Source organism: Corapipo altera, unplaced genomic scaffold (assembly GCF_003945725.1).
Source record: "Corapipo altera isolate COAL_440 unplaced genomic scaffold, ASM394572v1 0, whole genome shotgun sequence".
In the NCBI taxonomy this organism is placed as follows: domain Eukaryota; kingdom Metazoa; phylum Chordata; class Aves; order Passeriformes; family Pipridae; genus Corapipo; species Corapipo altera.
This window is the reverse complement of record NW_020884872.1, coordinates 85,158,257-85,302,435: the sequence shown is the minus strand read 5'-3', so window position 1 is coordinate 85,302,435 and position 144,179 is coordinate 85,158,257. Positions and strand designations below refer to the sequence as shown.

The following is a 144,179-nucleotide window of genomic DNA, read 5'->3' as shown; positions in this document are numbered from 1 at the left end:
GCTCATGAAAAAGACCTAAAGCTCACACATGATGTTTGCCAGTGAGATGCATAGGAAAGGCTTTATCCTAGAGGAACCTAAACAATTAAGACAGTGTGTATTTAAATTAAATCAAAAGAGGTCAAAGAAGTCAAAACTGATATCCAGTGTATGGGGCTGACTGACAAGTAGGATCATGTACAGTACGCAGTGCTGAGAAGAGTGATAAACAGGTTTTGGTAGTGAAGGCTGAAATGTCTCTCTTAGTTAGATGGAATATAAACACACTACACATCCACAGGAGATGTCAAATCAGGGTGGTTTTACTTTGAACAAAAGGGATAGGGCTCAGACGTCACTATATCATTTATGTATACATCTGAGCCAGTTACCCAAGATTCCTTAATAGACAATAAAGATGTATTAAGTGGATTTTAGGACAAACTCCATTTCATGGAGGTTAAATCTCTAACACAGGTCAGTTCTGAATAAAAAGGTCCCTAACCTTTGTCCCTGCAAATGCCTGTTTCTGTCCGGTGACTATGAAAGGCAATTCAGATGCCTAGTTTAGCTGTAGACATCTATGCTACAGATGCCTGATGTTTGTGAGATGACTCAACCCTCGAGGCAGATCTGGAGCAGAACTGTAAGTATCCAGAATAGACCTGGCAGATTAATAGACATGTGAGTGTGAGGCTTCCCAGAGATAAACTGCAAAGAGAATCAAATTCTGTATGTTTTTCTGTGTATGTACTGCTCATCAATCTATCATGTATGAAATTGTTGCTTTCAGAAAGAATGGAAAGGTTTCTGCTCTGTATGGAGGCTCACACTGCATTGCACATTGGCTATCCTAGCATAAGGAGAGCAACAAAGTGATTTCCCTGATGATTGCAGTTAAATCTAGTTCCAAGAATACTGTGTGTGTATCCAGAAACTCTCTTGGACATGTACATTTCCTTTGGCTCTAAAGTACTAGGGCTACAAAAATACCATATAAGTGCATGAAACGTCCAGATTTTTTTCCTTGGAAGGAAAGCTTTCGGCATTGCGAAGCTGAGTGCAGACATTACTATACATCTCTTACTGCTGGCAAGGACAGATGGTTGTCCTGTGTACATGGCACATCTGCAAATAAAACATATCTGGCATACAATTCCAAGTTGTCTCTTATTTCCCACCCAGATATCTTGCAGCTGCAAATGAAGGGTATTTGGAGATAAGCATATTTGGAAAACAGTAACTTTGATAAAGAAAGCCAAAGCTCAACATTTGAATTAGAATCTCACCATTGCAATAAACTGAATTGTACCAGGATGATCCTTTGAATGGACAAATAAGAATTCCGTGGATAAAAAAAAAACAATAAATGCTGCGAGGTCATAAATCTGAAGTCTTTGGTCGCTTGGTAGATTGTATTGGGCCTATATGCAGGGAAATGGTGACAACATTTTGTGATTTTGACCTCTATAAATAAATACTCATAAGTTACAAGCAAAAGGAAGAAATAAGAAAGAAAGAAAAAAAAAGAGTTTGTGGCTGCACTAATTCCTGTGGTTAGAAAGTATTTGGCTAATGATGGGATATCAATAATAACCAGGAAGCAAAACAACAAACAACATAAAATAGCAAAGTCAAAGGCAGTCAGCCCAGAGTTTTCCATCAAAGTCAGCTCAAAAAAAAAAAAAAGGCAGATTTAAATAACTATTGTGGATGAACTCAGCACTGGGTTTCTACAGGCTAATGACATGATGACTGCTTTGATTTCAATGTGATGTAAAGCCAGACCAGCACGCTGTTGACATAGACCCATTGTTTCATACCAGCAAAAACGCCGTTGAGTTAACAGGACAGGTCCTAACTGATTCAGACCAGAATCTGAGATTGGAATAAGCCAACTGAAGCAGATTATTTGATCCTAGTGGAGAACTTTTAGTCCTCTCACTTTCCCAGGCAATAGACAAATGAAGCGCCAGGTAGCTGATAACACTGAGTGACCAGATAAATATGTGGCACACAGAGCCTGTAATGAAATCCCTGAAGTCCATAGAAATTTTCCTTGTGCAGAGACAATACAAGACCAATGTATGTAAGTCCTGAGATCTATCCTGTAAGGTTATAAGCCTAAATTTATGCTGATGGCAGTACAGGGCCAGGGTGAAGCAGTATGCTGTAGTAATTGAATATGCAGATCACGTAGCTGCAGCAGGGATGGCCACACATGATAATGCAGAAAGAGACAATGGATGTATCTGGGCAAGGGATCCCCTGTGCCAAGACTCATGTCAACGATGTCACACTCTTGGCAGAGGTATGTAGGATTTCTCAAATGTCTGTTTGGGGATGCAGACCACAGCTTTGGCCTGAGTCACTTTCTGTTCCACAGGATCATGAAAATGCCTTCAGAGGAAAGAGATGTTTCATTGCAGCACATAGGCTGTGCGCCTCCACCCAAGAGGGTGATGTATAGCAATAGCCCTGCTTATGTCACATCCCTTCATCAGCTTCTTGAAACAGAAAAGCCCCACAAACTCACAAATTATTTTATTTTTTCTGTTAGAATAGTAGATCCCCTTGTTGCTTATGTTTAAGTACCCACCTGTGAATCTAGAAAAATCATAGCAATTTGACTATACATGAAAATCTACCAAAGAGGGCTTTCTTGACACATTAGTGCCAGTCATCTCTTCCCCTAGTCTAAAGCTTGAAGACATTGGATTCAATACATCATTATTATTTAGTTATATATTCCCCTGTATCAAGGCCATTAGGTTATATAAGTACCTAAATGAATCTCATGAGCAGTTTTAACATATTAGTGAACTAAGTTAAATATTGGTAAATTGTGTTTAACTTCAGAATCCCAGCATCATAAATAGGATGGCTCTCCCTGTGCATACTAAGGAAGTGCTAGGTCCCTTTCAGAAAGGAAATCTAAATTCATCCTAAGCATCATTTGGATGTCTGAGAAATGGTTTAGTAACATGTCTAGCCAAGCCACAGAACGTTTTCACATCTGGATGTGTCCCATTTGCTAAACTGCCTCAGTCTGTGAACAATTCCAAAATACACTCAGCTTTATTATTGTAAAAGAATGTAATGTTATATAACCAAACGTGAAAGCACATATTGTGGAAAATTCAGAAAGAACAACATGTTAAAACTTCACTTTTAAAACAAGGTTTGAATTAAACAGAAAAAATGGCCTCAACTGGTCTGCATATGTCAATAGTTTACTTTACGTAATCGGCTGAGGGCAGAGAAGCCGGCCAGGAGAACTGCTTTTAAAAATAAAATCACACCGGTGAAAGGAGGATGGCTTTCTAACCTTCAGAGCAGAGATAGGTCTCAGCCACAAACGTCAGCTCTGGCTGTGTCTCTCTTTATACTATGCAAAGAAATCCTGAAAGGTTACAGAAGTAAGATCTTGGGATGAGGAGGATTTCCTATGGAATATTAGCAATATCAAGACTGACTTTGTCCTGGTGTTATTAAACGGCTTCTTAGGCTCAGAAAAGCATCCTGAGTTCTTCTTCTTCCTTTACTTAGTTGTGGGCTGCCAAAATATCAACCAAGCTCATTCCAGGCCCAGATATGTAGCCATGTTAAGAGGGAGATTGTGGTGCAGTGGAAAAATGCCAGCCCAGACCTTTCAGAGACCTTTAAGAAAGGCCTGTCTTAGATTCCTGCCTATAAAAAAGAGAAGCAGTCTTTCACTTCAGAACAGTACTGTGGGAATATGTGAGAAATATGTCTGCTTCCAAAAGGTACCACTTACTGACAAGACATCATGGCAGAGAAGATTTTCTGACTCGTGCGTAAGCAAAAGGTTTAATGTGAAGGAGAGGAAGGGACACCAGAGCAGACTCCTTTTTAACTCTTCAGGGTTAGTTTTACGTATTATAAGGTTGGACCATGTACAGGTTGTTTGTTCCTCTGGAGTTTTTGTCCTTTATTATGCTGCAGAATTGCCAGTTTTGCTCAGTTAATCATGGTCCTCTCCGTCATTTTTGAGACTTGACAGAAAGAACCTGTGTTTTCTGGGTGAAGAATGGACAACGAGCAATCCCCAGGATAACACCACTCCCACTTCTGCACTACTATTATCTAAGGAGGTTGACAGTGTGCTTAATAAACTGGGGGTAAATTCTGCCTTGTGGATATGCAGCTTCTCTTAAATGCATCAAAGAGTACAGATGTGGTTCTCTTTGTGCAGATATCCCTTGCTAGTTGCATTTCAGCAGCAGGCGATCTCTGTGGTGGGAAACACAGCCGCCTTTCCCATTCTGTACCACCAGGATTACACAAAGGAAGGGAAGTGAGGAATACGTCATCCAGCTGAAACTACAGAGAAAATTCAGGAAGAAAGAAAAACATCTGAGCTGGAACATAGCCACATCTCAGAGGTTAACACCCTACTTCTGTGGAAAGTGCTGTAGTTGTAACGATAAAAAAGTGGTCAAGGCCTCATGTTTCATACAAAGGAAGGTTTTTCAATTCAACTTCCATTTTAAAAAAATTTAAATTCAGAGCAATGCTGTTCTTTCTAGTCACTCTAAAGTTCTGGGTAAAATCTGCAACAAACAGGATACCTTTTTTGGTTAAGAAATATTAAAAAATGTGGTGTATGTCAAAATGCAGTGAGCAAATCAGTTAATAACTCTCAGCCAATGGCTTATTTGTGACTCATTTCTCTGCGTACTTTGCTACCCATTACTCATGTTGTGTGGTCAATTGCTTAAGTCTTTGTCTTCACTACAAAAGGGATCTATTCTTCTCTTGGAAGTACCTGGGCCAAATCAGCTTTACTCTCTGCAGCTGCATTTTTCCTTGAGTTTACAGAGATAGAAACTGCTGAGCCTTGCTTCCATTAGGATTTATACTGGGATAACCAGCTGGAGAAAGACAGCTATTTAATGGAAAAAAACCACTGGGCTTGTGTTTGGTTTTTGTTTGCTTTGCAGCAAACATGTCATTTTCGTCCAAGACATTGTTTCGGATCCCTAATTGAATGACGGAAATTTTTTAAGCAGAACAATGAAGTGGCATTCTTATGAAAAAATATCTGGTTGTCATCCAAATATTTGCAAATAATTCTGATTGCAGGAGTCAGAATAAAGCAAACTGATTAAAGTATTTGTCAATACATTTGGTATTTTGTATTTTTTCAATAGATTCAGCTTAGTACCACACTTGGACATTTCTCTGTGCAGAGAAAGGAGTCTTATTTCCTATCCAACATCACCAGTTTCTCACCCATTTGATCCTACTCAGTCATGTACCATAGCAGGTTAGCTTTCCTTCATGTTATGCTCCATGAAGCTTTAACTCATTCTGATAAGAAACAAGATATCTAGAAGTAAGCAGGAAGGTCCAGCTAAAAATATAACTGAATTAAAAGCTCACTTTTGAATGCCTTTTTTGTTACTTAGGGTCTGCTTGTCAAGTGAGGTGACATTCAGCATTGAACTGGACCTCAGAATCTCAGCCTTAGTCATTTCTACTTAATGCAATAACCTCTTGAATGAAATAGTTTATTTCCTGGCAAAGGGCTTAACAGAGAAATTAGACTGTGTTCTGGCATGGCACTTAAATTGGCTTCCAGAAAGCTTGTGATTATCTTCTGAAGCCAGTTGAGCCAAAAGTCTGTTCTTTGTCAGGGCTTCTTGGTCTGCTCTGTTCTTTTCATTCGAGGTGTGGCCTCAACAGTGCCTAGTACAGGGGCAAAATCACTGCCCTGGTCCTGCTGGTCACACTATTGCTGATACAGGCCAGGATGCCATTGGCCTTCTTGGCCACCTGAGCACACTGCTGGCTCGTGATCAGCTGGCTGTTGACCAGCATCCCCAGGTCCTTTTCCTCAAGGCAGCTTTCCAGTCACTCTACTCCCATCCTGTAGCACTGCCTGGGGTTGTTGTGACAAAAGTGCAAAAGCCAGCACTTGGCCTTGTTGAACCTCGTACAATTGGCCTCAGCCCATCAATCGAGCCTGTCCAGATTCCTCTGCAGAGCCCTCCTACCCTCCAGCAGATCAACACTCCTGCCCAACTTGGTGTCATCTACAAACTGACTAAGGGTTCACTCCATCCCCTCGACCAGATCATCAATAAAGATGTTAAACACAACTCGCCCCAACACTGAGCCCTGGAAACACCACTCATGACTGGCCAGCAGCTGGATGAAACTCCATCCACCACTACTCTCTGGGCCTGGTGATCCAGAAAATTTTTTACCCACAATGCACCTGTCCAAGCCATGAGCAGCCAGTTTCTCCAGGAGAATGCTTTGTCAAAGGCTTTACTAAAGTATAAACACGTGATGAAAGAGATGTAAAAGCTTCCATTCCTGCTGGTTATGCAGTTCTTGTTTCTAATAATGCTTAAAAAGACCCATTATTCCATAAACATGAGTTTACAATGTGGACAACCTGACTGTGTAAAAGAGAAAATAACTTTCATTATCAAGACAATAAATCAATCACAAAGACCTATAGAATTACGTTCTTCTGTCCTTAATTTAGATCCTTTATACATAAAAGGGTAGGTCATCTCCCTGACATTCGTCTTTTAGTCTATTAGATTGGAAACATTCACAAATTTATAGAAAACACTAGGTGTTTTGAGGTTTGTGACAGACATTTCCACGTAGGGAAATGGGACTGCAAGTGTGAAACATTGGCCAGTTTTGAAATCATTGTAACTTGCAGCCTAGAAGTGAGTCACTAGGAGATGAAAAACCTCAAATCCCTTTTTACTAATCATTTAAGCTAATCACGCCCTTTCCTCTCCTGGACATAAATGAAAAAATTAATTTTCCAGAATGTTTTTAACAACATCTCCATCTAAGTATTTTTGCATATGTGGGGAAAACACGCAAAACAATTAAAGCAACAACAAAGAAAAGTCCAGAGGAATGTGAGCTGTTTTAAATGACCAAATGTCACAGAGGTTCCTTCTTGAAACTTATCACTTTGCTAGAGAAACAGACCCTTGCTATATCTTTTTTCATCCTCTTGGATTACTAACTCTACAGCAGGAATACAAACCTGTTTCATTCTAGAGTGATCCACATAAGAAAAAGTTTACAGAAATAACTTTTGCTCTATTGATTAGAATCACAGAATGGTTTAGGCTGGAAAGGACTTCTAAGATTGTAGAGTCCAACTATTAACCCAGGGCCACTAAACCATATCCCCAAAGTGCCACATCCACACACCTTTTGAATACTTCCACGAATGGATATTCCACCACTTTTCTGGGCAGCCTGTTCCAATGCCTGAAACAGGATTAACAGGATATTGAGTTAAGGGAAGAAAACAGCAGGAATCACTGCTTGCACGGTGCCATAAGAAAGATGCTTCAACCCTAATCTGAATTGCTGACCCAGAAAGTTCAGGTACAGCTGGTCAGCACCAGGTTCCAAAGTTGAAGTCTACAGAGAAGTTACTGGTAGTATGCCAGGAACTTGCTCTCCTCTCCCTTGCTTTCTGGCTGCTAAGTTGCTTTAAAGCAGAACCTAAAAATACAACAAATGCTTCCTGATAAATATTTTTCCACATACATCATTTCTCTACTTGTCATAGGGCTGTTATGAGAGTGAAATGTTCTACCAGGCACCCTCTCTGCTAAGATGCCCGGCCCACAGTGACTGTTTGAGAGCTTGGGATTTGAATGTCAGTACATCCAAAGCAGAGGAAACCCATAGAACTTCATAGCTCTAACTGGGATGTGGAAAGGCTTCCTGGTTTAAAAAAGTAATAATAATAAAAAAGCCTATGAAAACGGGTAATTCCACATTTATGCCTGGTGTTATGTGATCCTTCTTCCCTTTGAGGTACAGAGGATACCTTGTTCCACCTTCAGAAAACATCCGGCTCAGTGGAAGGAGGATGTTTGTTCTCTTCTTCTGAAGGAGTTTGAAGCAGAGCCCAGTCTGAGGGCCTCGATGAAAGGCTTCGTGATGCCACACTCCCTTGAGGAGATTGTGAAGGAACCTAATTTGCTGTGAGATACAAATGAAACTGTTCACTTGAACAGGTTTTTCCCTTTCGTGTGTAATGCAATCCTCCTTTTAAGCTGGTGGATTCCTGTCACCCAGTTTTGCTGAGGCACACACTGACTTGTTGAGCATATCCACTTACAATGTCAAAAATATTGAGTGTCCTGACTAGCATGGCTGGGTTTTTTGTAAATACAAATCACCAGAATTTGCAAATTTGTTGGGCAAATTTTTGGTCTTAACAACATGTTTCTCAGCTGACAATCTAGGTGGATATTTTTAAGGCTGATGTCATTCTTTGGATTTTTATGATGGCTGCAGAAGGTTTAAGAGGAGTTTACATCTATCTGTAAAATGTGGCTTACTTTTATCCTGGAAAAGAGATTGGAGAACTTGCAAAAGTCTTACAAAAAGTGAACAAAAGATGAGTCTTAGCAGGAAAAAGCATTTTGTCCACTGTTTAAGCTAGAATTTTATTTTATTTCCGTTATTGCTACCATTAACTCCAACTTCTGACACATATCCCAAAGAAAACCATATCTATTCCAGATTCCATGCCTTATATTGTTTTTGCTGAAAATGATGAAAAATTCTCTGCTGCCACAAAGAAGAAAGCTGATTTCCAGATTTTTAAAAGTTAAACCACAATCAAATTGCCAAACAAATTTTTAGATGCCTCTAAAAATACCCAAGTAAAACCATCTCTGTCTCAGATACCTGGTTCCTATACTGTTAAAACCAGGACAGGTTATCTTTCTACACTGTATCCCTGTGAGAAGATCAGTGGCACTGTGTGTGAAATTTGCCCACAACTGCAATCTTATCTTCTTTATTTAATAATTGGCCAACTGAGACCATGCTTGGTTGCTCTTAACATCAGTGATTCTGCTGAAGGGACTAAATAAACAGTTAAATGCTCAAAAGTTCTCATCCATAGCAAAACATCTCAATAGAATTACTTCAGCTTTACCGTAACAGAAATGGAGTCAAAGACTTGTCCTGTATCATTCTCATCCTGTTAATGACAAGTTCACTGAAGACAGCAGCTTCTGCCTACAAATGCAGAATGGAAATAAAACAGAAATCTAAACTTCATGGTGTTTTTCAGACTATGTGTTTGGCCTGTAGTGGTGAGCCTCATGTCTGTACTCCACTCTGGTGACACCCTGTCTGAAGTACTATGTCCAGCCCTGGAGTCCTCAGTGGAGAAAGACATGACCATGTTGGAGTGGGACCAGAGGAGGGCCACAAAAGTTATCAGAGGGCTGGAGCACCTCTCCTGTAAGGAGAGGCTGAGAGAAGGGGTTGTTCTGCCTTGAAAGAGACTTTATTGCAACCTTCCAGTAAAAGGCAGCTTAGGAGAAAGATGGAGAGAGACGTGAAAAGGGCATGTAGTGCAGGACCAGAAGAAATGGCTTTAAACTGAGAGAGGGAGAGTTTAGATTAGATATTTGGAAAAAATTCTTTACTGGGAGAGTGATGAGGCACTGGCATAGATTTCTGCAGAGAGCTGGTAGATTCCTTTTCCCTGGAAACATTCAAGGCCAGGTTGGATGGGGCTGTGAGCAATGTGCCTAGTGGAAGATGCCCCTGCTCATGGCAGGGGAGTTGGAACTCAATGGTCTTTTAAGATCCCTTTCCACTCAAACCATTCTATGATTCTATGATTGTACAACCTGTTCAGCAGATGGCAAACCTACTCCTTAGAAAAAAGTCAAACTGTTGCCATGCTCCACCAGTACAGCCTCCTCCTGTAAAGCCACTTTGGAGTGATCTTGCATCTACCACAAAGCTAGAAAAGCTTAAGAGCATTTTTATCAGTCAAACTCTTGTTTGTTAAGTAGCAAATTAAGTGGATCAGATTGTTTCAGTTCCAGCTCCAGTGGGTACAGCTGCTATTTGATCTTGGCATTTTATTTTCAAGCCTTATTGTATCCAAGGGGTGACATTTTTTTGTTTATTTGCAAAGAGTCCTTGTGAACACATCCACTGTGCCATTTGTGGGTAATTTCATGGTGTTCAAATACCTTAGTTTTTAATCCTTCTCTCACTGCAGCATGGGAAACTACAGAAAGCTGGTTCCACTTCTGACATACCGAGCAGGCACAGTCCACATCTGGGTTTGACTTCTTTTGATGACATTCAAGAAATTCCATTGCTAAAGGACTTCTGCAAGGAAATGGAGAAAAAAGTCAACATTTCATAATGCCTTGGTTTGGATGTCTTGGACCGGGGAGCTCGTCAGAAATACTGTCTTTATTATACACAACATACTCAGATTCTTTGAGCTCCACTGATTTTTGGACCTACAGGGGTGACACAGGTGCATCTCCTTTAAAAAGCTCAAGCCCAAGAGCAACTACAGCCAGTTTGGGCTCTAGCATAAATTAAAGCAAACTCAGAGAGACATCAGGTCTGCTGCTCATTACTAGAGCAATACAACTTTACAAATGAATTTCAAATTTACCTTTAAAAGGGTATTTATGAAGAGCATAATCTCATTCAAGTGGTATAAGAATATCTTGATAATAGCCTCTATACGTTCTGTAGGATGAAAACAACTGATTAAATATCTTATACAAACATGCTCTTAGCTTTGTGGTTTATCCATGCAGAGCTAAAAAAATACTGTGTAAAAATTCACTTTAAATATTTCATTAACCTTCTTGACTCTGACCCACATGAGGACACATGCCAAGAAACTAACAATGTATTTACATAGCAAGTACATGTTTGTCCCAGTAATTTCTGAGCAGAGAATAAATAAATGTGGATTTTCCAGCTGTACCAGCTGAGGAAATTAGACCCTCCTCAGTAAAACACTTAGCATCTTGTTAATTTTAATAGCTCCCAGGAAAAGCTTTAAGCAAAATAAATGACCCTTTCCCTTAATGAGAAGTTAGGGGCAGCAAATGAGCAAATTTGCATATGGGAAATACTATTCGCTAGCGCTAAATGTTTCCTGTTCAAATTGGCAACAGAGAAGAGTCTAATTCTCTGTAATGTTTTATTGAGGAGCTAGAAAGTTAATGGGGGAGGGAAGATACTACTCATGTCTACCTCAGGAAATAAGCTAAAATCAGCATTGATAATTCTGCTGAAGTGCTCCAAATTTCCATAATAAATGCGTTCTTATTTGCTTGCCTAAATCCACATCTAAATAAGACAGGTCTGAGGAGGGTTCAGGATTATTGAGCTTAGATTCTAATCATACAAACAAGTTTGCAGAGTCTTTTAAAACGCACATAATAACTGTAAGGTCAAAGAATAACTTTGCCAAGATTTTCAAAAGAGTCTATGATTTTTGTTACTGCCCATTTACACTGGGACAACTGAAAAAGATTCAGTTTTACAGATGAGGAGCACAGTTTTTCCAAAAGCAGACTTTCTGAGATATTTTGTGGATGCCACTCAAATATTAGAGATTTTAGTACACTCAGATTATCCATATCTTTGGAAAATCTTAGCCACAAGGGAAGTGGCTCCTCAATAATGTTGTAAGCTGTATGAGATAACCAGCCTTGCTTTAGTTTTCTGGCTAGCTCATAATGCAGCCCCTTCTGAAAAAAAGCAGTGAAAATGAAGTTTGCTTGAAGCATTGCACAAGACTGTAGCACTAGGGAAGCAGAAAAATCTTATATTCCTCTCACTGTGTGGCAAAATCTAACCAATAATGCCCAGATGTCCTCTTTTAGTGAGGAGAAACTTCTCTAAGAGAAGCTACCTCACCATTTTGGCAGTCATCCACAGTGCGTATTTTGTGTCCAAAGTTAGAGGAAAAAAGGCTGTAGAGGCAAATGATTTTGCAGGAAGATTGACACATGAAAAAAAAGAGGTCAGAGTATTTTTAACAGGAGCAAATATTTTGCACATTTTACCTTCAAAGGGCTGACTGAGGCTTTTGTTTAGTTTCTTTTGTGCTTTGGCTACATCCCAGTGTATGATTTGCAGAACATGATCTGCCTTTCCTGTACCTATGGGTTTTTGGGTAGCTCAGGATTAGCATCTGTTGAAAAGCACATTTTGGAGATCTTGAGGCAGCATATTCAACTGCACTCACCAAAATCTTATGTTAACAAGATCAGTAGCAGTGTGTGAGTTATATGACCCAGGGAATAGCTCATCTTGGGCACCTCATCAGTCATTAGCAGTGACTGGAAAAGCGATAGGGTTCCAACAGTGACTGAAGGTAGATATCAAATGTAAAAGCAGCCAGAATTAAGTGGTTTAGGCTGGGGGGCTACCCCAACATAGCTTGGCCACTGTCCCTTTTGTCCCTGGGTCTTAGGGATGGGAATTAGCCCAGCTCTGAAACACCACCAAAGCACTCCCTCAGAAACTAAGGAGGGATGAAAAAACAGAGAAGGCAAAGAAAAGGAGAAGCCAAAGGGCTACAGAGAACAATGGAACACCACTGCTATTCTGTACAAGGTCAAAAAGACAAACGAAGAGAAACCTCACAACTGGGGGGATCAGTCAAGCTCAGTCCTCCTGTTACCACAACTGACTGGCTTGGCCAAGGCCAGAAGGAGGTAGGTGAGAAGGTCCCACAGTGTTGGTGGGGTCTTAGTTGGGACAAAAGTAAATAAAAATGTGAGGGGAAAAGTGCAGCCTCAAGAAGAGATTCTGTGGGAGAAGAAAGAGGGAATGCAGCCTGACAAGCCTTACCCAAATGTGTGCTAGCCCTCATCTTGCAACAAGGCATAATTGTGCTTATGAGCTGCTCTGTGAACTTTTTTCTGTCATAGAACCATAGAATCATAGAATGGTTTGAGTTGGAAAGGACCTTTGAATAATCTCTAGTCCAAGCTCCCTGCCATGGACAGGGATGTCTTCTACTAGACCAGGTTGCTCAAAGCCCTGTCCAACCTTGAACACTTAAAGAGATGGAGCAGCCACAACTTCTCTGGGCAACCTGTTCCAGTGTCTCACCACCCTTACTGTAAAAAAATTCCTTGCCTGAGTGAGATTTTTCCATTTTTTGTCTACAGTAGTCAGTGGGATTAGATCAGAATATAAATTGGAAGACTGTATACCAGGCTAACTAAAATCAGTGAACAAGAAAACAGGAAGAGAAGAAGAAATATCACTCTCAGGATGGAACATGTTGGCTAATGATTCTCCTGGATATAGGAAGCGAAAGCACAGAGCTACATGAATGATGACTGGGCTCTCTTTGCATGTGTATTCAAGAGAGCTTGACACTGTGACCAGTACAGTTCTGGTAGTGCTGAGGAGTCAGGGATCCTGGCCACAGGGCTGTCCATGCTGTATACACCAGCAGGTCTTAGCTCTAAAGCCCCCAATTAACAAGGAATAAGAAGACAGGAAACGGATGGGGAAACTTTAAAAGAAAATGATAGGTTAAGGAGTGAACATTTGTCTGTCTTGTCTCTGACATTTAGAAGATATCTATCACCTTGTTTTCTAAATCCCAAACAAATTTATGGAATTACAGAGTTCAGAGGAACAACATATTTCTCTCTGCTCCTCTGGAATGACAATGGTAGGTCAACTGAGTTTTAAAAAGGTGATGGATAGAGGCATCTCCTTCCTTTTCCAGAAACTGGAACCTAGGACAGGTAGCTGGATGGAGGAAGATCAGTTTGTGGCACAAATTTAAGTGAAAGAATACAAATTTTTTGCCAGGTACTAGTTGTTCTAGAGACTTCTTCCATTGATTTTTAAGTACAGGAATTGCTTCATCTAACATAGAATTCATATGATGATACCTCTCTATCACTCTGACATTCCCACTAGAATAAAGTTTTCATATTAAGTTAAAAGCCCTGTTTTGCCCCCCTCCATACTTGGATTACATGTCTTATTCACTGGAAGTTACAGTCTTTATGAATGCATTCCAAATTCTGTTTGATTTAATCAATTCAATTTTCTCTTTCCTAATGGATTGGCCTTTCCCTCTGCAAGCCAGGAACAATTCAGCTGCAGCAAGAGCAGGGAGGGCTCATTGGTATTGTTAGCTAAACCAGAACAGGTGTCACAGCAAACCTTCCACCATTCTGCTGTTCACGGTGTTTGTTCCCCATTCTTTACCAACAGCTCCTCCTCTCAAGGTCCGCTTGAACTGAGTGAACTTTGAAGCCCTGTCACTTCATATAGCCACCTTGCTGTCCCTGTAAATACAGGCTCCTTAAAAATTCTGTGTCACTCGCTGCCTCCTATTTCTGCAGTGACAAACTGGAACCTTCAACTCAGACTGGTGGAAAATTTATCTCATCATAAAGCCCCCTCTTACCTCTTTTTGTCATGTCCAGGATCTCCCAGAGACCTGATCTCCAAAGGTCATGGCAGAACTGCTTTTAACAGGTTCCATGGAATAGTAGAAGTTTCTCTCAGATTTGTTCCCACATCTTGACTTTCCTCCCCCATGTTCAGCCAGAATTTAATAAATTTGGCTCTTTTCCAAAAACAAAAACAAAGGAAAGAATATCACCTTTATTTCCATGTCTTGCTTTCTACATCAGTAAAGGAAGGGTAATAAAACACATTTGTGCAGCTCTGAGGGGTGTTGTGAGGGATAAATTAGTCTGTAACATATTCTGTAATTGCTCAAAATTCTACAATGGAAAGTGTGAGCAGCATGTGAAAAGGGGATCATCTTCAGAGCCCAAACAATGCTGAGCTGAAGCTTTACAGAAAGAACCATATTTAAGAACAGCAGCACTGTGTACTGAGCTTACTTTTAATGCTGATGAAAACACTGTATTGACAAAAGCAGGGAAAAGCAACCACCTGTGCCATCCACATTGGCCTAAAGCTCTTCCTTTTCTCAAAAGGAAAATAAGTAATTGTGGAGGTGCAAGCAGTGCCTAGCTGACATGACTTTTGAGATGTAAGCAGGTATCAGGAAACCTGTTGTGCCGCTGTTACACAGCACAAACTGTGTGCTGGGTCTACGACCAGATGTGAAAGAGTCTGTGGGACTATGCAAAGGACATTAAAAGAGGCACTATCAACAGCCCAGATCTTAAAACATCATGACTCAGATTTCATTACCATGAGATTTGCTTAAAAATCACATCATTTCCTTTAGGTAGCAATTGCGGAGAGGGATTACCCTTCCTTCTAACTTCTGAGCCCTGAATTCAGACGTCCTTTCTTTGCAAACCTGAACACTAGAAACCTTCCAAACAAATAAACAAAAGTTGAATTTCTCCCATAACCACTCAATTTCAGAAGGTGGGATTTAATGCAAAATGCAAAGAATTATAAATGTCAACAACAGAGCTATCAGCTTGGGAAACTATCCTCTGTTCTTGGCAAAGGCTTCCTGCAGGTGGCAAGTTTGAGCTCTGGTCTGTCTTTCTTCTCGCAAGGCACAGAAAGGGGCAGGTTGAGGAAGGACACCTGTCACAATATGAACCCTCAGGTGCAGCAAGGACTATTACAAAGGTATAAAGGCTGCGTCAATCTCCTGATTTACTGAGCAAGTGACTTCAGAAATGGGTATGGCTTCTCTCTGGCCTCACATTTTTGAGTCATTAGTCAGCATGCCTGTGGCTGAGTTATTTTCCTGCTACATGAACAGCAATATTTACAGCACCCAGAAATAGACTGAGGCAGCAAGACATCCCAGCAGTCCGAAAGCCAAAGAGCTTAGCTGGCTCCATAATTACAGTTTAAAATACCTGCAGTCACATCTGGAGAGCAAAGTAGGATAGGTATTCTCTTCCCCCTTCCTCCTCCTTTCGATGTGAAAGGTATGGCACTATGATGCACTGTCCGAGGGCTAAGGTCATGTTTGCTTTGATCCGATAACAAATTGTATAATAATAGCTGGTTGCCATTCAAGGAAAAACCTTCTTGTTTTAACTTGTGGTTTATCATCAGAAGTGGAAACACAAGATTACTTCTTTTCAGGGGCATGCGAAAGGAAGGACAATTTGCAGGAGACAAATTCCAGACAGCTGGTCGACCCTGCAGCAACAACAGAATAAACTCCAGATTTTGATATAGCTTCCAGTCACCTCTTGGATAGGAAATTTTGATAGTTGTAAGGTGGTATGGGCTTGAATTCCAGCAAGACACACAGTATCTATTCTTAATTCTGCTACAGGTTTACTTTGGAACTTCTTGTTAGTTTCTAGAGAGGAACTGAAGAGTTCTATCTTACTAAAATAAATTCCAGCGCATATCACCTTTGGCAAGCTTCTGTATGGAGATAATAATGTTTACTCCTTAGCTTTACAAGGTTATTTGGGCTGTTATTACAACTGTAGTACTTTGACCATGTAGATGCTGCGTTGTCATAATTTTCTCTCCTGCACTCTGTTATGCCTAAAGCAGGACTTTGAGATTTATAGGTCTCTCAGTCATCCTTCTTTCCCAGGTGTCAAAGACACCAAAAAATCATGCTTGCCTGTGACAAAAGCTTGTGAGTGAATATTAAATACAGCTGGGGTTTTGACACCTTTTTGGAGCTTGTTATTACATCACTAAAAGAAAAGGTAGTGTGGCTAGAGGCCATAGATCAAGGATGCATAATTTATCACCTGCTCTGTGGGTACCAATGGCACTCACAGAATCATCTTCTTGGAAAAGCTGTACCTCTGACACCACTGAGTTTATTTCAGAATCAATATTATCAACGAACTATTATTTCATCCTTCAGAGGCAGATTTTTACTGCACATAAATACGCTTCAAATTTTGTCAACTTCAGACCTGTAGCTCATATTTTATTGCTTGGAATAAAATGCTATTTTCAGCATTAATATCTTAACTAAGTCAAGGTGTACTTTTACCTTGTGACTACAAACTCTCTCTGATGCCAGTACACAACTCCTATACAGCCCCTTGAATCTAGGCAGAAATTCTGATATATAAAACACTCCTTCAGTTAAAAGGTCACTTAAGAATTCTGGTTTTTAAATGCTTCAATTCTTTCTTGCTATGTGAAACCCCCTAAAGCCTCAAATGTAGATCTCTCCCTTTCTTCCTGAGTAGAAGTCCTGTTGCTTTTCTTAGTCATTTTGAAAGGCTGGATTCTCACAATTTTATTTAAGAATGGAGGCAGAAGCAATGGAGTATTCTGTTTCGCATTTGTGAAATACATTAATGAGTGGTTCAGCCACAGGGAACTGGGAAGGGAGGAGGGCTGGAAGATAAATCACAGTGATAAATTCAGTAACTGTGTTTCTTTTTTAAAATAGGCTTGCTATAGTTTCAAAGGACATTATTTATAGAGCACCACAGGACATACGAGTTTAACAGGCAAGACAAACAGAAAGTTTCAGTCCCAAAGCATGGTTCAATATTCTGTCACTGGACTGCCAAAGACCTATGGTTTTCATATCCCTAAACTTCCACTCTTGCCTGTACATTCCCACCTTTCATCGCCTTTACTCTCCCGACTTTGGAGCCACATCACAAACTGGAACAGGAAACTCCGATGCAAGCGAAAAAGTAACTCTGCAAAAAAAGTGTTGATAAAACACCAGCGGTATTTTTTGGTCAGATTAGTTCCCTGGTCAGACTCATCACCCAGCAGCACAAACACTGCATGAACAAAGGTAGTGCATGAGGTAGAGGTAGCCGCAGTGGCAGGAGGAGTGTCACACTGTCTGCTTAAGCAATGCCACAAGCTGATTATTAAACTGGTCTTCTGGTGCCTTCACCCCAAGGGTCTGAGGACATGTTTCACTTTGGACATGGTGAGTCATTCCCTTTGCTAAATGGCACTATTCACAGTAAAGAAAGCCTAAGGTTTCCCCTGTTCTTGTGATCTTTGTGGGAGCCTGGAGTCATGTTACCCACGTGAGAATCTCACCATCCCTCTGGAAAGATCAGTTTAACCTGAATCTCTCCTGACTGTGGAGGAAAAAGGCACTAAAGTCAGATCTTAACAGCTAAAAACGTTGGAAGCAAAGAGAAGAATCTTACACTCATAATAGCAAAAATGTAATGACTCCATTGCCCTTTCTAATGCAAATGTATGGCCCTTGTTAACTATTTTTTTTGATGTTCATTAAGGAAAAAGCATCTTTCAATACATCCTACTTTAAAAAGCATGTCCCAAGAAGAGAGCAGAAGAGTGTAGGTCAAGATTAGGGCCACAAGAAGACTGAGGGGCAAACAATTTTGGGTGGAAGGTAAGGGGGAAGAGGGAAGGAAGAGAAAGGCATAGGAAGCAAGGACAAGAGGGAAGAACTTTCAGGAAGGATACAGAAGACCTTAGAGTATGTTTAGTCCATACAATGAACTAACTAGCTGGGTTGCAGTACATACTGTAGGTGTTCTCACTCAGCAATCCCTCTCATTACCGCACCTACCTGCTGCATTGTGCTCCATAGGTGTAGCCTGAATTGTATTGGCATTGTAAAGACCTCTGGGAAGGTGCAGGAGGTGAGGAGAGACCAAAGGCAGGCACTGGGCAGAAGATAATATGTTGCTGAGCAGGTGAGATAGATGGTTCTTTTGTCTGGTTTCAGCTAGATTATGGGGAACATGAGAGTTTGAGGGGCTCATTAGAATTTTTTTTCCGGTATTTTATCATGCATGGGCCATCCAAGCATCACAGCTAGATATTCACAAGTTCTGACCAATGGAACTGTTTAATTAAACAGGAAGTTGCTTCAGCACGATGCTGTGCAAACTTCATTTTCAATCATCAAAGCTTCTTCTGTTCCTGTGCTACAGCAAATGTCCTTGCAGCTTCTTAGGGCTCAGAGAAGTGTCGGCATAGTTCTAAGGCAGAGCATGTGACTCCTGAGACTTGTGTCCTGCATGGGATCAAAGTTCTGTCAAAAGCCCTGTACACATGGGAAATCCTCTTCATAATTAGCATTTATGTAACGATTTCTTTACTGGCCAAACACATGTTTACATTCCTCCAGTCTGTTTTTTTAAGAGACAGTGCTGGCCAGATGTTTTTGCAGGAGCTCTGGAATTACGTCTTTGTTTTCAACACTGCTCCCTCTACTCATACAAAGTCTCTGAGGGGACAAATACTCCCACATACCCCTTTGTGTACCAAAGAACCTGGATGCATTCTGCTTTTGCTGACAGTATGTATCAGGGACAAGTGACAGAGGGCCTGTGGAGTGACTGAGCCATCCTACCTCCTCCCACCAAAGGGATATGGGGTCAGTGTAGAAAAGAGATCTGAGGATCTTTGAGGAAGGATGCCCACCAATTGTGTCTCACCTAAAGAGGTCACAGCTCTGTGGAGTGTCCTGCAAAGTGAATAACTGGCCCTGACTTGAGGAAAGGTTAGATTTCTGCATCACCCTTTAATCTTTGAGGTCCTTCTTGTCTTTGTGCTTCCTGTCTTGGTGTTTATTGTCTGTAAAATGTGCAGGCTATAATAATCATCACCCACTGTGACTGTAGGATACATCTTATAGACAGTCTGATGTGTATAATCATCAAATTCCCCAAAGATGGAAGTTGGTAAAAGAGTAAGGTGTGCTCCACTTGTCTTTTGAGTAACTCCTCTTCTTGTTGCAAGTTCCCTTTCAGACTGGCTCACAGCCCTGTGACTATCTACCTTACTTAATTTTGGCTATAATCACAACCTCACTCAGGACTACTACAATATCATGAAGGGTCAGAAGTCCAAATTTGGGAATTATTGCCTAAGGGTGCTCCTGTTATACTGTGGTTTCTGAAGAAAATGCATATCCTCTTCACCTTACTGGTAGGAATTTGAACTGCAATTTAAAACAGTAAAACTTTGCAGGGAAGGTAGCAATGCCCCTCCTCAAGGAATTTCTCTGGATTCAGTCCTCACTAGCTCAAGAAGAATCCATTTTATCTTTTAGTAACAGGACTGGTTTGAAGCCTACACCTAGTTTCATCAGAGGTTCTCTTATTGGACTTTTTGTAGGTTTTTCATGACTCCTGAGGGTATCTTTTCTTAAGGATATGCATTTGAGAATGACAGAATTCTGCCCTTAAATTTCTACAAGAAAGTGTCTGCTTAGGAAGACAATGTAGTTCCAACATGTACAGGCAGGAACTACATCTAGGCTAGATTTTGTAAGTACTAATAAGATGTTTACTCAGTTGATGTTTGTTTATCTTTAATAACCAATTTACCCATATTAATATTATACCTCTAACCTCATCAAAACCCATTTTATGCAACTGGGCACATAGAAATTAAGAAGTGGTGGATTTTGACATCTTGACAATTGAAAATGTTCACTCCAGTTGAAACACCTTGAAATTTCATTTGCCATAGAAGACTGGATTTCCAAATCAACAAAACTGTTTGTAGGGGATGATGTTACTCTGTGTCACTAAGAATGCCAGGATTTGGCCAAAAGACTTTACTGATTTCAATATGTAAGTAGTTTTCCTCAAAATGTTTGTGTCACTGATAATCACTTTCTCTAGATTTTGTTTATTTCAGTAACATACAACTTTAAAACTGTGCTCTTCTGTTCCGTTAAAATATGTGGGCTAATCTCTGGTAAACCACCATATTTGATCTAGTTGAACATGTTTTGGTAACATTTTGAGTTAGCCCAGTTAGTTCATGTGCCAACTATTACATTTTTTTCATTCCCCACAAAATCAGGACAAACTGTACGTCTCCTGCTGTGTCCGAAGACGATTTGGCTAACTTTCAGCTATGTTAATTAAAGAATACAGCAATCCTATTTTTGTCTGATTTTAAAATACTACAGATATACTGCTGGAAATTTTACTTGTTTTGATGCAAAATTATTTATTTGCAAAAGAAGTTCAGTAGTTTGTCTTCCGCTATTCATTTTCACATCCACGCACAGACCCATGCTCAGACATATGCCACAAGGCTAAGAAATGTCAGAGATTTATCAAATCCACTTTCAGGATAAGGCTTAAGAATATAGATTTTGATAAACTTTACTAAAGAAAATGTCATAGAATGGAGGAGAAGGTAAAAGAAAGAGAATAGCAATACCAAGGTTAAAGACCTTTACTGAACAAAACTTGCTGCAATACCAAAAAGCCCTGTTTTGAAAAAGAATGTTTCTAATGTTTCTGGACATCTAGGCTAACTATTTAAAAAATATTTACTAATACTTACTAAATATAAACTAATAAAATTTATTAGCATTAAGCATTCCAGCCAAGAGCCTTTAAAATATTGTGAACCTAAAAAACCCAATGATTGATATGATGTCCCAAGACATCATATTTTTAATTTTTGTTAAAATTTGTTAAAAGCATTAAGATCAGATAGGCAGTAAAAAAAGTACCAACTCCCTATTCCTCACCTACACAATTTATTTCTATTCTGAATTGGTATTGCTGGCCATACTCATAGCTTTCAGGGACAAAACCTATTCTGTTTGAAGTCAGTGGGCATTTTGCCACAGATTCAATAAGAACAGAACTTGGCATCTGAAAGCATACTGCGTTTGATGAAATATGGACCTGCAGAGTATTTGATCTGTGGTTTTACCTGCCTACACTACTGTTTTCTTTACAACTACCCTTAGTAAAGTGTTCTTTTTGGCATCTGGTCTTTCAGGTCAACAAGATGTTGCACAAACTCCTTATCTTCTCCTCCCTCCTCCAACTGTGTTATCTAATCTGAATAAGTTCAGTGCATCTGATATCAGTTTTTGCCGTTTATTGTTTGCTGGTTTTTTGGTTATAAGGGTTAAAAAACACTGGTGCACAGAATGTTCACCAGTATCTTGCTTTTGTAGTTCTTCCTAGGTTTCAGCTGTTGCAATGCATAAATTCTTTAGCAATGAACAGGCTCTCTTGGAGAATGTTACAAGTGAATATCAAGACATGCAGGGTTAGTGTTTGACTTGTGAATATCCCACTGCAATTTCAGAGACTATAATACTTTCTTTTGGATCATTATTCCTTCTTTATTCCTCTGGTAGCAAGTACTGCCAACATGTCTGGCTTTCCAATGAAAAGGGACGCTGTATAAAAAAGCAGGGAAAGGCTTAACTGATTAGTGAAAGCACACAGAAGTGGTCCAAAGAGAACTGGATAGGTGGATGCATTAGAAAACACGGATCCTCTACCACTTTTTGCTCCGGCATGCAGAAAAAAAGCGACCAGTAAAAATGTTGGTTATTTTGTCATCCATGGAAAGTGAATTTGTTGGCCTGCAGCCAGTAGCCAGTGGAAATATTCACATCACACAACTTCCAACACAGTGGGTGACTTATGATCTGAAGTCACAGAAGTTTGTTGCCAGAGTCACTTGTAGCGTTAAACCCATATGGATTTACTAGGAGGTTATCAAGGGAATTTTAGCATTCTTGTAGCCCCTCTCCCACTCCACTACTGTAGTCCTGACAATTGCCTTGTTCCCAGCATATCACCTCATCCCCTATCTGGCACCTCAACCCCATCTGCAAGCAGTGGAGAGTCGCAGAGAAGGCACGACATGAGGCGGAACCCAAATTCTCCTGCATTTGGCCCTCCACCATGGGATCTCCCCAAGGCCGCTGAGCTGGTGAAAGGTGGGTGCTGACATTTTGTTGTGAAGGGAGCACTGCGTCCCTGCCAATCACATCTGGCCTGCAGCTGTCTCTGGCCTTGGTGGAGGAAACAAGCAGAACATACAATCCAACCACTTCTAGACGAGGGGGTGTGGCTGAAGTATGTTATCAAGACAAGCCTGCACCGCTGCTAGTCAGGAAGTATTGCTTTTTGAGCTCCAAGAAATAAAGCTAGGAAGGATGACAGAGGAGGTGAGAACATTCATTCCAGTATTACCTGTAATTCTTTGCTTCTCAGATCCTGAAAAGCAAGGCAATTTTAAATTCCAGTTAATTTCTTTTTCTATGCATTTGCTCCATTTCGCTGAATGGAAAGCATTTTATTTTATGTGCTTGCGTTTACTGGAATGAATTAGGATAAATCCTCTATGGATTTTAAGATTCAGAATATCTTATACACCGTCGGAATGTTGGGAAGCATTTAGTTAACGTTCTTTTCAGTGCAGCAGTTTGACTTAATCAGCATGGAGTCTGCCCACGTGTAAATGCAGTCACTGACCCCTGAAACATAGAGCCAAACACCGATAGCCTGACTCACTTTAGTAGGCAAGATTCAGATCTCACATAAAGACCAGGGAGTGGGACCTACCTATACAAGGCTTGAAAGTAACTCACTGGCATAAATGGATTTATTTGTTTGAGGAGGGAACCAGGATTTACTTTTGGTGCACAGACCCGGTCATGAGAATACTTTTCACACATAGGTTTTCTTCTGGGTGAGAAGCCCCATTCAAGTCAGCATTGGCAGGACCCAGCTATTTACTCTCTATAGTTGGCATTGCCAGCATCAACATTTTTGTTTCAGCTCCACATCAAAATTCACGTGGGTGTAAAGCTTTCCCAGACACAGAGCATGAGCACATGAGCCTCAACATTAATGAGGGAATTGATTAAGCTCTGCTGCACGTATGTGTGTGCAAGAGTGTGAGCATAAGTAGCAATTATAGCTCGGCAGTACGCTGAAGTGGCTGCTCCATTGTCACCCTCAATGTTTGTTCGCTTGTAACTTTCCTTAAAAATATTCCTTTGGGATTGAAGTGTGTTCTGCTTGCCTTTGATTCAAAGGTGACTGAAGAAAATTATAGGAGTGGCTTCCGAGTTACAGGAGCCCAAAAGGAATGCAGTTCCTCCTGCACTCACCCTGCTGGCATGGTGCTTGTGAACTGGCAGGGAAGTGAAATGAATGACAGAACCCCCTCAGAAGTGCCCAGAGAAGGATTCTTATCAAATGCTGTCTCCTGCTAAGTCTCACAAGCCAGCCTGCAATGATGGGGAGAAGTATTTGGCAGCAAGGCTCTAGTTTTCAACATCAAACTAGGGGGAAGGAATGAGTACAAGTGATACTAGCTGGGACAGGGCCACTTTTTTTTCCTGTATGATAGACAGTCTCCAGAAATTTTAGAGAAGTGTATGGGTGCACTTATCATGCTGGTAAAGCTGTGTTGTAAGGTTTGATTTTCCTGTGCAGTTTCTGAAACAAGTTGCTGTGAGAGTGCCCACTGCCAAGAAAAAAAACGCGGTATGAAAGAGCAGTAGGAGTGCATTAGGAATTCTCGCTGATGGGCAATGCATGGAAGACACAGAGAACAGCAGGCCTCTTGCTCTTCAGAGGTGTCAGTGTGTGACAGTTCCACTGGGATGTGTGAACAAAATGTAAGGGAGCTTGTTTCCTTCCTCTCTCACACTGGAAGACATTTGTTGCATGCATTTGTCAGTCAGGTAAAAATCCTCCTTATAGTGTTAATGACACCATCAATTTTGCAAGGTGCAAGTCTTGTGTCAGGCCAAGGAAAAGGTGTTATAACACATAAACGAATTCAGAAACATCATATTTGTTTTCCATACCCACTTTGATACTCTCATATGGCATGGGAGCTCCTACCCAGATATTCTGCTCCTAAGTGAAGGCAGTAAAATTAGTTCTGATTGTTCCCCTCCTGTGAAATGGTACTGACTCATTTTTCTCCCTTCCTACATGCTTTTCTCAAGTCAAAATTACGTTAGCTCTCGGGCAGCTGCTTTCTTCCTTGACAAAGTCAACTTCCTTTGGGGGAACAGAACAGCAAGGGGCATTAATTACTAGATAACTGGAGCTGCATGAGAAGGTGACACAAGCTGCAGAGCTCAGAATAGTGCATATGAGGAAGGATGTTGGATATTGGCATTACAAAAGAGGAAGTGTGAAAGGAACAAAGAGAAACATGAAAGCTGTCACTATTTCCAGAAAGAGGGAAGAGAATTAGGAAAGAGATCTCTGATTCACCATGGACTTCAGGAAGTTGGCTTTATCTGCAAGAATAAGACTTGGACTAGATGTGAGGAGAGTGAGAAGCTTGAAGTAAAGTGGGTGATATAAGAGGACTGCAGAGCAATAGCTGAATGTTCCTGTTTCAGCGGGAAAATTCTGGATAGGCTCAAGGTGGATATTTGGATGGAAGAGGGTGATGTATTTGAAAGAGGAATGAACACGGAATAATGATCATTAGGAAAGGAAGGAGCTGAGTAGAAAGTGTTTGAAGGATCAGAAACGTAATTTCATACAAACTGGATACAAGACGAGCAAAAGGAAAACCTGTGAACAAGTGCATCTGGAATAGTGAAGAGGGGTATCAACTAAAACGTATCCTAACTCCATTGTGGTTTTTTATTATTTTGCAATATTACAGCAGTCCTCAATAATCATTTTGCCTCCTTTTCTTCCATGCATGCAATCTGGCCACTTTGAGTACCTCTGCTGACACATGCCTGGGGCTGCTTCATTGCACTGTGCCACTAACAACTGCTACTTTAACTGCAACTTTTCTCCTTCCCAGTCTCTTTTTGTTTATCTCCTTAGAGGTGACACTGGAAAAAAATTCATTATTGTCCATAAAATTATTTGATGAAGTTGCTATGGTGACACAAATTATATTGATTTCTTACTATAGTCACAGAAAAGAAATATTGGGTAAATTATTACACTGGAGTTAAATGGGCAGATTTCTACTAAGCTGGGCAAATTTAGGCTACTCAAAAAATTCATCACTAGCCTTAGATTGCTGCATATGGTCAGTCAGTGGCCTGGTTCTAGCCATGCAGCTGCTCTGGAGTTCTACATTGCCAGAGGTGCATGAAAAAATGGACCATACAGTGGCCATGGACACGGGCAGATGTCATAGAGAGCTACGTTTGGGAAGCTGGTGTTTTCTATTTCCTGCTGTCTTGTTCTATATCTTATGTCTCTAACTCAGATGCTAACTTCTTGGGGCTGACATCAAATTCACCTTTCCTGAAAAGCTGGGGAAAATACTATAGCCCTTAAGAGTAAATGAAACTACAGTGATCCTTGAAATGGGTCATGTGAAACATCTGGATTGTAACAGGTTTCCAAATCGTTTATACAACACTGATAGACTGTTTCCCAACCTTATGGATGTGGCTTCTCTGCCTCTGCTTTCCCTTCCCATTACCTTCTTGCCCCATCACTCTTACTATTCCCTTGAGCAGTTCCACTGTTCCAGCCCTATTTCAAACTTGTTCCCTCTCTGCAACTTCTCTTCCCCAGCCCTGTTCACTTCCCAGATAATGGTTGATGGGTTTTTTTGTTGTTGTTTCTGTTAGGACATATGCCCTCATCCTTGGTAATGAGCCTGTGACAGTTTATTAGCATGTGCTCAGCTTTGTGTCTCACTGGCTTTGTGCCTCAGAAGGGCTGATTTCTAATAGGCCTGAAATTCAGCCCAAACACCTGTTTTAAATCTGAAGCCAGTTCTGATTAATAGTGCCCCAACCCACATGTCTCCTAATTGCATGCGATAGTGTGAAGTGTGGAGGAAGGGCATGGATGCCAGCAGCACTGGGAACACCAAAGCACCCAGGCAGATCACAGGCATTACAGTGTGGCAGGCACCTCACCTAGTAGAAATGACAGTATTGCAAGAAAATTATATACGTAATAAATTACAGAGGTCATGCTGAGGCAGTGTTTTCAGTACTGCACAATATACATGGGAAGAAACAGCCCTGTCAGCTTGTTTGTCCTTCCAGGATAGCTGGATGCCAGTGAAATACTGACAATTTTGGGGAGCTTGTGAACACAAGATTCAGCATTTTCACAAGAGCTGGATCCAGATTATGGAAGAACTTTTCACAGGATAAAAGAATGTTGTTTAAATTTGCTGCTTCACTAAATATAGGACTCCTATCTGCATTAGTTTCTCTTCAGATATATACTCCCTTCTTTCATTCTTGAGCACACCCAGGCACACAAACAAAAACAAATGAGTTATAAACTAATCAAACTTGTTTTCTTCAGGTTGGAAAGGAAAAGAAATAATATTTTGATTTCAATTTCCAAATCTTTGGGAGGTGCTCAGATATTATCTATCACAGAGCTTAAAGCTCCTCACTGGAATGGTATCTAGTGGTTCCCAAGCAATTAAAAAGCAACAATTACCAAAATATATTTTCCCATCACTTCTATCTCCCATTTCTGCTTATGAACAAACATAACAAGCAGAATTTTTAACTGTGGAGTAAAACTGTGAGGTTTCTGTGCGCATGAAGGGCTGTAAAAAAAAGCAAAATTTATTTTTGGTTTTGGACCTCTAAGACCGAGGTCACTTTTTGTTCCCTTAGGGATGAAATATTTTGTCCAAATCTGGTCTCAGTAACTCCTAGAGTCACAAGCTTCCTCTGTTTGGATAGTTTCACTGTTCCTGAAGAAAAAAATGGGCATCATCAGAGAATGATGATGAAGCCTAATTTACTTAGGCCTATTCCATGGAATTTCTCCAAACAGGAACTTGGGATGTTGAAATCCAGCTCCTAGCTGAAGTTAGCATAAAAATACCAGCAGTGTCAAAATTGTTTATATCTCTGATTTACCATATAATCTAGAATAAGATGAAAAGATGATCACAGCAATGTGTGTTGCTGTATCAGTAGCCTATAGCAGCCTCTCTGTTCTCATGGTGGGCAGCTCTATGCTAAAGCTGTCTTATGTCAGAGTCCGCTGCTGTATATGTCAGTGATTTATTTCCCCAGCATGGATACTTGGGACTCCAAAAGCCGTTTAGACAGAGCCAAGAAATACAAGTACAACAGTATTTTCAAAGAGCTTGGCATTATGAAGGAAGCAAGTTCTACATGTGCAAGCCCTCTTTACACACACACACACAAATGGCATTATTTGGCTTCAGTTTTCGCCAGATGTCCTTCCTCTGACACCAATTTTCCTTGTGCATTATAAACAGATAATCCTACTTATATGTCCAGTCAAGCAGACAGAGCTCAGTATCGTTTCAATACTTCTGCTCTTTAAGTTGCCTAATAAATATTTCATTGGCTTCATGGATGAGGGACAGTTACAAGACAACTCCTCAGGAAGCACTTCTGGGAGAGGAAGAACTTTTGTCTGCTGGAATCCTGTGGTTTTGCTGTATTATTTGCTGCAGTGTGTTTGGGATGGGGGAGAAGAGCCCTGTTGTAAGGAGTAATGGAAGTTGCAGATAGGAGGGAGGCTGGGACAGCACTTTGGCAATGCACAGTAGGAGGTGAGGACTCCAAGTAGCTGCTCCTCACTGTCCACCACTGGGATATAGGTAACCATGTCTACAGATGTAGGTATCAGGCTTGGAGAATGCACCTGAAGGAACAGTTAGCTGACTTTTATGAACAGAAACTAAGTAACTTCGTACAAAATCCCTGGCTGCCAAGGACAGAGCCACTGACTAAGTCCAAGAGCCCTGAGAAGTATTAGCAGAATAGCAGAACAGTGGGAGGCCAATAATGAAAGACCTGAGAACCACCAATGTTTTTATGCTGGCCGTGATGTACATTCAAGACATTTCTGGGGAGCTTTCAAATAAAAATAACTCCGAATAGAAGCCCGATCACAGCAACCAGACGGCTCCGGACCCCTCGCTGCCTGCGAACAGATTTTTTTTTTTTTCCCCTTTACGCTTTCCCTTGCCTCAGGTGACACCGAAAGGAGTTTCCACAAAAACCTTTCAGGCTAAGAAATACAAAATTACTTCCTTCAGGGACGGACCCCCCCCCACACACACACATACACACACTCGCTCGACGAAAATTTTATCCTGCGCTGAATCCAAATAGGGCCCCATCGACCCTCCCCAGGGGAGCGTGCCCCAGGGAAGGGGATGCCAGGGGGAGGTGATGCCATTGGGAGGGACGCCAGACGGAGGGATCCCGCCCCGGGAGGGGATCCCGCCCCCCGAGCCCCTCAGCGCTGGGGGGGGCGGTGCGTGTCACGGGGCGGGGCGCCGGGCGGTCACGTGAGGCGGGAGAGGCCCGGCAAGGCCCGAGGAGGAGCTCGGTCGCCGCCATTTTCCTGCGGCGCCCAGTGCGTGTCCCTGTCCCCGGCCGGGCGGGCGCGCAGGGGGAGGGGACGGCGGCCGGGGGAGGGGGGCGGGAGGAGGAGGAGGAGGAGGAGGGGTCCCTGCTCGGGTGACAGGTCCGTCCCTGAGGGCGGAGCGGGGGCCGCCTGCGGCACGGCGGGGTGAGGAGCCCGCGCAGCTCCATCCCTCCGGCGACTCCTCCCGTCCCGGCCCCTGAGGAGGGAGCGGAGCCGCGCTCGGTTCCAGCGCCGCCAGCGAACCCGCCATGTCCGGCCAAAGCCTCACCGACCGCATCACGGCGGCGCAGCACAGTGTGACCGGTTCGGCCGTCTCCAAGACCGTGTGCAAGGCCACGACCCACGAGGTCATGGGCCCCAAGAAGAAGCACCTGGACTGTGAGTACCGGGCGGGGACGGCGGCCCGGGGGCTTTCTGCGCCGAGGAGAAGGGCTGTCCGGCCTGTCCCGGGGTCCCGCGGCGGGGCTGCCCCCCTTCCCGCCGGCCTCGTGGGGACGAGAAGCCTCCTGAGGCAGAGGAGCTCTGTGTTCCAGCATCGGGCTTTCCCGGAGCGCGGGGGGGTGGGATCGGGGACGTGGCGATGGAGAGCTTGGGAGAGGCTGTTCAGTGTATCTGCTCTCCATAAGGGGCCTTGCTGGCTCTTCCCTATGCACAGGGCCCTGGACAGTGTGAGCTTCTGAAGGACAGGACTTGCCTTATACCCCTTCCTTGGGAAGAGAGAACCACGGAGGCCACGCAGAGGAATGGGCTGCAATTTCCTTACAAATTGATCTTATTTGTGTCTTGCTAGGGGCAGCAGTCCCCCATTCTCAAGAGGATGTGCAGGAGTTTCAGGAAGGAATAGCTGATCAGTGATCTTAATTCTTTTTCAGGTAGTCTACTAGGAAAAAAAAAATCCTTCTCTATCAATCAGGTAATTCTTCCACATAGGGAAATATGTGAAATGAGTGCTTGAGGGGCATATCTCTCCCAGTAAGGATGTTCTTCTAGTTCTTCTTTCTAGTCTGTCTCATTCACTTGGGAAGATGGATCTAAAAGGACTTCTTTAGAACTTCGGTACCTGAACTTAACATCCCATACAGGGACGGGCCATTTTTCAGCTTCTGTTAAAAATAAATCGAAGGTGGGAAGGCCTCAAAGGTTTTCTATCAACTCCAGTCCACCCAGGTGATTATGAAGAGAATGATGAACACCAAAGTTCACATTAGTGTATCTCCTACTAAGCTGTAAGGTCACAGGACTGAGGAAGTTCTTGGCTTGAATACCTGATTATCTTGCATCTGTTTATTCTAGGCCTTTTAAGGGCACCCCCCCTTCACTTCACCCAGTATATAATGAAAGATACTGGATAGAGATGTGTGTCTGTGCCTTTTGTATGTGTGCTTTCTCCTTTCCTCCCACCCACATCTGTGAGGAAAAGGTTGAGTCTTCATGCATCTTGAATTTGTGCCTTCTGAATCGCTCTGTATCCAAATGAGAAGATCAGATGACAGTACTAGGATTAATTGTGCTGTAGTTCTTTCTTCTTTCCACCAAAATGTGTCTGCATTAAAGGTTTAAGAAATTCTTGTTCTGCAAGTACCAGAGAGGGATGTGATCAATTTTTTAGGGTAGCCCCAGAACAGCTGCCTCTGTTTAGTTCTGGTATTCTCTCATCCATTTAATCTCTTGTGTGAAGATGGTAGTAACTGAGTGACTTTGTTATTTTTGGTGAGCCAGGGGTGTTAGAACACTGAGGAAATCTTTGGGCGTTAAATAACTTACTCTCATGTGGAGAAAACACCTTGTCATATGGCTTATGTATGAAATTGTGATGTTACTGAATTTCACACAGCAGAAGTGAGGCTTTCTGAAAAACAAACTTTGTCAGGTTTAGCCTGTAATAGTGCTAAAAGTATAGTTTCAGTAATAAGGTGTTTAGGAGCTGAATTATTTAGTGGCAAAGCTTTATGAAAAAGAACATCAATCTAACCAGAAAACTGCTCTGCAGATTGGGGTGGGTGGGGGTGAGTGTGTGTGTGTGTGTAAGTAAGAGGGTGGTGTTCTGAGCAGGGCTAGTAGAGGACAACCTAATTGAGACCTCCAGGATGCTGCTGCAGAAGGATGCCTGGACTTCCTTAGAAAGCTGTCTGGTAGTTGCTGGATGAGAAGACCATTTCTGTGTGTCCTTTTTCTACTCTAGATTGTCACAGGTTCTAATTTCTGCCTCTCTCTGAGAATTCTTTTATCAGAGCAAACCAAACTTTTTTTTTTTTTTAATTAGTTTTACTACTAGTCCCTTTTTTTTTTAGCAGTTAAAATAGATCATGGGTAGATAAGTTTTGTATGCTGCCCCTAATATGTTTGTTAGAAGTCTCTGTTCCTGGCATCAGGAAATGACACATGGTCTTGTGTTTTGAACATTTTCTTTGTTCATACCCTTTATGGTTATATGTTTAAAAATAAATATTTTTTGCCCAGGCTGTGACTCAAGCCCCACCTCTGAATTATTTGTACATATCTTCCTTTTACAACAGTTTAACTAGGTAAGTCCTATGAACTGACATCTCACCGTGAATGACAGTTAATATACCAGTCTTCATAGGCAGCATGGTGCTTAAATATTTTTTCTGATTATTGTTTATTGTGGTAATATAGTTAAAACTTGCTTTGTTGTGTCCTGGGTGAGTGGATTAGCTGAGTTTTCCTATACTGCCCTGTAATGAAGTCTTAGTTTTGTGGCATTTTCTGTGACCATGACACGCCTTGTTAACATGGTCTCTGTATTTATTGTACAGATCTCAAGATCTCTGACTGTCCTGTTACTGAAATTCTTTCTTCATTAAGCTTGAGCTGTCATGAACACGTTTAAGTAGCTCAGCCTCATGTTAACTCATATAAATGAGGGGAAATCCAACAGAAGTACTCGTGCACATGATTATTCCTGTCCTTATTTATCTTGCTCTTGACTGTGTATGGAGATCCAAAACTGAAGTGCTCCCTGTCCTAGGTTTGTATATTCCCTCTGTATTTCCCTCAGTGACAGTTATCATAATAATCATCGCAGGTAAAAAGGCATTCTTTTCTTAGCCAGTAATGTTTAAAATATAATTACTTCAAAGAATGCTCTTTCTCTCCCATTACAAAGATCAGTTGCTTGTTTGGTTTGAGGGAGAAAGAATTTTAGTGGACGTGACTTACGATAAGGAAAAACAGCATGTTGAGGTTGTATACTTGAACTCACAATATTTTGGTTTTTTTTGTCCTGTTCTGAAAGTCCAGCCTTTCAGCTGGGATAAGGATGCTATTTGGTAACCTAGGTGCTGCTTTTGTAATGATGAATTCCTTGTCTTACAGAAATCAGACAGGTTTAATGGTCTTGGAACCCTGAAAGCATAGTTCATGAAATTTCTTTTACAGAAAACCCAGTTTCACTAGGACTTTGTCCTAGTTTTCACATCTCTCTGAGCAGTGAGAACTCTAAACTGGTTTGTGGGTTTAACTTGCATGCTGAGGTTTATACAACCCTTTCTTTCAAGTTAGCTTTTTGTTGCCACGTTGAGTGCTGTAGAGTGATGCTAAGAACAAGTGGTTTTGTTTGTTTGAATATAAATGGTGCTGGAAAACTTGTTGCTAGGTTTCACTCCTTTTTTTACATGATTATGATGGGGAGGTGTTCTTGTGTATGTATGTGTGGTGGATAATTAATATTAGGAATACCTGAAGATACCTAGTTAATGCCAAATAGGAAATGTTGCTAGGTTGGTTCAGAGAAACTGCTGTAGCTGTGTTACCTCAGCAGCATAAAAGTGTTTGTGTGCACGAGCATGTTGTGGGGTGTACTTCAGACAGCTGTGTTGTGATACACACTTAGGGTTGGGTTCTTCAATGAGTATGGCATAGTGACCCTATCTGCTGGTAGCTAATTGAGTGGTGCTCTTTAAAGGAGAATGTGGATGGATGGCTTGGAAGGAAGTTGTGATGCTGTAATTATCCATTCTTAACAGGAAATCTCTCTAATTATGCCAGAGTGTAACTTCCTTGACTTCTTATTGTGAGGGAAAATGTGTATTTTTAAGCAAGACAGTAAGCCAGAACCCTGCCCTGTGTTGGGTAGATATCTGTGAGAAGCTGTGTAAGTGAAAGTAAACTTAAGGGAGCTTGTTGGGAACTTACTTCCCCAGTTCCTGGTGTCAACTGTTTTGATTTTTGTCTAGAGGCTATTTACTAGCACAGATAAAAGTCCAGCTAAAGATTTGCTTCATGTCTGTGCTGGGGACAGCTTCTGTTTCAAAATGAGATGGTATGAAGAGGGTAGCTTGTAGAACTGAGGGATAAGACCATTGCTTTTCCCTGTATCACCCAAGGGATTTGTAAGAACGCTGGGAAAACCAATGTCTTGAGTGTTCTCTTGCCTTTACATGCAAAAGTGTAACTGAGTTGTTTCAGTGATGTGGTGAATTAACTCCTTGTGTCTGTGGATACTTCTGTGTTCTCCAGTAGAAACAGATTATCCACGTTCCTTTTGTGATCTTGTGGTACTTCAAGAAATTCATATTTTGTCTCTGGTTTTGGTAGAATTACCTGAAGTTTCTTGTGTCTTTGCTTCCCATTTTATAGTTGACTTAAATTTCTGGAGGCAATCCATTGTTATTTTTGCTTAGAAATGTTCTGTGTAACTGTAATTATTTCAAATCCAGATAATTGCATTGTTACAACTTTCTTTTGAAGTATTCTTTTTTCTCTCTGAGTTCTTCCATGATTCCTTCATCATTTCTTCTTTAGCCAACTTTTTCTTTCTTTTTATTAAAATTCCTTTGGAATATTTGTTTGTGCCTTTTAGTAGAGTATGAGCACTATCATACTCTTCCAGTCTGCCAGAGGGCCAATTTTCTACCACAGCTGCTCATTTGCAGAAAGAATAGCCATTTAGTTGTGCAGCTGTTGTTTTATTTTACTTAGCCTGAAGCAATATTCTACTTTGGATGAAGTAACAGGCAGGAGCTAAGGAGGAGAAGCTGTAGGACACCTGCAATCAGCTTACTGTGAATCTCCATACTGCCATTATTTCCCATCAGCTGTGACTATTCAGGTGTCATGTAACTTTGAGCTGTAGCTCTAGTGGTGGTTTGTGGTTGTTTGTTTGTTTGTTTGTTTGTTTCATTTATTTTTATTCTTTTTTTTTAGTGGTGCAGTCATCTCTTGCATCTTCTAAAAGCGACACTTGGGAGAGGCATTCTTATGCATTATGTGACCTAATGATCTATTTGAGTCTTCAGTTTCTAATCCTAAAATCAGGTTTTGATTTGTAGATGTGAAAGTTTTAAGTTGTTCCTAATGACTTGGCTCACAAAGTAATGCTAGTTTGCATAATAATACAAAAGAGATGACTTATCCAACATGGAATTTAAAGCTTCCCATTTTTGCTTTGTGTATGTTGCCTTATGTGAAGTACATGATCTGTTGATAGTAGAATTCTGGAGAAGTTCACTTATAAAATGTTATGGGCATCGTCCTCCCCCTGGAAAATGCAGCATGTTTTCTGAAGCAGAGACACCTTATGTATTTGAAAACTTAATTTTTTAAACAGCCTTCTTAAATTTAAGTTTCTCAATACCTTTAAATATTTTCACTCTAAACATCTCAAACATCAATTAATACTTTAAAAATAGTGCACTAGTTTACTACTGGTAGGATATGTGCACTCTTACTTTCTGTAAACTGTGAAGTAGCTGTTCCTCAAGCATGTTAGAAGAAATCAGGTAAGTATTGTAAATGACTTGATTATAAAATCTTAAAGTCCTGTAGTGGGACAATTATTAAACATTTCCAGATAGTTTGTAAACAAGTTTAAAGCAATAATATCAAGTATGTGTTCTTACTTCTGAGTATTTTAGCAAACTCTTCTGCAAACTTTGCTTTGTGTTGAAGAATTGGGTGGATTTTTTTGGGTTTTAGTGTGGTGGTTTTTTGGTGTTTTTTTTTTTTTTTTGTCCATGAGTGTGTGAATTTAACCATTTAGATTTCCTGCTGATTGAGATCTTAGCTCTGGAAGTAGTTGTAATTTGGAGCTTAATGCAAATTTGGAGCTTGCAAAGATTTAGGTTGGAGAGAGATTTTATCACTGATCATATATGCAGCCAGTTAGAAGTAAGCAGGAAGTAACTGGCAAAAAAAAAATGCAATCAAGTGGAAAGAAGCTTTTGTTGATATAAAATTGTTGGGTTTGATGTTTTCCTTGCTCTTGCAGCAGTTCTCTATATTATGAATTAAGGTCGGGAAGGGGCAGGATTACTCTTAGTAACTCTGTATCCTTATAAAGGAATAAGGAAGAAGAAATATTGTTGTAGGTTGTATTTTACCCCTAGGTTTATATCAGAGCTTTATTAATTAGCTGGTAGTTTCTAAATGTAAAAATAGTATTAGTAAGTTCAGAGCTAATGTGTGGTGCTTTCAAGTCTGCTAACGGGAAATCCAAGTTATGAGTAATGTGTGACAAATCGGGTATAGGGATTTGAGAAATTAGGGAACTAAGCTGTATTTAACTGTGTGAGAATAACTTAATGAAGTTAAGCATTTCATGCAGATTTAGCAAATGTGCTGGATTTTCTGCTTGTGGCTAAACATCTCCTGTGCTGTTTTGCTAAAGGAGCTTTTTTAAAGTAATGCTTATCTGGATCATTTGCAATATTATACAAGGATAAATTAAGCTTTTGTAAGTTTTACCTCTAAACAGAATGTGTAAAATAACAAGATCTACACCAAAATTTAACTTGGACGTGGTAATTCATAGAATGAAGCATAAGAGAATTTACTGGAGTGAACAGTGGTGGCATAAAGGAAAATCCAGAGATTTTAGTTCATGTCATGACATAAGTAGTCTAAAATAAAATAAAGAAACCCCAAAAGGTGGGGTTTGTACTCATTCTGAGCTCTCCTATATAATTTCATCCAGACCTGTGTTAACTTACTGAGAAGTTCTCCACATCAACCCTTTTTTCCTTTTCTCCTGAAAAACACTTTTGAAATCTTCACTTAATATCCTTTATTGCTTCCTCCCAAGCAACTCCTTCAGTCCCAACATCCGTGTGCTGTAGCAGTGGTGCCCTTCTGGGAGGAGTGATTCCTTTGCTGATGTGGGAAGTGAGAAGTTTGCACGGGTTGAAACTGCTCTGGTATTTCACATATTTACTCTAAATATGGTACTTGCAGTAGCTTGTAGCTCAGCTATTCCACTTGCTGGCTGTGTGGTATGACATCAACAAAGTATCTCTATTGTTTGTAACCTTTGTAGATTTTTTTTTTTTTTTAATAGTTAATACAATTTAAAGCACAAATTGTGAATCATTAATAAAACTGTTTCCTAGTAAAATATTTAGTGTATAAAAAGAGTTTTCCATATTAATAAATTATAAAAAGGATATTCTTTTATCCATTTGAAAAAAGGTTATAATGAGGTTCATATCATTCCTTAATTACTTTTGTTCAAAAAAACCGTAAACCCTGACAAACCCAAACCAGCCCAGTGATATTTATCTGCACAGCATAAGTTTCTGAAGTTACACTAGTAAACTGGATTTCCAGACCTGGAGTGGGTATCATGCAAAGTTTTAAACTAAACTCAGGCTACAAACAGAAGTAAATGTGTTTTAAATACTTGTTTTTAATTTAAAAAAAAAATTCTTTGCCTTTAATCTGGCTGTAAATCCACTCAGAGCAGTTCTGGTTGTCTGTGACTTGTTACCCTGTCTACCAGATGAGAAGGTTGAATGTCTTGGCTATGAAAAAGTAGAAGTCTTCATGTTCCTTGGCATTCTTAAGGGTTGCTTATAAATTGTTTTGCTGTTGGTAGTGTTTGGTTTCTTCTGGGGTGGATACTGAGCTGTAAAATGACATGGCAGTATTTCTGTACCTGCCTTCTCCTGTTCAAGTGTGTCCTTTTTGTATTGGGTTTAGTTTTGTTAGGTAACATGTCCCCCTCTTCCCTTGTATTCAGAAATCACACGGTCATTTCACCTACATTTGTTTGCAGTTGCACTGGGTTTATTTGGCTGATATCTCTGCTCTTGCTGACAAGTGGGTCAATATTTAGTTGGAAATAGGGTCACCCTTGAATTTGATTTATCCCTTTTCCCTCCCTCCCTGCCCAATATGACCATAATAGTTTCAGCCATCATTGCAACCTATTTCAAACTTTGACTTTTTCTGATCCATAATTCTGTGAATTCTGGATCTGACCTTATTTTTTATGTGAAGTGTTAAAAGTTGTTTAAACTATTGTGATGGTTGAGCCTCCATACAGAGAATGGTGTCATTTGATTTGGTTTAATTCTGTACCTTTTTCTATTTGCCAGAAACCACTGGTGTTCATAATTCAGCATGTATACTGTTATGAAGAGATTAAAAATAACTTCCATTAAAAATCAGATTGTTAGGAGTATCTACTTGATTATATATTGCAGCTACATACAGCTGTAGTTCACAAAGCAGTTTTTCATTTCTGGATTGATGCAAAGCTGGCTGCATTAAGTTCTGCTTACTCATGGAATGCCTTAATTCTTTTCTTCTGTCTTAAAAGGGGCACTTAAGTTTAATATTTACGTAAGTGGTTACATCACTTTTTAAGTTTTAAGGATGAAATTCAGTTGGTTTACTTGCAATTACTCTTTATTCATCATGAATCACAACTAGCACTGTTCAAATCATAGTTGCAGGTAAACAAGAAAAATGTCTTTTTGAACAATATCCTTGTGTTCTTTTTTCTCTTGGCAAGCCAAGTTTGTTTACTCTGGAATCCTTAGGTGGATTTTAATTTTGAATTAATTCTCAGGATGACAGTCCATATCACTGCTTTCATTGATACGTTCTGATTAGATTATTTTTATTCAAATGACTGAATTTGGATTTATTATGCTTTAAATCACTTTTCCTGTTGTATGTTAATAACTTGTCTTAAATTCATTAGGGGTTATTTCTCCCCAGAGTGCTTGCATTTCACTCATGAGTGTCACAGCATAGCATTGTAGAATAAAAGTTAGAGTATCAAAAATACACGTGAAGTGGATTTTAATCATATGAATTAAAGAAAAATCAGTGGAAACCAAATATGACCACTTCTGCATTCATGGGCTGTAGTTATTTATAATAAGGATATGTGATGCATGGTAAGTTGCCACATTTGATTAGATGTTGAATGGAAAAGCTCAGGATGAACAAGTCCTACCTAGAAACTGTGTGACACACAGGGACTAGCACACTGTGTTGGGATTTGAGGAAAACTCGTGGTCTGGATACAGACTTCTGTTTTTAGGTTCTCGATAGTTAAGGAGCTAGCCCAAACTGTCTTCCAGACCTGTTCAGCTGAAATGTTTGCCACAATGGTATCATCATTTAACCTGTCAAATGTAATTAAAGCTAAAACATAAATTAAGTCAGTTTCTGAGTAGGGGTTACTCTGCATTAAAAATCTGGCACACGTGAAGTTTGTTTCAGTGCTGAATTTGATGTGCAAGTGCATGGAAATCCAAAGCAGCTTTTGTGTTAGTTCTCAAATACTGGGGAAGAGCACAGTTAGTTTAACCTCTGATGCTTGGGATTTTGTTGTTATGAATTTTAAGCTAATTCATTTCCAGGGGCTGATTTTCTCTTTTGGTTTTGTTTTGTCGGTTATTGGTTTTGGTTTTTTTTCTTTTTGTTTACACACAGTTTTTGAGGAGCCTTTCTTCATATTTAATGATCTGTAAGTAAAATACAGTGTGTTGAAGGAGATGCTTTTGTCCTTATTTTAAACTGTAATGAGGAGTCTTAGTAGACAGGAATGTGGTCTTGATATATAGTAGGGCTGACATAAGATGTCCTAACACCTAGTTTTACTACGGCTCCATATTCTTTTTAGCTCCCTGAAGTTTTAATCAGTGAACAAACCTTACTTTGAAGCAAATTAAATAACTATTTTTTGTCTTTTTCAAGCTTTTATTCTGAAACAGTTTCATTTTAGGGATATAATCTGGCTGAAGGTATTTTTTTTTTCCTGAAGACCGAAAGGCAGATGTTATTTACTTTTGCTCTTGGCTTTAGTTTATCTTAGAGACTGTTTGTGATAGGGACATGTCTTGGTGCATGGTAAATAGAGAAATTCCTGTCTGAAGGCTGTGGATGCTGAGAATTTCTTTCTGTGTATAATTTCCCTTAACCGTCCAGTTTCAAACTTAGGAGTTTGAAACTCCGTGTTTGCTCTGAAACTTTGAAACTTGATAACTTATGAAGTGCTTGGGAACAGTCTCTAAAACTGGGGGACGAAGGAAAGAGCTGATCTGGATTTATGAAACTCAAACATAGCAATCTTGCTGTAAGAGGATGGGTTCTCCTTTGTAAGATCCTTGGCTGTAGCTGTTGAAAATCACTAATGGTTAGTGCGTGATGCTGGAAAAATTCAACTTCATTTTCGTTCTCCGTGTTAAATGAATATTGTTCCTTCTCCATCTATATATACTCTGTCACAATATATTTTAAAGTTATTACTCTGAGCAGCTTTGATGTGGGCTGAGGGATGATTTTGTTGTGCCGTTGTATAAAGGTGCTGTTCAAATGCACATTGAAGATGTACTTGGATGAGCCAGAGTGAGTTTTGTTTGGTCAGAGAGCTCCAAATATCTCATGGGAGATGCTAGCCTAAATTGAAGAAGGAAGTAAAAGCTAAATTAGGCAGGCATTTCCAACATTTCTATTAATAGAATGGAAGAATTTAGCTGTACTTTTGCTTGACTGCCTTCCTTCATGAGAGAACCGCACGCTTACATTACATGAGTGTCAGCTGGAACAGTTCTGTGGTGATACCTGTGTTTTGATGGGGTAGAGAGATAATTTTTCTTTGAGCTCTGGTGCCTTGCTTTATCCAGTTTTCTAACGGTTCATGTCAAAATCTGAGCCTTTATTAGCCAAAAGAAAAGGTGTGAAAGTGGCTGTCAGTGACAAATCTCCTTTAATGAGTTCACCTGCTTTAAGCACAAAAAGTGAACTAGATGGTATGGAATTAATGGAGCTTTTATTAAAATGGTTGCAAGAAGTACTCTAAATCCACGTACCTTGAACTCTTCTAGTTGCTTAAGAAATCATAGTTTAGAAGGTAATGACACTTTTTTAGAATTTTACTTGTCACCAAATAGGATGGCATGGAAGGAGCAGTTCCATGTTTTTTTGTTAAGCTTCTTTCTCCTATTCACGATATGGGGGGGGAAAATGAAGATTAATCCCACTTAGGAGTAGACAGAAGTCCTATAAGAATGTCTGGTGTGCAGACTGTTATTTTGGTTTTTCACTATAGAGAAAGATAAATCTCAGACACATTTTGCAAAGCTGTGTGTTCAGACTGTTTTGTGTGACACCAGGGAGTACAAAATTTGACCTATTTGGTCTCCGTTACCTCAAGTACCTAACTGTGTAAACCTGTGCTGTTCTGTGTGTTGTTCTGCCAGTCACTTTGTAAGAGAAGGTTTTTTAATGGTGTTTGAATGATAAATATTTGAAGTTTGAGGATTTGCTGCTTTGTACATTTAGATAATTTGTCAAGAATTTTTTTTTTCCTGTAGGAAAATGCACTGTATGATATAATAGGCAAATATTTTAAATTGCTTTCCTCCTTGGTCTCTTAACTGAGATTTGGTAAGGAAATCTTTGCAGCAACCTTTGAGCAAGTGTCTTTAGTTTACAGTATTGAGGATTACTAGTTTGGGATTGACCAACTTCTTTTATAGAAACTACAAGGAAAAAAATATTCCTCAGCAAAGCTCCTTCGTGAAATCTGTGTTTTGTCGCTTATTAGCAGCATGATTTTGTCTTTACCTTATTTTTCCCTCTTTTCAACTTTTTCCAGTTTTGTAGGGCTATTTATGTCATTGTTTATAAGCCTTTAAATCAGAGCTACAGTTTTAATTGGGACCTGTTAAGTTCTGTTTAGTCAGCTATAACAGTAAGTGATCATCTGACAGCACACTGCTGTGTGTATTTCCTGAGAGATCAGTAGAAAAGTAAGATACACAGATTATCCGTACGAAATAGGAAATATTGCACAGCTGGATTGTAGCGTGAGGTGTGCAAAGTTTATTCATGGTAAGAAAGTGGACTAAAGCCTATCACCTAAGGTGGTTTTCTCCAGAGTGAGCATTGTGCTATTCATAAGGAAAAGCATATAGCACTGTCTTGTAATAAATAGCACTATTTAAAAAAACCTAAATAATTTGGACTTCCTTCTATTTCTTATATGCTGGGAAATGTACCATTTGCAGTAAGCTTATGTGTTGTGCTTTTGATATTTCCTGTATTAAAATGAACCCAAATTACTTAGTCATTTTTGCATCTTTATGATGTTGAAAGAGCATTATGTAATAATCATGCCATTTTATAGCATGTTTTAAGCTTCCTTGGTGTTAGGTGCAAAAGTTTCCCAGATGTTTTCCCTTTATCACGTTAGTTTTGCTACTCTGTGTAATTACATGAAAAGCAATTGCTTTCTAACCAATATACTGTAGGGGCAAAAGGACCTGTAGTAGATGCTGTTGCACTCTTAGAATCTCTTGACAGTACAGCTGTTCCATACAACACACTAGAGTGAACTCGTGACAAGAGGGAGTGTATTTCCACAAAATTATATGTCTGGTTTATTGGGATTTTTTGGTGGTTTTTTTTGGGGGGCAGTAGTTAACCAGACAGCCCTTTACTGTAGGTGAAGCTGTAGAAGGTGATATCTGCCAAGAAATATGTCCTCCCATGCATTTAAATATTTTTATGGTTAAATTGAATTTATCGTCCTATATAATTTCCGGTTCGCTGAGGACACCAGAACACTTAGTGTACTGCAGGCCTTACACAGTCTGGGAGGCTGCATAGTAGAAGATTTGCTTTGCCATGAGTGCTTTCCAGAAACTGGAAAAACTCTGATATAGAGAAGGTGATAATCTGACTGAGAAACTTTGCTGCATTCATTGACAATTTCACCATTGATGGAGATAGGCAAATACAGAGGCATTAAATACATGCTTCCTGACAACTCCCAAAGGCATTCTGGAAAAATGTGCTATTCTTGCTCTAAGTGAGATTCTGTTCAGAAGGAAATTTAATTTCCAAAGTCTCATTTTAAAATAGGCAAGAATAACAGATATTCCAAACAGCTTTGCTAGAGTGAGTAAGACTTTTGAACTACTGAAATGAAACAGGTGTATTGAAGTAGGAAAGATCAGATGGCTTTGGTTTTTTATCGTTGGTTTTGTCTATTAAACTGTCTAATTAAAGATGCAACACTGCTGTTCGAAGGGAAAATAATGTGAATTACATGTGTGTGATTAGTTCTGAAATTACAAAGGTCTTGAATTTTTTGGCTTGAGAATGTGTTCAATGAGATGTGGTGGCAGGAGGTCAGGCTGTTGTTAATGATGTAGGTGTGGTTTCAGTTTCACTGTGCCGTAGTCATGGTACATCACTACTACAAAATTACTTCTGGTGTATCTTTTAGAGTAAAGGGATGCAGAAGCTAAACATCTAAGAAACACCTAAATTACACTTGTGTGAATGCTTTGTATATTTAGAAGATACATGTATTTAGATTTAGAAACTGTGCTAGAAGTGTGAACTGACAGAATGTGCTGTGCTCGAAGTCAGGCGTGTTTTCCCTGTTTGCTCTTCTGTAACGCGGGATTTAGGCAGCCACAGGTGTTGGAAGGTGGCACGGGCTGAGAGAGGTGGAGTTGTTCAGCATGGAGATGAGAAGGCTTCAGGAAGACCTAGTTGCAGCATTCCAGTACCTGGAGGGGAATTATAAAAAGGAGGGAGAGGGACTTTTTATACTGACAGGACAAGGGGGAATGGCTTTAATGTAGCAGAGGGCAGGTTTAGGTTGGATACTAGGAAGAAGCTCTCTGCTCAGAGGATGGTGAAGCATTGGAACACCTTGCCCAGAGAGGTTGTGGATGCCCCATCCCTTCAAGTGTTTGAGGCCAGGTTTGGTGGGGCTTTGAGCAACCTGATCATTAGAGGCATCCCTGCCTGTAGTGGGGGTGTTGGAACTAGATGATCTTTAAGGTCTCTTCCAGCCTAAGTCATTCTATGGTTCTATGATAGGTACTTTGGCTGCCTGTGGGTGTACTTTTTAACAGGTACAATCTGAATGCCAGTGAGGCAGGTGAGGTGAAGTTGAGATCAGGAGTTCCTGGCATGACTGAGGAGGTTAGATAGTTAAACAAACCCTAGTTACATTAAAGACTCACGTTCTTGAAAAAATAAGTCGTCTTGCTGCAAAACTACAGTAGAGTTGTGTTCATTGAGGATTTTTTTTTTCTGTGGTGTCTGCTGTTAACAAAATGGTTTCTTTGTTCCAGTAGGCTGGGCTACAATAATGTTACTCTACCACTGCTAGCAAGCTGCCAGGTAAGAGCATTTTTAGTACTTTGCATGAGTCTGGGAGGTATTCCAGAGCAATCTGCAAGGATTGATTGCATACAATTGGTAGTACAATAGCAGCTTGTATATGTGTTTCACAAGTCTTGTTTTAAATACACATCCATTAGCACAACTTGTTTTTTATTGCATGGAGGTGTAATAGCTGTAGAATATTTACAGATTGAGTTCCTTCAAAGCAGAAGGAAAGGGCTTTAAGTGCATACTATAACCAAAAATATACAGTATGCAAAGGCACTATTTACAGTATGCTTGAGCACTATTGCTGTCAGAGAGAAAGGTAAAGAACAGCATGGTAATATATTCAATGTGTACGTGGTGATGAAGAGACCAATATCTTTGACATCACATACTGATCTCTCAGTTATCTATAAAACATGTTATGTGCCTTCTCTATTCACCTTAAGGTGAAATCAAAGGATAAACTTGCAGGTATGCAGACTGTTCCCTTGAAATAGCTTCATGTTTTCAGTAGGAGATGGAAAGCAGTGTTAAAGCTATACAATTTTCAAAGTAATTAGTCTTCATCAAAATAAAAGTGTTCCACCTAATGCAGTTCATTGTGCTTCCATCCATCCGTGTGTGACTGTTCACACTATAAATATTATATGGGATGCTTAAGTATTCATTATAATATTGAATATAGTAATTCAATATTATACTCTAATATATTATTTATTTAAATATTGAACCAATGACTGTCATTCAGAATCAAAGCTTGCCTGGCCGTCTGTCCTGATGTATTCTTAAACAGCAGCACTCATAAAGAACCCTTAAGGGTTCTGCTTTCTAGCTCATCAGAACCTGAAACAGTGGATGCATCCTCAAGTGTTGGCAGTTATGCACTCTAAAAATACTGACTTATTGTTGAACAAAGCTATTCTTAATTTTATTCATTGAAATTAGCATATGATCAGTGTAAAAGAATATTGAGTTTTCTCCCTGGTTTAAATAGGCCAGTGGGTTAAATACTCAGATTGAAGGTACAGCTTATGCAAGAATTGTCATGTTGGTTGTCTGACACAGACATTTTTCATCCTGTAATCAAGAGTCTTTAGATTATGATTTATAGGCTCATTATTAAGCATGTTTTTAAAGATAGGATCAAGGCTCTAAGTTTACAGATAGTTTTCGGTGGGAATAATGTGCTAGCATAAGTGTGGGAGCTAATGCTTATTTTGGATTAGATTTCACAATACAATGCTTTTAAAGGGTAGTGTAGGAATTGAATGTAATGCAAAAGTGTTCAGTAGTTTTAGTATGTCTTGCATGTTTCTCAGTATTAGGGAGCTGAAGCAGTAGTTGATTTGTTCTGTTTTGAGGAAGAAAATGTTCTCTTAAGAGTGAGTGGTAACTGGAAAATTAGTCTTTAGAAAGGTAACTAATATATTTTAGATACTTTTGCACTGATTAATATTTTAACAAAGATAGTTCTCTCCTGTTATAACAACCAATGAGTACAGGTAAAAGTGATGGGTTTTTGGCATGTTTTTTCTTCAGGAGTCTTGAACTTAATAGAGCATAAGAGTGCTGCTTCATTACAGACTGCATACATCACTTTGCCCACAATCAGAGGATATTTAAAGTGGAGAATATGTCCATATCTGATTCTTATGATGCTTTTTATTAATCACTGGTATGCTGGTATACACCATGTGTCAACATAGAATAGCATTACACTGGGAATGTTTGCAGCTGCTCTTCAGGCCAAGATTAGAAAACAAAGTTACCCTGAGAAATTGGAGCAGTGTTCTGTGATTGCTTGCAAGTGCAGAGTTCTAAATGTGTAAGGACGGTGTAAAACTTGAGTATAAAAGGATTATCTGAAAGTCTGGGAGCACTGCAAGGGGCTTTGGCTCATTTAATTTTCATTATAAACCACCAGTGTGAGAATGCAGGAAAGACGGGCATCCATCCATATGTCTGTGTAAGAATGTATTATGGGACAGAAAGTTGTTTGCATTATCCAGCTGGGCACTCTATTTAAATATGTATATATGAATTAGTGAAACTGTAGAGAATCCAGAGGAGATCAGCTGGATTAAGAAGACTGGAAAGTTAGGAAACATTGAAAGAAAAATATTTCTTTTATTGATAAAGAAAATAGTGGTTTTTCCATTGTGTTGAAGTTTTTTTATGGAGAGAATTCAGACTCCTCTGAAAAGTACAAGAGGAAGTTTCTTTTTCAATCTGCACCAGAACATCAGACTTTTGGGATATAAGTCAAAGGAAAGTTGGAATAACGGGAATGTACAGAAACCACTGAAGACCAATGCAGATATCTTTGGGGAACAGAGGGTGACTGTAGCTGGGGAGTTGAGTAACATAATCACTCATTATTGCCAAAAGTGGGAGGACTTTTCCACTTCTTTTTCCTCTTATTCTTCTTACTTTTGCATTTAATCATCTCCTCTTCTTGCAGTGGCTTTTGCCAGTTTGTTCTTCTGTGAGCCATTTTTTATCTTGTAGGATAATGAAAAAACTATGGAGGCTTGTGTCACTCCATGTGTCATCCCCATTATCCCATCCACCACCACTTAAGTTAGGTTTTATTGTGTGGGTTTTTTTTTTTCTTTTCTGAGAAATTAGTGGTTCAGAGAAGTACACCAGCGCTGACAAAACATGAGCAATAGAGATGTGTGACTTAGCAGGTAGAGACAGCAGTGGGACCACCCTGTTTTGTGTCATGAAAAAGTATCCTATGAGTTATATATCCTAGGAATTTGTGTTGGTCTAAAAAAAAACTTATGTGTTAAACTTTCTTCAACATCTAGTTGAATTAGGCTATGATTTGTGTTCAGTTTGAAGAGTAGAAATGTGGGGTAATGAAGGAATGAGTTACCTTGTAGCAATAGCCACAGAAGCCAGATTCATTAGTACCAAGTCTGTTCAGCTGGGACCTTAGTAGCCTTTTCCTTATGTAAAAAAGGAGAGGAAAAGACATAACACTGAACAAAACTGGTTGTCACTGATGCTGGTTCCACATTTGGATGACTTTGCAAACTCATTCCTCAGAAGGATTCAGGCTCCGCAGCCTGTGTATTCAGTCAGGGGTCTACAGTAGCTGAGCAGAGTTTATATGATGTCCAGAGGTTCTGAACAACACGAATTATTTTATAAGTTGGTGATCCTAAGTATGTGTAACTAATTTTATTTATTCTGCTATGATGATCTGACAGTTCAGGTTATTTTCTTATGTTGAATTTAGCAGAATCAACTTCTCTGAAAGAGCAACATGGTGATTCTTTGCAGGATGAACAGAACGACTTAAAGTTGTCATTTTTTTCAAAGGAGAAATGTATCTGATTAGATGAGCAGATAAGAACAAGGATTATGGTGTTGGTATATTCAGTTTCTAAACTACTCGAGCTTGTTTATGTGCTGTCATGGTACACTGAATGTTTGTATAAGTGTGGTTGTAACTGTTCCTGGGTTAATGAGGCAAATCTAGTTGAAATTAGAATGTTGTGATTACAATCTGTGGCTGGAGCTGTTGAGGCAATATTTAGCTGTATTTTAGTGTTAGTCTTTAAAGTGTGTGGAGGGTACTCAGCAAGTTTAAACGGAAGTATTGTTCAGGTCTGTCAAGTGTTGCCATAGGAGAAAAATCTAGAGTTAAGAGATACCCGAGGCAGTAATGCGGAGTTCACAGGGTTGCTGATAAAGATTTAAAGTAATTTCTAAGAATTGCAATTAGAAATAGCAGTTTTAAGTACATGACATGATAGTCTTATTTGAATTGGGAGAAAAAGGCAAGATGCAGCTTGATGAAATGAAAATAAAAATCGTTGGCTGTGGAACAAGTTATTCAGCATTATAATAAATCTGCTTTCTGCATTTTTTTTATCTTGCTTATCTAATATAAATTAGATTAAATCACAGTTCTTTTTAAATATGGAAAGTTCAGAATAAAATAAGTCTTCTCAGATTTCTTAAACTCTTCCATAAATTGTTTCCTGAGTCAGTGTATCTAGCTCTTAAAGTGCTCCTGTATGCAGAGGAAGAATTATCAACTGGAATTTTTATTTTAGAAATGTGTAATCCAGATTTCTTTGTCCACCCTCTCAAGGGTACTTGGGTGAAGCCACTGGAAAATATTATATAGTAAACTACTTCTAGTAAAGTAGTCTGGTACAAGTGAGTTTTTTCAGAAGAGAAACGAAACTAAATTTAGTGTAACTGGATCATGTTTATTTCTTTGTTTTTTCCTCAATAACCCCTATTCCATAACTTCTTCTACGTCCTCCTGGAAAGGAAAGATGTGACCCGTGCTTTCCCAGAACCTGTGACAGGACTATTTAAAATCAAAATGGGCATATAGTTCATGAGCTGTTTGGGGGGGAAGCAGGAGGAATGTTAATCTTAAATTCATAAAATAGTAAAAGTAAATTAAACTTTATACTACTGCTAGTGCTTGCTGTAAACTATATTCCTAACAGAAAATGGCAGGAATTTTTTGTCTCGTGGCTGACTTCCTGGTGGCATAAAGCCAATAATTTTTCAGATTGTTAACCAATTTGATGCAAACTTGCTGACTTCTGATATTTGAAATTTTCCACCAAATTTGTAAGGTTGACAGTGTCAGCTGCTGCTACACTGTGTGTCACTGCATGGGAAATGGTCACATCACTGCTGACTTCCTCACCTCCTCCTTGGTCATGTTTTAGCTGTTTAACAGATGTTTATATTCAGGATTTGCGTTTTGATTAAGATTGCTAACCAGATGAGGGAGCAGCTCTGTTCCAGTGATGAAATACTTGTAGAGAACAAGAAGTATTAATATAAGAAAATGAGACCCTAACGTAGAGGAAAGTGGTATAGTTTGAAAATCATTATATGAATTGAAATGTAGACAGCTGGAGAAGGAAATTGAACTTGAATATTAGTACTGTGGATAACTGTATCTTTTTTATTAGTATTTTATTATTGTTGCGGCCATTGGGTTAAGTCCAGACACCAAAATTTTTCCCACTCATTTTCACAGGGATGATAAAATGAAAGTGTTGTGTCTTGTGGAGAAACTGGTCCCGTAGAAGAAAGCAAAATAATCCTATATCAATAACTTTTTAAAACTTCTGCTCAAATCTGAAAATTGTTTTGTATGGCCTTAGGTGAAAGGGGAATTGATGGTAAGGAAATGCATGCTTTTGAGCAGAATTATCTTAAGAGTAGGCACGGCCCTGTATTCCACCATTATGATTAGCCATAACTGTTCCCTCCTGTGAGTGGAGTGTCAGTCACTGGCATGTTATCTCTTCAGTTTGAAAGGTGTTCCATACAATAAATTAATTGTGTTCTATTGAACTCCTCTATGTGGACATAACACATATAAATATTCATTCATGCAAGAAACGTTTTATATTTCCTTCTGTTTTTTAAAAAAAGAAACTGTTAAAAACCACTTTGCTCTGTGTTTTGACTTGAGTTATAAAATTTACTAATTGAGCAAGTGTTATCTGATGCATATTGGCTAGTACTTTGGATCCATTGATGTGTGTTGAAATTCTAATATTATTTAGCTTTCATCCAGTCAAGAAAAGTTGAAGTGTTAAGGCAAATAAGAGCTTCCTGACAACTTTGTAGTTTGTTGGGTAACTTGAATTCTCTTGGCATGCTGAACTTCTGATAATTTGCATTTTATAGCATTTAGATTCTGACTATTCTGGGGAGAGTATAGTATTGAAAATTTTTTGTGGAAGTTTTAATTTGTGTGTGATTATATATGCGTCCTTTTGTCACTGTGTTTTTTCTGTCTGGCTGTTGAGTTTATCTGAAATAAAGCAGCATATGCTATCTGAAAAGTGATTCAGAATGACCTTTAGGCTTTGGCAATACCTTGGGGTAGGGCAGAGATACGTAATGTGTACATCTGCCCGAAGGCAATGATAGAAAGAAATTAGCTATTTGCTTAATTTATTAAGGCGGTGTTTGAATAATCTTAAAAAGTAAATCTAAGAACTGTTCATATATAGGACTTGTTACTGGGCATAGCTGTGCAAATGTGTGTTTGTGGAAGATCACAGAATAAATTGGAGACTCTTGTTGGACCTGGAGCTAAGTGTGTGCATATTCTGAATATATAAGCTCAGGTTGTTACACGTGGTTTACTTGACTAATCATCCGTAGTATCTTTTGTATGTTGATTTTGTGTTGGCTTGGGAGAAATGGAGTATTTGTTTAATGTGTTGAAAGTAGACATGCCTGTCTTTAATCAGGCCTTGTGCTTCTGATGTTGGTTAGGTTCTGAAATTAAACTATATACTAAGGCAAATTTTGCCCCTTTTGTTGTTCAGAAGGCCATTTCCACATTGAGTCTTGTACTGAGTTGCAATGCTACCTTTGTGATGCCAATTTGTGTGACCCATGGGTGGATGTTAAACACAGGCTTGACTCTTTAAAGAAGCAATTTTGGGGGACACTGAGTTTTTTCAATGGTGGTACCTCTAGCAGGGCAGAGAAGACACACTGTCCAAGCGAAGAGGTTCACGTGTTGGATACTGCAGTGGGAAAACTACATCCTTTAAACAAGAGCAGTAGGAAACTGATCTGCTTGTCTTGTTGAGCTCTTTATGAGCTGCTTTTTAATAACTTTTAAAAAATAAATAAGTTGGGCTAATTCGTACTGTGAAAACTTATTGAGTTTCTGGCAGACCCGTGACTTATCATCTAATTGTAATTAGTCTGAATATTGCATACAAGCTGCTTCCCAGGATAGCAGGACTTTTTTCCTAATTGTTTGAGAGTCAATCTCATAAAACTGCAATATATGCATACCTGTGTGCATGAAGAGCTGTGAAGGTTTTTTTTGGTCCTTTTTTAGACCAAATTTTAGCCAGTCTGGAAGAACTGTACACTGTTGTACTTTCGCTTAATTTTTTGTCATCACCACTGGGACAATGAGCTCCTTCATTGCAAATGTTACTTGGAGGTGCTGTTCCATACATCACTCACTCTGCTGTGGCTTCCCAACTTAGGGAGGGATGATGTAGTTGTGGTAGTTTGGTCTAGGCCTTCCTTGGTGACCAGTTTGTAACCAAGGAAGGGTCCAGATTTACCCAGTATTCCCTACCATTTTTACATAAGCCAGGTTATAAGAAGAAAGGAGGAGAGGCCTTCGCTCTCTTTCCTTCCGGCGGCTTGGAGGTGCAGGTTCCCTGCTGTTGAGTCTGCCGTGTTGGGGAGCGAGGCCTGGTAAGGGCTGGCCGACCTTGGGAGGCGGAGGCTGCCAGCAATTGTCCCAGAGTGACTCTTGGTTGTCCCAAGGAGAGTGGTGGGATATTTCTTTGCTAACTCTTTAGTTACTAGATCTCAACCTGATTGGGATATATATATATTTTATTTTGGTTTTGTTCCCTTTCCCTTCCCCCTTCCCTTTCCCTTGTGAAATTGTATATATTTTAATTGTATATAACTGTAATATAAGTGTAAATATATTTATATGTATCACTTCAGCTGTCTCTCTCTCGTTTTGGGTTTTCTTGGTTGTTTTTATCCCTCTTCTCCCTGAGGTTTGGGGGGGGGGGGGGAACTCTTGTGGTAAGGTTTGGAGACTTGACAGGGAACCAGCTTCAAACCATATCAGTAGTCTACAGTAATTTCTGTTCCCAAGTAATTTCCACATAGGTGTTCAAAAAACTTATTTTGCAGCAGTTTTTCCTGGGAAAGCTTGACTGCTGAATCTTGCAGCAGAATCATCTAATTTTTTTTAATCGTTTTAGTGAACATAAATTCAGATTCAGTGAGATGTAGAAAATGGGCAGGTGACTGTTGGGAAAAAGAGTTCAGCATTTTCCAGCTTTTTGGTTTTTGGCCCAAACTTATTGTGTGATGAGTTGAAAGAATTTCATCTGTATCTGAGGGAATATGTAAATAAAGATTTAGCTAAGTGGGATGTCATTTATCTTACTCTACTTTTATGTTTTTAGGAATTTTTGTGTTGTTTTTTGTTTGTGGGTTGTTTGGTTGAAGAATATGATGTGTTTAACTCTTGGCAGTGTCTGCCTGCTCACGTTTGATGATCAATATTTCAATTACCTGCTTACTGAAATGATACTGTCTCTCTCATTATATATATTTAAAAAAATTGGACCAACTGTCAGCAACCTGAAGGACATAACCAATTATTTACTCATTCTAGATAGCATCTGTGGTATAATGGATGAAAAAGCAATAGCTACCAAAATGGATACCAATATCTGTCACAGTTGCTTGACCTATTCTGGAGTAGCTAGGGGTGTGGGGCACACTTTTTGGCCTGGAAGATCTGATTCTTTTAAATATTTTCAGGTTGATACTTATGAATAGAAACATTATTCAAAATGAGAGATACAGGTAAACCATTGGAAATAATGGGATACTGTACAGGGAGTGTGTAATTGCAGTTTATGGTCAGCCTATTTGTCAAGTTACTGCAAGTGATACAGTCTGAAACTATATCTGAAACCAAAACTGTTAACAAAAGCTATTTTCAACCGAGTTCTTTATAATCTTACTGGGAAATAATGTGAGATTTTGGGAAAAGAAATAATTTAAAAAATTGTTGAGGATACCTTGTGGTTCTTTATTGTGGGAAAGAAGACCAGTCTTTCATAGCTTTGTCTTAGCAGGCTGCCTGGTGCAGAAAGAGGTTCTGCCCAAGGAGTTGGGTCACAGGCACCTGCTGAAAGCACACACGTCCTCTGGGGTCATTTGGGGCAGACGCCTTTGCTTTATTATCTGGCCTGACTGCCTCATGTTTGCCATGGGCCAAGACTCATGATCATTTACTGGGGTTGGCTAATCCACATCTACATTCCTAGTGTGGAGCAGATGCTGTACTTCAGCACCATAGCCTTGTAGTAACTGCTTTGTGTAGATGACTGCAGCTTGGTTTTTGGGTATGAGTCTTTAGTCTTGCTCTACTATTACTGTACCTTTTACCTTTATACTTCTTTCACCTAGTGACTACCGATTGTGTAAAGCAATGGATCATTTGGTTCTTTCCTGTAACAGAGGCTAAACAATTGAAAGGCTATAGATGTTTTGGTTGGGAGTGCAAATATATTATTTTTCAAAGCCTGTGTTCATAGCCGTACCCAGAAACTGGCACTATTGATATCTTGCTTTGGGACCCTTAGGTTTCAAAACACATAATATTTTCATAGGTGGGTGTGAGATGAGTTGTGTTAAATGTAGGATGTGAAAATAACTTTATATTTGTTCCTCTCCTTTAATGACGGGTGTCTGTGTGAATAGGATAAATGAGCAGAAACACAGTATATGACAGTGCAGCCGTGTGGGATGCAGGGTACTGTCTTCTGCTGTGTCTGTACTATGCTGCTTATGCTATGGTTGGCACAAAAATTGCTGATCTAATTTGGGATTAACTGTGCAAATATTTCTTTACCTATTTAGCATTGCTTATGCAAATACTTTCAAAAGAAGCTTTGAGATGTAACTTTTTTGAGATGTATACGATGTAGGTACTTTGAGGTATTAAGATATACCAGATCATTGAACATTTGAGTTGTTCATCCTGCATTTTGTAGAGAAAGAAACTTCATGTTTTGCTTAACTTAGTTTGTAGTAACTGTGATATTGTAATGACTCTTTCCCTTCTTTGCATTTGCAAATTTACTTCCTTCCATTCAAGGCTAGGCTTGCTTGTGTGCTTCTCTTCTTGCCTGTCTTCTTTCCCAGTTGGTTACTAGTTCAGTTCTGTGAAGGATGATGTTCTGCTAGGTTACAGAGCCTGTTTTCTTTTACACACTGCAACAGATACCAAAACATGATTTGGAAGTTCAGTGGCATTTCAGAAAACATTTCTCCCAACACAAATACCATCTACAGTGGATATTTATTTGGGGTGTTTGTGGCTTTTTAAGAATTATTTTAGATAGTAGATTTTCAGGTGCCACTTTTTTCTTTTGTCACCGTTGACCTGTTGGCAAATGTTGCATTTAAGAATAGAAGCTCTCACTTTCTAATATGCACTTGAACCTCTTATGCCAAAAATGTATGACTTGACATCCTGTGCTGTGTACACCTTTGTGTTTGTGTGTTCCTGTCAGATAGCCTCGCACAAAACTGCTTGTGTTATTACTTAGGTGGGAAGACCTGAAGATCAAGGAGCTGCAGGGCTTTGTTTTAATGATCTAGTTCAGAGCACGTCTCTTACTGAGTAACATCCTGGCATTGTCTTAACAGCCCCAAATCATCATCCAATAATAGATAACCATGACTTAAAAATGAGGTCATAAATGCCTGTAGTCATCACAGTTTTACTTGTAGATAAAGGAATGGTTTATCTCTCCATCTCATTACATTTATGAATGTGGAAGTAATTTCCTGCTTGCTTCCTTTAATACTTAAACATGGAAATAGCAGCTTTTTCAGTTCTGACTGTTCTAGTTCTGAGTATGTGGTAGCCATGCTTAGCTGCTGCTCTGGCTGTCTTTCATGAGTCAGTCCTTCAAGATGAATGATTGTTCATAGCAAGATATAAAACTGTCTGCGAAGGTTAAGCATTTGCCTTCAAATTAAATGGATGTTTCCAGTATGTCTTAGTAACCCTTAGACAGACAGGCGTAGGATTTACTGAAGTCTTGATTTTTATTGAGCTATGGCCTTTAGCAGGGCTGTCAGTTTAAGTGAAAGTTACTGTTTTATTTTTGGGGTGATAATGGTAGTAAAATGTCATCAGTAGTATGTTGCAATAAGTTAAGGTTCCTATTAAATACTAGCAAGCTGTATTATACCATACCTGGATGTTATTATAGTTGTTCCTGTTGTATTTGTCAGCATAGCGTCGTTATCTTTCTTCATCAGCATCTGGAAATAAATTACTGGATGATAATATATTGTTCTACTGGTTGTATTCTAAGTATCGCTCCCTGTGTTTATACAGGTGTGGCAATAGCAACTCTGGAAGAAAGAGTAACTTTTTTTTAACAACTATTTGAAGAGCCACTAGATTTTATCTACTATCAAGTGCAGACTGAACAGCAATTGGATAGCTTTGTTTTAGCTAGCCACCCTCAGGTTTTACTGTGTTCCTAACCATTTTCCTGGTTAACAGCCTGCTTTGTTTTAACTAAATTCATCTGTCAGCTTCTTACACTGTTGCTAGAGGCTCCTTTTTTCACTTAACATTTCCTCTGCCCTTTTGAAGGTGTTGATTGTGTTGTATCAGGACTAAGCAGTATTTGAATCTTCTATTAATCACATTGAACCCATGTCTAAAAGGGTTTATTGGTCCATTAAGAGGCCAGAAATCTGAGATTACAGTTAATTCTAGTCATAATCTTCTAGTAAAACTTAATTAAATGGTACCATGCAGTAATTATTTTACTCTTTAGTGCTTTTAGGTGTTTGAAAGTGTAAGTCATTAAGGTACTTCTATTCCAGGGCCTTCTAAGGCAGCTGCAAAAGCAGTTGAGGACCCGAAATCTTGACAGTGAGCAGGATGAAGTTTGTATTACAAAGTTCTGGTACTACAGTGCTGTGGTGCTTTTCAATAAATGAATTATTTTACTGGAAAGCCCCTCATTTTTCATAGAAAATATTACTATATAAAATGAATGTACTGTGAGTTTTTTCGTTTGGTTGTTTTGGGTTTTTTTTTGTTCATTATTGATTTCCTTCACAGAACTCATAATAATAACAACAAAAATTTCTGTATTGCAGATTTAATCCAATGCACAAATGAGATGAATGTGAACATCCCACAACTGGCGGACAGTTTGTTTGAAAGAACGACCAACAGTAGCTGGGTAGTGGTCTTCAAATCTCTTATCACAACCCACCATCTAATGGTGTATGGAAATGAGGTAATACAAAAATGATGTATTAGAGAACAGTAGCAACCTTTTGTTCCTATAAATATCAGCTAAATCTTTACACTAATTCTCTTCTTAAGAAAATCTTTATTTTTACCTCGTTGTCTAGCTCTGCATTAACACAGATCTCATTTTCTGTCTGTCTACTTTGTTTCTACTTTAAAGTTGGTAATTCTAGAATCAAAAGTAAGTGTCCCGAATGCTGGAGGTACCTTTTCTCAGTGTTCTTATTCTACTGATGAAACAAACAAACAAAACCAACCGAAATTTCCTCTCATGGGATTCTAAAAGCTGAAAACGGAAGCATTTTTAGGTTCATGCTGTAGCTAATCCTCTGATCTTTCCTCCTGGATAACTTGATTCTAAATTGATTTCTACCATCTTCCCCTAGCCATTTACAGTGAAGACAAATGTGTGCTTGTGAGTTAGCTTTGAGTGTGAACATCTAAATAACACCAAATACCACTGAACAATTTAACAGTTACCCAGAAAGGAATAAACTTGTTTTGTTTTACAATTTGAATTCTATGGGACCTTACTGTTCCAAACGCCAACAGAGCAGCAGCTTGAATTTTCTGCATTTAAAAAAACCAGAACTGTATTTCTAAGGCTTTCTTGGAAAGTGTTTGCAAACATTCCTTTTTACTTCAAACAGTCAGAATAAGGTAAGCTATATGAACTGTCGTGATAGCTTTAGAAAGTCACCAAAACTTTTCAGGTTGCATTCAGAGTTTTTATAGGTTGTGTAACTGCTTCCTCTGGGCGATTTTGCTGGATTGCAGTGGGAGGTTAAGTTTTTAAAACATATACTGGTTTCTCTTACAGGTTATTGCTGGTCTGGGTGAAAATCTGTTCTGTGAAGCCAACTAAGCCACAAGAGGGCAAACTTCTGTTGTTGACTTGAAGCTTTAAACTTTAGCACGGGGATAATTGACACTTTCCAAAACACACTGTACATTTTGCACTTTAAGTCATGTGAATTTTAAACTGATATCAGTGCAGTTCATAGTAACTAGAGGTATTTCATAGTACTGCTATCTGAAATACTTTGCATTTGAAGAATAGAACTGCCAAACAAATTTTGCTTGGCAAGTGTGGTACAGACATAGTGAGGGTAAGACTGCTGCTCAAGATGAAACTTTTCACAGCTAGAAAAAGTACTTTGAACAGTGAGCATGGAAATTGAATAGTTAAAGCACCACTTAGGTTGGAAAGGACTTTAAGATCATCTAGTCCAACTGTTAACCCAGAACTGCCAAGCCCACCACTAAACCATGTCCTGAAGTCCCACATGTCTTTTAAATACTTCCAGGGATGGTGACTCCTCCACTTCCTAGGGCAGCCTGCTCCAGTGCTTGAAATTAGGAAAATGTCTAGAACTTTATGGAGAAACTGTAAATCCCTTTGGGAAAAGCCATAAGGCAATTGGTCCTCCAGCTTTTGCTTAATTCATTTATAGCTAGGTGCTGATTGCCTTTACCCTCCTCCAGTCTTTTTTCTATGTAAGTTATGTATGCTAGTGAAAATAATGAAGTACTACATGTTACACTAATCAAAACTATCTTTGTCTTTTGTCAAAGTGAATAATTGGTTTATTTTTGTAGCAGCTCTATACAATCATTTATAAGACAAAATTATTTTTCCTACTAATTTAAGATGTGATGACAGTGTCTTTACAAGATAAATATAGTGTCATTCACAAGTACTAAGTATGATATTGTGTTAATGCTTTATTTGGATTCTTATGTTTATTTGATATTTGATTTATAAGCAAACTAACATTTATATCACGTTATTTTCATGTTTAAGCTAAGTACCCTTACAATTGTATGATGAGCAAAGATGACTTTGCTAATTGATAAAATTAAATCAGCTGTTATAAAATTGAAGTCAGTGAAACAACTGTGAGCATGTAAAATGAGAATTGTATTTGGGGGGATTTTTTCAGAAGTTTACTGTTCCATAATCTGGCTTAAAATAAACAGTCTTTCAGTTCAAAGGCCTTCATGCAATATCTGTGTGACTTTGATTTGTTCACAGATTTATACGTATAAAAGAACTACTTTAATTTGATAGTTCAACTGAGTTTTTGTAATAGTTTCCAGATTTGAAATCAGTCTTAAAGCATGAAGGCTTGATTTCATAAGTTGGATAAAAAATTCCTAGTACTGTTACCTCAGCCTCTTCTCATTTGGCAACATAGTAAAAGCATTCAATTTTTCTTTTCTTTCATCTAGCGGTTTATCCAGTATCTGGCGTCCAGAAACACATTGTTTAATTTGAGCAATTTCCTAGACAAAAGTGGATTGCAAGGTAAGGCATCTTTTTTTCATTAAAAGTTAGTAATGTGCTGGGGGATAGTAAACTCATCTTGGTTACTCTAATAGATGATGTTGTTTAAGAGGTAACTTTTCTGTCAGTTTTGCCCCAGACTGCATTTCTTAATTTAAAATGCTGTAGTGGTATGGCAGATAATGTCTGCTGGAGGAACTTCTTGTGGCTTTTAGAAAAGACTCACTTAAATGGTTCTGACTTCCTCAGAGAAACAGATCCGACTTGTTTTATTTCTGAACAGATTGCCTCATTCGAAGAGGTATATTTTGATGAGTAACTTAAAATTTAAAAAATGCACCTTATGTATGTCAGATGCAACATATCAGTGAGACAAGAACTTTGTCTAAAAAAAATAGAAATTAACTTTTTTTGGGAAATTGATTAAAGACCATTCCATCCATCTTTGAGACTAATTTGATGGGCAAATAAGCTTTTCTCTGGTTCAGATTTTTCAGCTGGCATACCCTTCCAAACTGTTATGCTGCAGTCCAGTGCAGTTCTGACCATACATGTAGTGGTCACTGTTTTTTCTCCTAAAGTGCTTCCTTACTTTCTCCACTGTGTTTTATGTACTTCTAATCTTTGCCCCAAGTGTACTGAAAAAGACAAAGTGGTTGCCCAGGGACAGAAACCTTCTCAGTGATAACCAAGGCTGCACTAAATTGTGTCATTTTATTGAGTCTTAGCTTCCGTGGTTTCGGTGTAGGCTATGAACATATCTTAGTCTATATTGCTGGATTGACAGTTGTCAAAATATTTCCTATCATTGCTGTCTTAACACAGAAAAATTTCTGTCATATCTTAATGTTTCCTTCAATGCCTCTTCTTCTGTTCAGTTGCAAATGAGAGAATGTGTTGTGGAGCTGATGTGAACATCACTGTGAATGCATCATTTAAATTTTTTGGTAGTAATTTCTATTGTAGTATGAGAACTTGCATAAAAATTACTTTGTTTTACTTTTGGAAGCAATTTCCTTAGGAAGTGAAGTGTAAACTTCTACATAGTGGTATTGTCTGTTTGATTTACATAGTGAATATGATGACGTACATGGTTCTTATCAGATTATATTTTTGCCTGATTTTGCATAGTTAATGGAGCTGTCTTGTGTTAATATCTTTCACTTAAGAACAAGAACACTACTCTAAATTAATTGATTAGGTAATAAAGTCATAAACCTCTGAAACTTGTTTTTTAGGTTATGACATGTCAACGTTTATCAGGCGGTATAGCAGGTATCTGAATGAAAAGGCAGTTTCTTATAGACAAGTGGCTTTTGACTTCACAAAAGTAAAAAGAGGGTAAGGATGATGTTCTGTTTTGTTTATCTTGAGGTTTTGTCTTTTATGCTGTAATTCAAGTGAAAAATACTGATGTTGGCTCAGGCTTAGTACAAGCAAAGAAGACTCCTTTTCTCAGTTGATATCTCTCACAACACACAGAGGCTCAACAGCCCAATCATGTATATTGCAAAAATATTTTACTTCAGTTGTTGTAATTTTTCATTTTAAATATTGACAGTTTAATATAAAGAAATGAAGTGATTTGTATCAAAGTCTATATCAAAAAAAAAGCAGAAGTTTGAGCAAGTCTTTCACAGTGTGTCACGTGCTTTGCCTTGTATGTAATATAGAGGACTGTGCAGTTTATTTGTGCTTCTAGCTCTGGAACATTTGAATGGCAGGTAAGGTGAAACACCTTGCAGTCTTTCTTGGTGTTTCTCTGGTTTTGTCCCAAAATATCTGTATGAAGTTTACCACCTTTATGAAGGTAGTACAATTTGTACTTTCGCTAGAACGTTGCAGTAGATGCTATCCTGAGTTTGACTTCAAGAATTGAAATTTTCCCTGGAAAGTGAACTCCCTTGAAAGAAATAAGTTGTTTGAGACTAGATAGCTTTTTACATATAAAACAGCACAGTGCAGAGCACCAATAACTGGGTAAATTGCATGTTATAAGAACAGTGGAATTAATCTTGAACTCTTCATGGGGAAGACTGGAGAGGAGATACCAATCACGGTTGAAAGTCTTTCCATCTTTGTTACCTCTTTTTCAGGTTTAAAAACATAATATTAGTTTTACATTTTGGCATCCTATATCATCCATGCACAGGTTAGTTTATATTGAATCTAAAAGCTTAGTTTTCAACACACAAAAATCCGAACTTAATACTGTTAAATGAATTAACTGTAGTAGTGGGCTGTCTAATAATATCTTGCATTAATGTTGCAAAGGAATTTGCAGTGGGCCTCAGAATACTCTCCAAATCCTTTATGCTTCCTTGCTAACATGTAAGAGTCCATTTTATTTTGAAGTGTGATGGTAAAGTTAAAGGGGGATGCTTGGGCTCTTTGCTCTCTCTGCCCTTAGAGATGCTGGGAGCACCAACAACACAAAACAGCGTTTTCCACACTTAGGATCTGTGTGTGTCCAGTTGGCTGCAGCTGCTCTAGAGAGATGCATAATCGTTTTATCAGGTGTTTTAGGCCTAATGAGTTGAATTGTTTAGCCTAAAATGTGTACCTGGAGGTTATTCTATGAGCCAATAGGAATAGCTGTACTGGTGGCAGCAATCTGCCTTTTCCCCACTCAGTTTTTCTCAGGACCTTTGTGCCCATGTCCTGCCCCATTAAGTTTCTTGCAGTTGCTGTTTGCTGTTTGGATCAAGTATACAGCACAAATAGAGAGCTGGAAGAAGTGTGCTCCTCACTGCTTTCTAGCCTGGAGAACAGCCATGGCCTTTTCTCTGCAGATGCTCTGTGAGATTTACACTTGCAGGAAACATTTGGTTTGCCATGTGCATGCTGATGAACTGCAAGGCTGTCTGATTTGTCTTACAGAAAGCAGTTGTTTCATGTCACTGAGGTGATTTAATCTCTTCCTCAGTTGTTGCTTTTCTTGGATATGTTTGGTATTCACTTGATGAGGGTTTTTTTCAAATACATGTCCAATCTTAGTCTATTCACTCTGACCAATTAATAAACACTAAATATTCGTAGTCAACGGTTAAAAGAGAACTCTGTGTAGTCTCTAGAATCTTTCTGAAAAAGCTTGAAAAACATAGTACCACATTTGTTTATTCTTTCTTACTGCTTTAAGTTGAAAAGAAAAACATCCAAACTGACACAAAGGAATAACCAGGTGATTGGAGAAAAAGTAGATAGAAATTTGTTGCAGAAATGACCTTCAGAGCATTTTGTTACCTAATGAATTTTATCTCTCCTATATTTCTGACCACTGTCACTTTCATTTCCTCTAATTAAAAATTCATCTTCTATTCATATTTTGACCAAATAAAAGTTGTTGGCTTTCTGCCACTTGTATTGGCTAGACAGCATTCCTAAACACCAAAAGGCCTGCTTTGAATGACAAAGACTTAAATGTTTTCTCTGATGACCTGATGTTTTTTCTGTGTTGTTTCTTACTAACAAGAATTCAAAATTAACATGAAGAATTTTCTTTTGTTTTTTTCACAACAGGGCTGATGGAGTGATGAGAACAATGAGCACAGAAAAACTCCTAAAAACTGTACCAATTATACAAAATCAAATGGATGCACTTCTTGACTTTAATGTAAGTTTAGCAGCATGTACATTTGTAACATACACTCGACTTAGAAAACTGCCCAAGCTTGTAAAATAGATCAAGATTAAAAGTCTTGAACTTGGTTCCATGTTACCTGCACAGCTTAAAAAGCAGGAATAGTTTTGTTCATTGAGATTCCCCCAAGAAATCAGGAAAAAGAAATACGGTGCTCACTGGAGAGAATGCTTTGTGCTAAATTACTGTGTTTATCGTGTACCTTATGTAAGAATTGCGTGTTCATTTAAAAGCTGATTATTTCTACCTTCTGTCTTCTAGTTATATTAGTTAACATTAACACTGGTTAACAAAAATGTCTGCCAAAATGATTTAATTCTGTGCTGTGACAACTTGTGTTGGTATGTTGTGGTGCTACTTTCCACTACTAGCCAACAGGATGATTGGAACTGGAGTTCAGCTAAAAGTTTTCAATTAAGAGATCAGTTCAGTTACATTAACTTTTTTTCTGATCTTCCTAGGTTAATAGCAATGAACTTACAAATGGTGTAATTAATGCTGCCTTCATGCTCCTCTTCAAAGATGCCATTAGACTGTTTGCGGCATATAACGAAGGGATTATTAACCTCTTGGGTAAATATAACTAAATGTTTATTTCTACGGTCTTCAGCTTTGGGGAGGGAGCTCAGCAAATGTTCGAAAAAATCTGCTTTCTTGAGAAATTGAAATAGTTTTGTTGTAAAACATCAAGATTTTGCTGTTAAGTTCCAATGTTTATCTGTCCAGTTGCATTTTTCATTGCTTTGTATACAGGGATTGGTAAAATCTGAAAGCAAAGCCCATTCAAGATTTTATTTACTTAATTTTTGTCTTTCACTGCTTTGACATGGGGTTTTTTGTGTGTGTTTTTCTCAGATTTTTTTTTTTTTGGTCTCATTGAACTGCATGGCAAACCTGAATCACTATATTAATGGGGGGTTTTTTTTGCAGAACAAGATCGGGTTGTGTTTTGCTTTGAGTGGAATAAGTTATGGTCAGTTAGAAATTTGCTGTCACATCATCTGTGATTGCTTGGCTATTGAAACTTCCATGTTGCTAAGTTTTAATGATTGGTTCTCTTATGTTCCTAGAGCATATCTTATGTTTTAAGGGGAATTATAAATTCAGAGTTCCGTCCCTTTCACTTGCACATACTGGAGATGAAGGGGAGCCTAAATTTAGAAAATAATTAAGTTGAAAGCAATCTGTTGACTTGCTTGATTTGGTTGTAGTCTGTGATTGGATCAAGCTACCTGATTGCTGTCATTACCCAGTGCTTCCAAAATGAAAGGTCAAATCCAGACTAAGTCAGCCTTCCAGTCTGAAACCCCTGTCAGCTTCTTTTCTTCTAGAAACAGTTGCTTTCACTCATGTTTTGAGTGAAGTTTAATATAGAAACAGGTCTTGAAAGGGCTTTTCAAAAGTGGGGTGGGACCCTCTTGCTCTCAGCACTGGTGTTTTGTAATCAGTTGTACCTCACTGCACCAGACCATAACAAGAGGCATCAGTGTGTCAGAGAAGATCAAAATCTTGCCTGATATCTGGCTGCTGGAATAGAGTAGATATTTGACTGCCAGATTGTAAAACTGCCTTTTTCTTTTTTTCTTCTTCCCAAGAAGATGAATTTACTTTTCTTTGGGTGACCTATTCTTAAACTTGATTGTCCTCTTCAGGGTGGTTATGCTTTTGTGAGATCTAGTACCTGCAAGGTAAGGTGTAATTGCATGCATGGAATCATTAGCTTACATACGACAGAGCTTTTGTCATTTGGTGCAAGTTAAGCATACTGACTTCTGCAGTTGTCATAATAACAGATCTGCAGGCTTTTGCAGAATCTTGATTAATTATTTAATGCAAGTATTCTTACTGTTTCTAGAAAAATACTTTGATATGAAAAAGAACCAGTGCAAAGAAGGCCTTGATATATATAAGAAGTTCCTCACTAGAATGACACGGATCTCAGAGTTCCTTAAAGTTGCAGAGGTAAGCTTCAGTCAGTCAACTTTGCCCTGTATTTGAAACAGCTTATGAAGGGCTTATTTTATTATGAAGCAGATGCTTCTTCCTTCCTGCCTAATTGCCCTTACATCAAGGGTCATCTTGTCAATCCCTATGCTGGTGATTAGTTCATTTGAGGACTGTATTGAAAAACCTGACTGTGGAGTACTTACTGGTTTATCTGTTGCTTAAGGAGGGTGTATTAATGTGCCTTTTAAAATTTCTTTGGTTGATAATATTTGTGAACTTTCTTTGAAGAATAGCTTTGCTTTAAGCAAACAAAGTAACTTCATGGTGATCTGCTCTCTATGATTCTGGCTGTATTCTAGTTTGAAACCCACAATTCTACCATAAGTTTTAGATGAAATAAGTGTTACAAATAAGAAACTGTAGATGAATTGTAGACAAGTAGATGAACATGTGATTTCTTTCTTAGATTTCTTGGTTGCAGGTGTGTTCACAAAGGAAGAAGCAAGTTACTTTGCAAAATGTTTAGTTTGTGGTGGTTTTTTCAAAAAAATGTGTTTAGTCTGTTGCATTCTTATTTCTGAACATTGCTGAATTGATATTCTGGTATTATGGAATTCCTCAATTGATATGTGCCCATGTTCTTTATTTCCTTTGTATTTATATCTCTCTTACCAAAAATATAAGCCTTAAAGCTTGACTTGCTGTGTGTCCTGACAGAGTATCTCTATCAGAAATAGTGTTCAGCTGATAACATTATCAACTGAAGTTGAGAGTATTAATCTTTCTATTGTAACAGTGTGTGTCCTGCTGCAAAACATCCTAAATTTGATCTGCACATTAGAAAAGAGTTTCTTTCCAAAACTTCAAAGGTGCTTTGTTATAGCAAATATACCCTTTGTATCAGTAGGTCTGAGAATTTAACACATAAATTGTGAGATAGGCAAACTTCTCCAGCCTTAAAGTTCTGAAACACAAGATTCTTACTTTCTTGTTTCTAAGGTTCTATCTGTTAAAATATCTTTGTACATACCTGCTTCAAATATGTATACATTTAACAAGAATTTATTATAACCAACCATTACAGAGTTCAGATTGTGGAAATTTAAAATATATATTAAACAGGTTTGTGCTTTTTGCATTACTTCATCTAAATGTTGTTTACTTTCTGAGCATCTCGGCCTTCAACAAAAGCAAAAAAGTTCTAAAGGTCGTTTGTTTTATTACAGCAAGTTGGAATTGACAGAGGAGACATACCAGATCTCTCACAGGTAGGTAAACTTATTATGTGTTTGCCAGTGCATGTCTGGTTTTGGGGTTGCAGAATCAGAAAAATTTGGCATTATGGCATTCACTTAGGCTTTCTTGTATACATTGTCACCAAGTTATTTCTAAATTTGTGGTTAAATCCAAGCTGTCAGAGCCTGACTTTCATATTCAGTGATCCTGTTGTAAAATATTATATATCATTTCTGTCATTCTCTAATTGGATTTTAAGGCAACCTTATTTCTATCATGCTTCAAGATGCAATTTATATCTGTGAGTTCACATAATGAAAATTTTATATGATATTATGAAGCTGTGGTTTTTAGCAGCCTTGCTCTTAACTATATGCCTGTCGAAATTAATATGAAGGCCTGCAGAGCTTGCACATAAAAATGACTTTCCATGTAATATCCTTCTCAGTGTCTCTTGAAATACTGTCTGCTTCTGATTGTTTGCTTGCTGTTTCCTAGCTGTTAATTTTAACATCTCTTGACATATTTCAGTCCTTACTGATGAATCATTATGATGGAGTGATGTAGTGAGGAGAGTACATCACCTGATACTTTAAATAATTAAATAGGTACAGAGTGCCAAGATGGGGTATAAGTATTCTGAGCTGTTGTACCTGTTGCCACACAGTTCCATTCTCTGGAAGTATTTTAATTACTGATTTCTTCAAATCTGTTCCCTAACATCTATCTTTGCAGGCACCGAGTAGCCTTCTTGATGCTTTGGAACAGCATTTAGCTTCTCTAGAGGGGAAGAAAATTAAAGATTCCACAGCTGCAAGCAGGTGCTTATGTCCTTGTCCTTCTGAACAATTGTCAAATTGAATGTTAAATCAGTTATTTTCAATTTCGTTATAAACTAAGGTTTAAGTAGGCTTTGTTAAAGACAAAAAATATGAGCAATTATGGAATGGCAATTCGTCATAGTTTTTGCTGAATACTTAGAACAGCTTCTTCCAGGTTAACAGAACTAGAATCTAAGGAGCTGCAAGGACTTGCTCTAGCATCCCTACTTATACTTTTGACATTTAATCCTGAACTTCTGAAGAGAAATGAAATTTCTTTCATGTACTACCTGCAAATATTCATTTTGTTAATAATTAGACTTCTGTAAGGTATGCAACATAAATAAATAAATGTCCTTAGACTTATATCTCAACTTTAATCCCTTTTTTGTCAAAACCAAGGAAATGCTTCCAGTAGTCCTTAAATTAAGAGTGGATTTTAAAGTAATTGGGAGTTAAAGCCATAATGTATAAGGTAAAAGGCGTTAAATGATTTTGAGTACTTTCTAAAATACAACATGCAATCTGGAGAAGTCCTCTACACAACAAACTTCATTGTTTAAATGAGAACTCGGTTAGAACATGGTGCTAATAATGCCAAGGTTGCAGGTTTGATCTGGGCCATTCGTTCAAGAGTTGGACCTGATGATCCTTGCAGGTCCTTTCCAACTCAGAATATTCTGTGACATCGAAATTAAGTAGCATTTCTTTATTATATGTTTGAAAAATAAGGCAGTAATATTTTATAAGTTCTTTATGGTAGTGACAATATTAGGGCATTATTTTGTTACCTTCTTTTTAGAATATTTGCTTTCTTTGGTAAGATTACTCTTCTAAAAGTTAAGAATTTGTTTTAAATCTTTTTGCATACTCTTAAAAATGATGATAAATTGCAAACTTCCTTTGGGATATACTAGTAGCATTGATAGTTTGTTAGCTAAACCTGTTAAATTAACAACGATTTGAATTGGAGCCCGGATTATCGGAGAGTCCTGTATGTCTACAAATAATGCCATCTTAGGCAAACAGGAAAAGAGCAAATCAAACATGAATTTTGTGATACAGTTTGGAGAGGAAACATTTAAGGGGAAAAATCCACAAACCAGTGTGCAAGAGTAGATAGCATGCTTTCTGGGCATCTTGCATTTTTAGTGGTGTATCTTATTTAAACTTACCACTTTGTCTTGCACAGTGTAAGATATAACCAGTGTTATAAAAAGTTCTGAAGGAGACTGGGTGGATACAAGCAAGGTGTTCTTTAGAAGCTCCAATCACATGTCATCTGTTAACAGCTAGCTTTTCTCCTGTCCAATTACTTTAGGGCTACCACCCTTTCCAATGCAGTCTCTTCCCTTGCAAGTACTGGCCTGTCCCTCACAAAAGTTGATGAAAGGGAAAAACAAGCTGCGTTAGAGGAGGAACAGGCTCGCCTAAAAGCTTTAAAGGTAGGCATACAGACTTTTTAATTGCAAATGCTTTTCCTGCATTCTTGTTGATAGCTTATTGGGATTCTTACAGGAGCAAAGGGAAAACCAGAGTGATTAACACTGAATGTGTACTTCTGGCAAAGTGCTGGAAGTAGAGCCGTGAGTACCTAGATGATACAAGTTGTGGAGAGTTTGTTAAAATAGTTTCTGAAGGATTTGTGGAAGCACTGATTCTTGTAATTATAAGTGGTTGATACTAGTCTGTAGAATAAATAAGAACAATTCTTTAGTTCTGCTTTATTTACCTCCAGTGTCATATACACAAATATTGTTTCTGGATTTCTTATGCCAGCTCACTTTCCCAACAGGAGCAACGTCTAAAGGAACTTGCAAAGAAACCTCATACCTCTTTAACAACTGCAGCTTCTCCTGTGTCGACTGCAGCAGGAAGCATAATGACTACACCAGCCATTGATATTTTTTCTACCCCTAGCTCCTCAAACAGGTATGCTGAATGCTTCACTGTGAGATGCACTGCAAGCGAGAGTCTCCTCTAAGTATCTGATGCAGTGTATATTGCAGAGGATTGGTTGGGTGTAGAGTACATTAGTGATGTTATAGGAAATGATGTTTTGGGTACAGCTGATGGGAAAATAATCTATTGCCATAAATAACATAGGAAGTGTGTTTTTGTCATCTGTTTGCAGAATGGTTTCTGGTATGAACCAATGCTGACAACTCTTGTAGCTGTTTTTAGTCAGTAGGGCAGACAGTTGGAACTGTAAAACACACATTTGTCCATGTGAAGAACATGCTTTGTCCTCAGAGAACCTGGCAAGTAAATTTGAGAAGTCAAATAAAAATTCCATTTGAGAAGTCATAAAGAAAGTGCATTTCTAGATCTTGAAAAGTAGAGTGGCAACAAATATTCTTGGTAGATTTTCAGAGAAAGGGGAACCTGAAACAGGGTTTGAAATGAGAGGTAGGTTTTGCAGTCTTGCATTGCATCTGGAATATCTCTGCCTGCTAGGACAGTGCAGGAGTACTCACTGCACGCTAGTCCTGATCTTTGACTAGCAGGAGCTGTTGATGTGAGCAAGTGTGTGATCTTAATTCTGTAAATTACCTATCAAATTTAGCAGCAGCAGAAAGTACACTGCTTTTATCAGTATAGAAGGAATTGGTTCTCTGAAGGCACATTTTTGCCGTAAATGTGATCCTAAACCTAAAGGATTGCTTAGTTGTTTTATTAGAGCTCACATAAGAATCTGTTCCTCCTTTAAAGTAGTCAGCACTTTGACAGCTTGCTTTTTCCATTAGAAAGCTATTGTAGGAAATTACTTGACATGAAGTATGTGGAAAATAGCTGAATCACATATAAGGAGCTAGAGAATCTATCAGTGTTAGTAACTGTAAGACTTCCTTGTAAGAAAGATTTTCTTTTAAATTGCTTTTTAGAGGCCAGAAAATTTGTAATGAGTATATGAACTTGAATATCTGATCTTGCTTCTTAAGAGGTCTGAAAAAGAAACATCTGATGAAGCTTCTTCAGACAGACAGAAATGCTATGTAGTAAAGACAAGAGCATTTTCTTCTGAAGAAACCAAATGTTAGTGTTTCTTCATGTTTAAATTCAGTTGCTGGCAATATGACTGCTGTGAGCAAAGAACAGATTTTACAGCAGGAGCTATCATGAAGGGGATATGCTGGGTCAGAAGTTCAGTTCCTTGCTATTAAATGCAATGTGTCTCTTAATCCCTATCATTACCTTAAACAAGGTTTACCTTGAAAATTTTCTTGGTTCAGCTGCTCACATTACAGGGCAGTGCTAGACCGTGCTGCTTTTTAATAGGAGCTGTGGTGGCAAAATATGATTGCAATCACTGTTGGAATGGAACACTAAAAACTGTGAATTATTCAAGTGATGGGGTCAGCAAGAAAATATACAGAGATCTAGGACATTGCTACTAGCCCTTAAGCTCTTGTGCCAGTCTCATTTTCAGAGATGCTTGGATGTCATAGTGATACAGCTTGTGTCCATAGGAGTAGCTATATGTGCAAATTTTGGTTCATTTTGTGTACTAAAAGTTCTGGGAGAACACAGTACTGCAAGATTTATTTAAAGTATGAAATGAACTCTCTGCAAGTGGATAAATTTTACTGTTCCTGTAAGATTCTTTAAATTCTTGCAGCAGTTGTATATAAGCCTTCACTCTACATTTCCATGTGATGTTCTGAGGTTTCAATTTGGTTTTGAATGATCTAAAATGTGCATTTAAATGAGTTTTCATTCACGTGCCTGAGGTTTGATCAAGTGTTTCAAGGCTTGCTTTATTTTGCTTTCCCCAAAGTTCTTTAATAGTTCACAAATGCAAGGCAGTTTCTTAGTAATGGTTGATAGGGGAGAGATGTGACTTGTGGATTTAGATGTAGCATTTTGATGGCACAGCCCATTATAGTTCATTTTGTCAGTCTGTTTTCGTCATATTGTAGGGCTTTCATGAGGTGATTTTAAAAGTTGCTGAAGACTGCTGAACATAACTTGCTCTAGCCCTGGAGTTGGACTGTGTGAAAGATGAGGAGACTACCAGTCTTTCTGTCTTAGACAGCTTTGACAAAAGTCACTTGGCATAACATACAACTCATCTTGCTAAATTAACACTTTTTTACAGAACTGAAAATATGGAGTTCACCAGCCCTTATAATTTTGGCTTAGTTCTGCCCATTCTGTAATAACCATTTTGTAACAAAGCTTTCATTACTGTTGACAGTCACTACCATTTGCCTATATTGAAAACTGTGATGTAGTTCAAACAGTTGTATTAATTTATCTTTGTAGCACTTCAAAGCTGCCAAATGATCTGCTTGATTTGCAGCCAACTTTTCATCCGTCTGTACATCCCATATCTGCTGCTCCACAAGTAGGAAGTACCTGGGGAGGTAAGAATTCTGAGCTGGATTAAGGTTCTAAGTGCTGTGGCTGTGTTCCTGTAAATGTTTCCCTTAGTGTGGGGGCTATTTCTTTCTTAAAGAGAGACATCTTAACAAAGACAAGCTTTAATTGGGTGAAGGAAGCAGAAAAATAAAATCTGAGTATAGATTGAAATAATGCAGCAGCATGTGGTGATTCTAAATAATTTTGATATGAGAGTTCTTATTAGCAAAGTTACTTTTATTGTTGACCAACTCTGTCAGCCTCATAACTGCAGTCTTCAAGAGTCACATGGCAAGCTGGAAAAACTTGGCTGTGAGAAGCCGGTTCTGTGAAGATGTCTGCCAGGTAGCCTGTGCTGCATCAGAATTTTTTTAATAAATATTCTAAATTTTGTCTAATGTTTAATCAAATTTGCTGGTGATGATAAAGCAGAACTTGAATGAGGCCTGATAGGAGACAGTTGTGATAACTGCCAGAGTTAGTTACTGAAATAATAATAAGACTTCTCTTTACAAATTCTCTGCTATATTTCATTTAACTGCAACAGCAAATTAGCAAAAAGCTGTGGTTGGATCTCTTAAATGCAGAGACAAAATTTATACTCTTCCCTCTGAAGTTTACTTCAGAACATCCAAATTATTGTTCTGCTGAGTTGCTAGGATGGATTGAATGTGATGTGAGATGATCCCATTGATACAGGCAAACCATCAAACCAGTGAACCAAACAAGAGCATTCTAGAAAGTCATGAAAGTTACTTCAAGATAAGTTTGAGTGCTAGAGCATTTAAATATTCACTCAAAGTTCTTGGCTACTTTGCAGTGTTCCAGAGTAATTCAGATACAGTAACATATTGCCTGCTTGCATTGTTGGTTATACTGGTAGACAATTAAAAATCTTGTAACAGATGGTTGTGTTTTTGTTGTGGGTTTTTGTTTTGTTTGGTTGGTTTTTTTTACTTTTCTATGTAAATGACACTTAAAGAAATAGTAAACTCCTGAACTATGTGGCTATTTTCAGACTTTTTTTTTATTAGATGCTTGCAAAAATGCTTTCTTTTATGATGCAAAACATTAGGAGTTGCTGCTTCAGGAAGTTTTGTAGGCACCAGAACAACCTTGTTCTAAATTTTTACTTCCCTGTTTCTTTTTATGAGCTGCGGCTCTTCTTAACATCTTTCCAGTTATCTAATATATCTTCATAATAAGTGGTGTATGTATTCTGCTTTCCTATTTACTTTCTGCTGTGTACTTTGCGTTTTTTGTGTACCCTCTCACATTTGTTTGTGTAGAAATAACAAACAATTTTGAGTGACAGAGGCAATACTAATGTATGTGATAGCTTCTAAAATGAATAAAAGTAGCTTACTTGTCCTTTAGTTTTGCTGAGCAGAGCATCTTCTGAGAAAGATGCAGTGAAGAGTGTATGGAATTAGGCATAAAAATTTCAGCTCTTAATAGGCTTATGGTTTAGAAATGGAGAAAAATGTTTTGGCTCATCTTGATTGCTTTCTGCAAAATATCTTCTGTTTCAGCTGGTCCTATTTGTTTCGTGGGTGACAGGTAAAGGGGGAAATTATCTTCCTCTTGAAGGTCACATCACATTTCTTTATTAACCTGAAAATTTAGCCTGAAAGTCTGTGTTCAATGTTTTGTTACTCGTGGTATGAGTCTTCACTAATAGTCATTGATATGTTTGCTTACTATTGACACATTTCTAAATATTTTTAAGACTTAATTAACTGTGAAGGTTTTGGATTGTCTGCTAAAATTTTAGGCTAAAATTCTGGGATCACCATTTTTTGTGTTACCTTTCATCAAAAAAACCCCAACTGTTCAGCTTTACAGACATGAACACTCACTTCACACAGGTGAGGTAGATAAGAAGTGCTTTCCACATTTTACAGATGGGGAAATCTGAGCAATTAACTGACTTGTCTGAAGTCATACGGCAAGTCAGTGGCAGAGCCAAGAATGGAACCTGAACTATTTCCAGTCCTGTGCTCTAACCACTGCACAGCAACCCTCCCTTAGGTAATTTTCTGACATGATGATGTTTGTATTTGGTGTATATGGTGACTTTGAGAAGAGTATCAAATCGACTACAATCAGCTAAAATCAGTTACTGTAAAAAATTTTGTGCAGCAGCTCTTAGGTATGTAATAAACCAGTAAATTGTTACAGAAGCGTTTTATTTGGGTTGCTGCCTTTAGTCTTGTGCTTCTCAAAATGTTAAAACTAACGAGGTTAAACTCCTGGGGAATGGGTTCTGTGGTTGTATGTTCTCAGTTTACCTTTTTCAAGCTGTAAGAGATTCTGCTGAAAAACCTTTGTCGCTATCCTTTCAGGTAAAATCTAGTGGGATAACTTAAAGGTAGAAGTTTGCAAAATTCAAATTACTCTTTTAAATGCACCTGAATCATTAATGCCTAATGATACCATGTAGGTGCAGAGTGATTCTATCAACTCAAACAGATGCCTGTGTATTCAAGGATGAAATTGGGCTTTAGAAACATTGGGGTGTTGCTGTCAAGACTGACAGCAAATTTTAAAACCTGAATATGCAAGAATATAAATTACCCAAACCCAGTTAATTTTCGGTTACCTTTGTCACTAGCATTGGCAAGTTCTGAGACTCAGACAAGACTGAACACACTGGCTAGAATTAGAATGAGACAGACAAGCGAAGAGTCTGAGAGCTGATTACATTCCTGAGGAGATCTTGATTGTCTAAAGATGCATTATATTGTCTTACTAGTCAAAACACAGGAAACTCCATATACAACCTTAGGATTTGGGAACAGAAAGTAGTATGCAGGAGTTTTCCTGATGAGTGCATGTGTAAAATAATTTCAGTAGGCAGTAGATTTTGAAAAATATGATTTAAAAACTTTTTGTCTTTCTTAGCTTCCTCCATATTGTTTTATCTGGGCTGTTTAATGGGATTACTTGGAGACTGTTCCAGCTGTGTGCGGTATATTTGCCAGCTGTGAATTTGTACCGAAACTTGAAGCAAAACAAATGTATCAGTGTGGAAGTGAATGTTTTGACTGTTTGAATTTTTTTCCAATTACAAGGAGAACCAATAGAATCAGAAGAATGTGAAGCAGCAACAGAAAAAGCAAGGAGGAGCTGACCAAAGGATTATTGTCAGATCTATTTATTCTACAGCTTTTAGAGTAGCATTCAAAGCAGACAACAGTTTTAAGGAGTACCTGAAAGCTGGGACTTAGTTTCAAGTGACTGGCTGATTGGCATGTCCACTATATTAAACATTCATAAGACAACACAGGGTTTTGTATTGTTGTTATATATTACAAATTCTAAATTAGCTTGTTCTGCTTATCCTTTATTTAGTGTTGGACACTGTCATTTTGCTGACTGAATGATTTAGGAAAAGGTCTTCTAAAGTACTTCACCCGTTCTTGCAACGAAGCCAAGCAGTCTGGGAGAGAAGTCAGGTCGTACCTAATAAGAGGCCTTAAGCTTGCAGAAAATCAAAGCGTGCACTGAACCTGGAAAGAACAATGCAGTTATAGCTTTTAAATTTTGTTTCCTTTAGAATTTGCATACTACTGAACATGTTATCAGAGTCTGTGGGATTTATAGCTAAGAATCAGGTCAGATTCAGGGAGAGAAAATAACTTACACTTTGAAACTGCAGCACACAGCATGGCAGTATTTACAAGAGTTGTGGATAAATTGATAATCTAACCAGGTTTTAAAAAAGAAAGAAGAAATGACCAGGAACTGAAGTACTTAAGAAATCTCTCCTCTAATTATTATTCAGACATTTCTCTGTAGTGACTTTGCATAGAAGAGTAAGTTGCAGATCTAGGCACTGTGATAAAACAAATAGGGCTTCGATGTGACCCTTGCTGATCTCACCTAGCGTGTTCTTGAGTTTTCCATCAAGGATTCATGGACTTTGAAACCAGGCAGCTAAACCACAGCTCCTTCTGTCAACAATTATCGTAGCTGCCTTTCCTATCCTGTTTATCTCTTGGATCCTGAAGTAAAGGAGTATTTTAGCTTGGCAGTTGTCAGGAAGCCTTGAAACTCTCCTATATGCCTTGGGAAGTTGTTCGTATAGATCCATGTTTCCTTCATTGCAGTGAGGTCTGACAGTTTTTTAGTAAGGAACATTTTCCTCGTCACAGCTGTCTGGCTCTTGTCCCTCAAAGCAGAACAGGATTTTTCTTGCTTGCAGGTAATGGCATATCCACAACAAGTTTGTAGCTCCAGATGTCCCAGGTACTGAAGGAATTGCTTATGTCCTGTGTGCTACCTTGGTATATAGCTCATGAAAACTTCATGATGCTCAGTAACAGAAAAATCCATAAGCATAATTTGAAGAAGGAAAAGTACAGCTCAGTTGTTTTTGTTGGGATTTTTAAAGCTGTCCTGAGGATGGTATTGCATCGAATCCTCACTTAGCACCTGGGATTCTGTTGTGCTGACAGACAGTCTCTGCTCTAGAGACTTTGTTGTTGCAAGTCTCATACTTATTTTCAGTATAAAACACACTCAGGAAGAAGCAGTTTATAAGACCAAGGTGTTATTAATTAAAAAAAAAAGGAAATCTGTGGCTGATATCTGTAGTATTTTTCTTGAGTAGAGAATAGGTAATTCTGGATAATTTGAAAATTCAACAATTAGCTAGATCATCCTGAGTTTAGAGGTGTCAGGAGAAAACTATACCTCCTGGACTCTTCTTAACTCTGCTCTTTTGTACGTAGGAAGCAGCATGTAACTAAATCCATCTCCCTTTTCTTCTTTCTCTTGCTCTCTGGAATTGAACAGATCCTTTTACTGCTACTGTTGATAGTGTTGATGATGCCATTCCAAACCTAAATCCTTTCCTTACAAAAACTAACGATGCTGCTCATCTGTCTGTGTCTTCTGATGTATCTACTTTCACCAGTAGGACACCCACACATGAAATGTTTGTTGGTAAAGTACCATTTTAAACTAATTTCCTAAAATATTTAACATTATTTTAGTATGGTTTTGGGGCCTTTCAGAAGCTAAAACCTGGTCGCTGGTCATTTGGGGCTGCTTTTGTGCTATGTTAGAATTTGATTTAGTAGCTGTACCATGAAAATGGTGTTATAATCCTTACTTGGCTTCCTAGATGGGATTCTACCCCAATGTAAAGAAACTCAGTTATAGTTAAAGCAGTTGCTTGGTTTTACACTGTCTCTTATACTTGGGGAATTTTAATTTAAAATACTACATATGTCTGCGAATGGAAAGAAAATGCTGCTGCTTTCTTCCTCACGTTGAAATGTTCTTTTTTAAAAAAGGGTTTTTTTCGTAGTGGATGTTTTTCTCGAGTCATTAACAAAGCTGATAGAGCACTGCACATTTTGGTGCATGATCTACTCAGACTGTTTACCTACAAGGCAATAAACTAATAACTCACCTATTAAAAACTGTTGACATCTTAATTTGGAGGTGGCTCAGCATGGCTGTCTCTTTAGAAATCCTTCTAATGTTTCTGTTGGTGCAGCTGTATAGTAATTTGATTACTTTTCAATATGAAAAGTTCAGTTAGCTTTCATAGACTAACAATCAATTAATTACATGTCAGTTCTGATAAGCAAAGCTAGGTTTAAAGACAGTTGTACACCACAGGCTGTCTTTATGCTGGTTGAACCCCACTAGAATTGATAAAAAGAAAAATCCAGAATCTTACAACAGAGAGGGTTTTTTTATACCTTTTATACTTGTTAAAAGAGATAAAACCAAGGAATGTCTTTAGAGATATTCATACCACCTCTACCTTGTCACATCTGCTGACTAGTTTCCTAGTTTGTCTGCCTTTAGTGGAAAGAGAAAGCAAGTAAGATGAAGCTGAGGAACTCTTACTGTGAACTTGTCTCCAGAGTTCCCAGGGAGGATTAGTTGGCTGAAGCAGCAGTGTACAAATACTTTAAGTTAGTACTACTGTGTAACAATCTGCCCTGTGCTTGTAGTTTTCCATGCTTCCAGTAAAATTTGTATGGTTCACATGAATGTAGAGTGATTATTTGAAATACAGCTGGTTTTTCCTTAGTAGGATGGTTATTTAGTCAGATGAGTTTCCTCTGTATAATTTGTTCTGCAGTCATACAAAGAGTTGCAGTGCAGGGCTGTGAACAAGGAGCCCGGTGGGTTTTTGTGGTGTTTGCTGATCTGAGTAGTATTTATCACATGACAGCCCTGAAGTCACTGGAAATGGATGGCATTGATACATTGCATCCCCTTCCAGTGTCTCATACTCTAAGGATATATCTAGAACCAAATTGTGGCCTCCTGACAAATTGATATGTGAAATGTAAATGCAGTTTTAGCTGTAGCACAGTCAAGGTGCTACAATAATGTGAATGTGGATTTAAAATAACTCTTTCTGGTTCTTTAGATCATTACAATCCGTTTACTCAACTAAATCCTTTTGTGGCAACCAAATATGAATCCACTATTGGGCTGTATCCTTATACTTCAGGTATAAGAAAAATGCCTTGAAGCTTTTACGCTCATTTCTTTCAAGGGTGTAAAACATGGCATTTGGTTGGGAAAAAGAAAGTTTTCGTCTTAATATAGCTGTTACTTCGAAACCGTGCTTTCCCCTTTTGTGTTATAGAGTGTGTAAACTTGTTTCTTACTGTATGTCTGTGTATTGATTTCATTCCATTGGTTCTATGTTATTAGACTGTTATGTGGATTTATAGACTTACCTGAAATTCAAGTTCTGAATAGCAGCTAAACCGTATATCTTGGTTCTCTTTCTGTAACTCTCCCTCTTCTCCTTTCATGGCTTTCTCTCTCTTGTGTGATACGCCTTATCAGATTCTTTTTGTGGTCCTCAAGCTTACCCTAGCGCTTCTCATTTCCGCAATGAGCCTTCTTCTGTAGCTGGTCTATTTGGAGGTAGGTAATGGGATCCAGCCTTACCACAGACACAGAAGTTTGAATGTGTTGTGTGCCTAGAACTAGTAGGTTATTGGCTACAGAAGTGCATTGTTGTAGTGGCTCCAACTGTTATTTCCTGTGCTTGTGCCAGGTGTGTGGTCACAAATGGTATGTATTTTTTTTTTAGTTTGTGCTAAACTAAGGCTTATTTAGTCTCAACATGAAATGAGTATCTCCCCATTTCAGGTTCTCTTGTAGTTTACCTGTTGCTACATACCACACAAAAGACATGCATGTTTATAAGTATCTTGTCATCTTGCTCTACCTCATTGCTTTTAAGGTAAAGGGACTGGGATGTTCGTGCTGCTTATGGCAGTTTTGTTGGTATATTACTCTTAAACAGTGCACTAAACTAGAAATAAGCTTTACAACAGAACAGGAAAAAGAGGCATCTGCTGCATTAAATTAATAAATAAAATTTAAAAATTATTTGTGCAGCTGTGTAATGTCTGTGTAGTACCCCCATAATGATGCTGGTTCGGGATCACTGTCCTGGCAGTTACTAGACAGGCTGTGGGCTATGACAGGTGATAATCTGTCTAAACCAGGTGAATAGGATGCCTTAACACTGCTGAAATGCAAGGCTTAGGAATACCTTCAGTAAATGATTTGTAGAAGGGTTAGTTCTTAAAAGCCCCATTTTAGTTTAGTGTCTTTGAATAGAAATCAGCTTGAGTCATTTAACCAAAGGTTAAATACTACAAATGAATCTGTTCCATATCCCAAAAGCAGGATGATTAGTTTCTGTCAAGTCTTGCCTGTTTATTCTCGTGAAGGAACTACATTAAAAATACTGACCTTTACACCTTTCAAAACATCCATGTTAAAGAGAATGCCCTGGGCTGGTGGCTAATACCAGAAGTAGGATTTGATCTTTTCCAGAGACTGATTCAGAGGAGTTCTGTGTATTGTTTTGTCTTGGAGCTGGTCTCATCTTGTTAGCTTCATAAAAAAACTCAGCGTGGTTCAGTTAAGGCTGTTTGCTAAAGCAAAATATGAGCTATTTTAAGTCAAGTTTTCTATTAGTACAGGCACGGTTTTAAGAGTTGCAGGACATCCCATCAAAAGAATTCCTGTCTGCAGTTCAGAGTCTCTGAAATGGCTTGTCACAACTTGATGGTGTACGTGTCATAAAGATACTCATTTTGGTTAGTTGATTGTTTACTCATGATCTTTTCCCACATTACTGCTTCCTATGTTTTGTTGTATGCTGTTTTACTCTGATTTGTTTTTAATGAAAACTATGTTGTCAAAATTCTTAGTGATGGATGCTTTTCAGTTAGGATTGTTATGTTCCTTTAAGACAAATAGAAAGGAACGCGTAATCCATATTTTTTTTTTCTGTGAAATTACTGCTCAAGGGTAGCATTCTGCAGTTACTAATTTTTTAGGTGAAATTTGACTTATTTTGGGAAAACAGTAAGATTGAAATGAAGTGCTGTCACAGCAGACTAAATGAAAGTATTCTCTGTCAGTTATCTCTATCCACTGCAGTGTTCAACTGCTGAAGTATTTGTGATTCTTTTATTTCTCTGTGTGATCCTGTTTTTGTTAGAAACCAGAAGAGCTAGTTTTCAAGATGGCATTGCGTTTTTTTTTATGCTTTTCATATAAAGTAATAATTACTTCTGTCATGCCTGAATATCAAGGTGATGTACATGCATGTGCTTGTGTGTGATCATATATAACATTGAAAAATTTTAGAAACAAATCAGTATTCCCCTCTGTATTACTAAACTATCAACTTAATGGTGCTGAACATCATACACTATGCTTCGTACTGCGATAAATTTTCAGTGTTGAAAAAATTGTGTTTTTGTAGAACACTACTTTACAGATATATATGAGACAAGTGGAGTAAGTTTAGACAGAAATAGGAGTTGCAACTTTGCTGTAACTCCCCTTATCTTGCAAAAATTTCTAGAAACTTGCCTGAAAAACGTGGTCAACTGCAGAACATGTATTCAAAAATATCTAAGTAAACCCTATGAAAATGATTAGTATTATAAAGAGTGTCTAATCGAAGGCATTGCTAGTCAGGTACCTTGGGACAGTTTGAATCTTACTCCAGTTGTATCTAAGAGAAGTGGTGCACTAATGTAAAACATGGAGGGAATAATCTTCTGGCAGGTAATCTTGAAACAGATTCTGCACCTAGCCAGCTTCTTTTCCTGGAGAAGCATGGTGATTATTTCCTCTGTAATTTTGTTGTAAGTATATGGTAAAAGAATAAGGAAGATACCAACAGTCAGAGATTCAGCAGTTGCAGGGGTGTGTCTACTATGGCCTCTCTGTCCAGTTTGAGACAAAACCTCTCTTTGAAAGAGTAACTTCAGATAAAGACCAAATAAATTGCTCAGTGTCAGGGTGTAATCTGAACCTTTGAGGTATTCCTAGTCTTTCTGCAGTACTGAAATAATTTACGTATTTATTTGTCTTGTCTTGCATAAAGGGGGATTTGTGGGAAATGCTGTAAAAATCCATTCAACTTCTTTCTTTTTTTTCCCCAACAGGGTTCACTCCATCTCCTGTTGCTCAACCACAGCCATCAGCTGGCCTTAATGTTGACTTTGAGTCTGTGTTTGGAAACAAATCTTCTAATGTTGTCCCAGATTCTGGTGGTAAGAGACTTGCTAAAATAGATGACACATGTCCTTTAACTTAATTTGTTCTTGAGGTATAAATCTCTTAATCTGTATTTACTAATACTACTGGGACAGAGTTTCAACTGAAGAAAAGAAAGCTGACTTTAAAAGGTCAATAACAGCATTAATCAAGTAATTTTTCCTTACATACTATTTCTACATGCACCCTGCTGAAATGTTTACGCTGATTTCCTTCACTTAAATATTTTGTGCATTAAAACTTCACACAGTGAACAGCCTTCATTTTTATGTGCTGTTAGCTGAAATTAAGTCTGTAGAGTGTGGTTGGAAGAGGTGAAGTGGCGTCTTCATTTTATGTATCTGTGCAAAATGTTTTTTGGCACTTCTTTGCCTATTCCTTTGACATTAAGATTAGTTCAGAAAATGGTCAGTTATCATAACATACACAGTCAATTTGGATTGCAGTCATCAGGCTCTTTCTGTTCTTTACAGCATCTGGAAAGTAAATATTTTCTGGTCTTTTGATATTAGACTCTTAACATTGGATTTTTTTTTTTTTATAAACCAGTGATTTGCTAAAAGCAGATACATACATGTTTTTGTAAGCAAGATTGAACTATTTTGGATATTTTTCTTCTTTCTTTGGTTTACATTTTGATTGTTTTATGGTCACTGGCAATCCATTGCATGTAAAGTTGATATCACATAGGTTAAATCACTGAAGTGAAATCTCATTTCCATAGTAAATATCGCCTTTATAAAGAGGCATAATAAGTTTTGTCCTTCTTGTATAGAGTAGCATCACTAGGTTAAATTTTGTATTTTTGCCATTGTATTGACCTTGCTGTCTATTTAATCAAATGTGATGACAGTTGTGGAAGGCCTGTGATTCAAATCACTTACGTTTCTCATTCCAAGGCTTTGATGAACTAGGTGGTCTCCTAAAACCAACAGTGGCCTCTCAAAACCAGAGTCTTCCAGTTGCCAAAGTACCGCCTAATAAATTAGTGTCAGATGATCTGGATTCATCTTTAGCCAATCTTGTAGGCAGTAAGTATGGAACCACTAACATGTGAATACTTATTTAATTCTTTTAAACCAATAGAATTTCACTAGTCTCTTTTGTTCCTTTGTGACAGATTTGGGCATTGGAAATGGAACTACTAAAAAGTGAGTATGCTTAATCGGAAGTTGAGCATTGTGATTTTCATGATAGTAGATTGTTATAAATGTATGTGTTGAAACCAATGCATAACAACATAATGTTAACCTTCAGAGCATTTTTGGGGTTGTACTTCTCATCCAAGGGAAAATGAATTGTTGAGAGCTGTTGGAAGGTGGCTGTAGATTGAGTGGTAGTGACAGTGGTAGCAGCAGGCAAGGTGTCCTGTCTGCGATTCCTTTCAGACATTATTTATATTGAAGAAGTGAGTTCATCAAAATGTTTCTTTGTAGTTGTTATAGGTAATCACGGTGCACCTTAAATACTTTGTGTGATCCGAGAGTGTGCAGAGCTGTATTAAAGATTGTGAAACGACAACCTCTGTCTTGAGATTGACCTTTAGACAAGTGAATTTTGAAGCAAGGTGTGTGTGTTCAAGAGTAGTGAATATCTGCTCTAGCAGCAAAGTTGAGAAATGGGATTAGCAAATTTCAGGCTTATTGGGACCATCTGTGTCAACTCTAGAATAATTCAGAAATCTAATGTGCAGTTGCTCCTAACTAAACTATCTTGTCCCAAAGGAAGTCCAATACACTAACTTACATATTCTGGGGAACTCAACTAAGATTAAATACAGCTGAGGAGGCTCATGCTGAACATCTTGTCTTGCTTTTCCAAGCCAAAATGTGTCATCATGAGACTTTTTATCAACTCTTTTGCTAAATGAACTTTGCTAATAAAAGAAGTCTCATTCTCAAGTGGAAATGGTGTTTACCTGAGGAAGTTTTGTAAGAAAGTCCAATGTTTTCTAACAATTCTTAAAAAAATTTATTTGAAGTGATGTAAACTGGACTCAGCCAGGTGAAAAGAAACTAACAGGTGGTTCCAACTGGCAACCCAAGATTGCACCTACAACTGCGTGGAACGCTCCAACGTTGGTAAGCAAATACTCATTTTAAGTTAGTGAGTTGCCTGCAACTTAGATATGCAGGATTATGTATAATGGATGAATTTGAAAGTGATCTATAGTTGCAGTAAAAAGGTAATAGAAAACTGAAGAAGTGGTCAGTTAGAGATGTATAGTGCTTGGGTTTGTTTTTCTTGGTTGTGTTATACTAGTAAATAGTTTGTGATGAGACATGCAGGTTTAGCTTGTGTTTGAGCAGCCTCTCTCATGGCGAGGTAGCAGCCTTTGGGTTTCGCTCAGTGGACTTCTCAAGTGACAGGACAAGGGGGAATGGCTGTAAACTGACAGAGGGTGGGTTTAGGATTAGGTATTGGAAAGAAATTCTTTACTGTGAGGCTGGTGAGGCACTGGCACAGGTTGCTCAGAGAAGCTGTGGCTGCCCCATCCCTGGAAGTGTTCAAGACCAGGTTGGATGGGGCTTTGAGCAGCCCGATCCAGTGGAAGGTGTCCCTACCCATGGCGGGGACATTGGAACTAGGTTTTCTTCAAGGTCCTTTCCAACTCAAACCATTCTATGAGTTTGACATAAAACTGTGAATTCCAGGGAGTGAGTGGATACTTCTCTGTCTAGAAAAGTGGAAGTGTGAAAGTACACCCTTCAGGTGCACTGATACATTCTATATGTATACATTGCAACTGAGCCTGCTCTAGGGGTGAGAACTGACCCCATTGATACTTGCAGAGCTGTCTGTGCAGTCATGTGGGCTATAGCTTTCTTAATGTACATAACTACTGCTTTCCTGCCCTGGTGTGTGCAGCTGTTTTTAATCCTTGGCAGTTTTGCTGATCAACTTCATGTCTATTGTAGCAGGTAGTATTGGCAAGGACTTTGAAGTGGCATGTAGTACAAGGGCTCTTAATTATGTAATCAGGACTTTACAGAAGTAGTTTTCACAATGCTCACAGAACATTTTTGCATGTGAATCCTACTCACCTTTTCAACCAGTGTCCTGAAGAACATGGACAGAACAGGTAGCAAGCGGCCCTCAAGGATTTATTGCATCTGACTCTCTAGCTGGAGGTTGAATCCTCACTGTAGTAATGCTGCAGTGTTGTGGATTTGGAAAGGGAGAACTTATCTCCCTGCATGCACCACCTCTTCCCTACCAGGTGTCCCCTATCAACTCACTGCCTTTATATAGGGACAGATGTTTGTGGATCTTACTGGAGGGTGTGTAGATATTGAAGAAACTGTAACTGCTCACCTGCCTTAATGACTGGTGGTTTGAGTTTACCTGTGTGCTTGAATCTGTTTAATAACTCGTCTTGTATATACATCTTCTTGTGATAAGTCATTACATTGAACAGCTTTTATTATTTAGAGATACTGTTGAGACACTTCTCTTCCTGTGAAACTGTTCTAAACATAAAAACCTAGAAACAGAAGTAACGTAAGGGGAAAAAAACAGCTTTGTTTTCCTCTGCTGGTCTATTTATTGTGGAGTTGCTGCTGCTTGCTAAATAGATATGCTTTTGAAAATCTTTGAGAAAAAGGCATATACCAAATAAATGGACTATGCAAACCAGTGTCAAACCTAATAACAGTGACAGTATCACAGGTGTGTGTTGTCTCAGTAAATGACTTGAATTACAAGAATGTGTTGGGGTAAACATTTAATGTATTTGTGAACTAAAATGCTATCTGTGTATATTCTGTTGTGTAAGTATTTGCTTCTAATCCAGTGTTATTGCATTATGTAATTGTTCTCCCTGGGAAATACAGAATGGCATGCATTTTCCACAATACGTAAGTGAAACAACCCACAGCCTTTTTGCAATCGACTGGCATGCTGATATTAACCACTGCTGTTGCAGAATCTCATAACCTTCTTGCTATTTACACATTTCTCATTTTAAAATCTTTGGTGTGCCAAAAATTGAGCTTCTCCTAGCATACACGAACTTCTTAGGTGGTGTGCAGGCTCTTGACTCGAATGATGGCATGGGAAATACTGAGATTATTTTTCCTTGCTTTAAACTGTACCATCTGCTGCCAGAGAGCTGGGGTGTGTGTCTGTGCTGCCTTTAATGCATTTGGTGAATTCTGAATGAAGATAAAAATATTGTGTTTGAATAACTGCATGAAACCTCACGAGCTTTTGTTATATTTGGCACTCAATCCACATTTATGGTAGATCTTGATTTTTTTTTTTAATTATTTTTAAGTGGGGAGAGACCAATATGTCATTAATAAAAAGAAAATTCATGCAGATAGTGTACAAAGGGCAAGCAATAACCTGTGCTTGCTGTCTGAGGAACACAGGCTTTCACTTCAAAGGACTTTTTTCTTTGTGTCAACAGCAATATTGGTCTTTCCCTATATTCTGTTTTATTGCAGGGTAATTCTGTAACTAAAGGATGGTAGGTCCATTCTTGAGCACTCAAAAAAATAATTATTCAGCATGGTTGTGTAGGTGTGTGTGTACACAAACAAACCAAAAAATGTAATTTTCAGGATAGCTTTGTCCACTGTGTGAAATATATGGATAGTACACTGTCTCTAAATGATTCTTTGTCTTTTTTGATGGCAGTTGAAATGCCAATTACACTGGCTCTACTATATAAGAAAAAGCAGCTGATACCTTAGAATTGAACTCAGAAGCAACTTTCCTGATGTCCTATTCTGGATTTTATAATTTAGCTGCTTTAGTTAATCCAGCATGATTGATATTTTATCATTTCCCTCTTTTCAGTATCAATAATGTCTGTGTACCAAGAAATGCTTATGGTGTTTGTTTTGTCACGAATAGGAATCCCCACAGCAATACCATGAAAACTAGTCTCTTTTTTCTAAAAGGGGAGACTTAACAGGAGATGGAGAGGATAGACAGCAAGTTATATGAGTATTTATAAGCATCAATTTAGAATCTGAAAAAAGAAACAAACCAACTTTTTTGTCCTTGTAAGAGTTAATATTAATTTAGAAAGTGAATAAGGAACTGTAGAGCAAATAACATGGTTAGGAGATGAACTCTTTCTATATCCATCTTTCTAAGAGTTATTAGCTGTTTTTCTATGTATATATTGCCAAGCTGTTTACAAAACTTAAAACTTAACTTCACCCCAGGTTTTGTCTGTTGACAGCAATTGTACCTTCATAAAAGTACAGTAAGTATGTAAGGGTAATATAAACATATCTACCAAGTACTAAGAGGACTTATAATCTGTTCAAATTCACAGTATGAAGCAGGTATGGGAGAGGGAATGCAAGCTGTATATTCCTGTGAGGGTCTAATTTATATTGAAGTGTGGTAGGATAGTTCCCATAGCGTGTCCATCCTGGCTAAGGAGAAAAGAATTTCTGTAGTGTCAGCAGAAGCAATGGTAATTTGGTCTTTTAGTCTTTAAAATTGTCTTTTAAGACTCGTTGTGTACCATTACTTCTGATACTGAAATATAAGTATATAATTCATGGGATTAAAACAATACTTCTGCTTCTTGAATATTTTCTCTCAAACTTCTCTGTGTCCTGTACTGTGTTCCCTAAACAGGATGGTGAAAGAATGTAGCTTGCAGTTTAGTTCAGATAGCCAGAATCCTGATAGGTTAAAACCAAATACATAACTAAGATTTGCCAAGATGGTCTAGAAACTTTAGCTTAGGTATTGTATTCCATCTGAATTAATTAGAATATCCTCTTAACACCAGACTGCAAATCCTGTTTATTCTTTGCTATGTTTATGACAAGCTAAATGCTGCAGTTGATCATAAGCAATGTCTTACCAGTACACAGTTTTATCTTCCTCCTCTCAGTTCCGCACTGTTTTTCACACCAGGCACCTCCTGTAATGGCTTATCCTGCCACAACGCCAACAGGAATGATGGGCTATGTGATGGTGAGTGGAATTCCTGCGACTGGAAACAGTCAAATGCTGTATATCGTTTGATTCCTTACAGTTTGGTAGCAGTTATTTTTCTGAACTATTTTACTGAAGATTGAATTTCAGCTCCCATTGGTTAATTCTTCATCAAATCATTAAGTTCTGGTTTTCTGAGCTACTTCAGTTGTGTTTGTCTGAATTGAAGTCTGCCCTTCCTTACTTTGCTTGTTTTTTTGTAAACTTCTTGAGGTGGAACTAGATGATCTTTAAAGTCCCTTCCAACCCAGTTCATTCTGTGATTCTATGAAAGTTAAGGCAATGTCTATTCTTGGGGGACTTTATTGGTGTAGAAATAAGTTTGTCATGTGAGTAATAGCTGCTTTCAGAACAGAAGTGTTTTATTGGTGAAGTGAAGCCTTTCTTAAATACCTTCTGCTGAGGTTGGGATCAAGTACCTGTAATGATTAATGCTACAAAACTACAATTTTGTAACACTACCATGTGGCATGTTGTTGATTGAGAATTGAATCTCATTGACACACCAGTACCTCAAGGCTTTTGATGTAAACCCGACCTTCCAGCTTGTTGCTCTGAAAATTTTTGTTCTTAGCTCAAATTTTAGAATATTTCTGAAATTATATCCCTTAACTGTTAGTATGATTTTGATGCAGCACAGCTTTGCTGAGTGAATAAAAGGCAAGAAAGCTTCAGTAGGACAGTTATTCTATTAAATGTCTCATGGATTAGAGAAAAAAATTAAGTTAAATGTCTCGTCATATAACCAAATTAGTGTAACGTCTAATAACTTGTATATACTCAGTAAGTGAACTGCAGAAGTGGCCAAGTGTTCTTGAGGGTCTTTTGTGAGAGTATCATATCCTGAATTCCCATATTCTTGTTCAAAGTTGTTGTGGCTAAACTAGTGTTAGTGTGGATTCAGACTTTATCTACACAACTTTGCACTGATGGGACCAGCAGCATTTTCGTAGTTATTTTGAGTCAGCAGCTGGGGAAGGTAACATACATAGTGTACAGGAAGCAGTCTTGCAGGTTATGTCAAGCAACTTTTATCGTGGGGTATAAACGCCAGTGTGAAATGGAAACTAGAATTATGGAACCATGGCTCTGTTACCCTGAGTTGCTGCTACTTGTTCATACACTTGCAACATCTGAGTAGGTGGGTGAGATGGGCCATTACAGAATGACCAGTGGGCTCTGTAATGCATCCTGAAACTGTCCCGGCTCATTCAGACATTACTGAGGACATTTGCTACTGGGAATCTCTGAAATGTTGGCACATTTTACTACCCTCGTGTTTAGTTTTTCCTAAAAGCAGTAGTAGGGACCATAGTTCTGGGTCCCTTTCTAAGTGGCAGGCTTTTCCCTCGGTGCTGGGACAGGCAGTTTTGTTAGTGCCATAGTGCTGTGCCTGGGCATTCCCTGGCTGCTGGTTCCTGTGTCTTCCTTGGGCCAGCAGTTGTTCTTAAATTATATTTTTGTAGGGTGTTTTCACCAGGGTCAGTTTCTTGAATGGGTTTACCCTGTGATTGCCCAAACAGCATGAAAGGAGGAGTACCATCACCACCAGTATTAGTCAGGGAAAAGCTGCTTGGAATGGGGATTGCTTCAGTGGGACTGCTGCTGGCTGTTAATCCAATCCTGAGGGAGTGCCAAAAGCTGTGCTAGAGATGGGCATCTGCTTTAAATGTAACCTGACTTGTAAGACCATTACTATGTGTGGAACTCCTAATTTGGCTCAGCTAGAGTGTCGGTAACACTTTGATTGCATAATGATTTTGTGTTAATTACCGATACAGTTCTCAGTTTTCAGTTTTTCCTGAATGGTGTCAGCTCTGCATTGCTATCTGTAAACTGTGCTTGTGCTTTCAGAGGCAGTCAGGGAAGTGCTGTCAGATCTTGGTTTTGGGAACAGGAGGACCAACACAGATGCTTGTGCTTAAACAAGTGCTTCAGGTCGTTGCAGCAAGATACTGAATGGGCTCAGTTGGATAATTCCTTGAAAAGGCTCTAATGTTCCTTTCATTTATTTACAGAATATTGTAGAAAGATCTTACATGATTGCATATCTCATATAATGAAGCCTTTTCACCCATTTTCTATTTTCTTTTCTCTCCTTAAATGCTTTCAAAGTATTATTGCTGTGTGTGATTTGATGCTGTCTGGATTTTTTCAGCCGTCACAGATGGGAGGCATACCAGTAATGACACAGCCAACTTTAATATACAGTCAGCCAGTCATGAGACCACCAAACCCTTTCAGCCCTGTACCAGGAGCACAGGTGTGTATATTCAAATATTGCTGCTGGGAATGAATTGCATGAGGCAGTTTCCTTAAAAGTATTTTAATATTTTCCTTGTGCTGGACAAATATACTGCACAAGCCCAGTGGTCCATGGAAGGCTTCCTTCTTAGCTGCTTGTATCCAGGTTGGCAGCAGCAAGCTTGTGTTACAAAAGCAAAGAGGGTAGTTTTTTTAAGGCATTGTTTTTCTAGGAATGTGACAATGCCTTAGTAAAAGGATAAGAAAAGTTGATATCTGTGCTCTTTACTGAAGATAGACCCTTTCCCCAAAATCCAATTCCTTACTAATTTACCGCAGTATGTAACCAGGTGTAAGGTGCCTGCTTGGATTGCAGCATTTTTCAGGGGCCCAGCAGGGTGTGTGCAGCCTTTTATGTCTATGGCTGTATTACATGGCTCTGAAACTTGGTGAAACCTCAACCCAACACCTGGTTGTTGGTCCTGACTACCTCAGGGGGAGGCACATGGAACGTTCATCTAGTTTGAACCATGGTAGTCTCCAGCAGTTTTTATATTCCTCCTTCCTGGTTTCGCAGGAGACAGCATAGTGAAGATATGCAATAGCAATAGTGGCCTTTCCTGTTAAGTGTTACCTTAAATGGAGTGTTCTTTAAGTCCCCCGCTGACCTGGTTCTCAGGATACGCTGTGTCTAGATTCATTACCTAACATACTGCAGTGAGTGTGCCCAAGGGCTACTCTGAGTGTTAAGAGTAGTTTCATCAATACTGGAGTTAAATATATACCTTTTATTGTTTGTTTTAGAAACTTCTGTCACTGGGTACTTTCTATCTGAATGCACTTTTTTAATCCAATAACCATCTGAAGAGGGTGCTTGTGTTTTGGTTGGTTGGATTTTTACAGAAGGAAAAACAGTATTAACAGTATGATTTACTTACCCGTAAAATGCTTCTTTTTGATGTTCACCCTGTGCATTATGATTCTGTTACAAAAATGACATATATTGTCCCTGTGTATTTTGATCTTACTATAAAGAGCTCTGTCTCTATAGGTGACTATTTAAAAGCATGCATGTATAACTTAGTTATGTGTAGTTGGTTTATGTGTGGGGTTTGGGACTAAAGAGTGGAGAGAAGAGAATTCAGCAGTAAGCTGGAAGGGAAAAGAGCCTCAAGCCTTTTCCAGTGCCTCAGTGTGATCCTTGAATAGTAAAGGCTCTCCTGTGTGCTGCCAACAGGCAGTGTGTCCATTGTCGTCCTTAAAACACTTCCCTGTGGATAGATTTTTTTTATTATTATTATTTTTAAATGCTTTATCTCTAAGGGATGCAGTTAGATTTCTTTAGCTAGAAATGCAGTTCTGAATTGACTTTCTCTTGGACTTCCAAGAGCTGCTTTGCTCATTCACTGTCACTTAAGTGATTTAGTATCTTTCACATGGGTTTTATACTATTTCAAGGGGAAAAGTAGTGTTTATGATAGTTCTTAAATAGAGACCAAGTGAAAGGGTCCTCAAGGATAAGAATTTTTTCTACATCAAAAAAAATTAATTTTTAAATGATCCTTAAAAAAAAAATAATCTGCCTACCTGCCTGATTCAGTTATGAACAGATAGGTGAGTCTGAATAGCTCAGTGAGCCTTTCTACTTCATTTGACTTTGCAAGGCTTGGCCTAGGTTGAATCCCAGCTGACTGTCATAACAGGAGAAAGAAGAATTAGTCACAAGTGAGGTGTGTGGAGCTATATTTATTCTGCTTATCTGACAACATGTTTGGCTCCTGTAAGAATTAATTTGGTAGAGAACACACCCATTGAATCAGCATTTGCTGTGTGACTGAGAAGGGTTTTCTCTGTGTTGCTGGCAGGTCTTGCTTTGGTCTTGCTGTTTAGTTTTCAAAAGCCTGACATCAATAAAGCAACTTCAGTGAAACAAAGGCTGCCTGTGAGAACTTCTCCATGCACAGCAGAGGTGGCATTTATTAATGTATAGTCACAGAGGGGAGTTACACTGTTATCACACTATATTTACTGTATGCTTAGTCTTGAGGCTCTTCTGAGAGCCTATTTGTCATTTTAGGTTTAGTTAGTGCTCCTGTTGTGCCAGAAATAGAACTAAGAAAATAAAGAAACAAAAACGTGCATTCTTGGGGTAAGTAAACAAATGTCAGTGAATAATGGTTATCTGAGAGGCACACAGTTCAAACTGCCCACATGGATCAATCTAAACACCGTTATTTGAATACTGGTTTTGTCTATGGTGTCATCATTGCCAAAAACTAAATTGTTTTTCATATTTACTTTTAAAGCACCAGATTATATCACCTCTAGTCTGCTGATAGATCTTGGTTGTTGTCTACAGTAAAGAAACCTGAAGGTACTTAAAAGCATGATGACAGATACAAAGTTGTTGCCAAAAAATTACGTTGCCAAGTTGTAGCGTGTTCAGAACTCCTCCTGCTCTGTAAACAGACTGGGAAAATGAGCATTGCGATGTTGTTCCTAACTGGATACTCTTAAGGATTTGACTTAATAAATGTATTTTTCCTATCTCTAGACGTACTTCCTTTGCAAGTGTTCTCTTCACAGCTTTGCAACTTTATTCCTAATTGTTGCTGTCAAAAGCAAGGGTAATTTGGCTTTTAAGGGCTAAATAATTTGAAATAATTGAGAGTGAGACTAGAACAGTTGTTTCTTTGACAGTCTAGGTGCAGAAGACATAGTTTTAAAAGGTGTGCACCTTTTATCTTTGAAATCATTTATCTTGCATTAGGGTCAGTATTTCCCACTCGAGAAAGAAAACAATAGTTTTCATCATGATAAAATAGCAGGCTTTGCACACTGCAAACTGTTATATTGTGCTGCCCACAACAGTGAGAATGGTTGGAGTTGTTTGATTAAATTTTTGCTGGAGAGTGTGTGTGTATGTCTAAGGAAGGGGCAGGCTGAAGCAGTGTCCAGGCAGAGGGATGACAGATGTGATACAGTACAGCAAACACAGAATGTTTCAGATCTGACTGATGTGCAGTGGCTGAAATGTGGCTGCCCATCACAGGGCCCAAGTGTCGCAATGTGCAGCTCGAATGTTCAGACAAAATGGTATCTTGTTGGCTGGTATAAAATGGTACAGTCATGACAAATTAGTGGTGTTCCTTGAAGCATCATATGTTCTGGTGTGATTGCCCCCAGAAGGGACATAGCCTAAGGAGGTGGGTGCAGCTGGCTAGTGAAAAATTAAGGATTTAAAATAGAATAAATAAATTACTCAACCTACTGCCAGCATCTATGCAAATTGTAACACTGCAGTTTTTAACTCACTGAACTGTACAGGCCAAGTAGCAGGAGTGATTGCCTGGTGATGGACGATAGGTAAATGTACAAATGAATAAGTTGTTTTTGTGGGTGGATGTTTTTTGTGGTTGTTTTTTGGTTGTGTGTTGTTTTTGGGGTTTTTTTTGGGGGGGGGGGATTGTTTGTTTTGTTTTGTGGGGTGTTTGAAACTGTAAGAACAGGGTATGAAGTTCAGGACAGACTTAAGCCAGAAAGTAGACTTTACAGAAGCTCACTTTGGCACATTATCCTAAAATATATGCTAAAACAGCTTGACAGACTTGTTCCATGAGAAAGCAGAATGTAGCTAATGATGGTAGTCAGCCCAACACTCACTTATGGAGTTGGTCTTGCTGTGACTCAGGGGAGTTTTGTGTTTGTTGGAGGCAGTGAGAGGTGATGACTGCTCTTGGAAGTGAGACTGAGCTGTCTAAGCAGTGCAGTGTGTTACATTTCAGATCACACAAGCAGTAAGGGCACTAAATCCACAGTGCCAGGTGTATTAGCACTACAGAAACTGATGGCCAGCACTGTTGTTTTAAATGTTTCTCTTCAGAAACTGCTAAGGTAGGTGCTGGGTTTCAGATCCCTTTAGAAACAGTAATCTGGAGAGGTGCAATGTAGGAAACTGTCTGACTGTACTTGCTAGATACTTTTTTTGGGCCTCCTTTTTAATAGAGGAATCTTGTTAAAATACGTATTTACTATAAGATGCTGTGTCTTGTCTGAATTTGACTGTGGCATATAGGTAGTGGCATTATCAGGTTTTTTTCCCAGATTTTAACCTGGACAGGCTTCCTCAATCTTCCCCTGTTACTGGTTACACGCTGATGTTGCACAAATGACTCTTAACCTACCAGTCTTCCACACTGCTTTCAAACTGGGACATTATTTTGGACTTGATATCAGTCGGAGATTTGCCATCTCAGTTTAACAAGACTTTTAAAATGTGACTTCAAGTCATTTAACCATGAAGAGAAAGAATGTCTCCTGAAATCAAGTGGCAGCAGGCATGCCTTGCTGAAGTTAGGACTCTATTGGACCATATCATTAGTCTGGCTCAAATCCCAGAGAGTGGTGGGGTGTGTTGGGCTATGGCTTTCCAAAGGGAAGAACCAGGTTTAAGAGGGGAACATCTGACATCCTGAAACTGCTTCTCAAGCATTTTCCATTCTGTCTCATGATTCTTCCATAATCTGTTTATGGGGACTGGATCCAAGTGCCCCACTGGGAGTGGGGTTCCGGGAGGAGATGAAGATTCCAATGCAGATCAAGAGTGCACTGACCCTGAAAGAACTCCTCCTCCTCATGTGGTTTCTGAGATACACATTCATGTGAAAAATTCAAATGTGCAGTTGGCAGTATTTACACTCTGAGCACTTCTGCAAGCAGTTCCCATAAGCACATTCCCTGTCATGCATGGGTTGGCAGGTGTCCGGTGTTTCCAAAGGAAATAGGTCTTCATGCCATGTTTTTTGCAGAGGGTATGAAGTGCAGGTATACACTGGTGATTAGTGACTTGGTTCTGAACAAACTGTTCCAGTGACAGAACCTGAATTGGAGGATGCTGACTTTTACTTGTAACTGCAAAAACATGCATGTTCTATCCGAGGGGAGGGCAAATAGAATTTAATAGAGCACCATTTATAACTGGGAAAGTGCTAACAAAGAAGGAAAAATAAATCAACAAACAGCAGATCCTCTGCAAGTACAGCCTGCAGATTATTGGTCCCTTCCAGCAGTAGCAGCTGGAATGCCAATATTAGCCACTTCTAAATAATGTGCTTTATGTGGCTGAGTTTGTAGTGTGGTGCTTTAATACGTGGCTGTAGGATGTGATTTTTTTGACTGTATAGACTGTTGGTCGCAGTCTTCAGTTCTCACTGAAAACAGCAGCAGTTGACAAACCCAACTTTTTTCCTTTTTTTTTTTTTTTCTACTCACAGAATATATCCCATATTCTCCTTCTAGGTCCCAAATTGAGAATTATCCGTTCTCTGCTCTCCAGCCTCTTTTTATACACATCTTATTTTGACAGGAAAAGATACTGAGAGCTATTTCTTCTGGAGAAACCTTGTGGAGAGCTGCCATGCTCTGGCCAGACCCCAACCTCATCTCTCCCTGCCAGTCTATAGTTTTCCCAGTTAAGCAGGGAGAGTACTAACCTGTTTCACAGAAGTCAAGCTGAGTATTTTGTATCTTCTTTTGAAGAAAGCTGCTGTGAAAGTGTGAGGTTATCTGCTTGTTTGGCAAATGCCATTGGCTTTTCCTTTCTGGAGGGTCACGTCCAGCTTGTTTCTGCATTACACCAACCATTGAAGAGGCTTTGTTTTCCGTATGACCAAACACCTTGTTTTAGTAGTTGATTTCTGCCAAGTTTGCCTCTTAACCTCCCCTTGTCCTTTCATTACACGTTCAGCTTTCATATTCTGTCATTCTGAGACCTTGTTTTCTTTTTCTTTCCCTTTCTCTGTCGTCTTTCCTACTAGCTGTCTGCAGCATCCAGCCCTTCCAGTCAGAGTCCTCACAGAGCCTCAGGAAAGGATCCCTTTGCAGAGCTCTCTCTCCAGGATTTCTTGTAGAACAACTTAGGTATTGTCCATTATTCTGGGGAGATGCTGGTATTTGTGATATGAAACAAAGTTCTAATTCAACTTATTATTAAGACGGCTAGAACTGTTTCTGAAGGAAATACAAACAATTCATGTTGAGTTGGAAGCATTGTGGAAGTGACTTGGAAACTGTATTTAACTGCAGGGTTTTAAAGGCTGATTGAGGTTTTTTGCTTCGGTGCGTTGGAAATGAAGTTCGATAGTTCCCTTGTGAATGGCAGGAGCCAGCTCATGTGGTACTTGCTGCAGTTAGGAAGAAGGAACTGGTGCTACCTGGTGTTCACCATTCCATCAGGAAAATGATTAGAGCTCATGGTTAGCAGCAAAGACTGACTGCCGCTGGCAGACTGCGCTTCCCACATGGGCTGACCAAAGATTTCACGTCTTGCAGGAGGAGCTGCTTGGTTCACATGTGCGAGGGTTCAGTTTTGGTACAGATGTGCACTGGAGGAGTTGTGTTCTTTTTTATCAGTTGGGGCAGGCGGGAATTACATCCTAAAATGAGTGAAAACATGAAAAAATTCCAGAGTTCATAGTGTAAAGAAAGAGCAGGCTTATTGCACACAGCAGCTGCTTTTCTTTGTGCACTTCTTCTGGTTCAGCATGAAAAATGACCTTGAGTTCTCTTCGTAATGGCATTGGTCTGTGTTAGGCTGCCACTGATGACTACGTTGCATGGATAACTAGGGAGCTTTTTATTCTCAATGCAGAGGTGTTCCAAAGGCTGGTGTCGTTGGAAAAACATCCTGATGGCTTTTGGTTGTTTCCTGGCCCTGGTTTTTGTAAAATTTTTTACTTCCATTCAAACCTTCAGATCATGGGGTAGCTTGGGCATCAGAAGAATGGAAGTGTTTGAAGAAGACAGGTTTATAGTGAAGTCCTGCTTCTGTTGGATGCTAACCTAAGGGTTTTTCATCTTTCCAGATTCAGTTTATGTAACTGTATTAGATGGAAGAAAAAGGAACGTTTCCAAAAAGATGTGCTCAGCAGTAAACCCCCACTTCCAGGAAAAAATGAACTTCAGCCTTTCAAGCTCTCCTCTTCCATTAAGTGATGCAGTGAAATGATGAAGACCAATGAAGGAAGCTGGGACACCTCCATAAGAACACAAGTACACAACACAAAGCCAAGAATTGCCATGAATTAAGACCAAGATCTATTTTTTGTCCTGGTGACTAACACGTCAATACTCTCAGCTTCTAATAATGTCCTTAATTGGTAACATATGAAGAGAAGCCTTTACTCTGGAAATTGAGATTGGTGTTTGGAAATGCTGTCTGGAGTGGATATGTGTCCTTTACCGTAACTCAAAAGAAGACTCTGGGCAGGGGAGGGTCAAATCCTAACTCTTAATTCTGCAGTTACCTTTTCTTCAGTCCTCACAAATGTAGGCACAGCAGTAATGGAAATTAACTTTTTTTAAAAATTATATATTCAGTTTGCAGTAGACATTCCTTATGTATTATTGTTTGTATTTATTTATGATTATCAATTTAACATTAATATTGTATCAAAAAAACCTCCTTATGAAAATGAGTATGGATGTATACAGTATGTCTGATTTTTATCCACAAAGAATGAATCTGATTCAGAATGCTTTTCAGCTGACATACAGAGCACTAAATATTTTAAAGGTCTGAATCTAATGAATTCTCAGCATATGTGGGAATTAGGGAAGAGCTGTAAAATGCATTAATCCTTATAGTCAATTCTGTGCCTAGGATTTTGCAAGGGAACAGTTAACTGACTAGAAGAAGCACTACATTTTTAATTCAGCATTAGTGCATTGGGAAGGAAATTTATTGCTTTGTGCTTGGCATGTCATTATTTTTACATTTGACATTATAAGGCCTTTCCAAAATGAATGTGAGGAATTGCTTTCACTTTAAGACTTTCCTTCTTTTCTGTAAAAAAAATAAAATCAAGGTGTTGTGTGTTGGGGGGAAAGCCTTTTCAGTTGGCTCGTGCCATGTTTATGATCACGTACCTTTTAAAAGTAAAAAAAGGGGAAGTAGCTTCCTTACATATGTCTAGTGGGTATTTAGTTCACGAAGAATTAAAGTAGCACTGTTGATCGGTGCTTTGTGTAAATACATCATAATTTTTGGGTGGAGTGGGGCCTTCAGAAGGATAGTCAATGATATGAAAGCAATTCTGTACATGAATTAAGCATACTTGCTGCATTGTCTCTGCAGATTCTATTTTTGTTTAAAATATTAAAATGTATGTTAGCAAAAATGGGTGGATTTTCAAATAAAATGCAGCTTCCACAGAACTTTTGTTACGGTATGAAAGTCTGAGGTGCTTCTTTTCTTTTTGCTGCTTAAAATGTGCACTGATAATTGCTTTGTTTACTTAATAAAATACCAAATGTATTTCATATGTGCATATTGTATTGCAGGAAGTGCAGCACTACGAACCTGTGACTGACATGATCCATATATGGTACCTTCCTGGGGCTGCTGTTTGTAGATGCCTTCAGTTCCAGTAACAAGTTGTCTCATTCTTCCTGACTTAATATGGTATTTTACCATCTTCTAGTTTTTAAAAATATTCATGGCAATAAACTTGTACTGTTCATAACTAAGCAAGCAGCATAAATATGCCCTCCAAAATTCCCTAATCTTCTAGCAGAAGGTAATGCTGGAAAAGGTGTGGACAGTTTGATGGTACCATCGTCTCTAATTAGACACAGGGAGGGTTGATGGAAGTGGAACTTTGCTCCTCACAACCACCTGAGGCTTGTCCTGACGGCATGCATCATAAAATGATTGGTACAGGTTGGTAGATTTGAAGTTTTTTTCTAAAAGTGTGAATAAAGAAACCCTGAAGCTGTTGGAGTACATAATGCACATGCCCCAATCTGGGGAGTTTGATATGTGGTTTACTTAAGTTTTTGTCGTCCTACGACTGAGACTCTGTGTGCGACTGTGCCCTCAGAGAACAACTCAGTTTTTGCTTGTGGTCAGAATATAAAAGATGTGAATTATCTGCATCGGGGGTCAGCTGGAAAAAAGGTGCACATCTGTGGCCTGTTAGCTGAATCTGTAACTGCCAGGGTACAGATTGTTCTGAAGCAGTCCAGAGTTTGTGTGAAGGAGGAAGGTAGACCTTCCTCCTCCTCCATAGCCTGGTGTGCTGGGTTATGATAAAAACAGACACCAACCTTCTCATCTTTTTAGGCCTGTGGTGCTCTCTGCAGAGTGGTTTAAGTCTGGTTTGAGGCTTTTACTGCAGATAGATTTGCGTTCCTAGAGCTCTTTGATCCCTTTGGACCCCCTTTTGTGCGGCTCTGGACTTGAGGTTGCAAATCATGTAGGTGACAAAAAATTCTCAACACACTAAACCTCCTCTTCTGCAGGGATGACTAATTCCTGTTATCCTTTACTGCTCACTAGTTGTTGCTCTGAGTTCCTTAACACAGCTGCTGTGCAGGTTAAATTTTTTTGTTGAAGGCTTGCTTGTAACCCTTGCTTTGTGGTTTACTCCTTGGAGACAAACTGGCTTGAGAATTTTTCTGAGCATTCCTTTCCATTTACTTTGTTCACAATGTTTGCTTTTGGTATCACTGGAATAATAGTTTAGCTTAATTTAAAAAGCATAGCGCACAGACATGCTTCTTTTAAATTACTGACCCTTTTCAATAATGGGGGATTGTGAAAACCTGATCGTCTTCAGAATTGAGTTCAAAGGCTGTTTAATCTAGAGGAGCCAACTCTGTCTAGGGAAGCTGCCTACTCTTAGCAAGCAAGGGAGGATGCAATGCTTTGTTAGAGGGATATTGTTTCTCTTAAGAGCTTTGTGTAGGAAACTGGTGTCTCAGAATAGACATGGTATTTTTATTTTTTTTTAATCAGAGAATTATATCATTAAAACAGCTGGATTTATCTCTTGAGACAATTACTCTTGCCAGAACAAGAACCTGAATAATTCCTAACTTTGTGTGTTTTCTAAAAGCCCAAATGTAGAATCTTCATCTGGAGGCAGATCTAAATTCCTTTGCTGCTTCTGTTCTTTGTTTCAAAGTCACAAACTAAACCGAACTGTACCTCAGGACATGTTTAAAAGCTGTCTATGCATGACTTTGTGACATCAGAGGGTCTATTTAGCCAGCTACTGGAATAAGTCACAGACTTTGCCAGCTGCCAAACAGCCCTTCAGCAAGAAGAAGGGACAGGGTGAAACCCTGCATCTTTTATTAGACAAAAAGTGCCTGTTTCCAGAGCCTGACACAAAATTTGTAGCAACATAAATGAATTGCAACTAGAAGGCCACGACACAATTGAGATAAAGATTGTGGCAGAGGAATTAGAATTAAATGCTAAAAACACTGAGAACAATAGTAAATGCTGATGGGAGCAGAAGATTGACAAGATAATGTGAGGGGTAGTGAAGAAATGTGCTAAATACAGACAAAAAAGCAGCACTAATGGAAGCATATGTGAACATATGTGAACTGAGGAAGAGCTTTCTCCTTGACCTGTCAACAATCTGGTGACTTGACCTTTGGAGCTCTCCCACCACAGTGGAGAGAGTAGAAACAAGCTTGACATCTCCCACCCAATTTGCCCAGCAAGAGCAGTCTTTGAGGAAAATTGCTGATGTTTTCCATGTTCAAACTGGAGAGCGAAAGGGACTTGGCTGATCTGTCTGCTGCAACCTGGTTAGATCAGCAGAATGAGTGAGGAGGAGAGAACTCTGAGCAGGTTCACTGAAGGTGTAACATTGCTACCACCCACTCAGCAGCACCCTTTTGTATCTGAAGGTTGAGTAATACTATATCCATTTCACTTGTGGGAGATGGCCTGCCTGAGATAACAGATCAGTCTGAGTGAATAAAACATATTTACTTCTTTTCTTGCTTCTCTGATGATGAAATTTCCTGAGGCAAAGATCAAAAAGCCTTGGAACAAAGAGCCAACTTCCTTAAATTTCTGTTGTGTGAGGCGATAATGGTACAGAGAACGTGTTGGATGCAAGCAGATTGCTTTGAATATCCGGCAGCTGTGGTGCAGGAGGACCACTGTGTCTCGGGTTTATTTTCATAGCGTGGATCTCTGCTTTGTTCATGGTAGTAACTGCTGAACTTCCCCCTGCCAGCTACAGCAATGGCCCAAGTACTGTTTTTTCAGAAGAGCAGTATTTGATACAATTTTAGCGTCATGATACAGTTTTAGCTCCTTGCTTCACTTTTAGTGATTAAAGTGAGGAATAGATCCAGCACCGTGTTATATCCCAGTGTTCCATGGCTCAGTGGAGGTGTTCAATGGGCCACATATGGGAATAGTTGTTGGCATCTTATTACTAGGCCGTGTCCTGAAACAGCATGGTGTTTGTGGGATAGTGCAGAACATGAGCTCTGAAGTGTAATATTACAAAAAAACATCCTTCCTTTTATGGTGGACTCAAAATCCAAGGGAAAGTCTTTTTTCAGAGGAACATCCAGCTGCAAAACATCAGTGGCTAAAGATGCTAACACCATTGGACTCTGTTCTGTGCTTGTCACTGTAGTGTAACTTTTCAGTCCATTAATTTCTGTCTTGACCTTATTCTGGCAAACTCCTTTTAGCCCACAGAAGCAGAATGTTTAATAACTTCTCTCTCAGAAAGCAGCCAAACAAGAACAATGCTGCAGAACAAGTCTCTTACCCTCATTTCCCAAAACATGCAGGTCTGAACCTGTGGAAAGAGTGCCTTGTTATATAACCTAGCTGCAGCAGAAGCTGCAAACCTCTCAAAAACTAGACCAAAAGTGAAGTAACCCACATTCCCTGCAGCTCAGTCTGGGGGGGAGATTATACTTGCACAGCCAGACTATAAAGCAATATAATCCAGTTGCTTGACTCAATAGGGAAGTTGCTCATAGAGGGTTCAAGCCAGCAGTGTGCTGAGATAAGCAGCTCCTTTCATCACTGGAGTGGATACAGGCTGTCAGCACCCCCCGCCCCATTGTGCTTTTTAGGTATTCCATGGATTAATGTTTCTCAGTTCCAGGTCATGGACCTCAGTTCTATTAAAATAGCTTTTATATCTGTGCAACTTCAGTGGTGCTTGTATTTCTTTAACTTGAATTCCAAGGAATACTAGTTTTTTTTCTGCCTGTTTAAAGTGCAAGTTTCTTAGAGCTGTGTTCTAGTTAAATACAAAACTCCAGCTCAACTGAGGCTTTGCTTGGACTATAATTGTGGGGACATATAGACACTTTCTTGTGTCCTGTAGTTGTCTTGTGCAACAAACACAGGAAAGTATTTCATAGTGCTGGGAATGTAAGGATGCCTCCTGAAAGTTTTGTCCTACCTGGAGTAGTGAACTCTCATTGTTTAAGTAGGTGTTGGAAGCGCTGGCCATGCTGCCAGAAAGAGGGCTGATCAGCCCTCTGTTTTACAACATGCTGCTCATTTCTGAGATTTTGCCAGTAACAAATTTATCAAATCCAGATGCCTTGTGCTGGAGACCCAGCTTTCTCCATATGGGAGCCTTGCACTGGCCTTAAAGCTAATCCTATAGAAATCAAGGGGATTTGGGACACCACTAAATATGTTTTGCTACAGGCTGTTGCTTGTGCAGGCTGCCTGTGGCTTGTACCTTAATTAGCATGTTTGGGTTTCTTTTTAACTCCCTCTCACCCACACAGGCACTTACGGGAAAAGGCTAAACAGAGACTTGGAGGAGGCAAAGGCTCTTTTTCCCCAGGTGCAGATATATGTTGTCCTGCCATATGTCCTGCACATGGTGCATGATGGGCATAAGCCACAAGAAGCCTAGAGATGGGCCCTACACTTACACCATTGGAAAATGTAAATCCCCTTTGGGGAGTGGTGGGAAGGAGAGACCTTTCTTTAACTGAAAAGCTGTTCAGCATAAGCCATTTTCTAATTCTGCATCTAAACAAGAAGCTAAACTAATCACTGAGCAGAACTAATCTCCCAAGTCAGCCATTTCATGGGGCTTGCCCTGCACTCAAAGCGAGGCAGTGTAGCTGAAGGGAGGCTTCTGTTGTGCTGCAAACAGGACCACCTCACACATCCGGATCCCCATGGGAATCCCCCATGGACACTTGAGGGCTGGGAATGACCTCAGCCTTTGCCATAACTCACTTGGGTTACAGCAGGGACACGTCCAAACTCCACAAACTGTTTACACATGGCAAAGCACGTGAGAGTCAGTCTGAGATGGAACCTGCCGCCTTTACCTGCCTGCTTGTGAGCACGGTCCCTGAGGAGCTGAGCTCAGTGGAGCCCAGAGAACAGCTGGGCTCACCTGCAGCTCAAGGAGACACCTGCTGGGCAGGAACAGCTGAGCTCACTTGGAAAACCAAAAATGTTGGCACAGAAGCACAGGATAAGCTGAGACGCTTCATAGGAATACAGGTTGTTTAGAATGTTTTAAATTTTTAAAAAAACTTTATTCCAAACAGCTGATTAACGTGTTTAAATCAGATTATTCAATGCTGTCACAAGTTTCTAACTAGGAAATACACCCATTAGAGCCTACCTGTGGGAAGTAACTGCACTGTGTGCTCCTGTGCGCTCCAGGGTGCGCAGTGGAAAACCGCCCACTGCATCAATGCACTAGGATATAGGTTCATAGAGACCAGTCACAAACCGAAGATACAGGGTTATACAACGTATTTGGCCAATTCTAAACAAACAAAATATTTAAGACTTTCAAGATTTTTATGCTGGTTTTAATTTTTTTTTAAATTAATTTTTGTTTATTTCAATATATTTTAAGTAGGGAGTTTACGGAGACAGATAAAATTCATTCCAACACTCAATTTGTACCAATAGTTGAATTACGCTTGGACAAATTAATTCTGCTTTAGCAGAGTATTAAGCATTTTGTAACAGTTCTATGTTTTATGGCAGCCTGCATTTACCTATTTGTGTCCAATCTAGAGGGAATTCCACATTTGACAGTCTGAAAGTGGAGACCACACAAACTAAATATTAATTAGGATCCTTTTGTAGATATATGTGCTGCTCTGTGGACTGAGTAGCCCAAAAAGTGCACAAAACCTCATTCAGTGGTAAGGAAAGGAACCTTTCAATTAACCATCTGCACACAGACATACCTCTCATTAAACTTACACGTGTGAATCATGATTCACGCACTCAAAAAAGTTTCCACAAAGCCCAATGCCATACACTCCTTGAAGAACAGAGCAAATATTTGAGGAACTGAGATTGTTACATTTCTGTGTTAACAGCACAGCTTGTCTAGTTTCAATCAACATTTTCTTTAAATAAGGCCCTGATCATCTCAGCTGTGATGTGCCCATCTGATTTACCAACACTGCCATCCTCTCTGTCGCTCCTGCTTGGCATTTCTTCTTGTTCCTTATGATGAGTAGGCACGGCTCTTCCAACTACATACAGCTTTCTCTTCAGAGGACCCAGTTTTAAGTATGCCTTAAAAATAAAGAATATTATTCTTTATTAGATAGAAAAGGAGCCCTTTAAATAAAAAAAAATGAGACCCAGCAACTTTCCCTTTTAAAGTAACTGTAGAGATGCTGCCCTAGGCCTGCTGTTTGGTAATGTCAGTGATGATGGGCTTCTTTAACAAGCCAGCTCCTCTTAGGAGGCTGCAGCCCTGCTGCCCTCTTCTTCTCCTGTGTGTTTTCACTGATAACACCACCTCTGTAAACCAAATTCTGCTCTCAAGGTCAGTTCTGTGAGAAGAATTAAACTAATCCAAGAGCTCATTCCTGCCAAAAAGAGATCCAAGCCCAGCCATGTGCTTCTGCCACATTTGCACTGGCTCTGGTCTTCTCCAAACCTCTGAGTCAACTTGGTTGCCTAACTCAACAGAAAACTAATTTGGGGGAGAGGGGGAAAGGGAAAGTTTTTCTGATGGGTCAGAGAGAATCAGCTACAGAATCAGCTACAGAAAAGGCCAATGTGCAGTATGAGTTCCCTGAGGGCAGGAGCTGTACCATACTGCCAAACCAGAGAGAGGAAAGAAGAAACCCTCCAGTGCAAGCTCTTGAAGCACCTCTGTTTAATCAGTGCTTTCATAACGGTTGCCAGTGTAACACTGCTGTTTGCAGTTGCACCTTCATTGTTAAGAGGTAGCAGCACCTATGTCAGCAGCACCAATGGCCCTCAGTGGAGTGGGCTCTGTAGTGCTACCAGCAGGAAGAAAGAAGGTGAGCATCCTCTCCCCAGGCAATGACTGCAAAGAAACAAACACCTAGACAGATGTCTTTTGTTAAAGCTTTTCTTTGTAATGCCTCTTCAGGACAGAGCCACCCCTTAAGTTAGTCTCTGATCAAGGCAACAGGATGATTTCTCTGAACACAAGTTGCAGGCTATTAATAAAACTAAAGTGAAATTTCTAGAAAAAGAGTTTTTGAGGGTTTTTTGTTTGTTTTGCTTTTGTGGGTTGTGAGTAAGTTAATAGAATATTCAGGACTAAAGAAACATTATGGGAAAGTATCTTTACACAGTCCTGCAGTTTGCACCATGTCTATAAAAGCTTTAATTTGGAGTAGAAATCAATGATGTAGAGTAATGTATTTTCTAAGAGTAATTAGTTTATTTAGAAATGTATTCAAGTTTTTCTAACTCAGGAGTATCAAAGGCACTCAGGAAGCATTTTTTGCAACCTAGGTTTGAGAATCTTCAGAAGTAGGTACCCACTCTCTGAGAACCACACAAACTCTGGCTATTTACATATAACCTGTACCTTTTTATTTTCTCAACCCCTGTAGTTTGCACCCAGGAACACCTTCATCCCAGCTTTCTCCTGAAGGAATGTCAATCCTTTAATGCTATTACGCCACACAGATTCTAAAGGACCAGTATCCAAGCAAGAGCCTGGCAACACCATAGAAAATTGTCACTAGCTGGCATTCAGAAATTCTTTCTAGGGGGAATTTCATCCTGATACTCTATGTGTTGATTCCTAGGACACTATTCAATTGCCAAAACAATGTCTCCTGATACCAGAAATGCCCTAAGGCATCTAAAACATCCAAGGGAGGCTGGCCTGTATGACAGAGAACCTGTGCTCTTTTGGCCCAGCATCTGAAGGACATGGAGAGACCTTACTGTCCCAAAATAGAACCAGAGGCTTATGATTAAGCATCTAAATTGCACACTAGGTAAAAGACACTGGATGCCACTGGGAATAGAATGGTCCTGACAGTAGTTCATGCTCCATTCTGAAAAATGTTTGTGTCAGTGAAAGACCTGATGACTTTTTAACTCATACCTGGAAATCATCTTCATCTTCGTACAGCAAGCGATCCAAGGCTGTAGTGAAGAATTTTTTTTGCAGCTCTTCACTGTCTTGAGTCTCATCCTCTGTTTTAGACTGAACCTTTGGAAAGGCTTTTTTTCTCTGACAGGGAACTGTGGCACTTCTGAGGCTCTCTTCTCCATCTGCCTTTGCTTTTTAAAGAGAAGAAAAATGATGTGTATGTAATTGTTAAGCCTTATGGAAGTCAGAATCAGTACTTGATATGAGGATATGCTGCAGTCTTTAATATGGCTTGGCCCATGTGGTGCAAAGAACAGCTTGGTAGGATTTTTAATTGGCAATTCAAGCCAAATGCCTCACTGTTTTTTTTTTAATGTGGTTTTAGTTCACAATTTCTGATCAAGACCAGGAACTGAAATTGATTGGAAGTGAGAACTAATGGGTCTGTGGGATGGGGCAGGAGAAACAATCAATTCAACTTAAGTCCTGCAGAGCCCTGAATAGTTAAAAATAAGAAAGGCAGCAAAAACAAGTATAAACTTTTTCTATATCCATATATCTATAGGTATATAGATACAAGTTCCTGAAACACAGCTAGTCTACTTATAACTCCCCTGAAGAGCTCACATTTGCAGTTGACTCATTCTCAGGATGACAGACAATGCTGAACATGGACTGCCAAGTTACAGGTTTGCCTGGGATCTGATCCCAGCTTATTGGAACAAAACCTAGTACTCCCAGTAACCCTGCAAAGGTCTAGCAAAGGTATTCAAAGTAAACATATATCTAATTCAGAAGTTTTAGTTAACATGTTTGCTGGTGCCTGATGGTGTCAAAAGGCCCACCTATGGCTCGGACTGATCAGAACTTCAACAGACTTCTTCATGTATCCATAACTGTATGACTTCAATTTTTTTAACTTATTTCTTTAATTTTGTACTTTTCCCATCCTCTTTCTTGTACTAACACAAAGATGTAAAATAAAACGTGATACTAAGGAATCCACAGAAACCATCCTAAACAAATAAGCACATTCACTTGCTCCTTCTTGCCTAATGGTATATCCTTTTCCTGGGCACACCTACCAGAATAGATGGAGATTCAGCCCAAAATTCAGTACTGCTTAATAAGATTTTCACTTTGGGCTGAGCTTCATCTGCTCTTGCTAGGGAGTTATTTATAATTTACCTCCAGTGTATGAGCTGAATGACCATAAAATGCACATACACTTCAAGTGAAAGCCAGCACAGAGTTTAAAGAATATTGTCTCAGGGACAAGACATAATGAAGTTATGATGATATGGATCAGTAAAGAACTGAGTAGGATATGAACCATATCTTCATAAAAGATGGCCAATCCTGTTAACTGCATTCCGGGCTAGCTCTAGAGGAGTAATTATATTCCACAGTCTAGACATCAATTTCAATTTAAAAACTGTATAACAGGTAGATTGTGATTTTGCCTTACTGCAAACTACAGTCTGTCATTGCTGTGGTGGCTGCCATCAAGTGGGAAATTAAGTGTTCACCATGTCAAACAGGCAGTTTGATAAAAACCTTAAGAAATAAAAAGTCTGTAAATGTTCAGTAACTTATCAGTTCTTATAAGCTGCTGGCATGCACATTACCTGCATGTTCTCTATATTCCACTTCCATTTCATCCTTAGGAAATCCTTCTCGCAAGCCAGCTGCCTCAGCAAGAAACAAATGCCTATGGAATAAAAAAGATAAAGTGAAACTTACATTAGTGGTCTGAAATTTCTCTCTAAACTGTGCAATGTTTTGGGGTGAGAGGGAGGACACCCTTTCTGAAAGCCATTTGTTGCTTAACCACAAATGCAGAACAGCACAATGGTTTAAAAATGCAATGGAGGCAGCCAGGTAGCTTAGTGGCTAATAAGCTGCTCTTTTTTATTTTTAGTGTCTAGGTTCAACTATGTCCATGAGACTAAAAGAAAACAAATGTTATAGTCTCCAGTCAGTCCAAGATTCAAACCACAGCTGGCAGCTCTCACTTAGAAGCAATCCAAAGTTTGGAAAGGAGAAACAAATGGTCACTTCTTAAGACTTGGAACTTTTTATGCAATATGGCTAAAATCACTGAGCTGGGGCTGGAAAATGAAGATGGATCATTCCCATTGTTGCATTATGCTTTTGATACTGTTAGCGTTGATATTTTTTAGCTAAATTAATCTTTCTCTGGGGAACAAGTTAAATAATTTCAGTACAAAAGAATCTAATCCTACAGATACCTCTACAGACAGACATATCCCAAGGTCTCTTCCTTACTCAGTGCCAGGTAATCTGTTTCACTTTAGGTTGCAAAGCCTGCTGTATTTGCATATTAATCTTCACATTTTTCCAACAGTAAAGGAAAAATCTATTATTCAGAACTTGATCTGAAAAGCTGGGGCTGAGACCATCTAATTACAACATAAAGAAACTATTTCCAAGCCCCAGTGGTATCCCCACTAAGAGGAAGTTAGTAGCACGAGGTCTTCACAGGCTATTAAAGAACCAAGTTTCTTCCCTGAATTTTGGTATTTAGGAGGTCACAATGTTACTGTCATCCTTGAAGGATACAAGTCCCACACATAGTGAAATCCTCTTTCCCCTCAACTAGGAAACTACCTTGGCTTTGATGTAGGAGAGCCCAAACAGCTTTAGAGGCAGATAGTATCATTATCTTAAAAAAAAAATTAATCACTTTTGAGTCTGTAAAGGCATCATTTTACCTGGATCCTATCTGGTTCTGAAGTTTAGTATCAATCAGTTTTGCCACTAAACTGGTATTTTCTTCTTCCAGGAGCTGAACAGAGGCTTTCAAATCACTTACTTCCTTTCGGTAGATCTTAACCTTTTGACAATTAGAAAAAAAAATAAAGAGAAAATCTTAGAATTCTGGAAAGCTTTCATAGCAACTACCTTGACAGCACATACCTAGAAAGATTGCAGCTGTATCAGCAAGACTGCACGTTTGGTGGGGAAACATAGTGATGCATTTTCAGATAAAGGGAAGACCTCTCTGGTTCTTTCACACTTTTATTAGAACCCTTTTATTATCATAGCTCTGTCAGTCACAGCCATATATTTGGGCTATGCAATCCTGACAGTACAACCTTCTCATGTAGTCAAGCAGGTCTGCTAGACAGCAGCTCTGAATTTTTTGTTTTTGCTTTCACATCAGAGCTTTGAGAGAGAAAAACCTTCTTTGCAGAGTTAAATTCAAGGTCTTGCTCAGCAAGCATTGTTTTTCTAACTCCTGCTTATACACAAAACCTTCTTACCCAGAATTAGCAATGACGCAAGTTACCACAATATGGGCTAAGCCCCAGGTACTACTTTCTTTCACTGGTAAGATCGCCATGAAGTTAGACTAACTAAAGGGTGCCAGTTATTCAGTTTCCACAATTCCTCCCACTTTTCCTGAAGTACAGGCAAGTTCTTACCTACTTCACTGGAGAGGGGAATGTATGGGAGAGACACCTTCCCAGAAAACTTAGCCATAGGCCCATGTTTAAGAGCAGTACCCAGTGACCTGAGAGCACCTGTTCTCATCAGAGCCAAATTAACCCAGCTATAATCATCCAAATTTGCAGTTAAAACCAGTTCAAATTTATCCCAGGGATTAAAAAGGTGAAAATGACAGGACATTAACCAGTAACAGGATGTGGCTTGGCACAATGAGGTGATGCGGTTTTGCACCATCTTGGTGTGACACAGTAACCATGGAAAAATGTGGGTGAAGTCTCCAAATCTGTTCAAATTTGGAGATAACTAGTTTAGGGCTGTTTTGGTAAATAATTTTTCAGTTCAGTGGCCAAACTGGGAAAAAAAAAAAAATGAAGTAAGACTAAACTGAAATTTTTGGTTTATCTCCCCAAAAGAAACTACTGGAAGAGTCTGTCAGCTACATATAAACATTAGCCTGAGAGAAAATATTTCATCCGTGTAAGAAAAGCAGAGAAAATGAATGGGTGAATTCAGAGAACTGGAAAAGTTAGTGATAATTGTTTTGTTTTCCCCAAAATTCAAAGCACTAATTCATAACATAGGAAAGTAATTCATAACATAGGAAACTTCTAGTTGAGAGGAAAGAAACCCAAATCCCTCAGCTCCGAGGTGAGGGCCTGTCAGAACATAAGAGTACTCCAAAGTGGATCTGTCTTGTTGACACTGTCTAATGTGTGTAAAAGTCATAAGTGTTCAGTGAGACAGGGAGATGGGAAGATAGTTCATACTCATTCAGTGATAGGATGTATAGATTTGAGCTCCTATTTGTTTACGCAGAATAAAACACTAATTCTTTCCTATTGACCCCTACCCTCATTGCTTCATAAGCTGTGGTTTGGGCACCTGCCCTGGAAAGTTAAAGATGCATGCTCAGAGCTCATTAAGGGAAAGAAGGAAAGCTGTATCCCTGCATACTGGCATATATCTTAAACTAGTAAGTAAAATGCAGAAACCTCTGCCAGGTTTGTTGATGTGGCATGGAAAAATAAGAAGTTCATTTATTAACTTCCCAAAAAGTTTTGCTCAGTTCTAAACTGTGAGACTGTAAAGGTGGGGAAGGGCATTTCACCCACCAATCTCATGCTTAGATTTGATCACAACGCAGAACCTGTATTGACTGGAGCAAACACAATCAAACTCTTACCATGGAAAAATTAGTTTTCTAAATCTGGCTCACAAAAAAGTCTTTTCTTGAGAAGAAAAGTTACAGGTATCTAATATAGAGCTGTAAATTGCCATTAAAGGACAGCATAAAAGCTATCAAGTAACCAGTTACAACCATATATGATTTTGATTTTCTTCTCTTCAGTATATAGGCCCAATAGTTTCTTTATTACCTTCCATTTAAAGTTGTCTCAAGCCATTTCTCAAAACACATTTCCAACATCCATATCCATTTTCTTTCAATACGGCAACACCAGAACTTTAATGCAATTCAAAACTTCACTTTTCAGAGACTTACGTGGTTGAGCCTTTACATTAAATAGCATCCCAGTCTCCACAGATGTAAATACTTATTTATATGGAACATGATAGTCCTTCACCTAACTGCTTAGGCAGGAAAAGGGGTCTTTCATTTGTGAAAGCAGGTGTTCACCTTTTACTTTTGTTCATCACATTACACTGTTTGCTGCTCAGGATTACAGATTAATTACTGGAAAACTGCTCTCTTTTTCCTATGGAATTCTTCAGAGGCCCATCACTGGAAACAGTTATGGCTGTAGGCCATGGCATTTAAAACATGAACTACCATGATAAACTATAGGCAAATGATCCTCTTACCTCTTCTTTTAGCCATTCATTCTCTTGAATTTCTCTGCGACAGTTTTTGTCTAAGTATCCCACAGCACTCTGAGAAAACACAATTTAAGATCATCTCATCTGAGAGAGGAACTTTGACAGTCCTGCAGACTATAAAGAAGAACCTTCTGCTCTTTAGCAGGAAATAATTAAGAAACATCCACACAACAGACTGTAGCATCCCCTGAGGGATTACAAGAGGATTTAGTTCACAAGGCCAGATGTTTCTTCTCCATCATCCTGCCTAGAGCAGATTATATGTCAAGCAGTTTACCAATATTTTATAATTTCCCATATTAAAATAGGATTTCTCCTTTTTTTGCCCAACAAGTTCTTCCATGTTCCCACTATAGTTCAGATCTTCCTGTTTTCAGAAAATCAAACCTTTAGCTACTAAAAACCCCAAGCAAAATCCCAAATGCAGCAGTACTGATCTATGACAAGTGACCTAAACATGTAGAGGTCTGTGCTAATGAGCCCAAGCTACAGTTTAATTACTGATGTCAGTAAGTGGAAAGGAACAACTGGGAGAGAAGATGCTCCTGTAGATCACCATAAACACTGTCCTTTGGATTATGTTCTCACATGACTGGAAATTCTAGCACTGAAGTCAGGGAATTTAAACACATAATGGGCCTAGTGATTCCCACTGAAGTATGCTTTGCATTTTGTGAAAGTGAGATGTTGTCACCACAGCTATTTGTAAATCATGGTTTCAAATCGGAGCTGGCAGAGATGACCAAAAAAATTAATGTATCAGTAAACCTAAATTTTCCTGAGACTGCACTATTTTGGCATTTTAAAAATGTTGTACTTTACAAATACAACATTTTTTTTTTCAAATTGACGTATATTTTCATGCAGCCAATCCCTTTGCATGTTACTGTTTTTTGAAGTCTAGGCAAATGTCAAAATCATTCACAGCAAAAGCAACACATTCTTGAACAAGTCATGTCAGTGCATAGTGCCCCAGTTCCTCATATCTCATTTGTAAAATGCCCTCACATCCACTCATTGTTAGTCTGATATAAAAAAAAAGGTACATGTATGTAAAACAATGACCAATTCCACATGTAGTAAGATTTACAGTTTATGTTAATCTCAATTTATTAGAAAAGTTTCAAGTCTTAATGTGAGTTAAAATAGTTATTAAGGCAGAGTACACGTATCCTAACTATGATGCAGTTAGTAGTTTTAAAAAAGGCAGAAGGAATACCTTAAGAGCCTGTTCACTAAGTAACTTCAAGTGCCTGTCAAACAGACTCTTATGTTCTTCTTTCACTGCATTCAAAGCATCTCTATAATATTCTTCAAAACAATAAAAAAGGAAATCAGAAATCATTATTTGACATCAATTTCTCCTAGCAACAAATAGATAATTGACATGTTGTTACTGAACTGGAACTTATCAGCAAGCATCATATGCATAAATGCGCCACAGAAAAGGATTCAAACATCCTTCCCCATAGAAATTATCCTCCTAGACCCAAAGGACAGTAGTGTTAACTACAAAACTAGAAATCAGAAGTGGTTTGCACATTTCTGCTGACAACTGCAACAGCTGAGCAATTCACTGCTAACTGAGCAGTGAGCTGAGCAATCCTCTCCTAAACTATTGGCATCTTAACATTAAATTTTGCCTTTATCAATAGCAGTTCCTAGCGTGGTGTGAAACATTTGCTTAGAAAACTTATTTTTTAGGTATAAAAATGTATTGGATCATCTTATCCACATAGCATTTTTCCAGACATTTATTATAAAGAGCCTAATAAATTTTCTTACTTATCTAAGGCTCTAAGGTTCTAATTTGACAATAGGACAAAAGGGACAATGTGGCAAATGCCTCAATGATTTGCTTTTATTTTATCATTACATGCAGTCATTATTTAGAAAGTGTGTCTTACATCAGTCAATTCATTTGGCTTCACATTCTAGTCACTTGCTTTTTAATTATTTCATCCTTTCCTTTATCCCTATAGTTCTTTTTTTGTTCTTCCAAATAGCCCACTTCTGCTTGATATTCCCCCTTTTGAAGGAAAGAATGAGAGTGTAGTCATTTTCTTTGAAGGAGGGCACTTCCTACTTGTTGCAGAGGCTTGAAGTTCAGCCTTGCTCTGTACTTGTGTTGCAGACAGCCTGTTGCTGATCTGGCTGTAAATGAACATCTGGTCATGGACCCGCTGTGGAGTCAAAGGCAGTCAAATACTGAAGGTGTATTAGTTCATTAGTTGTGCATTAGTTCTTAATTTAACACCGTGGAAGCTGGAATCCACCACCTAGACTTGGCAAAATGAAATAGAAGTACTTCCATACTATAATTAATTCACTATTTCATTCTTTCAGACAGCTAAATAGCCTGAGTTGTAGTGGGAGAATGAAGAAAAGGCGAAACAGTATGTCTGAACAGTTCCTAAGGAGGCTATTTTCCCCAACTCTCTCACTGCAACACTGTTTCCCCCACACCTCACCTGTGCCTGTGGCTGTCCTTCACTTCCTCTCCTCTTCAGCTGTTTTGTTTATAATGTCACCGCCAGACAACATGAATTGTGCCAGTGTCAAGCCCTTTGGTGGTACATACAGAGACAGAAATTTGTTCACCTAAGCTTATTGCCCAAGCCTGTTACACATTTGAGGTGTGAAAAAGCCCAATTTGTCGCTGCATTGCTCTGAAAGCTTGTTGCATTTCTGCTGGAAGGCTGTATTCCCCAGGCACTCTCCAGGTTCAGTTTTAGGAAGTTAAGTAAAATACTGTGCCAACATCCAGTACTGGCAGCATCATTTTGCAATATGTTAAGTAGGCAACTGCAGTATGTACCTCTGTATCAGTCTCTCAATAAATACACTTCTGTTTGACCACGCGTTTTTGACTCTGTACACTGTGACATGCAGGAGGCCAGAGTAAATGTTCCTAGCTCATTCTGGCATTCTATATAAAAGCCCATTCTCTTTTTCTTATTTCAGCATCTATATAGCAAAGTTTTAAACTGATTAAGAACACAGAAAATGCATAAGGAAAAAACTCAGTCTCTCCTGAATAGAGAGATGGATATCTGACAAGCTATCTTGCGATGTAGAAATCACAGGGCAGATCTTAATCATGGCAAAATACGTTTCAAGAGACAAAAAGATAGCTAGCTGGCTCTTATCCACAGTAGTTGATGCGTGGTAATGGTTGGCACAGAATATACAGAGACCCTTAGAGCAGTGTCACTGCCTGTTACTACCAGCTGCTTGGCTGTGGTCATGCATACTGAGAGGGACATAAAGGAAGAAAACCAGGACATCCTTATTGCACTGGAAACATGGGTTATGTAAAAGCAAAATATTTACATGATTTAAAAATAATGCAGTAGTAAAGAAATCTTTGTAAAAATCACTCAGTACCAGAATATATAAGCTTTCAAATTCATTCCACTGTTGTGATGCTACTGGAACAGTTCCCAGTATCTGTATATGTCTGCAATGGTAATTTTTCAGGGCTTCACACGGGAGACTAAGCAACTAGGAGGCAAAGTTCAGACCAGTGGCTAAAGAGCTCCCTCTAGTTCTGCTTGTAAACCAGTGTGCTCCATAGAAAAGACTGTTCCAAGAATGAGCTCATGCTACTTTCCTGTCAAAGAAGCTTTCAATATGTGAAGTGTTTGTAACATGATGAGAAGCAACAGCAGTAGAGTCAACATTTTCAAGTATGACTGCTAAGGGAGCCCTGTGTGTAGGTGACCTAAATATATGCAGACTTATTTTTAGGAAACTGCTGTCCTTCACAGTAACATTTTTAAAAAATGGGTTGCCTGTATTTTACAAGAAAATCATCAGAAGTCAAGCTTATCAGTTTCTTTAAGTGTCATCATTTCTGTAAACTTTATCAATTTCTTTAATAAAGGGACTTTTATAGAGAGAAAGAGAGAGAGAAAGGGTGTCCTTACATTTTCCAGGATTACACAGCCCACCTTATGTGTACTGTTTTAAGAAAGTTGATACAAGTTACTAGAACATGACCTCAAATTAAATTTATAATTTAATTCCTGCAAGCAATTTGCAAAAAGCCTCTAAGACTTGCATTACACTAGCTGTAAACTGACCTGTAGTTCTTTGAAGCTCATCTTTAACTTTCTTAATGTCTTTCTCCAGACTGCTAATCTTGTCAGCGTGTATTTTACTTCCTACATTTTTGTACTCCAACCAATAATCTCTCTCAAGCTGCTTTACTGAAATTCTTTGCTGAATTTCTTCAATTTGGGAGCGCAGTTCTATTAAAATAAGAATGTCAAAAGACAAGTTCATTACTGATTTCTTGAACTGATAATTCTTATAATTTCATCAAATTCTTTAAGAAAGGCACTTTCGCAGGGGTTGGAGAAGGAAGGGGGATTCTTCCACACTACAATACATTACAACATTATGGGCTCACACAGTGTGAAGGGCCACCATCATTGCTGAAAACAGCTTGATCTTATTCTTTGAAGGAGAGACAACAGTTCTCACTAAAATATTGTAACCAAAGAGACATGTGTCTCCCACAGAGAATCACAGGGATGACAGCCAGAATTTTGAACAATCAAAACTGACCATTTTTCCTGCCATCAATCTTTTTTTTTTTTTTTTAAATCTTCCAGTGGAGCCAGTGCTTAGGGTTTTCATAAGTTCCAAATTTACAGAGAAGAGGAAGCCTCCATACTTGCACAATAATATACATCACTTGGAAGGAACAGATTTACTTATAAGCCCTCCACAATCTCATATCAAATTGAGATAGCCCAATTTTTGGAGAGGAAAACTTATGCTTTTTATGCAACAAGGAAGTTGAAACTCTAAATGCAAAACAACAACAACAACAAAGATCCCTACTTTGTAAATTGCAAACCACACTTCCCCAACTCACAACATACCTTTAAAAAGTTGTTCTTTGTCCCTCACATACTGAAAAATTGCTTTCAGTGACTCTTCCACATCATCCCTAGTTACAACCTCCTTGTCATCTCGTTCTTTCTCCTTTTCTTCTATTTGTTTTATTAGGCGCCTGATAAGTGCTTGCTGTTCTTCCTTCAGAACATCATTCTAAGAAAGAAAAACAGAAGACACAGCACATTTTTAAGTAGACACATAAAACAGTTTCAAAGTGGTTTTCAAAGTGACAACCTTAAATAACAAAAGTAAAATCTGGCCTAATGCCAGATGAAATGCAAGAACACCCAACTAAACACCTGTTCTTCGTATTCAAAAAGATAGAGCTGAAGGGAGAGTTTTCAGGTCTCAGAAGTTTCCTCAGTAACTTCAAGACCATTGGAAGGAAATGAGAGACAAATGACTGCTGTATTCTGTGTGGCACATCAACAGTTCTCCATTGCCTGGAAAGAAAGTTGCTTGTGAGTTATTTAATAACAATATTTATAAGTTGGAGCTATTCAACATTCTTCATGAGAATGTACCGCCTTCATGCAGAAAACTCATGAGACAATCAGGTTGCTTGCATATAACCACAGCAAAGAGTCTTGTCAGAGCTGAAATTGGTTATACCTCCTGATTCCACAGCTGTGATCACAACCCTTTGCCAAGACCCTCTCAGGTGATACAGAGATTATTGATGGTGTATATTTGCTCCCAAAGGACACCATACGGGAGCAAATACTAACAGTAACTATGCAGTAGAGAGAGTCTCAAGCATTCCTCACTTCTAGAAGGATTAACTCTAAACCACTCAGAAACATTAAGCAGGAAACAAAGGATGGAGCTCAAAGTGCTGTAAAAACATAGGTAAATTAAACAAATAGCACTTCAACCATGCCTTTAAGTACCCTGCACAGTCTGAAATATGGAGTCCTCCAGAGACTGTGAACTAGCAGTAAATTGGGGAAGTAATCATAAGAGACTTCAGATGCCTGCAGAAAGAAGAGCAAATGCCACTTGCAGTGATAGTTAAGACACAAATGAAACACCATCCAGGCTTCAAGACTGAAAGAAGCACCATGGAATGCTAAACATATGGATACTTATAAAAGCAGGGCAACCATTGGGCATGGGAAGGACAGAGAGACATTGTTTCAATGTTTCACTGCTATACCAACTGCAGGCTACAACATGATCCAGGGTAAGGATTTTTGAGTAATTTGACTTAATTTCAGTAGGTGACCCTCTATATATCTGCTTTCAAAGTTCACTGCTCACAGTCATCAGATGTCATATTATGGGTGTTTACATACAGCTCATACACACAGTTCTTTAAAGTGTCACTCAGGTGCAATCAGTAGTTATACAACTTTGTTCTAAAAAAATACCCCAAATAACTCTTAATCCACGAGAAAGCGAGTCTTCATCAAACAGTGCTAAAAATTACAACTAGTCAGTTGCTTGATGCTCTTTCTTTGTTCAGTTTTTAATTGTAACTAAGTTTGCAAGAATAAGTAGATTCTCACAGAAACCTGTGCAATTCCAGTACCTCAGAAGTGAATCAAAAGAGGTCAGCAAATCTCAGTAGTTGGTTAGGTCTGCTAGTGCTACTGACAAAAATGAAGTTAAAACATTTATTCTTTGTGCATTGAAATACTGAGGAATATTTGCAGGACTGGTCAAAAGCATATCTGAATGTACTGCAGGGAAGATACCTACTGAAAGGAGGCTTGCTGTCCTATGTTTGCTGCAGAGGAAGGCGCATGTCCAAAGAAGGGCAATGAAATTGGTAAAAGGATGCCTGAGGGAGCTGAGGATGTTTAGCCTGGAGAAAAGGAGGCTAGTGTGGGACCTTATCTCTCTCTACAATACCAGAAAGGAGGTTGTAGCCAGTGGGAGTCAGTCCCTTGTCCCGGGTAACAAGTGACAGGACAAGAGGAAATGGCCTCAAATTGTGCCAGGGAGGTTTAGATTGGATATTAGGAAAAATTTCTTCACTGAAAGGGTGGTCAGGCATTGGAACAGGCTGACCAGGAAAGTGGTGGAATCACCAGTCCTGGAAGTGTTCAAAAGACATGTGGATGTAGCACTTCTGGACACGTTTTAGTGATGAACATGGCAGTGGTGAGTTAACAGTTGGACTAAATGATCTTAGAGGTCTTTTCCATCACTATCAATTCTGTGATTCCATGAAATATGTAGGTAGTTATTGAACACCTTCACTGAACTCACTTTACTGCTGTGTCCTATTCTGCAATGTTTTACTCCTGCAGTTCATTTTTTACACATTCTGTTTAGGATATTTATGCTCGATGTCACATTTAATTCAGGTAACACTTTAACTTTTAGCACATAAAGTGACTCACTAACACTACTTTCATTGACTGTAACAAATTCACTCCAATAACTAGATTTATTGTATGTAGTATTAGGATTGAAAGAATAAAGCTGAATCTGTGAGTTAAAATATCACATATAAAATGTGTTGGGAGAAGGATGCATAGTCACTTACTCTTTTATGATACTCTTTGATCTTGTTTTCCAATTCTTCCAGATGAACCAAAACCCGATCAATTGTTGTTTCTTTTGTCTCAATTCTGGGGAGAGAGAATAAAGAAAGATATATTCTTACAAAACCATGAGAGAAAGGAATGTTATTTCAGCTAGATTAGATGTAAATACTATCAAAATGTTTATTGTCATATCATATTGCTTGACTCATTTGGGTAGATATCACTGTCTGCTTACTACACATAAAGAAATTATTTCCCATATACATCTGGACCTTCATGTTAGTTTGGATTTCATGCTCTACAGAGATACAGATTCCCTGGTTATACTGTTCCCTTGTAGCCTCTAAAGAGGCTTGAACTGGTTTACTCTTTGTGCATGTGGCTTAGCTGACCAATTACACAGGTCTCTTTTTGGATAAGATTATTTGTGCTCCAGAAATATTACTCATCACTAGCTATAGAGGAAGCCTGGGCAACTCACTCAGACACAGGTCAGATGAATCCCAAACTGGAGAATTAAAAGGGATTCAATTCTTCTGAAAATGTGGTTTGTCAAGCTTCATAAACTGTATTTGTACACCAAGAATTTGTTAGCCTTTAAGAAGCACTAAGGAAATAGGGACTCCAGCCTGAGTAGTATGTTCTGTTTATACATTTCTGTCAAAGGACTAGCTCCCTGCCTTCACATTTTCATAGGCATTCTCTTTACCACAGCTGTAAAATAGGCCTTTTTTTCTGGTGGTCTCTCGTCTAGAAAGAGAAATGCTAGGCTGCAAACGATGTCTATTTGCAAAATTCTCTGTAATCTTTCCCTCTGTTCCCAGAATTCATTCACCATGTGGCACAATAGAGGCAAGTATTACAATTATCACAATATCTTTTACTCTTTCAACAGTTATTGTTCCTTCAGTTTTTCATTTTGGTACTTGTTGTTTTTTTGGTTGTTTCTTCTTTTTTTAATCTTTATTTTTCCCCTCCCTATTGTATTAAGTTGTTTTAAAAGATCCTCTTTTTTTTTTTTTTTTTTTCCCCTGGTTAACTTGCTAAATTTGGGTCACAGAATCATGCAAACTGCAGGTTACTAAATTTCCATCCTCTGGTGTCAGTGTGCTCCAAAGTATTTTTCAGGTTTTCTACTAAGTACAAGGATATTAGTTAGAGAGAGTAGAGATATGGGGGTATGGTGGTCATGACTACAGCAAAAGTATGTCACAGACATGACAGTTTGGCCACATAGTGTGATTGTCTAAATTTCCTGCCATTTTAAGACATTTCAAGCCATTTCTGTATTTTGGATATTGCTGATCTTATTTTCTCCTGCTTTAAGATTTTCCATTAATATGTCCATCACCTTGCTCCCTAAACACTGGTAACTGTTGAATGTTGGATGTTGCTGAGGCTTTTCTATTTCAATTTCTGTCTCTGATAAAAGCCATGGAGCTTACTTTTTCTCTTTTAATCATCTACTCAAGAGTTTGGAGATCAAATAAATTGGACTATTTAGTAACTGCTTCAGATATTTCCCACTTGGCTCTTATTTTTCTCTGCTTGATTTTAAAAGACCTTTAAGTTACCCCTCTCTTACTTTCAAAATAAATCACTGTGCTCTGCTCTCAGCTGCACCAAGGAAGAGAGCAAACCACAGGTCTTGAAGTTCTAGCTGGTGACAACATATCTCCACAAACACCAAGGAATTCTAAAAAATACAGTCAAATGTGATCTTGCAACTTCAGTGTATGCTGATCAAAAGCTTGCTACTAAAAGAAAAAATGTTGGGTTTTTTTTTTTGTTTTTAATAAAATATTTTTTCCCAAGTTACAGCCTAATGGCATAAAATTATTTCTGACACACCTAAATGCTTCCTTACAGCTATAGTTTAAAAAGTGTACCTTTCTCAAATAGCCTTAAAAACCCCAAAAAAATCAGCTCTGCTTCCTTCATTCACATATTCTATATGAGTGAAAAGTTAAAATTTATTAAACCTACTGAAGTTCTAGTATGGCTTCTGGTATATCTGATTCGGGTTCTGTAACTTGCTTTCCTGGCTTCTCCTCTTTCTTGTTCTCTTCCATTTTTTTGGTTGTACTTGTGCTAGAAGTGAAGGGGAAAAAAGACATAGATGAATGCATAGGATGTCATATATTCATTGGCCTTTGTCACTTGTGGCAAGTTTCTAACAGTTCTGAAATAAACAAAACTAGTTGGGTTTCTGACAACAATAATCCTGCCCAGGATAGCGCTCAGGCCCATGTCTTTGGAGCAATCTGAAGTATCATTCTGAGTAGATTCATTCTTGCAGCCCTCCCTTGGACACTCTCTAATGGCTTTATGTCTTTTTTACGTTGTGGTGCCCAAAAGTGCACACAATATTCAAGGGGAGGCTGCCCCAGTGCAGAGCAGAGTGGGACAATCCCCTCCCTCGACCGGCTGGTGATGCTGTGCCTGATGCCCCCCAGGACTCGGTTCTCTCTCTTGGCTCACAGGGCGTTGCTAACTCATATTCAACTTGCCATCGACCAGGACTCCCAGGTCCATTCCTTGAGGCTGCTCTCCAACCTCTTTTTCCCCAGTCTGTACGTACATCCACTGTTGTCCCCGTCCCAGGCGCAGAATCCGGCGAATTGATTACCTCAGTCACGCTGTGACACCCTGCAGTCACGCTGTATCCTCTTCCCAATCTCCAAAGCACACTAACAACTCCGTTCCTAGCCGACCCTTCCCTTGTACGTATCCCCCACAACCCCCTTCACCACCAGGTACAGCAGTGGACAAAGCTGGGCTACCCCTCCCCGAGGCCCGCAGCCCCAGACCCCACCGGCACCGGCACCCTGTGCCGGAGCCCCTCCCGCCCCTCCGCCCCCCGCCGGCCCTGTCACGCTGTGCCCAAGCCCTCCCGCACCGCCCGCCGCCCCCGAGCACCCACCGCCAGAGTTCCCTGTCAGCCCGAAGCAAGCCCTGTCGCCATCGCAACGGGGCCCTGCCCGTCCCCGCCGCGCGTTCCGGGGGCCGCCGGCGCCCTCTGCCCCAGGAAACGGGAAATGCAAAATGTCAGCGACGGCACAGGGGTGGTTGGAGTCCTCACAGGGGTTTCTGCGAGGCAAAGCTCGTGGGACGGCCCGCGTTTCGCTCGAGTGGGTACCTGCGGTGCCAGGCTGAAATCCTGAGGTAAAATTGCAGCTCTCTTCGAGAGGGCGTGTCCCGGCCCCGCAGTGATACAGTCCCACACCGAATGTGAGCTGGGTCACCCATGCCCGCAGAGGAACAAGCTCCCTAAGCTGTCCGAGGCACTGAGGAAAGAGCCTTGGATGATTCCTGCACCAGCCGTGCACTGCTCCCTGTAGCCCCTTTGCCCCATGCACCAGTGCAAAACGCCATGCCCCAGAGGTGGGGACAGGGCACAAGAGGATGGAAAGGAAGGCTGGAATCTGATCCTGAATTACTTCTGCTTCTCTCATCCTGAACAGCAGACCACCATCGACTTTGGATTGGCTCTGTATGTTGCCCTCCTCCATAGGACACCAGTGCCTGAATCACGTAACCCTGGGAGCCATAATCGACCACAGAAATAAATTGTGAATCACTAAAGAGCCTTTGTCCTCATTCTTGGGCAACATAGAATCATAGAAAGGATTGTGTTGGAAGGGAACTTAAAGATCATCTAGTTCCACGTCCCCTAGGGATATTATCCGCTAGTTTTGATTGCTCAGGGCCCCATCCATCCCGGCCTTGAACACTTCCAGCTATGGGGCATCCACAGGTTCTTTGGGCTCTCCGCTTTTAGTTTAAAACCATTCACCCTTGTCCTGTAACTATCTGCCCATTTAATAAGTCACTCTTCCTCTTTTTTACAAGTCCCTTTTGAGGACTGGAAGGCTGCAATTAAGTCTCTCCATAGTTCCATAGGTCTCTCTTTTCTCCATGCTCAACATTCACATTTACTAACTTTGTTCAGAGTTTTTGGCTGTCCCTATGGGAACCTGTGTTCTCCTGTGACAAGTTCTGTTTGACATAGTACAGCAATCTCTGTAATTAAGGCATATTCAATAAAGTAAGGACAAAACACTTTAAGTCCTACAGGCAGATATCATAATATGCAACGTATCTATATTGAAGACAGTAGGACAATGCTGTTTATTTTCATCCAGTGCCCCACATAACTGTTCAAATCAGAAAGCCAAGAAAAGAAAGAAAGAAACAAACAAAACCCCAAATCATAAAAAAATACTGCCCTTTAATTTCCTTCTCCTGTATTATAGACTGACTGATGCTATTGGGATACATTAGCCAACTGACACATCAGCCAGACTTTGAATACAAGGCAGAGAAAAAGAAAGAAGAGAGTCTTAAGTCAGCTGGCAAAGACAAAGTTGTGAACTTCATACCCTATACCACAAGATCTTTAAATCACACTATGCTGAAAGGTAACAGTGCTTAAACCTGACTGTGGGCAACCTTTGCATTTTTCTATTTGCATGGGCAGACAATACTTACATCTTTTAGAAAGGCTAAAAATACTTTGAGAATTTTGAGTCCTTATTTTGCAGGTTAGCAATGCTGCCAGGATCAGACAGTGCTTTCAGCTATTCTTTGACCCTCTGTTAATAAGCTTGAATATGGAATCATAGAATCATAGAATATCCTGAGTTGGAAGGGACCCACAAGGATCATCAAGTCCAGGTCCTGATCCTGCACAGGACAACCCCAAGAATTGCACCATCTGCTCCATAGTCTTCCTGGAGCCTGCTCTGTAGTTCCCTAGATCCTTCTTGCCCTTGAAAATGGGTGTCCCATTTGCTCTTTAGTGGTCATCAGGAACCAACATATATGATGTATGCAATATATATAGCATTTATATATGTATAAAGGGGTTACCTAAAGGGAATCAGGAAGAGAAGATGGAGAAGAGCCTTGGACCACTTCTGGGAGTTTCAACTCTGCTTTTCATGTTACCTAACCTTCAGTGGAGGACAAGTCTTACAATCAAACTGACTCTAGAGCTGGTTCCTGTTCTCATCCCATCCCTAATGCTGAGTTTCCTGCTGAACTGTCCTACTAACTTTACAACTGGAGGAAAAGCTCTCATGTTTCTTTAAACTTCTTTTTTTCTCTTTGTGTTTCTTTTTAACTTTGGAAATCTGATAAGAGAGGGTAGAGCCACATGGAAATTTCCATGCACAATGCCAGAGCCATTTTTTGTATATCACTATTACATGGAATTTGTTTTGGCTCCATATTCCGATCAAGGTCAAAATGGCAAATTCACAATTTTAAGGACACATGCAGATACAGAACAATTGTCAGAGACTAAAACAACATATTGGAAGGACCAGAAAGCACCTAGTATAAAGAGTTTAATGACAAAGAACTATATAATTAAACATGAAACATCATTTCTCATCAAGTGCAAAGCAGACACTATCTTGATCTGTCCTTGAGGAAAATTGCAGTTATTTCTAGAATCCTTCTCACCTCCTAGAAATCATTAAAGAGCAAATTAGGGTTTCATGTGTCTTCCTCAGCTGGGCATTTGAGAGCAATCTCTAGCAGTGCAGCATAGGAGAGTAAATTTAAAGATGCCCTGGTCAGTGGCATCAGGACTTAAATTAGTTTTGGCTGGGAGCAAAAGAGAAGGAAAATGATCAAGCCCTAGTCATGCACATTTGAACTTTGGAGCCATTTCTTTCATGATCATTATTATCAAACCAATCACTTTCTTACCACAGAGACATTTATATACACCTAAATTACCCACACCGTTCCCTTCCACAGTTTACACCTTCAGTACACATTTTCTTGCAATGTTTTAAAATAAATTTTAAATGATTTAAAAAATATTTTTGAAGACTAAATTTTAAATATGTAAAGAAATGCCTTCAGCAGGTACAGGGCATAGGAAGATAAGCAAACTTACCAGCTCTCTTTACATGTTACTGGCTCATTTTATGCCCTTACCTCTCTGTTTTAATTTGTTTGTTTCTCTCCAAACCTTCATCCCTCTCTTTTCCACACCTTTGGCTCGTCCCCTGAATACCCCATGGTAGGTCTTGTGCAACCTTAAAATCCTCTTGCCTTGCATTCCACATTGTGCCCTACCCCAGGGCACCACAGTGATCCCCCCAGTCTGTAAAGGTACTGGGATTCTCTGGGAAGGGGTGTGCCTCTGATGGAATTACAGGGGCTCCCCCTCCTGCCTCTGCGCTCCTTCATGTGTTCAGAGATGGACCTTGATGTGCTGAGAGCTCCTGTGGGAGCTCCCAAATCCCACAGGATTTAGGAGCAGCCAGGCAGGGTATTTGTCAGGCTCCTTCACTTACCATTGTTTCTCTGTCTTCCTTTGTGCACGTGGAGAACTTTTTACCCCATTACCTAACAGTGCAGAAGATTTTAAAGAAAAAAAAAAGGAAAAAAAGACCTTGGAGCCCAGGAGCCAAATGAAGGATGAAAAGCAAGAGGTGATGTGGTCAAAGCCACCAGCTAGGGAAATATCACTACAGCAATTAAATCAGCAACATCTGAGTTAGCTGTGATTAGTGTTAGTTCATCAGAGAGTGGCTGTCAGAGGAGATTGAGATTTTGTCTGCAGGAAGCGGGAGGAAGTGAAGCAGTATCAGGTGGATTTGCTTCACTGAAAATTACTGTTTCTTCAATCTATTTATTACCTGCCATTTTTTAACCACACTGAAACATTTGTTAATTTTTCTGTTATTGGGAGAAGATGGGATTACTTCCTATTTACTTCGGGTAATGGCTAGACAGATAAACATGCTGAACGAGGAGGTGAAGGAAGGAAGGTGGTCCACTTTCTGAATCTGATAGCAATACCTCTACACAAAGATACCTGCAGGGTTTTTTTGGTTTTGTTTTTTTTTGTTTGTTTTTGGTTTTTTGTTTTTGTTTGTTTGTTTGTGTTTTTGTTTGTTTTTTGTTTTGTTTTGGTTTTTTTTTTTCCTGAAGATGTCATAACACTTTGTGTTGCATGCAATCAAAAACATGCTTGTATTTTTTGATTGTGGTGAGAACTTAACAACTCTGTGACTGTGTATGGGGAAGAGGAGGGTGGGTAGGGTACATCCTTCCATCACTAGTTTTTGTTCTCTTGCTGCCACATTGCGAGTGTTCAGGCTCAATTCACATGAAAAACAGTCCTTCTGTGGTTACATGAAATACACAGATTCTACAAATCTACTACACCTCTGTAGAGCAACTGCAGGGACCAGTTGTATATTGGTTGCAGATCCTTTCCATCCAAAGTTACTGAGGATTGAATCTGAGGGTCCTTCAAGTATTCAGTATTCTGAGGGTCATTCAAGTATTTTCTTCTTCTTCGTTACTGCAAACACTCAAGGTATCAGCTGAGACAGCCCTTAAGTACATAATCCCACCGATTTCATCTGAATCCATTTCAAGAACAAATCACTAGAGTGAATGCAAGTAGGAGAGAGCACATATGTATTTTAACGAACACGGTACGCACCCCATACACAGTTTCTCAGCAGTCCCCTGCTACAATGCTGGAGACAGCTGCCACCTGGAGCTTCCTTGCAGCAAGGAGCTGCTTTTCCCTAAGCTTGGGTCCTAAGTCCTTGTTTAAAGGGGCAATTGTTTGGAGCAGTTGGGTACACCAGACTCATCAGTTCCAGCTCCATCCAGCAGGGGCCAAGCGTATCCACAGCTAACAGCTGATACAGTATGTCTGGTCCAAAAATGCTGTTTTACCCTGACCTTCCTTGTTCTTTGGGACTGCTGTGAGAGGGGAAAAAGAGATATTTTACACAAGAGAAAAATATGCTCCATGTACCAAGAATGTCAAAAGGGCCCCCAGTTCTAATTAGGTGATATTTATTGATCTGCACTAAACAGAATTTCATTGTAGGTTTGAATAGATATGGCTTGATCTGCTGCACTGGGATGAATAAACAGGATATGTGGATAAGAGGTGCTTGAACTAAAATTATCAAGGGGAACAAGCAACTTTTAAGCTTTCACAAGGTCTCCAATTCACTCTGATCCTTGGGAGCTGAATGTAAACCTTATTAAAGGCTTATTAAGTCACAATTTTACTGGACAGTGCACAAAAAGCATGCTCTGGTCCCTTATTTTGTCATATAAGAAAAGGAAGAGCCATGTATAAAATGCATGAAATTGAAAAGACATGTAATTTACCAAACCTTTACACCAATTTCCTCTAAAAATTGTTTCACCACATCCAGCTTTGTGTAGGAAGTGAAACATAAGAATTTATGATTAGCAGGAAGCCAGGGCTGATGATCTAGGATTTGGAAGTGAATGGACTCAGAATGGGAACGCAGTGGGGAAGTAATTTGAAGCAGAGCTGCTGCAAGTGAGAACCAAGCCAGGTCACCGGCCAGCAGACCTGGGCAGGTGACACACGGGCTGCCCTCAGGGCACAGTGGCCCTGCTCCCGGTCAAGCCAGAGACAGAAATCCTCCAGTTGCCCCAAAACCAGAACTAAATCAATTAAATCAAGGGCCGCGAGAAGAACATAAGTAAGGGGAAAATACCACCACATCAGTTCTCCACGTGCCAGGGATGGGTGCTGTCTCCCTGCTCACAGAGGGAGGGATTCTGGCTTCAGAAACCGTGGTGCCTAACTGCTGAGCAACAGGCGCTGAGACGGGAAGGTCCCAATATCCCATGAAATGACGGCGTATGTATTTTGCGCCACTAATTAAACAGAAAAGCCCTTACAGCGGCTTCCTGGGTAAACAGATGACTGAAACCTCTGTTATCTCTGCCTGTATCTTTACTGCAAACAGGGGCGTATGTTCACCTCTAGGGTTGCCCGTCACCAGGTAAAGTGAAATACCGACCACTGTCCCCCCAGGCAGCTCGTCAAGTCGAGGCGATACTCCCCGCGTGGCCTTTGTGAGAAATAACCACTGTTCGCTGTGGAGCTCCTGCCTCCACGAGAGGTGCCCCCTGACACCGGCCCTGAAGACTTCCCAGCCCCGTAGGCAGCGTCCCCGCCCCGGTGGCTGCCGCAGGTGACACGGGCGGGAGCGCGGCCCCGGCAGGGGCGGGCCCGGTGCGGGGGGAGCCGCCCCGCTCGCAGGGACGCGGCGCCGGCATTGGCCCGGCGCTGGCCCGGGGCGGCGGGACGGGCTTTACCTCTCCTTGTGCCACCTCCCTTCCTTCAGACAAGCCGGGAGGAGGCGCGGGGCTGCAGCTGCTGCCGGGGACCGGGTCACCGGCGCTGTCTCCGGCCGCAGGGAAGCGCTGGGGGAGCCGCGGAGGGGGCGGCAGGAGAGGTGAGGCTGCCCTAAAACGGGGCTCTGGAGGTAGGCGGGGAGTGTCTTGTAAATGGAGTGACTCGGAGTCGAAAAAAGGGCACAGAAACCACCCGCGCCCGCAGCGCCGGGATAGCGTGGGGGCGAGTCCGTTGTCCCATGAGGAGTCCTGGCTCCAAGCCTTGGGCAGCCGGGCTAGTCCGGAGTGGTTTTGTGCCGTGTTCCGTTTGTAGGGCCCGTTCACCTGCGCTCTGGGGAGCTCTCACAGGTGTCTCACCGGCCCGGCCCCGGTTGCTGAAGAGCCGCTTGCCAGAGGTTTTCCTCAGATTCGCGCTCGAGAGCTCCTCGCCTGGGGACGCCGTGCTCCAGGACATCCCGCTGCTGCCGAGGGGAGCTCCAGGCCCCCGGCAGGGGCTGAGAGCCGAGTAACTGTCAGAATTTACTTGCGTCGAGCTCTTGCAGCCTTCTATAATGAAAGGACTCTCTCTATTTAAAGAGAGCGCTTAGATCTCAGCTGAGAGATGTTAATGATCTTTGTGTAAATAGTAAACGCTTAAATTTCAAAACACTGAATTATTTGCATCTTTTACGCTGTCTCTGGAAGGACTTGCAGAGTTGGACCTGGCCCTAAAGTTTAATGCACTCGGTTGTATCTTTCCTGTGTGAGCAGAAGGATCTGTTTATGTGATTGCCATTGCAGGATGAAGGTTGCCTAAATCTGGGGACAGACTGTCAAGTAACCAGTATTTTTGAGCTTCCTCAAAAAGTGTAAGGGGAGGGGAATTAGAACAAGTCGTAGTGGTGCATTCCGCCATTCATTTACGACACATACTTGACAGGATGCTCTGAAAAGAAACTTGATTTTATTTGCTAAAAGAAGTGATCAAAGTGTTGCAACAAAACATTTGTGCATTTATCAGAGAATTTGTCAGAGAATTGAAGCTCTCTGTGGTGGAGTGTTTAAAAGACTGATGAAACAAACCACTTTATTTAACTTGTATACAGCAACAATGCAGCTTTCCAGTTATTAGTTCTTAATTACCATCAGTCGTCATCACTACATTTCCCAAACAGTTCTTAGCAATCACATATGTAGTAGTAAATCTAGGAGTACACAATGCCCTGGAGCTGATACCCTATATTTAGCGGTGATGACTACAGTTCTTGATGGTTTGTTTCAGTTGTTGGAGTCCAAGTAAAGCGCTTGAGAGCTCCTTGGCAAAAGAAGCTGGAATCAAAGTAAGCATTTTGTGTTTTTAATAAATTACCATCCTTCTTTCCTAGTTGTTAATGTGTTATACACCTCTGCTACCGCCCTGGAAGAAAAGGGGGTGATCTCATCAGCCTTTCACATAGTTCATATTATTTGAGGGAGTAAGCTTACCCTAGTGTTGCTAGGCATCTTTCTTATTCGTTGTGCAAGGTTATTCTGGTTTTATCAGATGTATCTCTTCTTCATTCTGCAGTTTTATTTTAGTTTCATCTGACAACTTTCCTACCCATTCTACATCCTTTGTTCTTATCTTGTAGATTTTACTATTTGCACATGCTTTACTGTGCACTATTTGGACAAGTATACTGCAAGTCTCTGTTAATTTGTGGTTGTGTGTTATTTATATATTTTATGTATACTAAGTTATAAAATACTGCTACTGCTGTTGCAGTTTTAAAAATGCTTATACACTGTTACCAATTACCATATTTTAGTGTGTTTATGTCTAGGTGTAAGGCAAGGAAATAATAAGCATCTTGTTTACTTTGCTTCTACCTTGTGTATGCAGGTCTCTACTTTGGCTGTAAGGTGTGTTCTTGACTTTCCTGAAGCTGTCATTGGACCTGTCTCTTGTTAAAGAAACTTTCCTCCAGCATCTCTTGCAACCTAAAATAATATATTATCAGTCTCACTGTCAGACTTTTAAAATTCAACGAAATAGGTCTTCATGTTCTTGTTTCCAATGCTTACAAAGGCCAGCATAAACAACACTCCCTTGTCCCCAAAAAATGAATGACAGAAAAGTGAATTCATCTTTTCTGTAAAGTACTGGATAGAGACCATGGGCAGGTATTCTCTGGAGCAAACTCCTGTTGTTCTGCAGGAGGTACTGGCCAGATTCCCAAGTGGAAATGCTTCTCCAGTTTAGTACTCGGAGAAAACCTTTGGTGCTTGCGCAGAAGGTGAGATTTTAACAGTTGCATCTAGAAAGAAGGCTTAACCAGGAAAGCAGTAGGATGAAGTTAAAGAAATGGTTTCTTTTCTACCCTGTATTGTTTCCTGTGCTTATGACAGAAAGGAATTTTTCAAACAAAAATCTAACAAGAAAACATTATTTGCAAGGAGGCACAAAACCAATTAATAGTCTCTCTGTAGGGAAAAGAATGTTTAATTTTATTTTTCTTTAAAAATGATGGTTCTGTCCCGTGGAAATCACTCTTCATTCAATAGTGACTTGTTTTGAACCATAAGACAAGACCTTCTTTTCTCTGCACAGAAAGTGCTTTTCACCCAGGATAGCTGACTAATGAATGACTCCTGAAAATAGTAGGCAAACTTCTGGTGCTTGAAGTCAGTGCTTCTAGTGCTGTTGCATTTCAAGTCAGCTTATATGGGTTGCTCATAAGTCAATTTGAGGAGACTCCTTAGTTTGTTCTTCCAATGCCAAAACACTTATGCTTTATGGTATGTTAAGCCAGTAACGTTGCAGTTGCTGTATTAGCATTCTCCAGTCCTTTGGCTTATTTGGGCATAAAGTAAGTGACAGCTGATTTCAGCAGACTTATTCATGCTTCATTCTTGTGGTAGGGAGTCTTTCCAATTCATCTGGGTATAGCAACTGGCTGTGCTAGATTCTTACTTCATGTTATAAGGTTTCCTTTCTGTATGTAATTTGACTCTGCTTATTAAATTGAGAGCAGCAAAGGGAAGAGATATAACATATATGTGAGGAAGAGGAAAAGAATATTTCTTCCCTTTCTTTATTTTACAGTTCTTTATCTGGATGATAATGCCAAACTATTTTTGGTCTGAATCCCACTCAGTATCCTGTGCTATACACAAAATTAATTATCAACTTAGCAATTTGTTGCCCAGAGAGACTGTAGACTCCTCATCCCTGGAGCTGTTCTAGACCAGGCTGGATGTGGCTCTGAGTAACCTGGTCTGGTGGAACATGACCCTGCCCATGGCAGGAGGGTTGTAAATAAATGATCTTTAAGGTTTCTTCCAACCCAAACATTTCTATGATCCTAATTTTTTTCCCTCCATCTTGCTATGCTCCTTTTCTCTGCAGTATAAATCTTCTTCTAAAAGTAAATTTTTCTTTCTCACAGTCAAGGAAATTTTGTATTTCCTCTCTATCTAAATATGTCTGAGTATAAATTAAAATAAAGGTAAGAAGAAAGGAAATGCTTATTTGTGGAGTAACTATCAGAACAAAGTCCTCGATTCACTGCCAGGTGATTTTGTTCTACAAAAGTATCAAACAGTATTGGTAAAAATCTCTATGAAATTGCCTGCCCAGTGTCTGATTCTGGCCGACTGATAAACTGACAGAGATTTACTTCTGTACAGGCTGGATGGGCTACAGTTAGCCTGTGTAATCTCAGCCATGTAGCTAGTGGTCCAGTAGTAGGTCAACATAATCAAGATCTCCTGGGTTAGAAATGGTTGTCCACCATCTGCTTGTGGTTAAAATCTATCACCAATCTCTTCTTCTCTAATGAATTTAAGCGACTTGTGTGATTAAGAAATAACATTAAAAATAGAACAAGGGTGAGGCTCAAAAACTCCGTGTAATTGCACTTAAGGCACTGTAAGCAAAAGGTATGTGTCTAAGTCCTAGACAGAAATCTATCAAACAGCAAGAAGCAGTGAGCCCTTGACCTTCTATTCTGGCCTGACCACACAAAACATTTTTTTAGTCCTGGGATAACTTATGTTAGTGGAAATGTCATTGATTTTACCTTGCTTCATAGCAATTACATTACTTCTCTGGAGGTTAAGAGATTTGGAATAAAAATGAATATCCTCACATTACTCTCCTGTTCCCTCTGCTCTTCTAGAACTGGACTGCAACACAGTCAGGAATATAGCTCTGTCTGGACGAGGAGGGAAGTCAGAAGAGAGCCTAATTTTAGTTGTAGTGGCCTGACTGAGAGAGAGCGTACCTGGCTTCCTGTTTCTGCTTGCAAGGTTGTGACATCACTTTAATAGTCATTCTGTGAGGTCTAATCCTTCGTAGTTCAGCCTTAAGAAGTGTCAAGAGATAACCCAAGAGAATTCAAGTGCACATCCCCTTGTTCACCAAAACATATGACAGCCTCTGAAGGGTTTGCTTGGTTCAGTGGTCTTGGGGGCTCTGGATTTGGCTGCTTCCTGGGTATGTGCTGTAGCTATTGGGCAAGCGAGCTAACACCTTGCATAGCTATGCTCCTAAAGAATGAGCCACTCCTGCAAAACTAAATACCTGTTCAGGGACAGGCCTTATACTCCAAGCCCCAACTTCATACAGACCCTAAACTCCTGATTTTGCTTCCTGTGCATGAGAAACAATTTCAGACACAACCTTTTGCTTCCTCTCTCCTATTCCTGTGCTATTCAGCAGTATTCATAAAGCAAATCCCATTCACAGAGTGCAATTTGTCACCACACCTCATTCAGTGCAACTGAAGGCTGCTCCAGAAAGTGTTCCCTGCTTTAGACTTCTCATGAGTAGCAATTTGGTTTAATTCTTGCCATGCCCTTTTAGGCTTTTTGCATCGTGCACCTTGCTTTTCAGTTCCAAAGTGCTCTGTTTACATCTGGCCATAAGTATTCAGTGAAACTGGTACTAGTCAGAGAAAAGACAGTTTTGCATGATACAGCCCAGCCCAGCAGTGCAAACAATCTTGTGAGTGAAGTTTTCATGGCTGATAGGCTTCCCGTTTTTCTTGCAATTTAATATTGGTATTAAGGAGGACCAACGTTGCTGCTGGCTGGTTTCAACTTAGCCAGAATGATCCTGATAGCAGATGGAATTTTCTTATTACAGGGCTATCAGTTAAAATGTTGTTATTCATGGGAAGATGAGTGATTTTTTTTTTCTCCATAGGGAGCTATAGTGAGCTTTTTTAATGTATCTATTAAAAAAACCCAACAAACAACACAACAAAACAAACCGACCAACCAAACAATGGCCCTGAAATAAAAACTCTGTTGCAAAGGTTAAGTTAACTTTAGACTGAGACGAGATCTGATTCTGACAAACCTATGTGCAGGCTGCAGGCTAACTTTTTTTAACCGTTTTAATTTTATCGTATCTGGAAACTTTACCGTAGTGGTTTTTTCTCCCACCTCACTCTTTGGTTTACGTATTGTTTCTATGACTGCAGGACTCCTGAAGAATATTCTCTTTCCTCTAGCAGCTGATTTCTGTCAGTAATTGGATTCTATGTGAGGCCCTGTTTTCTGGTGGTTTTATGCTTCAGTTACTATGACAAGGACCGGATTAATTGACGCAAGCTTTCTTAGTAGCCTCTGGATTATATAATTTATTAGGTGGGTAATTTTAGCCTTCAAAACTTGCATGAGTATCTAAGGTGAGTGGTTAGTCATCTTGTGAGAAAGGACAGCCAAAGGGCTTGTTTTGTTCGCTGGCTCTTTGTGCACATTAGTAATCAGTTAAACAGAGCTGTAGTTACAATAACAAGGCTGGTAACTGAAAAGTAGGGGGGCTGCAGTGACAAATTAGAGTGATTTAGGTAAGGGATTATTTTGTTTCCCACAGCTACTTATTTATGCAGTTAATTGTGTCTGAGACTGATGGAGTGCTTTTTGCAATGTTCTGTGTGATCCCAGATTCGTGTTAGGGTACAAGCAAAGGTGCTCTGGTGAAGCTGAGATCAGTAGCCTCTGCCAGGGGAGTCAAAGGTGACATGAAATGTTGCCCTCTTGATTTGGCAGTTCTATGCTTAGCCTGTACCACAAAGCTGTATTGTGCACCCTCCTGCAGAGGAAATGTGCTACCAGCAGTGACCTGAGCAGATGGCTGTGACAGTGCTTTGGAGCAGACCAAAGAGATGCATAGAAGGGGCAACTTGTTAACCCATAAGTTCCTAGTTTTACAAACATAGTGGAGGAAAATCAGTCTGTCAGTGATGGTGGCTGTCCTTGCTCAACTAATTCATCACCTTGACTTCAAGGAGTGGGACTCACAGGGCTGCAACAGATGCTGACTAACAGAATCGCATAATAGTAAGATAGAAAGCATCAGAAAAGTCGTATGTACAGGCTTTGAAATAAATGTCTTTAAAGTTTCTTCAGAAATTGTATACTTCAGTCTTCCAATTGGTGTTCAAGGCTGAAACTGCTCTACCAACTATCTTACTGTCAGCTCAACTTAACATTAGTCTAAGTAAGGATCTGACTGCAAATCCACGTCTGCTATTTGTAACATGAATTTCATCAGTGATGCTAACCTCTCTTGTTGGACAGCCTGCATTAGCAAAGAATCAGAGCTACCCAGTGACTGTAAACTGCAGCTTGGTTCTTCATCTTCAGATAGAAAAGATTATCTAACTAAGATGCAGGAAGTGTGTCACTTCCCAGCAGCCACTTACAGGAAATACTTGTTAATTAGTCACAGTTCTGTACACTTCCATTCTCCAATAGTACAATTTCGGAAAGAGAATCCTAGCTAAAAAGTACCCAATGCTTGCTGGAGAGCAAGGAAGAAAGATAAAGGTAGGATAGCTCCCCTAAGTCTCCAACATCTGAACTTGTCAACATTTGTTCTTTAGCCTTTTTTATAATTTTTTTTTGTTTGTTTCCCCTCTCGCTTTTTTTTTTTTAAGGACTTCCTAGTATATAATGGATGTTTGTGTTTGACTTGCATTAGTGTAGTGCTCATTAGACTTTTTGAAGAATGGGGCAATGGAATAAAAGGAAAGGGATTTGGCAGCTCCTGGTTCTATGTAAAAGTTCTCTATGGAATGCTGCAGCTGAGGGAAATAGCAGGTGCATTTTGCATCCTGCAATAAAAGTTTGTGAGAAGGAAATGGAGGTGCTGTTGTCCCATTCTCACTGTTATCTTTCATGCTGAATCCATATGTTTAAGGTGGTGAGTGTCCAGAAGAAGAGTGCGAGCACTTTTTTCCTGTAGAAAAACAAGAAAGGCCTTGGCATCTTAACAAAACCTTTGGAGTCTCAAGATTGGATAGTCTTTTTCTTTTATTTTTTTTCAGTGAAGGAGGAGAGGGTGGACAATCTTTTGGCTGTTTCTTATGGAACTTCCTTGCCAGAACTGGAATCTGTCTTGTAATTATGTTGAGAAAACATTCAGAAAGAGCTAGCCTTCAAAAGCAGAAGTGTGTCAGATAATCATATGTATGGAGAGGAAACACTTCCCAAAGTAATTGGTTTGCTTCGGATCTCTCTTAAAGGTTTTAGTGTTTTACTTAAATCTATATTCAAACAAGACATAAAATACTCTTAAGCTGGACCTTATCTCCATCTAAAGCCAATGTTGACATGAAGAATGAGAAAGTGACAATGTTAACTTGAGTCTTGTGAGCCCCTCAGGCTTCTGCTTTTGGAAGGAGACTAGTCCCTCTGCAAAGGGAGATGAGAATATTTGTTACCCAAAGGGCAGTGCTCTGCCTTCAGAGATCTAGAGGATTGACTCAGCTTCATTTCTATATTTCAAATCCCTTATCATGAAAAGATATTCTTTGTTTTTTAACTCTTGATGAAAAGCATTAACAACTAGAAGAATTAAGTTCTTTTAAATGAACTGTTACTAATTCAATCAATGCTCCTACTGGAACTAAACCAGAACAAAGTTCTAATGATATAATGTGCAAGGAAATATAACTTGATTTGATGATATGCTGATGTTATTGATATTAACATGGTGGAATTTGTAATTTTGAAGATTCTTGAAGGTTAAATTTTTTTAGTAGTTTTATACTTGTGGCAATGCGAAATAAATGGCATTACATCTACAGTTTGTCTGGCAGTGGTCACGGGGAAAATAAATACTTAGGTGTGTTTCTCTGTGGCTTCTCTTTAACTTATGAGCCTCTTACTCCAGAGACCACATCCTCTTAACACCGCTGGCCTAATGATTGTATATCATAATAGGTATAGAGATTGACATTCTTAGGCAGTGCTACCAGTATCCAAGACCTATGAAAGAAATGGCAAGCTGCCATATATGATTAGAGGGATTAGGCCACAACCAAAGCAAATTATTCTATTCTCTTCCAATATCCAGTTGTTAACTTTTATCCTCTTTCTGTTATTAACTCTTCTTCAGAATAAATTGTCCTTATAGTCTTCAAAGTGATGAAAGTCTTAACGTCTTACCAAACAAGAATAAAATGAAATCACAGAGAGTCACATGGACCAGCAAATCAGACGTTCCTGGAGAAACGGAGAACTTTTCTCAAGTGTTTGTATGACTCCAGCTGAATTTCTTCCTCTTTCAGCTGGTTGAACATCATTATGTAAGGCTGCCAGTGAAAGTATCTTAAGTCTGCAACTATCTTACAGGTTAAAAGCAACAAGGATCATTTTGATACTGTTGAGCAAGGGTAAGGTGTGAACAAAGCTTGTGCATAATTTTTAAATTTTTCCCTGCTGTGTTTTGAGTGGTTATCTGGCCCTAGAATTGCAGATAAGTAGATTCTTTAACAGGAGAACAGATATGCTTATTACTGGAATAAAATGAAGCTGTGTTAATAAGGCAACATTGGAGTTGATCTCACCATAGATATCCCCCACTTCTGCAGAGTTCCCTGTTCCACCAACACTCCCTACTTCATGAGCTAGATAAGAACTTCTCTACCTCCCACTGACTAAATACACATATAGGCAAATACTGTTCCCTAAATTAATGTCTGAGACTATTGGACATGTGATATGCTGTGTACACTGTAGTGCTATAATTTTGGAAATGCTCTGATAACACTTCTTGTAAGAACAGCTGGATTGGCTACAAACATGCATGGATGATATTTCCTTTCTTCATCTTCAAGACTTAAAATGACAGCAGGCCTTCTTGTACTTGTTTTAAGTTCACATCCTTACCACTGTGGGCAACTGTGTTTAAAACTCCCTTGAATGATGACTTAAGTCTGTCTTCAAAGTTAATAGCTTTTCTTTCTCCTCTGCATGAACTGAAATCCATAATCCTCTGATCTTCTGCACAAATATGTTCATGACCATTTGTGCTTGTGCCAATACTCACATTTAGCCAAATTAGCTGTTCTCCCTTAATGGGATTTACAGAAAAATTATATTCTCTAAACCTGGGATGGTGCTGAGTTACCTATGAATGTAGTGCACTGCTTAAATATCACTGGAGAATGACATTTTTTCAGGAGACTGTGATGACTTGTTTGTTGTTGCAAAGCTGTATCTTGTAGAGCTCATAGTAAGAGGTAGTGTTACTGCCTAATGTGACCTCCCAGGTTTGCAGGGGCCAATTCTGCAAAGTTCTGATTGCTCTTAGTGTTCCTCTCTGCTTCCTTGCTTCAAAATAAAGGTTTATTATTTCCTGAGCATGGGTGTAGGCCAAACTTCATTACTTCTGAAAATGAGTCTCTCTGCAGATGCAAATTGTTATATTGCACAATTCCATTTTTCTGTCTTCCTCAGCTTCCTCTTGCTTTATGTGTGGACTTCCAACTCATCTTCCTTGCTAGTACTGATATGTTGTAGCAGTGGAGTGTACAAGTTTCGACCTGGCTTCCCGCCAAGTCCCCGAAACCCGACAACAAGGACCTGCTTTCCCAGAGAGCGAAGGGAAAAAACAAGCCTAAGCAGCCAAAGCTATAGCAAAAAATATATATATATATTTTATATGAGACAGATATATACAATGAGAATGCTATACACCACAATAGAAATCCTAAATAGCTCCCCAAAAGGGGAGACGGGAAGGGAGAAGGGAAAAGGACCAAAAGGGACTAAGACCAAACAAGCTTACACAATCTAAGCAACCAGACAACTGAAGGTCAATTAGCAAAATCTCACCACTTCCCTTTGAACAATCAGGATGGCTAGACACAGCCCAGCACTCTCCCCTCACGCGTGGCAGATAACAGCAGTCGCTGTTGGCCTCAGCTCCAGATAAGCCAGACCGAGACAGGGACCCACCGTTCTCGAACCTCACCAGAAAGGAAGAGCGCAAGGTCCCTCCTGCTGGCTTTATTTATACCTCCAGTTACGTAAAGGAATAGCATGGAATACTTCCGTGATCACCTTCCTAGTTCCTTCCTGGTTACAAGCTGGTCTCCAGGAAGGCCTAGAGTGAAACCATCGCATGGAGAAATAACGTTAGGAAAATGTGTAGCTTTCCAATGCATAAACCCAAACGCTCTTATTTTTAAGAGCCAGTAGGTTACTTGTAGCTGAATGTTTTTTACCGGGTGAAGACATGTACAGTGGAGAGCTGCTGATCAGCCAGGCCTGAAGGGTAGTTGTGCAACTGAAGGAGTTGGCACAAATAGGTGTGTGAAGCAGCGAGAAATGTAGGATTGGCTGTCACCTTCTTCCTCTTGTTAGAAGGTATTGGCTGCAAGACAGATTCTCTGAGCAAAGCTCTAGCACTTAGGTCTACTGTACAAGGACCACTTGGAAAAGTAGGTTTCCAATGTAAATTTAAGATATTATGTGGTTTCTGCATGTAAAAGGAAAATCTTTTTGGTTTAAATGGAACAGCTGGTTCTGGGGTTTTTCTGTTAGTTTTCTGATCCCACTGGTGAACTCAATGTCAGCCATGGCAAACTACTCCAACTTTTTCCTTGCCTCTTTCATTACATCCCATAGTATACACTGAGTAAAAGCTTTAAAATATAAACTATATTTTAGTACCTCTTACTGTAATATCCATTACTGTTCAGAATACAGTATTCAAATTAACCTTCCCCTTTTGTATTTGGGACAGAGGGGTTGGGGGGAGAGGGGGACAAACAGCTCTCTGTAGGATGAACGAGTTTGTAGATAAAGTTGTCTTTCTGTTATGATTTCTATTCTAGAAAACGTGAAGCCTTACTTTAAAAAATTGAAAACTGCCTGAGAGGTTTTGAGAAATTTTGCAAGATAAAATTTTTGGATGAGTGACTGGCCTAAACCACTTGGAAGCTGTGAGCGGCTTAACAGTGTGTGTAGGGAAACTACATTTTGAGTCTTCTTTCTGTTTCTTTTATTGACAAAACACAGAAACTTTCATGCATGAGTAACATAAAACGTAATTTCAGATTCCTGTTTATTACAGGGATTAGAAGTCTTTCATAAAAGGGAACATTTTTGTGTGGTTTCACTTGAATTTAAGGTTTAAGGAAAAAATCATGCCAAATATGCCATGTCTCACAAATGTTAGTCTATAGCACATAAGAGCCTTTCTTCAGAAATCAGTCAATGTGGCATTTCTATTGATTTCTGTGATTTAATCAGTTTGACACAGATCTTTCAGTCTTATTTGAAACTTGTGTCTGAAAACTTTCCTGTCAAAAAAGAGCTTCTCACTGAACTTGCAGTGGTACCAAGCAAACTGTTGAGAACTATCAGTTCTTCCTGGCTTGTATAGAAGCTTTTAAGAGAAAATATTTTTTAAAAGAAATAAAATAATTGAGGTTGGGTTGATGGTAGTGTGTGACTTAAGTGGATGAAGGCATTGACTTTTATTTTATTTTTAAATTAGCCTTAGATTTTATGACAGGTGCTACACTTTAAGTCAGCAATTTTTACCGTCTGTGTTTATAATCTTTTGCAGAAAGCCAGCCTTGCAGTAACTTGTATCAGTCAGTCTCATGAGACTGGCTAAGTACATCACAGACAGAAAGAGGTTTTCTTCTTGTTCATGAAGACATTAAAAAATCACTCTAGTTTCAGTTTGTGACTGGTATAGTTCCAGTGACTAAAGCGTTTATCATAGTAAATTCTGATACAATTTGCACTATGTGGATGGTACACATTAAAGGGGGAGAAAATACTCTAACTGTTACTAGTTTTTTCAGCTGCTTAATAAGTGAGAGCAGGGGCCAGTTTTTCAGGTACTTGAACACGGCTTAATGAAGCATTATGTTCTTAGCTTTGCAAAGGAATCTAGAGGGTCTCAGCTGCACTACTCAGGACTGGGGAAGCTTTTTATCGTAATCTGAGGTGGAAGTGAAACCAACTTCTGTGGTGCTACGTAAATCTGAACACAGGATGAGTGCAAGCAGACCAGGAAATCAGAGTCCATGTAGGATTCTCCTCTGAAGAGCTATGAGGAGAATGTGATTCAGTTAAGACAGGCATAGTCACTATGTTAAACTTGATTCCACAGTTCACAGAGCTGTGTTTTGCTCTGTTGTATGATATCTACCAGGAAAAAATGGTGAAGAGGAGCCTGCCAGGGTAGGAGGTATCTTGATATCTTGCCTCTCATTGAAAACAAAGTGGGAGTGCAACCTTAGTTGAAGAAACTGCTCTACAGAGTGATGGTATCTGAGAAGTTTAGTAGTAGTGCAGCTTGCTGTGACCTCTCACAGCCTCTGTGGATGTGCCCTTGCAAACTGTTGTTCATTTGGGGAGAACTGAAGTTCTGTTTCCACTAGTTTAATTGATTTGTGTACTGAGAGGCATCAGTGAAGTCTGCAGCCTGATCAACTCTTTCTTTTAGATTTTTAAATTAATATAATTGGACAGCGTAACACTTCTTTCAGCCTTCTTTATCTTAAAGACATGATGTTTTTCCCTACAACAGCTTTCTTGCAGACTTGATTGATCTCGGGCAAGAATCTTGCCCAATTTACAAGAAAAATCTTGGATAATTCTAGTTCATAGCTGTCCGTGATTTGCAGCTGCAACATAAACTTACGTGACTGTCATTGGCTGTGCCCTTGCCATTCAGCCAGCATTTAGGGCTTGGAATTAACACTGCAGATGTTGCTTGGTGTGGAAAGTTTCCACATAATAGTTGAAACAGATATTCCTACTTGTTCATAAGATGGAGTTCATACTGTTGTGGATACTCAACAAATTTAGGATTGTTATGTTTGTCCGTAGCCCTACAGTAAGCACTTTTCACTTTTGTCTAATTATAAAACTGCCATTTTCTAAATGTAAATGAAGTTACAGAAGGCAGGTTCTTAGAGATACTGTTACACCAACCTCATGGAACAAAATCACAATGAGAATCATGGAGAAAAATATGGCAGCTGAACATGACCACATGCACGAGGTGGTTTGGTGTTGGAATTGTCGGGGGGATAATCATAAGCATGGCTGCAGCTGCCTTCCAGATATGCAAGAAATGCCATTGTTTTTAGAAATTAAGTTTCCCTTTGAGTGCTGCCAGTGCCAATATCTTGTTTTAATCACCTGGTTGGCATCTGTAGCCCAGGGGAGCAAGCATAAGGACTTGTGCCTGATTTTAGTGCTTGATATGATGTCAGCATCCTGTCTGCCAGATGACAGTGTCAGTCCACAAGGGCCCAAGGAATACACCCACAACCCTGAAGGGCTGTGATTGAGCTGCCTAATGCAGAGACCTGTCCAGTAAAAATATCTCTTCTGTCTCTCACCAGGTTTGGCACTAGGGATGCTTCTGAGACTTACATTAAATTCAAGCTATTTATTTTTTCCTCTGGCTTTATTACACCCATGGTTCTGTAATGTTGAGGCATTAAGACAACCTACTGACACAACTGACTCCCCTCCCCCACCCCACGTCCTTAATTTCTCTGAGATTTTTTTGAGGAAGACATTTTTGTCTTTGACAGTTGGAATTGCCTTGTAAGTGAATAGTCTGGAACCATGGCCTATAAAACAGAGGCAGAACAGTATTTCAAATTACTACTTGCAAATGCAGTTTGGTTCATACAAAGCAATGAGGTTCATGTGACTACATGACTTGTAATTCCACATACTCATGATGGTTATACAGAAATTGTTTCGCATTTATTTTGTATGTTCTGTAGGACAGTGATTGGTCTTTTTTTTTTTTAATGTTACTTTAAATTAATGTGATAAGTGCTCTTGACTTGTTTTGTTTTTCCCCCTTCCCCCACCTCCAAATTGTTCTGCTAACTTAAAGGACAGCTTAAAATGCAGTTATTTTAAAATGTGCCATTTGAAGGACACTTGATTTTGTGTTTTAGGGTGTGAGTTGCCATACTGGGAAGGAATATATTTTCATGGCCACCTTGTTCAAGACGCCTGTAAAACAGGTTTGACTTGAAGTGACCATTTGAACTTCATAAAGTAGTTTAATCACACTGAAAAACTTGTTTCTTTTAATTAAAAATGCATACATAATCTACTTCCCTGATCCCTGATATTACAACTTGTTCTTCCTTGTCTCTTTTTTAGGGGATGTGTTTTGTTTGTTCTCAAACACTGGATATACTGGGTCAATGAACTGTTACTTCAGGAAGCAGAGCTGAGAGGACCAGCTGAGAAGACATCATTATTACGGCAAACAGGAATGCAACACTTTCCCAAAAGTCTCTCTTCTAGGGAAGCACACATACACTGCACTGCAAGAAAGCAACATTTGGGACTTTCTAAAACACTGACTATAACCCAGTCCAGCTTTCTCAGTGCCTGCTGAAAAAGACTTTTCTTCTCTAACTTTAAAGCAGGCTGCAACACTATCTTCAGCAGGATTTACCAGTCCCTACACGCACAACAAGATGATTGACCTGAGCTTTCTAACAGAGGAGGAACAAGAGGCAATAATGAAGGTGCTGCAACGGGATGCAGAACTTAAAAGAGCCGAAGAAGAGAGAGTCAGGTAAGGAATCCAGCACTCTGGGTTGTCCTGGGAAGACCTATATAGTTCATACACTGAGTTATTCAGGAGCAGATTAGAACAATTTTTGCTAAGGGTCCCATATTTCACAGTATATGTGGTTTGGAGATTTTTTACTCTGGAGTAGATTTAGTGTAGTCTCTGGATTAAATGCCTCTACCACACAAATGATTGACTATTGACCAAAATTGTTTCAGACCCTTACAATTCCCTAAGGAGCCAAGAACACCTGGTATACATCTGCCTGGATACACATCTGCCTTGGTTTCCTCAGAAGACAATTCAATTTGCAAGTGTCAAAACCACTGCAAAATGAACTAATGCATGATAAGCAGAGGGACTTGATTCAAAAGGAGCAGTAGCACCCCAAATAAACAAAAAGTATGGTTCCAGTCAGTAATATGTCTGAATGCTAAAGTTATACCTCAGATACATGAGGTGCAATATATTGGAGCTGCAGTCCAGAAGTATCAACACTATGCCCCACTACCAAGAGAAGTCTTTGCATAAAAATTCTCCTAATTTTCTCTGTGGTGTCACAGATGGAGCAATATGTTGTTATTCTGGAGTGTTTTATGTGCTAGGAGGTTTTCCTGGAGCTACTATTGGTAACTGCTATGACTAGAAATGCGTGCAAGGAAAGCAGCATTGCCCTTATGACTTTGAAAAAGTTATCTACACAGGCATAAATGTCAGTCAAATAGTTGCTTCAGCTGATAGCTGCCTCCTAAAGAGTGAGGATTTTAGTAGTCAGCTCTCTTTTCTTTTTTTTTCAGTGTGAAGGAAATTATCTATTACAAGGTACATCAAATAATAAGTGAACATATAATGAAAAAGGGAGCCTGAGGTGCAGAAAACTCAAAGTGTTATAACACAAATAAATGTTTACAGGTCTCAGTGAAGGTAGGATTTTCTCCCACTGATTTGGTAGTCTTGTCTAAGGTTCCTTCTCATGGTGATGTTCTTCATTAAGTCCTCTATTTCCAATTTAAATGTTTTGAAATTATTCCAACCATGATGCATCTCTGATGCTTCTCTTCTGGTGAGAAAGGTTATTTTGACAAATGGCCTCTGTGTAGGCATACCCTATACCCTGCAAAGGAAACAGCAGTCTGCCAGTTGCCCTAAGAGCATTATTCATTTTCCTGTATATGTTTGTGTAGCCTTGAAGTTGTTTTATCAGCATGTGGTCATCATTTTCTAGAGTTATTCTTCTCGCTTCTTTTAGTGTAAGAGCAATAAAGGGTAAATAGCTTCTCCTGGTTAAAAAAGTTTCTCTTCTCAAGGCATTTGTTTTACTGAAGGCTGAGGGAAAAACCATTGCAGGCAATGTTCACCCCTGCCCTCTCACCCCATCTTAATGTAGCCTGAGGCGATGTTTTTACCACAGAGTTTTGTCTTCTGCTTTAAAAAAAAGTAAACTGACTTTCCTGTAACAGAACTGGCATTTTATTTACTTTATGTAGAAAAACACTGGGTTTAGTCTTGGAATGCTACATCAGTGCCAGATCTGAAAGTGTTCAGGCAAAGTAATTGTAGATGTGAGTTTGAAAACAGCATTTGGGGAAAGAAACCCATCTTGGAACAGAAATTCAAAGAAGCCAGTCTTAGTAGTGGCCTGAAAGGACTGTCAACAAGTATTTTTGTCCATGTAACTTCACTTTTGCCATTTGTAGTTCTAGTTCAAGAGGGTGTGGTGGAAAATGCAAGAGACTGCAGGTTGTAGTAGCCTGTAATCAGCACGTTTGTTTTGTCAATAAAATGTCTCTTCTGGTTTCTGAATATTATAACTTCTGAGAAGCTGGAAGCTTATACGTGAAATGGATTTTTCTGCTTAGTTTTGGCACATGTAGCTTGCTTTTTATATCTTATATATTAAAACACTACTTGAATTATATCTCCAGCCAAAGAGATGCAGTATTTTAGTTTGGATTCTGCAACCTTGCACACCTGGGATCTTGATCCAAGAGCTGGGATCAACTGTCATCATTCAAACATCACACTCTGACAAACTGTTGTTTGTATGTGTATATAATGGAAGTCTTTTAATGTGATTTTTTTTTTTCCTCTAGAAGAAATTCTGAGGTTTGAGGGGTATTCTCATAATCTGGGCCATGTTCCTGGAGCATGGACAAACTGGTAACATGACAAAATCCTCTTTGAGCAACTTCCTAGTGGAATTTTACAAATCACCTGATAGAGTCACTTCCCTGCTAACAGTTCCCAGTATTGCTAATCTGTGGTAAAACTGCACTGATTAGGCTGGTCTGCAGCCTCATTAAGGCAGTCGGCTTTAATTCTTGGCCTGTTGAGTACTGTAAAAGGTGTTTGCTCCATTCTGCAGCTCCTCTTGTGTTGGGCTGAATCAAGATTATAGGTTTAGAACAGCACTCCTTTGGGAACAGCATGCTTGCTTCCTTTCTAACCTCTGCTGAGGCTTGTCTCAAAGGAGAGGGGATATTGGTATTTTCTTCTCACTGGCAAAGGGCTGATGAAGAAATCTCAGGTGACAAGCAGGTGTGATGCAACGAAAGCAAAAGACATTGTGTCCTTTTTTATTCCTAGTGAAAGAAGATCCCTCTCTTTGCTTCATTGCTCCAGGAGCTGCTGTCAGGCACTGAGTGGCAGTGTTGCTGGGGAAGGGGGAAAAGGCTTAACACGTGAGAGTCAAGTGACAGCTTGACAAGACTAGAAGCTGTTTTTCAGCATATTACCAACTTATTTATTTTGTTGTTGTTGTCCTCATTCCTGTCCAGGAATCTCTGATATGCCCTGCTCCAGCACTGAACAAGTGAGTGGGCTAAGTGCATAACTGAATTTCCTGGCAGTACTGTCAGCATAGCCCCTAAGGACTCTTTTCATAGATGGGTGCTTCAGATTTAAAATAATTTTGAGCCCTTTCTGGAGGCAGTAACGTGAGTAGAAATATATCTGTCTGTGAAGTTGTGGAGAGTGGTTGGGTGACTCTTCTGTGGTGGAGTGGCTGGCCCCTGGCACCAGCATGTCTGAAGCAGAAAGCTGTTGTGGTTGTCTCTGTGACAGGGATCTCTGCTGTGGCTGTCAGCCCTTCCCTCCAGAACCTCCTGGCAGTGCTCTTGTGGCCTGTGCTTGGGATTGTTTGCTCCCTGTGTAAACTGAAGGAGGTTAATGATAGGGGAAATTCTGATATGTTTGTGTGGTGGATGGGTGGTGACTGCTGTGTGCCAAACCCCTTTGATATATACATTGGTGTGGCATTGCAAAACAAGAGAAAGCTTCAGGGATCTGATTCTACTGGGAGTGAGTGGCTGTTGAAACTACTATAAATGCTTTTTAGGTTCTGGTCAGCTTTAAGAGATATCCTCTTCATTTCCTTTTCGAGGTAGTATTCCTTATATCATACTCTGTTAGAAGGAAGGTACTTTTTTGTGTGATAGGATATATTTAATGTATCAAAGTGAGCTTAATATTGGTATTGGGGTATCCAGACTTACCACTAAAGTGTGCAAATGACATTCAGTGACTGTCACCAGAATACATTCTTAAAAATCTTCATAAAATACTTTTCTGTTAGATTGAACAGTTTTGAGGGTGTGCTTAACACAGGCAAGGCTCTTTGAACATGGGTGTGAGATGAAGTTTAAAAGATTGACTGAAGATAGAGCTGCTATCAAAGCTAACCTTATTTTTGAAAAGAATTGCACATTTTTCCTACTCTTTCTCCAATTATTTCTTCCAAATGTTCTAGAAATTTTCCAAATGTGTCCTCAGTACTCACTCAGATGACTGTGGTAGCTTGGTAGTGTCTGCATAGTAAGGTAATGAAGCACTGATTATAACTTCAGAATTTTGAAGAATCACTGTCATTGCCATACAACACCTAGGGACTTTATCCAAAGGTGAACTCTGCAGAAATGTTCATTTTTATGAGTTCTCTGCTCCTTTTTTTTGCAAAATCCTTTCTATATCATTTGCACTACTTCATGATAAAAGTCTAAACATCTGTAAATGGAAAAATAACATGTTAAAGAGGTGTGGCTTAGAGGCAAGGCAAGAGCATGATATGTTTGTATGGGCTCTGCATTCTGTCCTGATCAGTGAACTTTGTGTGTAACTGAGGTGTCTTAGGCTGACCAACATGCTTTCTGACTCAAACTGAATTTTTTGAAAGCTTA

General features: G+C 39.3%; 3 protein-coding genes across 19 annotated transcripts in view; 2 read left to right on the top strand and 1 right to left on the bottom strand.

Moving 5' to 3' along the window:
• Positions 1 to 28,790: 28,790 nt before the first annotated feature.
• PICALM (phosphatidylinositol binding clathrin assembly protein) lies at positions 28,791 to 96,070 on the top strand. Of its 9 annotated transcripts, XR_003530784.1 has the most exons (24): positions 28,791 to 29,192; positions 54,906 to 55,048; positions 57,295 to 57,370; positions 58,588 to 58,690; positions 60,869 to 60,962; positions 61,451 to 61,562; positions 62,845 to 62,951; positions 64,163 to 64,204; positions 64,908 to 64,993; positions 66,315 to 66,438; positions 66,789 to 66,925; positions 69,260 to 69,360; positions 74,156 to 74,305; positions 76,184 to 76,264; positions 78,820 to 78,927; positions 79,831 to 79,962; positions 80,052 to 80,082; positions 80,913 to 81,012; positions 82,765 to 82,788; positions 84,818 to 84,877; positions 87,057 to 87,161; positions 92,959 to 93,061; positions 94,006 to 94,299; positions 95,483 to 96,070. XR_003530784.1 is itself a non-coding variant. In XM_027662480.1 (23 exons), the coding sequence occupies exons 1-22, from the start codon at positions 29,063 to 29,065 to the stop codon at positions 93,049 to 93,051; spliced, it is 2,139 nt and encodes a 712-aa protein (XP_027518281.1). In that variant the 5' UTR covers positions 28,791 to 29,062; the 3' UTR covers positions 93,052 to 93,061; positions 94,006 to 95,456. The 9 variants fall into 9 exon arrangements, 8 of the variants coding, with proteins under 8 accessions (XP_027518281.1, XP_027518668.1, XP_027518403.1 ...); XM_027662480.1 differs by lacking the exon at positions 95,483 to 96,070 and having other exon boundaries at positions 94,006 to 95,456; XM_027662867.1 differs by lacking the exons at positions 74,156 to 74,305; positions 95,483 to 96,070 and having other exon boundaries at positions 94,006 to 95,456.
• Positions 96,071 to 100,752: 4,682 nt separating this feature from the next.
• Positions 100,753 to 119,189, bottom strand: CCDC83 (coiled-coil domain containing 83). Of its 3 annotated transcripts, none has more exons than XM_027662167.1 (11): positions 119,140 to 119,189; positions 117,987 to 118,091; positions 116,000 to 116,084; positions 113,490 to 113,658; positions 112,683 to 112,850; positions 109,817 to 109,908; positions 108,583 to 108,651; positions 106,023 to 106,144; positions 104,916 to 104,998; positions 103,300 to 103,478; positions 100,753 to 101,492 (listed from the first exon to the last, which is right to left on the bottom strand). In XM_027662167.1, the coding sequence occupies exons 2-11, from the start codon at positions 118,070 to 118,072 to the stop codon at positions 101,307 to 101,309; spliced, it is 1,239 nt and encodes a 412-aa protein (XP_027517968.1). In that variant the 5' UTR covers positions 118,073 to 118,091; positions 119,140 to 119,189; the 3' UTR covers positions 100,753 to 101,306. The 3 variants fall into 3 exon arrangements, with proteins under 3 accessions (XP_027517968.1, XP_027517794.1, XP_027517881.1); XM_027661993.1 differs by lacking the exon at positions 119,140 to 119,189 and adding an exon at positions 118,924 to 119,015; XM_027662080.1 differs by lacking the exon at positions 119,140 to 119,189 and adding an exon at positions 118,630 to 118,815.
• A 6,002-nt stretch (positions 119,190 to 125,191) lies between these two features.
• SYTL2 (synaptotagmin like 2) overlaps positions 125,192 to 144,179 on the top strand; it is a 52,888-nt gene continuing 33,900 nt past the window's right edge. For 5 of the 7 annotated variants that reach the window (XM_027661519.1, XM_027661864.1, XM_027661606.1 and 2 more), the window contains exons 1-2: positions 130,591 to 130,694; positions 139,584 to 140,007. In XM_027661519.1, the coding sequence (XP_027517320.1) occupies positions 139,907 to 140,007 (101 nt within the window). In that variant the 5' untranslated portion in view covers positions 130,591 to 130,694; positions 139,584 to 139,906. The other 2 variants (XM_027661274.1, XM_027661364.1) reach the window with 2 other exon arrangements.

What these genes read in the sequence shown, in the direction of transcription:
- PICALM (XM_027662480.1), top strand. Translation starts at nt 29,063, where the DNA reads ATGTCCGGCCAAAGCCTCACCGACCGCATCACGGCGGCGCAGCACAGT. An exon ending in AGTAGGAAGTACCTGGGGAG is followed by an intron (nt 69,361 to 74,155) that starts GTAAGAATTCTG and finishes GGAATTGAACAG; the next exon opens with ATCCTTTTACTGCTACTGTT. An exon ending in TTTAGCCAATCTTGTAGGCA is followed by an intron (nt 79,963 to 80,051) that starts GTAAGTATGGAA and finishes CCTTTGTGACAG; the next exon opens with ATTTGGGCATTGGAAATGGA.
- CCDC83 (XM_027662167.1), bottom strand. Translation starts at nt 118,072, where the DNA reads ATGGAAGAGAACAAGAAAGAGGAGAAGCCAGGAAAGCAAGTTACAGAA. An exon ending in TTAGTGAACAGGCTCTTAAG is followed by an intron (nt 108,652 to 109,816) that starts GTATTCCTTCTG and finishes GTGTTTTCTCAG; the next exon opens with AGTGCTGTGGGATACTTAGA. An exon ending in ATGAATGGCTAAAAGAAGAG is followed by an intron (nt 106,145 to 108,582) that starts GTAAGAGGATCA and finishes AATTGTCAAAAG; the next exon opens with GTTAAGATCTACCGAAAGGA.